General features: G+C 43.4%; 1 protein-coding gene and 1 long non-coding RNA gene across 8 annotated transcripts; one reads left to right on the top strand and one right to left on the bottom strand.

The window, feature by feature from the left end:
* Nucleotides 1-23,204: 23,204 nt before the first annotated feature.
* RBBP8 (RB binding protein 8, endonuclease) lies at nt 23,205-134,142 on the top strand. Of its 7 annotated transcripts, none has more exons than XM_075920886.2 (20): nt 23,205-23,394; nt 39,036-39,155; nt 41,985-42,207; nt 53,289-53,331; nt 70,263-70,358; nt 80,183-80,295; nt 84,265-84,340; nt 88,287-88,456; nt 91,144-91,248; nt 97,375-97,469; nt 105,307-105,434; nt 106,613-107,507; nt 107,606-107,732; nt 109,574-109,665; nt 110,282-110,393; nt 111,185-111,364; nt 118,317-118,386; nt 122,718-122,814; nt 129,292-129,433; nt 133,523-134,142. In XM_075920886.2, the coding sequence occupies exons 3-20, from the start codon at nt 42,096-42,098 to the stop codon at nt 133,618-133,620; spliced, it is 2,751 nt and encodes a 916-aa protein (XP_075777001.2). In that variant the 5' UTR covers nt 23,205-23,394; nt 39,036-39,155; nt 41,985-42,095; the 3' UTR covers nt 133,621-134,142. The 7 variants fall into 7 exon arrangements, with proteins under 7 accessions (XP_075777001.2, XP_075777000.2, XP_075777002.2 ...); XM_075920888.2 differs by lacking the exon at nt 23,205-23,394 and adding an exon at nt 34,498-34,611 and having other exon boundaries at nt 111,185-111,355; XM_075920884.2 differs by lacking the exon at nt 23,205-23,394 and adding an exon at nt 34,498-34,611.
* LOC142827105 (uncharacterized) lies at nt 32,192-34,325 on the bottom strand. The gene is made up of 2 exons (XR_012901528.2): nt 33,967-34,325; nt 32,192-32,327 (listed from the first exon to the last, which is right to left on the bottom strand). It is a non-coding gene; the product is annotated as an uncharacterized LOC142827105 (long non-coding RNA).
* Nucleotides 134,143-144,179: the final 10,037 nt, after the last annotated feature.

Below are 144,179 nucleotides of genomic sequence, written 5' to 3'. Positions count from 1 at the left end.
CTGTTTGTACAGGGCTCCTAATCCAATGTCCTAGGCCAGTGGTCCCCAACCTTTTGGGGCTGCCGGGCGCCTGGGGGCGGGGCCGCTCACACGCTGTGCGTACGGGGGCGGGGCCACTCACAGGCCACATGACTGGGGGCAGGGCCAAGCATGCGCCGCACGCCCGAGGCCGACAGCGGCATGTGCTGCGATCCCGGGCAGGGGCTGCCCAGGTTCCGCGCGGCCGGGGCCGGTGCGGGCACGCGCGGCGCCCCCAGGGCCAGGGCCAGCGCCAGGGCTGGCAAGGGCACGTGCGGTGCCCCCAGGGCCGGGGCCAAGGCCAGCACCAGGGCCAGCAAGGGCACGCGCGGCGCACCCGGTGGCGGGGCCAAGGCCAGCGCCAGGGCCGGCAAGGGCACACGCAGCGCACCCGGGGCCGGGGCCGGCCATGCACCCGAGGCTGGCACCTGCCGCACACCCGGGGGTGGGGCCAGCCCAGATTGCTCCGTGGGTGCACGTAAAGGGCCCGGCGGACGCCATGGCGCCCGTGGGCACCGGTTTGGGGACCACGGTCCTAGGCATTACAGTAACAATACTTCATTTTTATTTGAGAAGTGCTTGTGAAACACTTTCATAGAAGATGGCCTAGTGTGAATAAAATATTTATTCCCTCCCCCTCCCCCATCTGGTTTCAGTAAATAAAAACACTTAAGAGATGATGATGGTTTGATTTAAAAAACATTTAGTTTGATGGAAAGCCAATAAGTTTGAGGGTACAAATGTATGCAGTGCTGGTGTAGAGATATCAATCTGAGGATATTAAAGAGGCAAGGTGGGTGAGGTCATATTTATGACTGGACCAACTTATATTGGTGAGAGAGATAAGCTTTCCAGCTCAAAGAGAGCTCTTCCAGTCATATTTCTCTCAAGTAGAAACTTAGCTATTGTCACTAGAGGGTGCTAGAAGTAATAAGTTTAACCACACGCGCACACCATTGCTCTATTTATTAATACTTGACTAACCCTGTGTGACTATTCTAGGTAGCTCCATGTTTTCATACTTTGAATTTTAAAGTAAACTTTGACTAGGCAGTCGCCCACTTCAGAGTAGCTGTAGACTGAACATACCACACACAAGGGGCTCCTGGCACCCATGCATTGCATGCCACAATCTCCCCTTCCTGCAGCAACCTCTCATTCCCCTTTATTCAGGGACTCACTGCAACTTTCCTCAACCTTTCCCTCATGCCTCGGACTCTTTGTGTGCCTCTTTGCATTCCCTCTCCCAACCCAGGGCCCAGACTCTGTTTCCCCATTCCCTCCTCTCCCTATACAAGGGTCTCTTTATTATTCCCCATCCCAGGGGTTCTGTCTGCCTCTCATTCCAATCTTCCCTATGGTCGGTGTGCCCCATTTCTCCCCTCCCCACATACCAAGGCCCTACCATCTTCCTCCACTCCTAGCCTGGTGTTCTGTATACCCCATTCATCCTTTTTCCTACTAGGATCCCCCATGCCAGAGGCTCTGTGCACACCTCCTATCCCCTCCTTCTCCCACCTCCTCACCATTATTTTGTTGTCATTGTCTTGTTCCACAGTAATCCCATCAGGCCATGAAGCTTGGGAATGAATTGGGCAACTCTTGGAGGATCTTCTTTCTTGTACTCTCTTCATTGGCCATGGGGTAAAGACACCAGACAAATCCTTCAGGAATGGTGGTTGTGATGAGCCCTCAATGTACATATGAGTTGTTTGCCTTATTGGGGTGTTCTCACAAGCACTCTCTGGCTACCATATTCCCACCATATTGTGAAGTTGCTGAAGAGAGTTCAGACACATGAACACCAATATCTATCCTTCTGTCTGAGCCAGGCCTGCCAACACAGGGACAAAAAGAGCTGTTGCCTCAGGGCCCAGCGATTCAAAAGGACCCAAGGCTCCCCAGCTGCTGCTACTGCAGCACTGGCAGTGGCTGGAAACTTGGGCCCTTTAAATCGCTGCAGGTGCATCATGCTGCACGCTCTAGGTGATTCTTAGGGCTCGGTGGAGGGCTGGTGGGGTGAGTGTGACATGCTCCAGGCAGTGCTGAGAGCTGGCTGCCCCAACCCCCGCTCCTTCCACCTGAAGCGCTCCCTCTTCGAGGAGCACAGAGCCAGCCCCAAGTCTGTTGGTCCCCTGGTCTGGGTTAAGTCATTCAGGGTGTTAACATGTTAAACTGTATTGGGAAGATAGGCAGAGATGGTTTGGGGTGTGGTTATCATGGAAGTTGTTAATGAATTGTTAATGAGTGTCATCAATCGACTGGTTGATTTATAGTAGACCATTGCTGAGATGCTTGAGCTATACCAAAGAGCTCACCGTGTGTCATGTGTCCTTCATTTTACCTTTTTGGATTGGTTCTAGCTTTTTATCCCTAGAACCTTCCCTGAAACTTTGAAATTGATCCAGATGTCACATTCCAAAGTTATTTCATGACAGACAGTCAGATAGACAAACACAATGCTGTTATGTAATGGCAGCATTACTGTGCAAGAAGCTAAGGTGTGAATGTAGCAGGGGCCTGGCAAGTTCCTGGGTGGCAAGCTGCTACACTATAGAGTTATAGGGTAGGCTACACTGAAATATTTTTCGAAATAACAGGCAGGCTTTTTTGGCATCCCTGTAACTCTCGTTCCACAAGGGTTAAGGGATGTCTCAAAATAGTGCATTATTTCAAAATTTGGTGCTGTGCAGATGTGCCAAATTTCAAAATAAGTTATTTCGAAATAGAATCAAACTGCACAAACTGCGTATCTTATTTTGAGTTTAGGGTGCTGTGTAGACGCACCCATACTGTAGTTTGCCACATAGTAAGTCATAATGTAGGCAAGCCCCAAAGCCTTTGCAAGCTTGGCCACTAGTTAAGTGGAGTTTTCTTCTTTATTGATCAATATGCTTCTCTATTCTCAATAATTTTTGCCAGAGAATTAACACTTAAAGCTAATTAAGAGCAAACTGCCTTGGAGAAATCCATGTGAGGCAAAAAATGATGTTTACAGGATCTGTCGACAAAGGGTTTATTTTCAACAGATCCGTGTCTAGACTGCCGTTTTTTTCAAAAAAGCTCCGTTTCGAAAAAAAGCGGCGGCCATATTTATGCTAATAAAGCGTGGGATATTTAAATCCCTGCTTCATTAGCAATTTCAACATGCCTAATCTACATCTCTCTGTCGACAGAGAGATGCAGTCTAGACACAGACTGAGTGTGTACAGGGGCTTCCCGCATTGAAGTTTCATACTGAGAGACTAACTGTGAAGGCAAGTACTAAAAAGGAAATCAAATGATCCAAGTGGCAGACTCGTTTTAAAACAGGCAGAACTTTTTACTGTTTGTAGAAAGGAAGGGATTGATTCTCTGCAGCATACCCAGCAACATCAAGGACAGCATGCACAGATTGCCCGAACCCCGCTCTTCCGGGTTGCAATCTACTCGCCACAGGTGAGTAGATTGCATTGTCGAGCCCTGACTATTGTACAGAAAGATGTGATCTGCCAACTAAATTTCTCCCATTGAAATCAATTGAAAAATGCCCAGTTTCAGTCTTTATTCTCTCTTTCAGGTTGCCCACTTTATCTTACACTACTTTTTCTTCTACACTTACAGGGATCATTTTGTCAATCACTGACATGCAGCCACTTCTAGAGGGGAAGTCACATATAATGGGTACACAATACATTGCACAGCAGAGCCCTGTGTTGGTTCACATTTGGAACTACAGTGATGGCTGAAATCTTTGGGTTCACTGCAAACTGAAGTTAACAGGATCCTTTCACAATAATTTCAGTGGCAGCATTTGCAGGGTCATAGATTTGCTGTTATTTGGCTTCTGATTGTTTAAATTTAACATACGTTTAACATAAACTAACAGGCCAAATAGTTTCTAATCCCACAAAGAACAATGGCATGAAAAACCTGAAGCTTAGACTATCCTTGGATACCTTGCCAACAGTTCATCATTTTCAAGTGCTGTGTTGTTATCTGCTGAGGAAAAATTCATGTATGCAGATAATAATGTATAATAAGCATTTGAGCAAAGCATAGCATAGACCAAACAGGCTATTTTCTGCAATTTGGAAGTAGGCACAAGAAATAGATCTCATACAGGAGGAGTTCCACTTACAAAATAACTATAAACTATGCATTAAAAAGTCTCACTGCTGTTCAGAGAGGAGAACTTTGCCCTTAGGGGCAAAGCCACTCCCTAGCACCCAGTCTGAGCGTCTCCCTAATATCTAGCCAAGATCCTCCTCCTCACGGGGAAGAATCCTCCACCTGAGGCTGATAAGCAGGAGTGAAGCAAGTCTGTTTTTGGGGTTTTTTTTTACTAAACTAAACATCCTTGTGGGAGGCTGTAAGGTATGTTGCTTTTGGATAGAATGATCAAAATGAAAAGTTTATCAAAGTTCACATGTTTAAAAAAAGAAACAAACACACAACTGGGTTTCAGAAATCACTTACTCTCTTTCTGTTAGTCTGATCATGCTACTCTGATTCATTCATATAACATAACATGAAGCCCTGGCATATCATCAGCTTTGAAGCCCTGGCATATCATATTCTTATTGAAACCAATAAGGAATTCTGCCTACAAAACAATACCCTGATATGGCTCATAAAAATAAATTTAAATTAGATCTAGCAAAAGCCATTTTAAATAACTTCTGTACCATCTCCAGTCAAACAGTAAAAGTTTCATGTCAATGAAGCACATTACTACTTTAAAATGTGTTTTCTTTAAGGCCAAATTGGAGTTTTGCCTTACAGAGTGTAGTTTTCCCTTGTATTACGCCAGCATAGAACAAAAGAAAAATGTTACATAGCATTAAGAAGTGCACCAAATCATTTTACTTATTTTAACTAGAGATACACAACAAAATACAGATGAAAACTTCTCTTCATGTGTGACTATAGTGGAACAAATACGCCACTCCAGCCAGAAGGAGCTAAAACAGGCTAGAGGAAACCTGTGCAGAACCCTGGCCAATCAGGGAGAGGCTTTTAAGGAGTTAATCAGAGAGCATCTTGCTGGGGCAGCCATGAATATAAAATGCAGCTCAATAGTATGGAGGGTAGTTGGGGCCTGACCAGAGAAGGTGCAGGACTGGTTTCCAGAGGAGAGCAGTGCTAGACAGGCTCAGTGGAGCTAGAAACAGAGGCTCCAACCTGATACCTGCTGGGCTGCAAGCCTTAATACCAGGGCTGAGAGGGTGCAAAGGTCACAGGGAACAAGAGTTAATAAGAGAGTGAAGGAGGGCAGGACGAGGCTGCTGCCAGAGTGTCCTTAGGCTGGGACCCAGAATAGTGGATGGGCTTGCCCTCCCCCACCCCCCAACTTCGCACAAGCACTGCACCCAGCCATACAGAAGAGTGACCTTTATAGTCTGAGGCTTGCCTCTGAGGTGAGGGGCTAGATTAAGGCTACAGTTGGCCATGGCGGCAGGTGCAAGACTTAGGACTGCTGATACCCCAAGAAGGGTGTGTGTGAGAGAGACTGGTGTTGGGGCACAACTGGAGGGCACTATCTTGAAGAGGTCCTGGGAGTGCTTCAGGTCCAGAGTGAGCGTGGAGCAATGATGGCTGAGATGCTGGCCAAAAAGGGCCGCCCTGCTGAGGACCGAGTTAATGCCCAGTGTGGCCAGCAGGAGGTGCTGTGGTAACAAGTCTCTATTTCCCCTTACAGTGTCATACATTTTTCTGCACAGAGATTACTTGGCAGAAACTCCTTGCTTTCCCCATTCAGTGTTTTCCATGTCAGATAGCATATAACATTTTTATAGTACATCTTTTTTTCCAAGTCATTTTTGTAAACTGCTGATAGAGCCATAAACATTAATCATCCCTAAGAGAAGTCCCTTAGAAAACATATTTTTATACGTGAATGCTTTACTTGGCAGTTTGGTCTAGTTCCTAAATATTGCTTTCTTTATTGTTCATTAGCCAACTGCAAACTGTAAAGTGAATTTATATGCTGAAAAATTATTCTAAAAATTGTAGTGTGGATTTTCATGTTTATGATCTCACAGTGACTTCATAACAGACTCAGTTTAAAAGTTTTTTTTTTTAAAGATAAGACTTTCCCCTTCCCTTAATACAGCACAGTTTATAAGATATGAAAGAGGTCCTCCAGCCAGGAGATAAAGAGGACTTGACCAGTCTGTTTTTGCTTATGTTTTCTTGGTTGTTCTCTCAAATACTGAATAATATGCCACAACTTTTCATTTTTACTGAGAAAGCAAAGTGGCATTGAGCTATATCAATGACAGATAAAAATTGTGTTAACTACACTTAATCCACAGTTACTATTACGAATGAAAAAAGGATGCATCGGTTTTCATTTGGTCCTCTCTCCTGACTGTGATGGTCAGAGCATTTTCTTTTGCCATATGTTACTTTTTGTTTACAACTAATTGTGTTCAAAATGCTCTGCAGAGGTAACTAAATAGACTTCACAAGATTCCTATCATGATAGGTAAATAAGTGATATTTACACTGTTCTATAGATGGGAACTCTGAGATAGAAAGATTATGGGTCAAACTGTGACCCTCTTACACAGGGTCATCCTTACCACTTACAGAGCCCTACACAGTTCATTTAAACTGTTGCCTCTATGCCCAACGGCAGCCCAGGCGGGCACTTTTTTAAAGATGTGATTTCTATAATCTTCAGAAACACACTAATTAAATGTTTTTAAAGCAAATTTTAAACTAATCTCCTGTAAACTAACTCAGTAAATTCAAAGACTGACAGTATATACCTGGGGTTAGCAAATGGCTTCATTACCACTAGAATGGCTCTTTCACGGGTTCAATGTTCTGCTATTAGTTCTGATAAGCTTTTTTACTTTTACGTTAACTAGATCCTCTCCAAAGGAAGCAGAGGCATAGAACAGGGATAGGAAGAGGGGTGAGGGTGGATATTAAGACCCAGTGGTGCCCCAAACTTTCAGGTGCCCTGTGTAGCTGTGTATTCTGCATACAGGTAAGGATGGCTCTGTTCTTACACAAGTCAGTGAGCAGTTAATCACCTAGGGTGTGTCCACACAGCAGGGCTTAACTCAAAATAAGCTATGCAAATTGAGCTACATCAGTTGTGTAGCTTATTTCTAAATAGCTTATTTTGAAATTGGGAGCATCTACACAGCACATAGTTCAAAATAGAGCTCTCTTCCTCCAACTTCCCTTACTCCTTGTACACTGAGGGTTACAGGAGTCGGAGTAAAAAGTTCTCCAGTTTGACTGGTTTTTTACATTATTTTGAAATAATTGCCTGCGGTGTAGACATGGACTAAGTTATTTCGGAATAGCGCTGGTTATTTGACTTTAACTTGGCTCAAAATGATTCTCCATAAAAAGAATCAGCATCAGAGCTGTGATTTAGAATTATGGCATTCTTTGATGAAACCACAGCTTCCTTCTTAGTCCATAACTCTCCTCCAACTCTCCTGCATACACTACTCATTGTTATCACACACAATTTCTCATCTCTTTTGCCCAGCAGCATCCCTTCACCACTATTAACTTCACTGTCGTTTTACACCAAACATATTACTTTAATACAAAGAGGTCAGATTTGTTAAAGGTTTATGCTACTCCTTACTACCATGCTGCTGCAATCTGATGACTCTAGTCATGACTGGAGTCCTAGTGTTAAGGAATGCAATTTGAGTTTCTGCCGGCACAGGCATGTCACTGATGTTACTAAAAGAAAACTTGAGCTAAAATTCTCTTCAAGTCTTCACTTGCCTGCAGTGGAAAGTTTGCTGGCAGCTGTTGTCATCATTAGCCTTGTGGCTATGTTTTTTTTTTCCTGAAGTGTCTTGTGTCTCATTGCAGCTTAAAGCTTGTTAAATTGGGAGGGGACTTTGGGCATCTGCCAACAGCAAACAATAAAGTGCTCTTTACTCCTGTTGTAACAGAGTCATAAGTTTTGGTTTATGGATAATAGAAGCTACATACTATAAATTAACAAAACAGAAGAAAATGGGAGGCCTTCTAAGTAGTCCTCTTAGCCCATTAGAGATACACCAAGACTATTAAATATAGAAAAAAAACTTTTTTTCACCATTAAATATTTTCTTGTTCTGCCTGTGGGATATGGATTTGTCCCTTCCCGGTGCTTTTGCTGTGATTTATATAGGCCTCTGTTCTTAAGGAGGGTTTAGATTAGGGATGTTAAAATGTGTTTGTTCTGGTAAACGTGTAACTGCTGACATTTTTCAGCGGTTACACATTTACATATGGGGGGGAAGGTGGCTCTATGGGAGTGGGTGCACTCAAGGAGCCCCCTTAAAACTCTCGCATGCTTCTTCCTTCCTTCTCCTTCCTCCCCCACACTGCTGCCTCTGATACACAGGCAGCAGCTTGGGGGGCAGAAGGGCTGCATGTAACCATGGAGGTTGACAGATCAGCCCAGGCTCATCCATTAACTGTTTATACCATCCCTAGTTTAGATACATTATTATTTTACAGAGTCAGCTCAATTATTTTATTAGGAACACCAGCACCTGAGGAGCCAGAGCGCTGGGATCTGCTGAATTAGGCCATCAACTGATTATGACAGGGTATATGTCCTTTGGAGACCTCGCTCACATACCTTGAAGACCCTGGTGCACCCTGCCTCTCCTGTGCTCTTTGTTGGTTCAGACAGTGGCCTGAGGATTTTGAGATTCCAGCTTTCTACAGCAGATGAGATAATAGGCTGAGAACCTCAAGAACTAACTGGGCTCCTTTTGGGGAGAAAAGATAGGAATGTGTTGACTAGAAGCCAGGAGGAGTGATATGTGTTGCTTTGCATGTTGTTTGCTGTTCTTTTATAGCCATGTTGGTCATTGGGGTGAGGGAATATCTTTTATTGGACCAGCTTCTGCTGGTGAAAGAGACAAGCTTTCAAGCTACACAGAGCTCTTCAGCTCTTTTTGCTCTGCTTATGCTATTTTCATTGGGAGTTAGCTTGTTCATTTGGATTTTTAAAGCTGATCAAGATGCAGACAGAGGGGCACGTGGGCAGGTATTCTGGGGTGCATGATAAATAAATCTGGTGCCCCAAAGAGAATTTTCTGTTAAGGTGAGGTTCCATGTGTAATCACTGCAAGACACTGGGCTAAAACTCATACAATCAAAATTCAGTTCCTAGCTCTAATACAGACCCCTTGTGATTTTTTGGCCCAATTCAATTATCTTTCTCTGTTAGTTCCCAGTTTGTAAAATCAGGATGAGCTTATATTTTTCTCTCCCTCTTGTCTGCCTTGCTTATTGATTCAGATGCCTAACTCAGAGATGGAATGCAATGGGGATATGGAAGGGGGGGGGGCAGATGAGATTGGAATGCGGTGTGTGGGGGATCTGGTAGGGGGCGTTTGGGCCCCATTGTGGTTGAACTGAGCAGTTCTGCGGGAAGAGTTGGTGGTAGGTCTCTGGCGAGGTAGGAGGTGGAGGATGAGGAAGACAGATAGGTAGAGGGTCCCCGCCACAGGGTTGAAAAAGACCAGGAGAGGATTGCAGGGGACAGATGCGGGAAAGGCTACTTATCAACATTCATCTCTTCACTTTGTTAGAATGTGTTTTTCCTAACAACGCTAGATTCACTGGTGCACTCTAGCTCTTATGCAACATTTTGACATTGGAACACCATGTTCAACTGGACCTGATTAGCCAGTTACATTGGGTTGGTGGAGTGGTCTAAAAGTAGGTGGAGCACCACTGAATCTGGAAGGGGTAAGACCAAACCCTAGCCGAACAGTGTGTGCATCTTAAAGGCATTTAGAAATTTGATTATGTGGAAGCAGACATACTGTAAGACATAAGTGTCTGATTCAGTAACATAAAATGGACTAGGTATCATGATCTTTTGAAAGTGTTCTTTTTGTTTCTTTTTCTTAATGCATGGCAGTACAGAGCCTTGTGTATGGTTTCTGTGACAGGGATCACATTTTCAAGAATGGTTTGTATATTTCTGACAACTCTTGTTTGCATTCAGTGCCCAGCTTAGGTTTTTGCAAAGCAAATGTTTGTGTTCAAATTGCAAAATTTTCCATGGAAAATATGTATTCATATATACAGATTTTAGGCTTGATTCCTCATTGCATTACTCCACTTTCTCTATTTAGTTCATTCCAGGAGACGCACCAACTTGAAATTGGAGCAACGTGATGGTGACTCAAGCCCCTGGGCTTTTTGACTAATTACAAGTATGCTTTGAATGTACTTTGCTTAGTTTATAGTTTGGTATATAAAAGCTGAGTTGCATGTGTGTTATGTCGATACAGTACTTGTACATATCTCTAATGTGCAACGTCTCATAATTGATAGTCCAATCACATATGCACACCCATCAATTAGTAAAAATTTACTGATAAAAAATTAGGTTTGGAAAATGGGTGCATTATCATATGATAACACACACATAATAGTCTCCAAAATCTCATGCATAACAAAACTACCAACTTGGGATCATTTCTTCAGGGCTCCTGAAATTTGGCACTAGATCACATCCAGTGAATGAGCATTTTGCATAAATGTGTAACAAACTTTTCTGTGTAGATATCTTACATATTGTATTTGTATATTTACTGACAAGAATAAGATGGATCTATTTTGATGGTACAAGTTAGTAAAATTTTAGATTTCAGACTTGGGAAGGAGGTCCCTAACCTACTCTTGCATCAGGGCCCTCTGGGTTCAGGAAGGCAGAAAGTAATTAACCAGTTGGAATTTGGCCACCATGACTCCAGTTTTAGCACAGATTACCCCTCAGCTATAAGACACACAAATACCATGTAACTGCCATTTCATTTTCTTTGTGTGCTTTAAAGTATAAGAGAAGGAAAATAAATGTGTCTGAAACAGACAAGATGAAGGATGCTTGCTAGGCCAAATTCTCTTTCCCCTTATGCTTCCTTTTTTTAAAGAAAAAAAATATTTTCCACTTGATTATGCAGCATATTAAAATCTTACCTTCCTGGTTGCTTTCTGGCAACAGTATTCATTTCACAGGCAATAGCATTTACATGGGCTATACATGGGCATAAATTCTTCTTAGTCATGATGTAACAGTCTCATAGACTCATAGACTTTAAGGTCAGAAGGGACCATTATGATCATCTAGTCTGACCCTCTGCACAGTGCAGGCCACAAAATCTCACCCACCCCTCCTAGAATAATCCTTATATAACAGAGCAAAATATGTCTTATGTAACTCTCTCATGGTAATCCTGAAATCACAGCTCTACTGACAAAGCAGTCCAATTTATTTTGATTTTGGTAAAATCTTAGTTTTCTGTCAATTTCTTCACATTGACATCTGTTCCTACATGTTTTAATTCTGGAAGAATGTCAGCTGATATTCCCATCCTGTAAAAATGCATCACCAGTTTTCCTTTCTCCAGTTTTTATATATATATATATATATATATATATACACACACACACACACACACACATTACATGCACTCCCGGGGCCGATGGGAATTCCTGCTTTGTGGGCTAATTCTGCAGCACCTACTAATTCATGCTTGAAGTCAACAGGATGCAGAATTGGGTCCTCATGGCTTTTTTAATCAGATATTTCAATCAATGTGTATAGTCTAATTTTTTACTAAAGCCAGGATTTTTCAAACACAGGTGTCTAGAGCTAGGCCCCATACTTAGATGCCTAAGTAAATAAGTGACCTGACTTTTTCAGAAGTGCAGAACACCGTTGAAGGCAATAGCTGTATTGGGTACTCTGCACTTTTAAGGTACACAAATATAGATTTAGAAGCCTAGCTTCTTAAAATCCTGTCCTGCTATGACCTTTCTGCTTTTGAAGTTTACCTGATGCTTGGATGGCTTTATTCCAGGGCTAACGATCTGTATAGGCAGCAGTTAACATATGGATTTCAAACATACACCAGTGAGTGCTGTAAACACAATGAACAAAGAGCCATTGGCAAAGGAGGAAAGAACTCTGAGCCAAACTCTTTCAGGTGAGAGGCCAGGTGGGATGACAGTAGTTCAGGCTGTTCACTTGAACAAATGAGGCCCCGCTACCATCTGCCCACATATTTCCATCTTTCCGGTGGAGTTGCCACAGCAAGCCCTTTATTCTTTCAGCAACAAGCCACCTGAACTATTGTATGTGTATGGATTTGGTTCATTGGCTGCCTGTATGATTCAGAGCATCATTAATCTGATACAGAGAGCACTGTTTGAAATGCATTGACTGTGTACAATATCAAATGTCACACTGGGCTCTCGAGTACAAAAAGTACAGATACACAAACTAAAGGGCCAATTCACCCCTGATCTAACTCTAGAGCAGGGGTGGCCAAACTTACTGACCCTCTGAACCACAAACAAAAATCTTCAAAGGTTCGAGAGTTGCGGAGCACCTACCAGGAGCTGGGACTTGGGGCTTCAGACCCATTCTGGCCAAAGCTCTGAGCCCTGGCAGGTGCATTCCACAGGGCAGAAGTACTGAGACCTCCCTCCCCACTGGACAGAAGCCCCTACCACCCTACCCCGCTGAAAAACAAAGGTCCCAAATCTGATACATAGAGAATGGCGGGGGAGGGGGGGGAGGCTCTACAAGCTGCACTTTAATGGTAAAAGAGCTGTCTGTGGCTTGCAAGCCACAGATTGGCCACCCCTGCTCTAGAAACTTCACTTCCATTGTCATAAGGCGACTGTCAAACAGAGGCTAGGCCGACAGTGGCCAATATCAGATGCCCCAGAGGGAGGAAACAAAACAGGAACTCATCAATGAGCCCTCTCCTTTCACCCATTTACAGACAAACAGAGGCTACAGACTTCACAGGTGTTGGACCAGGGAAGAATTTGGCCCACAAATTTAGTAGTAAGAGAAATGAGAACAAGTTGCTTGGTTCACCAGTGAAGATGTTTTTGAAATTTTTTGTAAGGTCTCTCCTTAACAGAACATTGCAAACTGTGGTGATTTAAGAAATGCTGATAGATACAGTTTAGATGCTTGATTTGTTTGACTTCTCTGAAGCATGCAACATTTTTAGTAGAGGGTGACCATCATTTCCTCTACACAGACAAGGTGAATTTGTCTTTGGAAACTGAACCCATATGCTTCTTATGATCAGTAAATTGCTGCTTCTGGTAACACTTTTTTAGGGAACAAAATAAACACACACAAAAGCTGTTGTATTTTTTAAAATGACCATTTTCAATCTTGGGAAGAAAAGTCTTAAATCTCAATTAGGACTCTCAAGCTTCTTGTTCAGGCTCTCATTGTCTCACGATACCCTCAACATCTGAAATTTCTTTCTCTCTTTCCCCTCCCCAAGTCCATGCTAAATCCTACTGCTAAATCCTAAGATCAGCTTCTTGGCCTTTCAAGTAGGGCCTCCCCAGCAAGAACCTCAGAAGGTTTAATTTAATTTATTACACTGTGATTCCCACTACTTTATTTATTTTTATATTAAATAGAACATCTATATTTAAATATCTACTATGGCCAGAATCTGCCTATCCCTTATGCAAGTCTGCAGTGTGTGGGTATTACACAAAGAGCCTGCTCCCTTTTGCACAGCCCATGTATGGGTCAGGCGCAGTTCTGAAAATGACCGTTCAGAGCAGTGCCCCTCGAACTAGAGGAGTGCAGAGCAACTTTCAGGGATGGCTGTCAGCCTGCTATAATCGCCCCCACTGCAGTGATTGTTATGGTATGCTAGTCCCTTGTGAATATCCAGCAGCATGTTTTGTGTACCACATACTTGGAGGTATGCACTGTCAGGGCTTCAAACATCAGGCTCTGTCCCTTCATGGCTTCCCACTACACAGGTCAGAAACTCCTAGTAAGGAAAGGAGGATTGTTTTACGGTAGCTGCCAGAAAAGAGAGGATGCCAATGGCCGAGGCATAATGGCTTGAACAGTTGAAACAAAGTACCAGCAGATCAGCTGAGAGAACAAGCCCCAGCAGAGCCCCTCAGTTGCCTCTTCATTTCCATTAATGCTACTCCATAGGTCCTACCATCCTGACCTCAATCCCACACTTGATGATGTGAGTATATCTGCACTATCTCATGGAACGTGCAGCCACCTCATGCCACCCTCTTGCAGACCAACAGCAAGTGTAATAACAAGACAATAAAATACAATGTAATACCAAAAACCTTTGTCATTTCTACAGGAAAGCCCCCCCTCAGAAGTAACATCAAGAGGATAAGAAATGCACTAACATATTTTTTATTTATCTAGGCAGACCTTGATGAGACAGCAAAAACTGGATATGCTTAAATTGGAGTTTGTTCCCTTCTGTATGCAGGCTGCCATATCCTTTCCTGCAGACCTGCAAATTATCTAGGGGGGAGGGTGTGAAATATCTTATGACTATGATGAAACTAATTTGAATTCTGTGGTAACCTGCCTTCCTGCCCAAAGGGGCCTGATGGTGAGCTTGTTGCATCTTCTGAGAGAGAGATTATTACAGACTGCTTTCCACTGCTTTGCTAGTGGTGTCTATGCCATCAGAACAGCCAACTGGGTCAGACCAAAGGTCCATCTAGCCCAGTATCCTGTCTTCCAACAATGGCCAATGCCAGGTGCTTCAGAGGGAATGAACAAAACAGGTACACATTGAGGGTATGTCTACACTACCCCCCTAGTTCGAACTAGGGGGGGTAATGTAGTCATACGGAGTTGCAAATGAAGCCCGGGATTTGAATTTCCTGGGCTTCATTTGCATAAAGCCGGCCGGCGCCATTTTTAAATGCCGGCTAGGTCGGACGCCGTGCCGCACGGCTACACGCGGCACGGACTAGCTAGTTCGGATTAGGCTTCCTAATCCGAACTAGCTGTACACCTCATTCCTATTAGGATAGGAAGCCTAATCCTTCAGTCACTGACTCGCAGTCCTACTCCCAACCATGAGCCTGCTCCCAGTAGCAAGCCCTGGCCTTAGACCCAATCACAGCTCCAACTCCCGACTGTGCCTCCCAGGGAAGTGCGCATCAAGTAAGGGGGTGGGGGTGTGGACAAAAAATTTGGGAATGACTGGTTCCGAATAACATTCTCTAGTACTTTCCAACAGAATAAGAGCCATATAGCAACATATTGGGTAATTTACGCACTTTAAAGTTCTTAAAGTGCTTAAATTAGCACTTAGTTTAAAATTTAAATTAAAGTTCTAATGCTAAAGTGTCAGTGAATGTTTACATGGGAGAATATACATGTTCTTTGACACCTTGGCATTAGTCTCTCCTCTGGCTGTATCTTCAGGGAAAAAGATTAAATTTGTTAAATCCAGCACATATGTATGTTTTAATACATTAGAGCATCTTCCTGGAATCTCCAAGGTCTTAATCTTTATAACTTCTCACAGCTATTAGCACAACCTGGAATCTGTCAAGTACTATTGAAACAAAGATTGTGCAATTTAAAACGAATTTTCAGGGGAGGAGAACGACTGATTTTATTTCATTGCCAGAAGGAAACAAATTAATGGAGGTATTGAGGGGGAAAATCCTGAGATGTCAACAAACTCCAGTTCTGATCTAACTATAGTGATATAATTCCACTGATTTGAATAGCATTATTCCTGAATGTACACCTATGTGATGAAAATCAGGCCCACTAGAGCTGGTGGAGAAGGGGGATATTTTCATGCTCTTTTTTTTTTTTTAAATCTTTCTTTTCCTCTCATATCTTTGCAAGAATCAGAATCAGGCCCCTGATTTTTTTGGGGGCAGACATGAACCAGTTACTGGGTCCTACCCCTTGAGGTGTTAAAACTACAAATGAATGTCCTGGGCTGGTTTAGAATATCATTGTGATGGACACACAGGGGACTATGGGCTCTTTTCACATACACATCCATTCCACTAGTAGTAAAAAGACTGCCTGGCTGGGACTCTCACAGTGGTGCACATTGCCCTAAACCAGGGATGGGGAACCTAAGGCCCAGGGGCTAGATGCAGCCCCTGGCTTGCCTGGATCCAGCCCCTGAAGTTCAGGGTTCCCCCCAGCACTGGGGAGTCCAGGCTGGTGCTCCAGCCTCCTGCCATCCCCTGTGGGGCTGGAGCACATGAAATCTACTAGCCTGGGACTGCTAGGCTTTAGGGAGTGTTTTTCTCCTTCTCAGTCAGAGGCCATGTCAGTGAAAGATTGGAGGTTTTTTTTTAATTGTTTGGTTGTTTCTCATTTGTGTGGCCCCCAGCTGATTTTTCTGTGGGTCAGCAGCCCGTGACTCTAAAAGGGTTCCCTTCCCTTGCCCTAGACCCTGCTGCCAAGAAATGTAGCAAATGTAGCTAAGGTGATTAGAGATACCATAGTACAGTGCTCACCAACCAGGAGATCAGGATCTACTGGTAGATCTTGGAGCCTCAGACAGGTGATCCTGACAGGTTTGGACAAGAGGCTATCAAGTGCTGGCATTTCAACTGCCCTTTGCCTTGGAGCTGCCTCCCGCCATCGCAGGGAGCCTCCTGCTTTCTGTGCAGGGCAGGGGAGGGAGAAGAGGAGCACTGATGTCAAGGTGCCCCCCTCCCACCCTGTATCCTGTCTCCACAGAGCAGAGAGGGGGGGACAACAGGGCTTGGGATGGAGTTTGCTGACTACTTTAGGGAGTGGTGCAGGGCCAGGGCAGCCCCACTGCACCACAACCCAGAAGCAGCCTGAGGTAAGCAGTGCTCAGTTGGAGCCCACATCCTGAAACCCTACCCCAATCATGAACCTTCTCCTACATCCCAAGCCCCTGCCCTAGCCCTGAGCACCCCTGCATCCAAACACCCTCCCAAAGCCTGCATCTAGAACCCCCTCCAACACCTCATCGGCTTGCCCCAAGCTCAGCTCAGAGCCTCTCCCACTCTCCAAATCCCTTAATCCATTACCAGAGCCTGCACCCCAACCCTCTGCTCCAACCTGGTGAAAGGGAGGGAGGATGGGGGAGGAAAGGAGGATGCAGTGAGCAGGGGTGAGGCCTTAGAAAGGAGGCACAAAGGAAGCGGGGCAACGGTATTTGGGTTTGAGGTAGATCTTAGATTGCACTTAAATTCAAAAAGTGATCTCATGCTTTAAAAGGTTGGAGACCACTGCCATAGTACATCCTGCTATGGTACCATGACTGTAAATTAAAGCTGACTTCCCAAGCAGAATAGTCAGGTGTGGCGAAATACCACTCATGTTTCCCAGAGTGGAAACTGGACTCAGTGTCTCTAATGGGAAAGTTTCTGATAAAAATTTTGGTGGTAATAAACAATTTTTATACTTACAAGAAAATCAAAATGTTTACTGTCAATGATTGCTAAAATGCTACATACTGCCTAAAAATTTTACACTTATTGTGGAGAGCAAATTTTAAAATCAGAAGTGTGAGTATTCATATTGGTAGCTTGATTCTAAAAGTCACACTTATCCAACTGGGGAGCAGAATCATACCGCAGGTGTAAACAGGCAAATTGGGGAACTGAGCCCAGAAGGAAGCAGTAGCTACACAGCATATTCCCACTTCCAATGGATTTCTCAGAAGCTCAAACCTACCTGAGGAAATAACAATACTCACATTGTGACTGCATTGCACTTCATTTTTTGATCATTAGAGCATTAAAAACATTGTAGTCTTATGCACACCATGGTAAACAGAGAGCATAAAAAAACCTTGACTAGAAACATGTAATAAATCACTTCAAAGTTAATTCTTTCCAGTGCAGGTGATAAGTTTATATTTTAACCATCAGTGAGGAAAATAAATCAGATCCATAAGGAATAATTACATTGCACATACCTGTGTGTGTTTTAACTGATTTGGCCTCAGATGGGAAGGGGAAAAATAAAATAGTATATTTATAACACTGTGTCAACAAAATTACTACACAATATCCTTGAACAGATCAGGCCTAAGCAACATCAGAATCACAGTTTCAAGAGCTGGATGAGGAGCTTACTCTACACCATTAATGTTAATTTTCAGTCAATTTGGAAGCACTGGGGAAGTTCCAGAAGACTGAATGAAAACTAATGTGGTACCAGTTAGTAAAAAGGGTAAAGAGGTTTACCTTGGTTAGCAACTATATTACCTTGTCAGTCTGACATCGATCCCAGGCAAGATAAGGCAGCAGCTGATCTGGGACCCGATTAAGAATTAAAGAAGGAGAATGCAGTTAATGCTAATTATAATTAATATTGGTTTATGGAAAATAGATCCTGTAAAAACTAACTTGATGTCTTTTGTGATATTAGAAGTTTGGTTGATAGAGGTAAGGATTGATATAATACACTTAGATATCTGTAAAGCATTTGACTTGGTACTAAACAACATATTGATTATAAAATCCTGGGAAGCAGTGTCCAGCATACAGCAGCTCCCACTGAGCCTTTTATTTTTAAATGAAAACTTAGTTTCTGAATCTACCCTGTGACCACATAAATATATGAAGTGACGGGTATTTGGCTCATGGATTGCATATTTGACACCACTGTTTTAGTAAGTCTTTAGATAAGCAATAGTACTTGCATTGCAGACTGTCCAGGGCAGGACACTTTTATCTAAACAAGTACCATTTGTCATAACATGGTAGCCTGAAGAATTATTTGACCATTGTGTCCTCAGCACACTCCAGATGAATATACAAGAGAGGTAGTGAAAATCAACAGGTTCACGAACTTACATGATGTAAGGTATCCAAACTGTTTATCTGACAGTTGGTGTTATTCATGGAAGTAGCTTTTCCAGATCCACTGCTGAGATTAGAAACGTTCAGATGTACATTTTCTGTGTTTTTATTGAATTACACTACTCCTTACGGAATTTAATTTCCTTTGAGGTTTATTTGCTGAAGCAGGATGTATAAGGAAAATAGCAGCAGCTTGCTAAATCAAAAGATCAAGCTGTCCTATTTAACTTATTTCAGTGATGGAAATTCTGATCAGAATGACTTTAAATAAAGTTATCCTGATATAGATGAAAGCTAGAAACAGATTTTGCACTGAAGACACACCTATTTTACAGCTGCTAAATAAAAATGTTTGATAATAAAACACTGACTATATAGGAGTGCAGAGAGAGGTATGTGGAAATAGCCTAAATTCATTGCTGGTTTAACTCCAGTAAATGGTTTTACTCAAGAAATTAACTGAGCCCACCATAACTGTGCCAAAAGTTGGTTATTGCCCCCGTAGTGAAATAAAACTAGTGAGTACACAATGAAGACCAATGTGACCAAACTGAGTTCACTCTTTGTGAGACACAAGGATAGACTAGAATGATTGCAAAAGAAGGGAAGTATACTTCATTCTTCGAGCAAAGCGCAAAAGAGAATGTTGTGCAAGCACTGCATGTTTCTTTTTAATTATGGACTTCCATGCAAAATACAAAGAGCATTGTTCAGGGATAGAACACATGAGCTAGGGAAATTCCAGTTTCTCCAAGTTTTATCTGGGATATTGTTTTGTTCTGAAAGTGAGATGTTTTTTGAAACAACAGTGATTATCTGAGGATTAATATACCCACCTATATTTAAAAATATTAGATTGTGACTTGCAAGGTTGGTTAAAAGCAGATAAGCAGCTTTACAGATGCAATACAAATACTGTGTCACTAAACTTACTTTTATTATGGTAAATATAATTATATTCATTTAGCCTTACAAAAATGGTCATTGAAAAGAAGGCAAAAAGCAGAAAACTAAATGAGGAAATAATTTATCAGATTTCAGCATGGCCAAAGGCTAGCAGGGGGGAGGAGGAGGGTGTCCCAAGGTTCCATACTAGGACCAAGTTTGCTTAACACATTAATAAGCTTGAAAAAGGAGTGACCAGTGAGAAAGACAACTCAAAAAATATGAACTATTACCAGAAGAGGACAAATTTACAAGCAACAGGATTTTAAAATAGCTACCGAAGGAAGCACTAGTAGCTGCTGTCATATCCCTGAATAATAAGCATTGGTGTCCTCCTCTTATATAAACAAAGGAAGGTCAGATCTTGTCTCTACATGGCCAGGAGACCCTCAAGAAGAGCTCAAATCCTCTGGAGGTGGAAAGGGTCTTGGAATCTCTTTGGAGTAAATGCTCCAGGCCTGTTTCTCCTCTATTCCAAATCTGCCTTATCAACAGCCCACCAGAATTCTGTGCTGAGCAGGGCTTGATATGCACTGTTGTGTGATAAACTCCTCAGCTCCTAACTTTCTCTACTGTACTAGATGAACTGCACTGATTCTGCTACAAGAGGACTCTCTGAATCTGCAGAGGAAGAGGCAGAATTGGAATGCAAACAAATAACATTTCAAAGTTTGTTTCTCTGAGATGAAAAACACTCCCATTTTTCTTTCAAGCTCACTCCTGTGTTGCGAGTGGTGAAAAATGATAGTTCTCTTTTTCGGACTTGGCTTAATACATTACCACTGCCCAGCCCTGCAATACCTGCTCAAAAAAAAACTTAAGACATTTTCATCAGCAAATGATGAGCAGTAGCAAATGCTGAATAGGGCCAAATCATGTGCATCTTCTGGAGTACCTTGAGGATTTCCCTGACTGTCAAGATTCCCTGTAGCAGAGGATTTCATCCACTTTGCTGCATCACCCAGGCTTGGGCCTGGCCTATTTAGCAGGTTATTCTCTATGCTGTAGTTTGCATCAAAATTCTCACTGCCCTTACTCTGCTACACAACTCATCATGAAGAGAGATCTTAAGCTAATTCTGATAGTGTTATTTGTGTGTGTGTTATCTGAATTTGTTCATGAAAATACTGAGCAGCTTTTGATAGCTACAGGGAGGTATGTTGTAAATTCTCTATAATGAATACTTGTAGACATGAATGTTTGCGCATACTTTTACCAGAAGAGCAAGTCTGAACCTGCACCATTTAGGTTGTTTTACTTTAGATTTGTGCCACTTGCTGAGTCTTTTATTCTTAGGAAGATTCTCTGTGAATGTTACATAGATTGGAAGAGTTTACAGAGGATCATTACTGTGGCTTTAAAGGAGTGAAACTGGAGGGTGATAAACAACTGCAGGGAGGTTTTTTTTTCAGTTTCAAAGCAACATTGCAGTGGGTTCAAGTTGAAGCAGTGTATCTCTGTGATGTCCCCTTACAGTAGTCTCCTTTATTACAAAGTACATCAAAAGGGAATATCTGAAACAAGAGAGGGGACATCTCAGGTTTCTCTGTGTGCAGGATGAAGCAATTGTGTTGCCTTCTTTAGTAGGAAGGAAAAACCAAGCACATTGTAACCTTGCAACATTGATTCCTGACAATATATTTTGGAGACCTGTTGTAAGTTAGTGGGTTTAGAGGAGAAGTCAGGTCATTGATTTCACAGTTCATTTTTAATAATCACATGTTGCCATGCCCCCTGTTTTATGTTTTGACTGAAATATGGCAGCACCAGATGTCCTTATCATATTTGGCATTATTTCATTACTACTCAGTGAATCACCAAAACCACTTCCTGCAGCAGATTTACCTGTAAATCTCTTACCCAATTACTGACCAAACCCAGCCCTGCCTAGCTGTATGAAATCATAGCCTGAGGTTGTGTGACTGCATGCATAAACAGTGCACATCTGTCATTTCAACTCAGATGTACTAATCTGCTTGCCTTCTTCACAGTTAGCGCCTACTTTCCAAGTCCTTTATATTTGCTTCTCTCTTGCACAGGAAAACGTGTATTTTCATAGGTCTCATACTAACACATCCATTCCTTTCTTGTAGCTCTCCTGATCTATGATTTAAAAAAAGCGGGGGACACATTACTCAAGGGTGGTTAAAAGGAGAGAGTAATTTTCTCTTCACTATCCACTATATTTCTAATAGCTATGATTAAAAAGGGGATCTACAGCAGTATAAATAAATAGTGGGGTTAGATCCCATCACAAACAAATCCACATCTGTTTCTAACTTAGGCCAGTATCTTGTCCAGAAAGAATAGGATGATTTTTTTCAAACCAAGATACCTAATGTTAGGCCACTAAGTAAAAGTTAAATGAGCCTAAGTATGTGTTAACAGCCTAAATGTAGGTACCAAAGTACCAGATGGTTTCAACAAAAATACTGGACACACTTGACATTACATCACAATCTACATTACATCTTATTTAGAAAATACCGGACATTTATATTTTCTCATTTATATTGTCTCAATTTGTTTCCTGAACAGAAAGCTCAAATACTGGACTGTCCAGTTCAAAACCGGACACCTGGCAACCCTGTACCAAAAGTATATTTTTAAGGGTGCTGAGGCTCTCAATTCCCATTGATTTCTATGGAAGTTGAGGGTGGTCATCATCTCTGAATATCATGCCACCAGATTTGAAAATTCTGGCTCATATGCTTACTGGGAAGAACATACAGGTTTATAAGGAAGGACAACATTTTATTGAGAACTCCTGGTTCCCGCATGCATGCAGCTTGAACAAATATGACAAACTTGGGGCAGTTCCCCAAATATCCTGGTGGCTGGCAGCAAGAGCCACAGTAGCTCTGTTTGAATCTGTACCCTCTATATGGGAGGAAGATTGTCTCTGGCAAGTACGGTGGTTCTATATAATTATGGACACACTACCCATATCTGTCACTTCCCGACTTGCCTCACCTCCAAAACCCACCAGCACTGAAGCATAAGAAACCTGGCAGACCGATTTCACCAGATTTCCATGTGCAGGCCCTGAACATCCACTCTCCTCCCTCTCCTCCCTCTCCTCCCCTGCATCACATTTGCAAAGAACAGTTTAGAATCCTTGAAGGGGTCTAGAGTAAAGTAGGATTTGGCCTTGATGTTTTGTTTGCTTGTGGTGAAGATTTACTGTCATCTAATTATAATACACCTATGTTATTTATTTAAAATAAATGGTTTTCTTCCCTGTTTTTCTCTGTATTGATGCCAATAAAAGGCAAACCTTTTACACTAGTGCATCTTCTACATATGTAGTGAAAGATAATTGAGAATAAGATCTTGCTGTAGGTGACATGGATATATCATACCCCCAGCCCTTGATAAATTATTTTGCTGGAGGCTACATCATTCTATTAAAGTAGTATGATGAGAGTTGATTGAAGCGTGAATAATTTACCATCTATAAAGCCTAACTGAACTGAGTTGAGCTACAGCATGTTGGGCTAGCCTTTGATGCAGACTGGTTGGACAGGTTCCTGGTCTGCTGAGGAACCGGTTTGACAGGCCTATTATGCCAACAAATTCTGGTATGATTCCATGTTCTACAGAATGTAGAAACCTGCCCAGCCAGTTAAATGAAAGACATATTAGGTTATCCATTGCACATTGTATGTATCTTAGGTACAGCAGATCTCTTCTCAGCATTCCCTAGTGTGGTCCACAGTCTGATATTTATGCCTGAGATTTATAACTTGAGGAAAAGTCAGCAGGAAATATTCAGCATTCCCAATCAAGAACAGAACTTTTCACACTTAAAAAAAGGTGAGTTTTAAAAGTCTTTTTAAAATGTTGAACTTGGGTAAGAAACCCAATTTAGAAAATCAATGTTACCACATTTAACTTAAAGATGTAGAGTTGCTGTTTCTTTTAATGCATCTAAATACCACTAACTCCAGCTTCGGTGGTTGTTGGTGACAACATTTTTGTATGTATAACTTTTGACACTTCTCTATGTAGCTGAACATCAGCTGTTCTGCCTATATAATATTTAATAGAGAGTGTCATCTATTAGACTAAATGCAGGAGTGGGAGACAAGTACTCCCTGAATCCCTATCGAGGTTCTGCAGTTTACTTGGTGGGGGACTTGGAAAAGTCACTTATTTCTCTGTGTTAGTTTTCTTATTTGTAAAATGTGGTGATAATATCTAACTGTACTTTGCCACAATGGCCCTGTGCTATACAAGCACACAGGGTTGATACTGTTATATTGCTTCTTAGACCAACTTTAAAACTTTCCAGTTTTATGGAATAAGTTAATTCAAAAAGCTTGAGTTAGAATAACCATAACTGACTTAGTGGTCAATGTTAAGAAGCCTGCTGTTTCTTATATGTAAGACACTTACTTATTACACATCACAACATATTTAAAGTAATTCACAGTTGCAATATAAATAAAGCCCAAGTCAGAACTCCAGATTCATACAGCCCTGAAAATTGTGAGTGTCTGGAATCTGAGTATATTCACAGGTTGTGTCACATAAGAAGAATAAAAACAGTATAGAAAACAAAGGCTTATGGAATCTGGTCACTGATTAACTACTGGCGCTCAGAAGTACTTAGCTGAATAGAAAGGAATGAAGACAGGTTTTGTCATGCCTGTTAGGACAAATAAGTCTTAAGCTGAAGTAAATGTGAATCTTCCTATCATCTATGTAACTTTACTTTTGAAAACAATCCTAAAACCACTTCCCTGTCCCTGGGAAGCTTATTTGAGTGTATCTTTAGAGAAATAACTACAGGTCTTACATGAGATCTAGTGAAACTTTTGTACCTAGTGGACTCTGTTTTGGAGCAGTTTATGGGAATGAGCTATACAGAGAATAGGAGAATTGAAAATAATCTCACAACAGGAATTCTCATCCTAGCGAATGTTTACTACATTGGAACTCCAGGTTGATATAAAAGTGAACAGTTATCTTTATTACTCTGTGATAGAATGTCAGTAAATAGGTTTCCTGAACATCACAAAAAATGCTGTGAATGACAGGATGACGTGACCTTCTCGTTGGCAGCACCATGTCTTCTTGATAAAACAAGATGTTTTCTCCAAAGTGCGGGGAAAATGGAACAGCAAAAGGAAACGCTTCTCAGTCTCCTGGAGTGTAAGAATACTGTTTAGAAAAATTTATTCATTTTTAGAGGCTAAAAAATCTGTAAGTGTCCTTGCTGCTGAAAAAATTGTAAAAACATTAAGGGAATCTGTATATTAAGAATATTTTTCCAAAAAAATATAAATATTATGCCTATAGGCTACGTCTACATTGGCATGATTTTGCACAAGAACTCTTCTGCGGAAGTGTTCTTGAGCAAAAACTCTTCCAGAAGAGAGTGTCTACACTGGCATGTGCCTTTGCACAAGAGATGTGCTTTTGCGCAAGAACATCCATGCCAGTGTAGATGCTCTCTTGCGCAAGAAAGCTCCGATGGCCATTTTAATCATAGGGCTTTCTTGCACAAGAAATTCATGTTACCTGTCTAAACTGGCCTCTTACGCAAGAACAGTTGCTCAAAAGGGCTTATTCCTGAGTGGGAGCATCATAGTTCTTGCGCAAGAAGCACTGATTTCATACATTAGAATGTCAGTGTTCTTGCGCAAGAACTCACGGCCAGTGTAGACAGTGTAGGCACTACAAAATCTTGCCAATGTAGACACAGCCATAGTGTTGGGTGGTAAGTTCACAAAGCACTTTTTCCGGAAAAGCATCCATGGCCAATGTAGACGAGCTTTTCCGGAAAAAAACCCCGATCGTCATTTTCGCAATCGAGGCTTTTTTGCGGAAAAGACTACTGTGCTGTCTACACTGGCCCTTTTCCGGAACAGTTTTTCCGGAAAAGGACTTTTGCCCGAACGGGAGCAGCATAGTTTTTCCGGAAATACACTGACAATTTTACAGTAGATCATCATTGCTTTTCCAGAAAAGCAAGTGGCCCAGTGTAGACACAGCTCTCTAGTTTATGGCAATTGCATGGCATTATTTTCTAGTAGACACATCATAGTGATGAGTGCTGTATAGATAAATCAGTGGTTTTCTTGTTCCACTTTAGGTAAGTAAGGGTATGTCTGCACTACAAAGAAGATTGAAGCTGCCACTGTTTATCTTTCAGGGTTCAAATTAGCTAGTCTAGTGAAGACATGCTAATTTGAACTGAGAGGAGCACTCCGGTCAATGTGGGTAGTCCTGCTTCCACAAGGATTAAGGGAAGTTGAAGGGAGAGTGTGCTCCCTTTCACTTCCTGCAGTGTGGACAGCTCCAATAGTCGAGTTAAGGTACTTTGAATTCAGCTGCGCAATTAACGTAGATGAAGATGCACACCGTAATTCAACCTTATCCCATAGTACAGAGTAGGCATACCCTAAACTTGCAAAGTGCAGAGCACTGTTTGTGTAGTACTGAGCATGCTCAACTTCCATTGCAATCAGAACCTAGCCTTCTACTCTTTAAATTCCCTATCTGTTAAATAACAGTGGTAAAACTTTGCAAGGTTGTTCTAAGGTATAATTAATTAATTAATATCTCCCAAGCATTTTCAGATCCTTAGATGACAACCACAATAGAAGTTCAAAGTATTATTATTGTGTTCTCCTCACAGCCGTGTATTACTTGTATATGCCTGCAGCACTGTTATATTGAAATGGCTATCATCAAGCAGAGTTCACACTGTAATATACTCTATAGTTTTGAGGGGGTTACCTTATAGACTATAAATTACGCCAGTAGCCCTTCATTTTCCAAAGTTAGAGCACTAGAACACAGTACAGTTTAAAAATTCCAATTAAATAAATCAGACTTTCAAATGATACTTTCCCACTCATTCAGAGTGCCTTTTTTTGGTTTGAGGGTTTTTTTGGACAGGTGAAAGGGAATGTTCCCTGTAAGCTGAGTGCTTGGGAGGCCACCCAGGAGAGAGTCAGGTGCCACCCAGCTGATTAGTAGAGCATCCATAGTCAGCAGCATGTGTTTCTATTTGTGGTGCACATCATGCCTCAGTGCACCTTACAAAATGTATTCTGCACGTGGATGGAAAAATTAGAGGGAATATTGGTGTGAGAGTGATGGAAAGGTAAGTATTATATAGTGGGGTAGGTTTTCCTGTTAAAGTTCTAACATCTTAATAAAGGATGAGAGTAAATGTTTATGATTTTGCAAAGCTGGGGTAAATCAAATCTGCCATTAGAACAACTGCACAGTAACATATTTTGCACTTTTGATTCTTCTCTCTGGTCTGTGTCTGATGTTAACATACACTATTATTACCAAAATCTGTCACTCTTCTACTTAGTCTTTGGATGAGGCATGCTTGCCAAATATTCCAAGTTAAGCTCCAATGGTAAGACAGAGGAATAATAATTGTGTAATCAATGAAGAGGATCAAACTGGTAAGGAAAAATGGGGATACGATAATGTAAATGGTTAACCAGTGAGCCTGGGCTTATTGGTAAACCTTCATGGTTACTTGCAGCTTTGCCCATTCCCCGTTGCCTCTATATCAGAGACAGCAGAGTGGGGGTTGAGCAGACAGTGTTGTCACCACTGGCTCCCACTTGCCACTCCACCCCAATGCAGCAACACTCGGGGAATGGGAGCAGGCAGTGCTGCAGGAACCAGGACTTGCAGAGAGCCAGCTTAAAAGCTGCCTCCCCTCCACTTTACATGTAAACACATTTTAAAATCCCTACTCCTGGCAGCAGCTTTCACCTCTCACACTGATGGAGTAATTATGCTGATGAGACAGTCTCTCCCGTTCGTATAATGCATCTCCACCAACAGCATTATAGCATGGTAGTATTAACTTGCCCTTTGCTTTAAAAGTAATTATGGATCTGGTCCATCTAGCACGTATAGTTATTCCTACCTTAAGTAATCACATTGAAATCACTGTAATAAGTGCTACACTTGGCATTGAGTATGTTCAGGTCTGGGCACTACATAACTGTAGGCTGATGATGCTACCTATCAGTGTTAGTAATGTAGGGCACATCTAAACTACATTCCTCTTTCGAAAGAGAAATGTAAATGAAGCCAATCAGAAATTCAAATGAAGCGTGGATTTTCAAATCTTGTACTTCATTTGCATAATCGTGTGAGCATTTTTTCAAAAAAGGGTTTTTCAAAAAAGAAACTGCAGTGTAGATGGAGTTTTGGGGGGTGAAAAAAACTTTTTCGAAAGAACCTGTACTCCTGAAAAAATGAGTACAGGTTCTTTCAAAAAAGGGTTTTTATTTTTCCCCAAAAGAATCCCATCTAGACTGCGGTTTCTTTCTTGAAAAACTCTTTTTCGAAGAAGCACTCTCACGCGATTATGCAAATTAAGCACGAGATTTGTAAGTCCGCACTTCATTTGAATTTTCGATCAGCTTCATTTACATTCCTTTTGAAAGAGGAATGTAGTTTAGATGTGCCTGTAAAGTCCTATGACTTATGTTCATTAAACTGGCATGATATAACTCATTCCTAAGGCATGTGGACAGGGAGGGAACACCCATCCAGCATTTTCTCTGTCCATGTTTGTCCACTGTGCTAGAAAGAAAAATTGAAAAACTGATGCTGACTTGTCTTCAAAAGTGCTTGGAAAAACCCTGGAATAGAATCAAATGATGGTGGTGGAATCACTCCTTCCACCAGGAGCAACTGCTGTCAGTACCACAGAGCTGGAAACAAGAACTCTATCTATCTGCTGCTTAACAGAGGAAATTGAGTGGCTCAGCGATTGCCAGTTTCTAGTCTGTTTGGTCAAATGCCATCTGCTGTTTCCATCACTTGATGGTTTGGTGATCTCAGTCCAATGCCCTGTGGAAAAAGACTAGCTACAAAAGCACCAATAGAACTGAGATTAATGGACATCCTTATGGACTGTCTTAATAGAAAGACCAAAGTATTAATTGGCCTGGAAAATGAATTACATATTTACCTTGGATGTGGATCCTCCAGGTCAGGGAGGTCAAAACACACTGGAAGTGCAGTGGGAAGAAATGTACTTAACTTATGTGGATAAATAGAGTATTTCATTTGCTAGAGTGGTTGAGCCAGTGGCTTTTATGAGCACTAACATGCATACACACCTTTTAAAGTCAAAAGAAAGCATTTTAAAGGGCAAAATAAAATTCAAATGTGGATTTTTCCAGTTACTTAAGATATGTAATTCAAAGTTGTTAATTTTTCCATGTAAATTTAAGTTAATAAAAGCAAGGAATTCTGAGTTACCTGCCATAGCTGTACTGCACCCTCACCTTATCTATAGGTCCACGTAATGTTCTAAGAATGCCTACTAAACATTCATGCAGCACCTAAGCTACTGGTGCAATAACAGGCTTTTCATTATATTAGTGCTTCTAGGACCAATGAAAGAATAGTATTTCAACTAATAGCTTGACAAAATTGTTGGTAAATCCACCCAGTAACAAGGATACTAATATCTACTGTATATTTGAGAGACTATGTCTATGGGTATTTCTACACTAGCCCCCTAGTTCGATCTAGGGAGGCTAATGAAAGTGACCAAAATTGCAAATGAAGCACGGGATTTAAATATCCCGAGCTTCATTAGCATGTCCCCGGCCGGTCGCCATTTTAGAAATTGACTAGCCCGAAGAAACTGCCCGTGTCTACACGTGGCAGTGAAATGGGATTCCGAATTAAAGCCCTAAATCGAATTAGCTGTTATTCCTCCTGGAATGAAGTTTAACAGCTAATTCGATTTAGGGCTTTAATTCGGAATCCCATTTCACTGCCCCGTGTAGACACAGGCAGTTACTTCGGGCTAGTCAATTTCTAAAATGGCGACTGGCCGTGAACATGCTAATGAAGCGTGGGATATTTAAATCCCGTGCTTCATTTGCAATTTTGGTCGTTCTCATTAGCCTCCCTAGATTGAACTAGGGGGCTAGTGTAGACTTGCCCTGTGTGTCTGTTCAAAAACTGCTCCTAAATGTCTCAAAGGGGCAGCCGTGTTAGTCTGTAACTTTAAAAAAAAGAGTAGTCCTTTAGCTCCTTAGAGACTAACAAAAATATATATATGTATGACTCTGAGTATCATGAGCTTTTGTGGGCACAACCCTGAAGAAGTGCATTGTGCCCACAAAACTACGAAATTTTGGTATGTAGCTTCCTCTTATCATACCTTAAAGCAAGGTCAGAGTTTGCTTGCATCAAGAAAATGAGGGGTGCCTGGAATGGAACTGCTTCTCATAAAACCATACAGAAAAAGAGACAGAATCACTAGGCAGGTGAAATGGGCTGCCAGGGGGAGGGTGCCTCTCCCCAGTCTGGGACAACCCAAACCCTAAGCCTCTCCCCACCAGCTACCTTTTAGGGAGGGTGCTGAACCTCACCCTGCCCCGATTTGCATGGGAGTATTGCTGGCTGTTCCCGTTAGTCAGGAAGCAAGGGGAAAGTGCAGTTTTCTGCATTCCTCACTTTGGCTGGGGAGCACAGGGAACAGACAAACCTGAACCTGCCCAAGCCAGGGGACATGCACCCCTCCTCTAGCTGTGCCTGCTGGAGCTGCAGTAACCACAGAGAGGTGCTTCACACCTGGCCCCATGCTGCTGCAGTCAGAGAGAGCTGGGGTACTCCTCTTTCTCCTCTGGGCAGCTTGCATATTGAACTCCTCATCCCCAGCCCCACCTCAGAGGAACAATTCAAATGAAGCATGTACATTTTCATTTTCTTTTCCAAAAATCAAGTTAAGGACACCAGATAAATCTTCTAGTTAACCTATAACTGATAACTAACAGATCCATATTAACAGCAAGAGTAAACATCTTAGACCAGAGAGCACTCAACATTGGTATTTAACTAAATTCCACCTCCTGTTTCTGAGTTGTTTTTAGATAAGTATTCTAACACCAAGGTTAATGTGTCATGCAAAGGGTTCCTTTGTAATCTGGACATGGGCCATGAGTCCACAGAAACTTTTTAATCTGTTCAAGTGCAACAATGCTGGTCTGTTTTCCCACAGTTTTATTGTCTAGGTTTGCATATTTACTTGTGTTAGATGAATGATATGGCGTTCCAGTTAAACTAATTAATGTAAACTTCTAGTGTAAATTAATTTGGAATACCATGCTTTTCAGTAATGTAATTACTCAGGTACCTACTCAGTAAATTGTGGACAACTTTGTCACCATGGGTCAGATTTTTCTGCAGAAAATCGAATAAATGATTCATTAGTGGAAAGGTGATATGGGAGGGAAAATAATGTAATTTTCAAGCACTATTATACTTTAGTATCCGTTACTAAGAGTAACCCAAATTAAGTCAGTGCAGTTCAACTACCTTAAAAAACAGCAAGACTGCATCTAGACTGGCAAAGGAAAAACTTGCCAGCTGTCTATACTGGCCAGTTGAATTTCCGCAAGAACACTGACGATCTCATGTAAGATTGTCAGTGTTCTTGCGGAAATGCTATGCTGCTCCCGTTCGGGCAAAAGTGTAGACAATGCGGTATTGTTTTGCGCAAAAAAGCCCCGATTGCAAAAATGGCAATCGGGGCTTTCTTGCACAAAACCATGTCTAGATTGGCAAGGACACTTTTCCGCAAAAAGTTCTTTTGCGGAAAAGCGTCCGTGCCAATCTAGATGCTCTTTTCCGCAAATGCTTTTAACGGAAAAACTTTTCTGTTAAAAGCATTTGCAGAAAATCATGCCAGTCTAGACGTAGCCTAAGGGTACATCTAAACTACATGCTATTTTTGAAAGATATGCAAATTCTGCAGGAATTTGCATATCTTCTTCCGATCTCACTTTTGAAAGTGAAAGTAGTCTGGATCTGGTTTTTTTTTTTTTTCAGGAAAAAAACCCTTTTTCGGAAAAAAAAATCCCACATAACCTTCATTTTTTAAAGAAGATTTTTTTTCAAAAAAAGGGGAGTTTTCTGAAAAAAATGCATCCAGACTACTTTCGCTTTCGAAAGTGAGATCGGAAGAAGATATGCAAATTCCTGCAGAATTTGCATATCTGCTTTCGAAAATAGAACGTAACCTGAGAGAATTGGGACCAGACCTAGGCTGGTCTAGACATAGCCTGAGAGAATTGGGACCATGCAGCTAATAGGGAAAAACAACCTGCATAAGTTATTTGTAATTACAAATTTTAATAAAATAGTGATTTGTTCTGTTTATTGCAATGCTTTTTGCAGACCGCTATGTACTTCCCATCATAAACTTAGCAGATAAATTTCTGTTTTTAAAAATTCTACTGGGCCACTTAGATGCCTCTTTGCAGTATTAATTCATTAGCTATAAATATATACAGTAATTGGAAGGAAACAAATTCAGAATTAAGTTTGAATTTTACAGCTCACACTACATAATTGCACTACAAGGTTTTCTGCAAATATATGAACAGTGTCCTACTTCCATGAACTTTGAGAAGCACTTGAAACCTTTCTGTGAGAACTTTATTTTCTCATACTTAGGAGAAGTGAGACATAATTAATTTTACTAATCAGTTCACTTCTAAGAAATCTGAGTCCAAACATGACAATGTATAATTTTTCCTGAGCAGCTTTGTAGACTAAAACATGAGTATGACTTATAGTAGCATTAATGACTTAGCACTAAGGTGATTTTTTTTTATTGGTGCATATCAGAGATTAGCAAAAATTCAAGGATAGCTTTCTTTTTTCAGTATGCAGAAGCTGTCAGCAAAGTCCTGAACTCCTAGTCCTGGTCTTGAACTCTCAAAACTTGAAGACTTTAAAAGAAAAACATAGCATATTTCAGAAGGCTTTGAGATAAGGAATACACAAAAATCTCTACTATAGTAGCTGATGTGCTAAAGTCAAGTACAGTTTTGTTAAAGTTATTAAATGAACACTCTTTGAGAAGAAGGAAAATGGCTAGAAAGATTTTCAAAGACCTTGTAATAGGTATAGAAATGTAGCCGTGTTAGTCTGGTGTAGCTGAAGCAAAATACAGGACTATGTAGCACTTTAAAGACTAGTATAATCCTTATAGAGACTTTGTAATATTTTCAGCATCGTGGAAATTTAAAGCGTATGCATGTCAAGTCAGTTTCTATTATAATCTGACAATATTGCAGAAAGTATCTTGGTTTTAGATCTATTTGTGATGTAGATACTTTATCTCCATCTTTACTTTCTAGTGCAGCAATAGTCACACAGACTCCTAAGCGGCAAGAGGCTCAGCTCTTTGCAGCACATCATAATAAAACACTGATTTAATTATTAACCAATCACAATGCTTTTACTATGTTCTTAACCCCCTCTACTTTATAAAATAATTGGTCAGTCATTTTTCTGTGAGAACTGTATATAAAACTAAGCATTTCCCATCATACTATTTAAATATGGACATAAAGAACTATAGTAAATGATAAACTTAATAAACAACGAATAGTCTGGTAGCACTTTAAAGACTAACAAAACATGTTTCCTGTACAGACTAACTTGGCTACCCCCTAAGCTATAGTAAATTAAACAATGAATTCACAATACTGTGGCCGCTAGGTAATGCTGACCGCTAATATGATTTCAGACCCAGAGGTCTGAGTTTCACTGTTCTAGTGATTTAAGCATTCAAGTATGACACTGAGTAATTTAACAGTCCAAAGATGAAATAAGGTGAAAGAAGTAAAACCCAGTATTGAATACATTAAGACATATATAACTTGTGACAGACTCCTCCCCCACCCCGTGTTGTATGAAATGGACTTATGGACACAAATATAAATGATTCAAAGATGATTGGGACAAATTGCCTTATATAACCTATCAATCTCTGCATCATAATCCACTGGATCTGTTTGTCTTATTTTGGTGTAGATAGCATTCTTGTGTGTAAAATTAGACATATGGCATATAGAATGCTTTATGGTTTAAATGTGCAAAGGAAAGCTACCAAGGATGGTTCCAATGCTGGGATGCCTCAATGTCTGGACAATCATCTGTAAATTGCCTTTTTTGTCCTTAAGATTTAGCAGTGGTTGGTCTCAGGAAGCCACAGGACTTCCTACCTGGTAGGGACTGGCCAGGTAACTTCTCATACAAAAGTGCAAATTTTTAAAACAATGGGAAACTAGCAGGTATTTGGCTGGTTGGCATCCCACACCCAAGGAATGAACCAAAGACACCCCCCCCCCCTCCGCCCCCGGAAAAAGAGACTTCCCTGGTTTGAAGGCTTAGCTGGGAAAGTAACAGTTTTAGGGTGAGTTTGTATTAAGGTTTCAGTGTTAGAATTAACTAAGTGTTTTCTGTTATCTTAAGTGTATAATCTACTTTGCCTGTTCTCACTTATTACCACTTAAATGCTACTGCTTGTACTTAGTAAATAAAAGTGATGTTATCACCAAGCCCAGTGTAAATAATTGTTACCTGGGAGAGCAACCAGAGTGCACGTTCTCCTTTCATAGTTGAAGGGGGCTCACCAAGATAATTCATTTGGGATTCTGGTCCCACTGGGGGACTGGTATCCGGGAAGCCACTTCGAGTGGCAGGCTAGGGCGTGGGAGAGCAGGGAGCCCACCTGACAATCTTGCTCCAGCGCATATGAACCCCTGCACCCCCCCCCAGACCCTGCACCCCAACCCCCTCCCACTTCGCCAGCCGCCCTGCGACTCTGCTCTGTCGCCGTCTGGCCTGTGCCCGTAAGGCCGCGGGGCTGGAGCAGAGCCCCTCGCGGGAGCTAACAAGCCGGGGGGAGGGGTGCGGACATGAGTGGCGCCCCGCAGCCTTCATTGCAGGCTCCAAGGGGGCGGCTCTGCCTTGTCCTTCCTGCAACTGCCAGAGCCGCGGCACATACGCGCGCTGGGGGGGGGGGGGGCGGCACGCGCCCCTCAGTTCCGAGTATTACCCCCTCCCACTCAGAGTGCTGGCCCGGAGGTGGGAGGAGTCTCGCGTGACTGGCCGGTCCCGAGGCGCCTGGGCGGTAGGGGGGGAAGTGCCGCGCAGGCGCTTTCTGCGCTTTTCTCTTTCCCGCCGTTTGAGCCGAGTGGCCGGAGACCAACCAGCCGCCGCCAGGTAATGGCGCGCGCCCCTCCCTGGTAGTGCGACCCGCGCGCCGCTCCCGTGTCGCCGGCCCTGAGGCCGCCGGGAGCCGGGCGGGGCTGCTCTGACGCGCGGCGAGCGGGCTCGGGGCAGACCCGCGGCGAAGCTCCGTCCCCCAAACAGCCGCCAGAATCCAGCCGCCCCCCTGGTGCAAGCCCGGGCCCCGCCCCCCGAATCAGCCCCGCGGTACCGCCCCGTGCTCGCAAACCCGACCCCGAAATGCTTTAACCGTAACCTCCCCCCCCCCCCTCCCCGTGCCGCCTGTGACCCTGAAATCCTCCCTCCGCCCCGCTCCCACTGGTAGGGTGCAGGCAGTGCCCGTCACTGCAGGTAAGGGAGGGGGACTGACAGGGCTGCAAATGCAGGTGTCCCTCTTCGGCTCTTGTGAAACACCCGCTTCTTTCACCTGGGAGGAGAGCGATGGGTCCTCTTTGCGCAGCTTTGGTGGCTATACAAGCTGTATGCGCTCCAGGGTGTGTGTGGGGAGGGAGAGGGGGAGAATTCACCCCATTAGTAGATGACTCCATCTCACACGCTTGTTCTTTCAGCTTTTATCAGTAGATTCCCTATCCTCCTTTGCTTAGGAAATCTCAGGTCACCTTTATGAAACAATTAAAATTAAAATTAAATACCTCTGCAAGCAGAGCCACACTCATTGATTTTCCTCCCCCTCTTCCCAAAACTTCCTTGTCGTGTTCACTACCTGGGGTATATATGCAGTTAAAAATTGCGTCCATCTAAAAGTAATAGACTTGGCTCCAAAGATAAGCTGTAAAAACGTACCACCTACTTCATGAGGTTTTCATGATGACCTTAAAGCTGATGGACTCAGACTAAGGCTGTGGCTTATGTACCATTTTTCTGCAAAAATGTCGACTGTCAACTACATGATTAACTGATAAACCCAGGCTTAATCGGTTAATCCTGTAAATGACATGCATTTCTATCCCCCCCCCCTTCTCCCCAGCTGCCTCTGTATCAGAGGCAGCAAGGTGAGGAAGTATGAGCTGGTGCCTGTGGGGAGCTGGCTTTTAAGTCAGTTCCCCAGGAGCACCAGAGCCATTCCCCCCCACACTCCCACCTCTGATAAATAGGGAGCATCATGAAGGGTGACGGGCGGGAGCTGATACATGTAAGGAGCCAGCTTTCAAACTGGCTTTCTGTGTGTGCCACTCTGGACCTGCACCACAGACCTGCCTCTCTCTCCCCCTCCCCTTGTTGCCTCCTACAGAGGTGGGGAGGAGGTAGGCAGGAGTTGCCTCTGCCCACACTGCTGTTTCTATCAGAGGCAACAGCATGGGAGGAGTAGGGGAGGCTGCTGCGGAACAGTTCCTGTTCACAGCGGTCCAAGCTGTGTCAAAGGCAGCAGTGCAGGACAGCAGGTGGAGCCGATCTTTGCAGAGAGCTGGTTTTTAAACTGACTCCCCTTGTGACCAGTTCCCATCTGCCATCTGTGCTGCTGCCTCTGATAGAGATGTAGCACTATGGGGTGGCAGGGAGCCCCCTGAGAGTGCGCTCCAGGCCCCACCCTGGTGGACTATCAAACAGTCATGTAAACAATAAAATGTGATGTTAGATCACGACTATTCAATTGCACGTGATCTAACATCCCTACTGCTGGGAGACCTTGTATAGACTAGGGATGTTAAATCACATGTAATTGAATAGTCGTGATTTAACATCACGTTTTAGTGGTTACATGACTATTCGATAGTCCCCGAGGGTGAGACCAGCAGTCACTGCGCTCCTGGCCCCGCTCCCGGGGAGCCCCGGCCACCCCAATTTGCTGCCTCTCTATGAGAGTGGGGTGGCAGGTGGGAGCTGGTCTGTGAGAGAAGGCAGTTTAAAAACGCCACTTGCCATCCTGTGCTGCTGCCTCTGATACAGAGGTTGCTTTGCTGCAGCCACCCTCCCCCTGCACTGCTGCCTCTGTAGGAAGCAGCAAGGGGTTGGGACAGCCAAGTCTGCGGCGCCAGCACGCATGGGGAGCCTACTTGAAAGCTGGCTCCCTGTGCGTATCTGCTCTCGCCCTTTCTCGCCCCCCCCCCCCGCCCTGCTGCCACTCTATCTGAGGCAGCGGAGCAGGAGTGGGGGGCTGGTGGATCTGATGCTTGTGGGGAGTTGGCTTTTAAATCAGCTCCTCACAGGCTCCTGTTGCCCCCTTCCCTCTTGCTGCTTCTGATACAGAAAGATATAGAGGCAGCAAGGGGGAGTTAGTGTAGTTGACAGGATTAACCGATAAGTCCAGGCTTATTGTTTCATCATGTAGTCCTCTACACTTTGAAATCCCTAGTATAGACAAGTTTCTTGTGGCTTCCAGCACTTTGTGGTTTAGCTGTCCACAGGAGTCTCAGCAGCATCATGGCGTTATGAAAGTTACTGGCTGCAAAAGCTTTTCTTAAGCTAGTGCACTCCAAAATTGGTAACTGCTAGGCTATCCGCAGAGCATCTACACTGCCCGCCCACTCTTGCACAAGGAAATTTATTGTTCGGCTATGCTCTTTTTTAACAGGTGTAAGCCCTCTTGCACAGGAGGGCAGTGTGGATGCTTGGCAGGGATTTCTTGTGCAAGAAAGCCCTTTGGCTAAAATGGCCATCAGAGCTTTCTTGTGCAAGACACAGTCCACGCTGCCATGGGCACTCTTGCGCAAAAGCACAGCTCGCACATGGCCATGTGGACGTTTTCTTGTGCAAGACTTCTTGCACAAGAACCCTGGTGCAAGATGTTCTTGCAGAATAAGCCGCCTGTGTAGACATAGCCCTAGAGAGTAGCACCAATACCACTGTGTGAAGGAACTGTCCATTAATCTCAAAGAAGCATTAACACAGTTACAATAATTAAATTATCAATTTAGTTAGTCCTGCTGCTGCTGAAAACATTATAAGATATTGTCCATTTCGTCTCTTAAAAATTCCTTGCAGTGTACTGGGAAGACCTCTCATTTTGATGCCACAAATAGATAATGTGTAGGGAACAAAAAGTGTTGGTATTCTCCCAATCTGACCTACAAAGCCAAAAGGACAGGAATGGAACTCAGCCACATGTGAGGTCCATCAACAGGGACCCAATTCTGCAAATGCAGTGGGACAGCCGAATCTACTCCAAGCATCAGGCCTTTCTTTTTTTGAACAATGGGTGTCATTAGATAGCTTTATTCGTGACTGTAGCATTCTTGCTCCTCTCTCTGCTGGAGGCAATCTGCAAACCATCTTGAGTGTTTCAAGCTCTTTCTCAGAGTCAGAAAGGCTGTTTTAGAAATAGTTCTTAATATCCAGTCTCAGCTTTGTTCATTTTATCACATTCCCATTGTGCTTATGCAACTGCTCAACCTTGTTCAAAGATATTCCTGAACACTGTTAGAGGCAGGAGAGTAGGTAGCTTATGCATGATCATGTACTGAACATCTGCATGAGTGACATCTCATTTTGGGGTTGCAAAGATGACGGAGCTTGGAACAGTTCCACTATTATTTTTATTTTTATTTCAGTGTTATGTACCACTGCAGGTGAATTTTGTGGGTATCTTGCGCAGAAAAACCTTAGAGAAAATCCCCAAGGATGGAAGAAAATTCTAAAGTCATATGCTCTCCAACTAAAAATGACAAGACTATGAATGACTAGTGATAGAAATGTAGCCGTGTTAGTCTGGTGTAGCTAAAACGAAATGCAGGACTATGTAGCACTTTAAAGACTAACAAGATGGTTTATTAGATGATGAGCTTTCGTGGGCCAGACCCACTTCCTCAGATCAAATAGTGGAAGAAAATAGTCATAGCCATATATACCAAAGGATACAATTAAAAAAAAGTGAACACATATGAAAAGGACAAATCACATTTCAGAACAGAAGGAGGATGCGGGGGGGGGGGGAGGAGGAAGGGGATTTTTCTCTCCACGGGGGCATGAGCAAAGACTCCAGCTATCTTACCCATTACAAAGATAGCTTCCCTAATTATCACCTCTAATACTATTAACTCTCAGACATTTACCCTTCCCCACCTCTAATATCATTAACTCACAGGCATTCACCTTCCTTCCCCCCCTCCCCCCCCGCATCCCCCTTCTGTTCTGAAATGTGATTTGTCCTTTTCATATGTGTTCACTTTTTTTTAATTGTATCCTTTGGTATATATGGCTGTGACTATTTTCTTCCACTATTTGATCTGAGGAAGTGGGTCTGGCCCACGAAAGCTCATTATCTAATAAACCATCTACAGTGCTACATAGTCCTGTATTTTGTTTTATGAATGACTAGGTATTCAAATCTAAGGCTGTTAGAATGGTGCACCCTTGCTATCTCCATTTTCCTGATTGCTCATGGAGAAGTGGTTTTTCAGGTACCTCTATTTAAAAGCTAGTGAAAACATATATGTAAAAGAGATTCCTAATGTTATTAGGCAATGGGTTCCACAAAGAAGCGTGTGTGATGGCTCAAAGCAAAGTATTTCAGCTGTGAAGATGCATGGAGACTGCTATCATGACTTCGGTTGGTGACTAGTAATCCCTAATTCTAAAAGGTAATTTGTTTTCTGTCGAATTGTTTAATATGAGAACCTTAGCTAACTTGAAACTTATAGCCAGTGAAATAGGTCACGTAATTCAATCTCCAAGAGCCAAAACAGGTTGAGGCTGTCCAATGTCTCTGCAAGATGCACATTTTGAGCATTCTCACAGTTTCTTTTACATGTATTTATCTTCAGATACTGCTGTAAAATAAAGAGTACTAATATCCCATTTTAGTGATGGGGAAGTGAGAGACGGAGAGGCTAAGTGGCTTGCCCAAAGTAATATAGAAAGTATGTGGTAGAGCAGTGTTTCCCAATTTTATTTGGCCACGGAACTCTTTTAAACTCGAAAGAATTTTGCAGAACCCCTAATAGTCTTATATATGGAGCTGAAAAAGCACACCACAAATAAGTAAGGATAATAATAACTATCGACGACACTAGTTTATTCGTATTCAGTCACCCACATGATCCACGCTCCCTGAGAGTGACAGGGATTTACGGTTCTATTTAACAAGCGGATTACACCACTGACTGACTGCGCACACAGTACTGAGTAGTGACATCATCATCCCCACTCTCTAGCTAAGCTGGCATCACACAGGGACACTTATTGTGGAAAACAAAAATGAAAATTGTTTTCAATAAAATTCATAAATGGTTAAATATTAATTTTTTTTAAAAAATCATAAAATGTTTTTGTAATGGAATTTTCTCGTGGAACCCTGATTTTCACTTCATGCTGCTCTTCACCCCTGAAAGTGCGGCTTGCAAAGCCACCCCATGCGCCCTACAAACGGCCCCTGGCTCCCTGTGCTCACCAGGTGCAGGAGAGCTGTCTGGCGTGGCAAAATGGCTTTGGCAAGATGGCATCGGCCAGAGGAGCCTGCTGTGGCTAAAAAGCCTAATCCGTAGCTTTTAAAGGGGCAGTGTACCTTTTTTTCCTGCTCAACAATTCTGGTGTGGCTCTTCACATTTTTTTTGCCGCTGTTTTGGCTCTCTTCATTTAATGGGTTGGCCACCCCGATGTAGATGGTATCATGAGCTTTCGTGGGTACAGCCCACTTCATCAGATGACAAATCTTAGGTTAGCTCTCAAATCGTTGAATGATCCTTTTTAATGCGAAGAGTTTAGGAAACCTTTTGTTTGTGTGAGACGTTTCAGCTTCAATACTTACGTTTAGGTAGCTCATGCACTTGTACATTGCTGCTTGGTTATTCCCAGGTCTCGCTGTTATGAGGAGAAGCTTTGGATTTTACCTCATCTCGGGGATCCCTGGCCTCTTCCAATTGCAGATCTTAAAAGTCAGTCTCCAGCATGGTTGGACAAAACCATTAAGAATAATTCAAAAGCACGAGGGGGGTTATTCTTCCTATTTATTATTTGTATTATGGAACAGTAATAACCAAGATCAGAACCTATTGTGGCTAGGTATTGTGCAAGCATATAAGAAACAGTTGCTGACCCCCAAATGTTTACAATGTAAAGAGACATGCCAAGGATGTGAGAGAGGAAAAATAATTATCCCCCAGTTCCACAATTGAGAGATTGCATGGCTATTCCAATATCACACATCTGTGTCAGCACCAAGAATTAATCCAGTTCTGAGTTCTAGAGCAGTTCTAACCCCAGCACCTTGTTTCCTATCTTGATTACCTAAGGAAATCCTCTGCACTGTGAAATCTCTCATAAAGCACCAGAAGCAGCGGTAGGTTGGACTTACCTTTCAGTCTGACTCCATCTGAATTATATTGCTGGAATCTGAGAGAAGTTTGATTCAGTGCAGAGAAACAGAACTCTTTGTGACTTTGATGGATCTCAAGATCCTCATGGATTTTGGGGTATTTGTAAATTCTGGGACCAACCTCCTGTGAGGACACAAATCTTATTCCTGGTGGTAGAATGTAGTGATAACTATTAGAAATAAGACTGTTGGTCTTTATGTGACTTCCCAGTTCCTACTTTAGGAATGAGCATTCTGGGCTTATCCCTAGAATTATATGCATTAAGATATACACATATATAACTTATGGCATTTTTTTAGACAGCCCCTTTATACAAAATTGTATTGTATTTTCAAATTGTAAAATATGGGAAGCATAAGATAGTTTTGCATAATCAAGAATTAGATTATCCTTACTGTAAGTTGAATTTGTTAGCTGTCTTTTTTTAAAAAATAATCTAACTCTTATTATTTAATAATTTTTAGCATTTGGCAAGATATTTAGAACTTATCAGGCTTTTAAGGTGAACGATGGTCATTAAATTAGCACACTTTGACAATGATAGGCAGTAGGCTTTGTATTTCGTTCATGGCTGCAAAGTGACTAGTGAAGGAGTTCAAGGGGACTACAGGTCATGTGACCCTGCCCCCAGCTTGGTAAATGGCCGAGACAACCCTCTTCACCCCAGGCTCTGTCTCTTCCCTGTTCTTCCCTCTCCTGATCTCTTTTCTACTCCACCTCTTCCCCTCCCCCAAGCATTGTGGCCCATGGGAATAACAGTGACAGCACCAGAAGTAGGGATCTGCCCCCTTCCCCATCTCCTGCACTCACATGCAGTGGCAGGACAAAGGGAGCAACAGTCCCCACTTTGCTTCCCTGGCCACGTCACTCCACTTCCTGTGGGGGAATGAGTTGGGACCTTTGCTCCACTTTCCATTAGTGCTGGTAAGTGCAGGAGGGCTGAACTTGTGCTGCGGGAATCACCCCCACGCTCTGCTGGCTGCTGGTGGACCCCTTGCCCCTCCCACCCATAGTGTTGGAAGCATGTGTCCCCACATGTTGCCTATGGCTACATCTTATACCCTGATACATATAAATGTCAATCTGTCATTACAGGCATGCAGCTGTCTTCAGAAACAAACTTAATAGCAATGTAATTTAAAACAAGAAAGGATAGAGTGAACAAGTACCATATATAAGTGAAAAAGTTGCATTGGAAAAGACAAGATGAATGCTTCTGGAGGAAGTTGTGGGAGCCCTAACTCTGCTGAATCTACTGGTGACTTCTTCAAGGATCTGTGGTCCAAACTGAGAGAATGTCATGATAAAGAAGTACAAGGTAAATTGTTACAGCTGGTGTATGTTAATGGAGTTTGTTTTATTTATGAACAGGATTATATAAAGTGATTGCCTGTGGTAGCAGGGGACTTGGACTTGATGCCTCAGAAGACTCTTCCTGTGCTATGTTTCTGTGTACGTAAAATGGTAACTTTTTGTACAAAGAAACTTTGTTTATCAGAAGATTAGGAAGGTATTTTTAGCATAAGTAAAAAAGTTTAATCTCTAAGGCTCTAATCCTGAAGATGAGCCTGTACAAAACTTCTCTAAAATACCTTGTGTTATGCAGAAGAACAGATTGGATGATCACAATGGTATATTTTGGCTTTAAAATCTGAATCATTTTCAGGGTTGGAACCTAGGTAGTCAAACTGCATGAATGACCTATGAAGTAAAATTAATCATCCTAAACCGACAGTTACAGTTGCTTTAGATGTACTTCATGCTATTCCGTTGTTAATGTTTCATAGTTGAAAGTCATTGTTTTTAAAGAAAAATAAGTTACCATGCCCAATGCTTTTTTTCCTCCTTGTTTTTGATTTTCCTCAACACTCGTAGCTTTGATTTGAGAAAATGTCAAGTGGTAATGTTTCTTGTTTTAAATATATCTGCATGCTTGAATATTGGGGAGAATTAAAAAACATCAAAACTGAGCGGAATTATCACAGCATATAAAATTTCCTTAAACGATAATAACAATTCCCATGTATGTGGGTTTTTTTCTAAAAATACTTGGTCCAAACCCTGGTGTCTCAAACCTTCCATCACATGAATAATCTTTAATGCACATGATTAGTTCTTCTGAATTGATTTAGAACAGCATTTGACTTGAACTTCCAAAATGCATTGTTGTACAGTAAAGACTATGCAAATCATTTTGGAAGAGAAGCAGATGACATATTGGGAATTAATGTAGGCCACTGTCATATATTTAGATCCTTATAGGCTGATGATTCCACCTATGTAGTATCTCACTGATTTAAAAATGGGTACAGGGATCTGTCTGAGGATACCTGGTTTCAGGATCACTCCTTAGCTTTCCAATATCTAATGGCCCAATTTTGACAACATAATACCCACTGAAATTAGTGGAACATTGGATCCCACTCAGCAACTTGCAAGATTGAGCCTTGTGAGGATGTTTGGTCAAAGACATCAGTTATTTGTTGTTCTCTAAAAGGAAATTAATTTGACATTCGTTAAAAGAGAATGATTTAACAACCAATTGTGTTCTGGTTATTTTTTTACAACATTGTTCATTTCTTAAAATATTATTTTTACTCCTGTTGGTTTGAGTCAATCTTCAGCTGGGTTTCAATAGTGGATATGATATTGTCAGCAGATTATATGTTGGAGCATCACAGTGGGATCAGAAATGCTATGTATTGCCAGAACATAAATTTGAAAACAAAAATCCTAATACTTCTGGGTAATGTTGAATACCCCTTTCTGTAGTTATGTAGGACATTCAGTGCATGTTCTCTTGTGTAAAATGTGTATTGGGCAGGGCCAGGTAATTTTGCCAGTAGGTGAACTTTTTCATGCCTAGTCTTTTGGTAGTCTGTCCCGCAGTGTTGGGTAAAATTAGATCTTCCATGATAACATCAAAGACATGCCTGAAGGATAGTTAGTTTTTTCGAAAGGTGGGGATCTTCTGTAGAACCCAGTACAAGAGAATATTTAAGACACATCAAACACAGACTTGCCTGGACTTTGCTTGTTTTTGAAGTCTATAAATAAGAATTAAAATTGACTCATGAGTTTCAAATCTAGATGTCAGCAAAAATATTAAAGATGGTAATATTTAGGTGAAATGGAATGTTTGCTCCAGCAGTACATTGTGTGCTGTACTAACATGACTGTTATTTCTGTTACTAATTTTATTTTGTAGCAATTTGCAAGTATACATGAGTTACAACCTGACATTTTATATAAGTTGTGATTTTTAAAAAAAGAGCTTTAAATTAGTTAAGTTGGATTGTTTTTTATTAGTGCATTGGTGGGGAAAAAGTGTTTGTACTCTCCATTGTGTGGTTGATCGCACTAAATGAAAAACAGCTATGTTTGAACAAATGTAAATTTACAATTCTCTACTTTGTCTGTAGATGATAAGTGGAGGCTTTTTCTTTTTTTAACAGGCCAATTTATTCACCTTTGAAAAACTTATTCTCTTTCTGCTACAAACTTCCTGCGTGACCATGCACAAGTCACTTAAGACCTAATTATCAAAGAGATTGTGAACCTGTAGTTCTCATTAATTTCATTTAAGTCAGTGGTGCTCAGTACTTCTGAAAATCGGTCAGTAAATCTCTGTGCTTTGTTTCCCATTTCTGAGATGCTTAGGGAAATACTTTCCTACTTCACACAGGATTATTATCTAATACTAATATTTGTGAATAGCCCTCATCCTTATATAAATAGTCTTGAGGTAGACGTAGGATTTCTGTTTCATCAACATTGTAGTTGAGCGTAAATTTAAACTAAATCTGAAGCTGTGTACTAGAGGAGACAAATATACCTGTAATGCATTGAACAAACAGAAAAGGAGGTTTTTGTATAACAATCCAATAAATAGTCCAATTTTCTCCACTATATCCATGAAGAACAGGAGACTGGGATAAAGAAGATCTGAGTCTTAGGGCAGATAGGACCATGAAAAAGAAAACATTTTTGCATTGGAGGATCTCTGTAGGAATGTGAAGTATGAAGACTATGGAAAAAAGTACAATTATATTGAAATTGTCTCCTGTCTTTATGCTCATAACTGCATTATATCCTTACCTTTAGCATTTATCTTTTATCTTCTCCTTCATTCAGAGTAAATATTTTGTTTGTTAGGTGCCTCAAAAGTTATTTTGATGTTTTTAGATGTATTTTCAAACCCTTGTGCAAAATTTAGGAACTTCAGTAGAACAATGAAAGCTTAATAGAAATATAAATTTTAAATGTACATAAAAAATAAAATGTACACTAATATCTTCCATATGTCATTTTAAGATGACATAAGACACATGGAAGTCTTCAAAAAGATCTTCTGCTGTTACCTGCTTTCTCATGTGGAAGGGGAACTGTAATACAGGCAGTCCCCGGGTTACGTACAAGATAGGGACTGTAGGTTTGTTCTTAAGTTGAATTTGTATGTAAGTCAGAACTGGTACATATTGTAGGGGAAACTGTAACCAAACATTTCTCCAGAGCTCAGTTTTATTCTCCCACACCTCACTTCCCTCAGTCCTTTATTCTCAAGCTGAGGTGTCTGCTGAGAAAAGCCGCTCCGCGTCTCCCTGGTCTGCTGGGGGGAGGGAGAGGGCGCTAGCTTCATGTCTCCTTGGTCTGCTGGGGGGAAGCAGCTAGTGTGGGGTTGCCTTACACCGTTTGTAAGTAGGGATCTGATGTAAGTCAGATCCATGTAACCCGGGGACTGCCTGTACATAAGAGAAAGAAGGAGAGAAGGCATTTACTACTTTAGGTAGAAGCCCCAGAACACACTCATCCTGTAAGAGAAAGAATTGCATTTTACATGTCAAGAAATGCAGTTCAAATAAATGTTTGTGTGAATGTAAAATAGCATACATCTGAACGAACTGCTATAGCTTTTTTTCTACTATTTCCATTTAATTTTTTTCTCAGTGGTGATAAATACCAACCCATAGGTTAAGTTTTCAGTATTAAATACACAGATAAAATGCTGAAGTTCCTGCAGCTATGATAACTTTATATATTTAAATATTAATTAAGATATAAATGTCAGAATCCTTAATGAAAAATATTACATATATGCATATTGTAGCCTAGTTACAAGTCTCATTAATATACAGTAAACTTCCGATAATCTGGCACCTTTAGGACCCAGGGGGTGCCGGACTATCAGAAGGGGGGGCTATGAGGGGTTTGGAGTGGGGTGGGAGGGGATGCCACCCCAGACCTCTCATAGCCCCCCCATACAATAGTCCCGCTCTGCCCCAGGCGTCCCTGATTCAGCCGCTGCAGGTCAGTTTCAGCAGCAGCTGAATTGGGGATGCCTGCAATAGAGCAGCTGAGGTGCTGCCGGGTTGGTTCTGCAGCGCCAAGAGGCAGCACTACGGCACCAACCCAGCAGCACTCCAGCTGCTCTTGAGGACACCTGGGACAGAGCAGCTGGGGTACTGCCCGGTTGGTCCTGTAGCGCTGCCCCTTGGGGCTGCGGGACCAACCTGGCAGCACCCCAGCTGCTCTTGGGGACGCCTGGGGCAGAGCAGCTGGAGTGCTGCTGGATTGGTCCCGCAGCGCCAAAGGATGGCGCTGCAGGACCAACCCGGCAGGACCCCAGCTGCTCTGCCCCAGAGGTCCCTGATTCAGCCGCTGCTGAAACAGATCAGCAGCTGATTCCAGGAAGCCTGGGGCAGAGCTGCTCTGCCCGGGGCTTCCTGGAATCAGCCGCTGATCTGTTTCAGCAGCGTCTGACTTGGGGACCCCTGGGGCAGAGCAGCTGGGATCCTGCCGGGTTGGTCCCGCAGCGCCGAGGGGCAGCGCTACGGAACCAACCACGCAGCACCCCAGCTGCTGTGCCCCAGGAGTCTGGATTCAGCCTGCTGGTGAAACTGACGCTGCTGGTCAGTTTCAGCAGTGGCTGAATCCTGTGGCCTGGGGCAAAGCAGCTGGGGTGCTGCCGGGGTTGGTCCCATAGTGCAGCCCCTCGGCGCTGCGGGACCAACCCGGCAGCACTCCAGCTGCTCTGCCCCAGGCATCCCCAAGAGCAGCTGGGGTGCTGCCGGGTTGGTCCCACAGCCCTGAGGGGCAGCGCTACGAGACCAACCCGGCAGCACCCCAGCTGCTCTGCTCCCGGCTTCCCCGATCCACTTCTGGTCAGTTTCAGCAGCAGCTGAATGGGGGAAGCCTGTCCGGCTGCCCCAGAACTTCCGGGTTCCTGATGGTGCCGGACCATCAGGAGTCCCGGAGCATTGGATGCCGGACTAATGGAGTTTTACTGTAATTCACTTTTAAATGTTGGGAGGTAGATATTTATATATTTAGATTTTAAAAATAATTTAAACCTATGAAGAGCTTAATAAATATTTAAGTCATCTATATATTGCACCTTTTAAGAATGAAAGCCTAACATCCCAGCAATAAATCCCTTGCACAAATATCTACCGGCTTTACAAAGGAGAAACTTTGTAGTTGTGATTAAATGGCTCTAAATTGATCTCTTCTCCAAAGTGGAAAATGAGGCATTTTTTCCACGTTAGACAAATATTTGGTTTGCTGTATGTTGAATACTGGAAACATAAAACTTTTTTGGAAACACAAGCATGTTAGTGTGGTCAAAGATTCCTGGTTCTCTAGAAGACAAAAAGAAGGAGATTATGGGTAACATTAGTAATTCTACTCTCTCAGATAAATGTAACAAACTGGATTCCTGCCTCCTTATTGTAGTTATTTGACTTCAAAAAAACCTTTAAGTAACCAGTTCATTTCTTCCTGTATTCAGGTGAGAGCAGAGATAGTGTTTCTTGTAGCATAGTACTTGGCCTTTTGAGCACTGCCTCCTCAGTCGGTGGCTCAGGTTGCCAATGTTACAATCTTAAATACATTGGTGAACAGACTACCTGTTCATACAGGAGACACATTGTTGTGCAGCCTCATTCCTTCCGATGGGTGTGGAGTAGGATTAAAGCACACTTTATAGGGGTTCTAATTGCGATGCCTAATTGACTTTATGAATAGCAACCATATAAAAAAATAAATAAATAAGCCCTTTTTCTGTGCTGCGTGACAGAATGTAAGTCTCACAGGTGTTGAGTGCTTATGAGATAAGAAGTCTTTACCTGTGTCCCAAGAACTTTCTTTTTGAAGTAGTCTCCCTATATTTTCTATCTCATTGTTACCTCATTATCTTGTCTATAGTATATATTCACTGAATCTTTGTCTTGACTTTTACTTTCCAAGCAAAAGCCTGAAAACTAGAAGATTTGCCAGAATAAAAACTACCATGTATGTGAGCAAGTAAACTTTCTTATTCAATTATTCCTTGGGAGGAAACGTTCAGCGGTTACACATTTACATGCCAGGGGAAAGGGGGAGGGAGCAGGGCACTGGCTCCTGCCTCTTCGCCCGCCCGCCTGCCTCTGATACAGAGGCAGTAGGGAGGTGTGCATGTAACTGTGAGGGTTAACTGATGAGCCCAGGCATTTCAGTTAACCATATACAGGCGACCCCTGACTTATTACCATCCGACTTACGATCCCCTCCCGCCCGCATTGACAACCATTTTTTTCATGATAGATAGCTCCTAAAAACCCCCAATTTATGTCTGCAGCTCGCATTTATGATGGCATACGATGCAGATGCCACACATCATCCCAAAACAGGAAACTTACAAGTCAGTCAGACTCGCCAGTCTGCAGCTGCTACTTGAACTGTGCGTGTCTCCACCACATTGGTCTTCACTGTTTAGTTATTTTTGTGCGTTATTTGAACTATTGAGTTTAGTTTTCTCAATTTCTATAATCAATTTTGGTATTTTTAGGGTATGAAATGGGTTTCCAGGAATGGAACCGCCATTTATAACATTGTGCCTCTGGGAAATAAGGGTTTGACTTATGACAGCTTGACTTATGACAGTTCTCCAAGAACCAGTTAGGTCGTAAGTACGGGGGTTGCCTGTAGTCAGATACACATTAACAACCCCACTGGTCAGTCATCCTTTTTGGGCATGGGGGGAGGAGTAGTATGTTTAAAGAAGGCACAGGGTGGGTAGGAAATGTCCTTATTCATTGGCTTAACATGTTTTATTTTACCATTCTTAATTTTATTTGCCATGTACTTAGCATCTAATTATCTCCAACAGTTACACTTGGAGGGTCCCCCACATGCGTGAATCTTTTCTCTCCAACACAGCATGGATATCTCAGATTCTCTGCAGAACAGGAATGACTGAATATGAAAAGAGTGAGGGCACATGGGTCAAGGAAAGTGCAGAGCAAAGTGAATCATTTCTTAAAACATTTTAAAGATTGATTTCTGGGAAACTTTTAATCCTGAGTAGTCCCTGGCTCCATTTGAGCTGGAAAAATAGTAGTAGTCCCAGAAGCATGCCCTCCTTAAGTTATGATCCCTTAACATTGCTTCTTTATGTGTATCTATGAAACTGTCCTTAATTACATGACCAGATATTGTAATATATGAAGCTTAATGTCAGAAATCTTGTCTGCAACTTTATATACTCATGTAGTTCTGTGTACTTCTCCATGTCTGCAAAATAAAATAAAATAAAATGGTTTATATGAATAGTACACAGTACCCCCCTACTTTTACAGCATAGTAGAGGTAAAATATTTTTTTTTACAAAGGCAAAATTTTTATATTAAATGAAGAGAAGAAATGTTAAATTTATTAAGGATCCTGAGATAGCCAATAATGGGATCTTCATGGCTGTTGTTGTACTCAACCAAGAACTAGTTCATAAATCAAGATTCAAGGTCCAAGTAGGCCATACCTTCTTAGTCCACGAGCTACTATTTTCTTCCATGCTAGAATCATAGAACTGGACGGAACAACAAGAGGTCATCAAGTCCAGTCCCCTGCACTCATGGCAGGAACAAGCACCATCTAGATTTCTTGACCATCTCCGAGATGTGTTTGTCTAACCTCTTCTTAAAAATATCCAATAATGGAGATTCCCTATCCTCCATAGACAGTTTATTCCAGTGGTTAGCCATCCTGACAGGAAGATTTTCCTCTTGTCCAACCTAAACCTCCTTTGCTGCAATTTAAGCCTATTGCTTCTTGTCCTATCATCAAAGGTTAAGAAGAATACGTTTTCTCCTTCCTTCTTGTACCGATCTATTAAGTACTTGAAAGCTCTTATCACGTCTCCTCTGTTTTCTCTTTTCCAGACTAAACAGACCCAGTTCTTTCAATCTTGCCTCATAGATCATGTTTTCTAGACCTTTAATTATTTTTATTGCTCTTTTCTGAAGCAACCCTCTCCAATTTCTCCACATTTTTCCCAAAATATGGAACCCAGAACAGGACACAATACTCCAATTAAGGACTAAAGCATATGAAGTAGAGCCTCAGAATTATTTCCTGTGTCTTGCTTATGACACCCCCATTAATAAATCCCCAAATGATTTTTTAAGTGTCACACTATTGACTCTGGTCCACTGTGATCCCTAAATCCCTTTCTGCAATATTCCTTAGGTCAGAGGTTCTCAAACTTTGTGATACGGCAACCCCCTAAAATGCTATATGAATTTGTGTGACCTCCCACCCTCACCAAAGTTGTTAAGCAAAAAAAAAAAAAAAAAAGAGGGGGTGGGAGCCAAAGTTGCACCACTTTGTCCAGTTTGGGACTGCGCACTAACCGCCAATGCGCCCACCCCTCCCCCTGAGGCAGGTTCCCCTAGGGCCCCCCCATCCCAGTGCACTCTCCCTGAGGCAGGCCCCCTCTAGTGTCCCCCCATCCCAGTGCACTCCCTCCTCCCCCTTTTGCAGGCATCCTAAGTGTTAGGAGCCTCCGCTCCAGTCAAATTTCTTGTCACCCCTGCAGAGCCAGGCACAGAAGAACACTCTTACTTTTAAAGTAGTGGCTCCTGCCACCTGGCCCAGCTGCCGGTCTCTGCTGCTCACGTTGGCCAGAGCATCGCGCGCTCCGCTTCCACGCAGCCCGGCACTCCCCTAGCGTGGTGCCCGGCAACTACTCCCTCCTGCCCCCTCTTCACTAGACTCTGTGGCACTCCTCCACCCCTGCCAGACATGGCAGGGGAAAATTGTCCCCGCCGGGCTTCCATTCAGTATTTCATGTTTCTTTTAACCGGACGGAGCCCCCGAGGAGACGCAAATTTTTTCAAGAAAAATAACGGATCCAGCTGCGACCCCCATGTAAGTTGGTCGCGACCCACAGTTTGAGAAATGCTGCCTTAGGTAGTTATTTTCCATTTTGTAGGTGTGTGCAATGATTATTCCTTCTTAATTGGAATACTTTCTATTTGTCCTTATTGAATTTCATTCTATTTACCTCAGACCTTTTCTACAGTTTATATAGGTAATTTTGAACTATAATCCTATTTTCCAAAGCATTTGCAACATCTCCTAGCTTTATATCATCACAAACATTAGAAGTGTCCTCTTTATCCCATTATCTAAATAATTGATTAAGATACTGAACAGAACTGGTCCCTGAACTGATCTCTGTCAGACCCCACTCCTTATGCCCTTCCAGCCTGACTGTCATCCATTGAAAACTACTCTCTGAGAATGGTTATCCAACCATTCATGCACCCACCTTAACGTAGTTCCATCTAGGTTGTATTTTCCTATTTTGTTAATGAGAAGGCCATGCAAGGTTGTTATAAAATGTCTTACTAAAGTCCAAATATACCACCTTGACTGCTTCCCCTTATCCACAAGGCTTGTTTTCCTGTCAAATCTATCAGATCTGTATGACAAATTTGTTCTCTACAAATCTAGGTTCATTATCTTTTCTGATACAGATGTTAAGATGACCTGTTTGTAATTTCTTCAGTTGCCTTTATTTCCCTTTTTATTGATGGCCACTATATTTGCTCTTTTCCGGTCTTTTAGAATCTCTCCTATATTCCATGACTTTTCATACAAACAGGCAGTCCCCGAGTTACGCGGATCCGATTTATGTCAGATCCGCAGATACGAACTGGGATTTTCTCACCCCGGACAACGGGAGCGGTGGACGCAGCTCTGCCCCGGGCTTCCTGGAATCAGCCTCTGATCAGTTTCAGCAGCAGCTGACTTGGGGATGCCTGGGGTTCTTAAGTTGAATCTGTATGTAAGTTGGAACTGGCGTCCAGATTCAGCCGCTGTTGAAACTGATCGGTTTCAGCAGTGGCTGAATCTGGACGCCAGTTCCGACTTACATACAGATTCAACTTAAGAACAAACCTATAGTCCCTATCTTGTACCTAACCCGGGGACTGCCTGTAATAGCTAATGGCTCAGATACTTCCCCAGTCGGCACTCTGATTATTCTAGGTTGCATTTCACAAGTCCTGGTGACTTGAAGACATCTCACTTTTCTAAGTCATTTTTATACTTGTTCTTTTCCTATTTTAATTTATGAACCTATCCCATTTTCACTGACATTCACTATATTAGGTGTCCAGTCACCACCAAACTTCCTGGCGAAAACTGAAACAAAAGTCATTAAGCACCTTTGCTATTTCCACATTTTCTGTTATTGTTTTTTCCACTTCGTTGAGTAGCGGTCAGATGGTATCATTGGTCTTCCTCTTCTAATGCATTTATAGAATGTTTCCTTATTACCTTTTATGTTTTGCTAGTATGAGTTTGTTTTGTGCCTTGGCTTTTCTAATTTTACCCCTGTATACTTGTGTTATTTGTTTATATTCATCCTTTGTAATTTGACCTAGTTTGCACTTTTTGAAGACTCTTTTTTTTTTTTTTTTTTTAGATCATTCAATATCTTGTAATTAAGCCAGGGTTGTCTCTTGCCATACTTCCTATCCTTCCTACACAGTGGAATAGTTTGTTCTTGTGCTCTTAATAATATCTCTTTGAGAAATTGCCAACTGTCTTAAATTGTTTTTTCTCTGAAATTAGCTTCCTATGGGATCTTACCTACCAACACTGTGAACATGCTCAAGCCTTCTAGAAATCCATTACCTTTATTTTGCTATTCTCTTTCCTACCATGTCATAGAATCATGTTGATCCTTAGAATCAACTAGTTATTTTGTAGAGGTTTTTTTCACTTTCACAGGTGGCAGGCAAGAATATTTCCATAGAGGTTGACACCAGGGAGTACTCATAGAACCAAGTGACTCGTTCATCACACACATCTCTCATGTGACTAAACACTGGAACGGAAAAATGGAAACTGAGGCTATTTCCAAAGTAGGGCTTTGCAAACAACAATGCTGCTTCCTAACTGATGGGTCGGCTTTTAGAATGAGCAATAAATTATCTCTGGACAAGAGAAAAGGCACAAGTTACATATTATGAATGATTTTTAAAGTTCTCTTAACTGAAAGGACAATTCAGCTTTACAGTTGTGTTAAAATGAGTATTAAAAAGTAATCTATGTTTTCTTCTTTTCATTTTCCAGGATTACGATTGAAAATATCCAAACTGAAAAAGGAAAGGTGTTTGTAAGTACCTACCTATATTCCATACATATATTTCATAGGGAAAAGTTTTAACCGGTAATAAAGTGTAATTCCTACATGATGAGTTGAAGATTTGAGGATTGATCCTGCAGATTCACTTGGGTAGCAAGGTGGAAGTTAGTTATATACATATATAAAATTTGCAGAAGCTGTAACCTGAACTACAGTTCTCCATCATTCACATGAATAGCTGGTGATACAGTCTCCCATGGTATTTCTAGTGTGCCCATCAAGGATGTTAATTCAAATATGAAGAAAAAAAAAGAAAAAGACAACCTTATTTTTTAAAGTAAGTTCACTTCTGTACATAATGAAGGAACTGCAAGTGGCAGAACTGTGTTTTAAAATTTTGTGCCTTGCAATTTACCTTTTAATACTGCCTCCACTAAGCTGGGTCATACATAGTGATTTGTATAAAGAACTCCAGGCTGAAGGCGTATGCACTCCTCTGCTATGCAAAATTTAGTTTTACTCTTTTTTAAACAATATTGAATATGGCTTATTTCACACACAAACTAGAGAATGTTCATTTTAACCTATATAATAGACGTAAACATAATAAAATCCATGTACTACACTTACACAATTAAAACAGCTTGGTTCTAGGGCTCCCTCCAGATTACATAATTCAGTTAAATGCCAAATCCTATGGTAATTCAACATGTTTGTAAATGTTAATTCCTGATTTCAGGAGTGGAAAATGAAAGTTTCAAGAACTTGACTGCATTGTACATAGTATATGCCACATAAAAAGATAATTTATTTGATGTATTTTATAGTTTTCTTTCTGTTTTGGGGGCAAAAATTTATTTGGATTAAACGCACTAAAGAAGCAAAGTTACACTATTCTAGCTAGTAATCCGAATACTCCCTATGTGTAATGTGGCCAAGATATAAATTCTTAATTTTTAATACGCAACGATATTACTCTTAACAAATAGTGGTCTGTATTCAGTTTCTTCATACTCTTCTAAAACAAATTCACACATGTACAATGTGTAGTTGTGTTAATTAGTTTTTCCACTGTTAATTTCAGCCACTACATTTTTCCTAGTTATGCCATTTTGGATAAATAATTCCTCTCCTTCCTTTGTAGTTACATCTTTGTATACTTTTTAAACAGCTATGAACCCTTCCCCACATTATCCAAATTTACTTTTTAGCATCTTTATTAGTCTTCCAGTTATATATTTGTACAGTGATAATTCCTACAGGTGTCATTTCTCATCTGGCACTTTTATGATATTCACGTACATAGTGTATGTATATCACTATGATACATAAATAGTGTGTATCATTATGGTATTAAGGATCTTGGGAGATGAGGGCAGCTATCCATGCCCATTGTGCACCAATGCCCTATTGAATGGAATTATTACTTCCCTTTTCTGTGCTGTGAAATCTCTACTTGTATATTAATATTACATTGCCATGTTGTGCTTCCTTATTACATTGTGAATTCACGCTTAGTTTGCTGCCGACTTTCAGAATTACTGCTTTTCAGGTATTTGCCTTCTATGCCCTTTTGTGAATTTGTTACTTGATTTGTAATTCCCCAGATCATTCACTTGCATTTTTCCAAATTAAATTGTTTGGGTTTTATCTATAGGTCCCCGTGCATTTGTCTTATCCTCACTGTTGTTTGCAGCTCCTATAGAATTGTAGTGGTGTGTGCATAAAATGGTTAAACACAACCCTCTTTTACTTATAGTTGTCATTATCCTTTCATGCTGCCGTGTGTCAGGCATTTCCATTCTCTCACATGTTCCGTTTTCTCAGCTGAATTCTTATACATCCGTCTGAGCAGGTTTTCTATGTTTTGGCCACCTGCTGAGTAGTCATCTGCCTAATGTCTGTCTTGCATCTCCCTTTGCTGGATCAGGACCTGAAAAAGGAAGCCAGGAGGACTTAGCAGTGATATTTGAAGGTGTAGGCAAGGTAGCATCACAGGATAAGCGATGCATTATCCTTAAATACCCACATCTGTGGCCCGCCCATCCTCCCTCCCAGCAGTTTGCATCGACTATTTGATTAGTCAATAAGGGTACCTCTGCCTTTGAAGTGTAGCAACAGCCCACGGCTATTGCTACACTTCAAAGACCAAAGCGCTGTGGGGAGCACAGAGCCAGTGGGGGACTGAAGCAGTCCCCCGCTGGCCCCATGCTCCCTGCAGTGTTTCAAAGCAGCAGTGCCTCATGGAGCCCAGGGTCAGTCCCCAGCTGACCCCAGGCTCCATGCAGCGCTGCCGCTTTGAAACGCCACAGGGAGCACGGGGCCACACTCCACATGGCATTTCAAAGCGTCAGCACTGCATGGAGCCCAGGTCAGCGAGGGAGTCCCCAGCTGACCTTGGGCTCCACACAGCGCTGCTGCTTTGAAGCGCCCTTTTCTCTTCTCCTCCCCCCCGCCTCTTTCTGATAGAAGCAGCAAGGGGCAGGGGGACAACTAGTGTGTTGACTATCCAATAAGCATTTGCTTATCAGATGGTCGACTAGTCAATTAGTCTTTCACATCCGTAGCTTAAATATCTTGAAAAATCATATTAAACACCTTCCTTTTTATTTCTTTTATGTACAGCTTTCAAAAAGATAGCTAGGTGAGTTTCAGATCCAGTTTAAATTTGTGATATTAACTGGTGATGCTGTTACTGACTTAATCCTGTATATCCTGACCTGTTTCTATATCCATGTAAAATGAAAAGTTTATTTTCTTGGGCGGTTTGGTCTCTTGAAGATTTGTAGTATCAATGCTATTTTGTTGTGATTTAATACATACCAAACCAAATGGTGTAATTATTGTTTGCTGGAATCATTCTACAAGTACCACATTGTAGATACAGTAGCCTTACATAGAGGATTTTGTTTACCCTGATACTTTTGAATAGCTGAGGTTTAATATTTCAGACTTGATAACTAGCCTGACAATAAGCTCCTTATGTTATACCCCGGTTCAGTGTTGGAGCTAATGATCTTGTAAATGCAGGGTCAGAGACTATTCATTACAAAGACTAGCTTCATAGCCAAATTGTCAGTCACTTTTACCAAGCAGTACCAAAATACCGAAAACTTTTTTCTGTTCCAGGTAACTAAATACTGAGTTTTAAAAGGAGATGGTTGAGTACCTTTGTATATTCTTTTAAATATTTTTTATGTAAAACAGAATTCAAGTCTATAGTTTGATAATTTAAAGGTAACCTATAAAGGACTTTTAAATATTGGATATGTTCCTTTTTTGCATGTTTATGAATTTGATAGATTAGAAGAGACCATCATGATCATCTAGTCTGACTTCCTGTACACTGCAGGCCTTGAACCTCACCCACCCACTCCTGTAATAGGCCCACAACCTCTGGCTGAGTTACTGAAGTCCTCAAATGATTGGAAGATTTCAAGTTACAGAGAATCTACTGTTTATACTAGTTGAAACCTCCAAGTGACCCATTTCCCATGCTGCAGAGGAAGATGAAAAACCCAAGGGTTTCTGCCAGTCTGACCCACAGGAAAATATGGTGATCAAGTGGACTCTGAGCATGTATACAAGACCCACCAGCCAGAATTCTCTGTAGTAATTTAGAGCCCTCATCAGCTAATGTTCCATTACCAGCCTTTGGAGATATTTGTGTCTAGCAGTGGAAAACTGCTACTTCCAAATTAGGCAGTCTCATCATACCAGCACCATCATAAACTCATCAAACTCAATCTTGAAGCCATTTAGGACTTTTGCCCCCATTATTCCCCTGGGGAGACCGTTCCAGAACTCCATTCCTCTGAAGAGTCATCTTCATCTAATTTGAAGCCTAAACTTGGTGATGGCTAATTTATATCCATTTGTTCTTGTGCCAACATTGGCATTTAATTTACATTATCCCCATCCCTGATATTTGTCTCTCGCATGTGTTTATAGAAAGCAGTTGTGCTTCCCTTCCATCTTCTTTTGGTTAAGCTAAACAAGCCAGATTCCTGAATTGCATGGTCTTGTACTTGGTACTATTAAATTTCATCTCATTTTTAGTACTCCAGATTTTAAAGTCATCCAGGTCTTCTTTTATGATACTCTGTATTGGCAATACCTCCTAACTATGTGTCATCTGCAAATTGTATTAGCATACTCCTACTTTTTGTGCCAAGGCCAGTAATATAAATGTTAAATAATATTGGTCCCAAGACTGATCCGTGAAGAACTCCACTTGTAGCCTCCCTCCAGCCTGACAGTTCACCTTTCCACATGAGCTCTGGTAATCTGCCCTTTAACCAATTCCTTATCCACCAGAAAAATCTGGGTAGTACACTGAAGAAGCAAATTCCTTTCACATTTGTGAACATCAATCCCTACCAGTCCATCAAAATCAAGTTGTAAAATGAAATTGGAAACATGTAACAGGACAGCATCAACTTGAAAATTGTACTTGTTTAAAAAACCTCCAGAACACTGTATTGAATAATTACAGGTAACCCTCAAGATAGCAGAAAAAGTTAGCACAAATATTTATTTTATTTACGTTGTGCATTTGGCAGCAGCTTATTTTTATTCGGATGTATTATTTCCTTCCATAGTCAATCTCTGCTTTCCTTGAATAAACTCTTCTAGCCATTATTTAGAATATAAAGAAGTGTTAGGGGAGGATTGTTTTTGTTTTAAAATTAGCTAAATGTTTTCAAATGTTACTGAGCACATAGATTTGATTGTGTTTAATACTTTCAAAATGTGTTCTCAGGCTGTGGTCAATACTAGGCTCTACTCTAGAACCCATGAGAAGGGTAGCCTCTCCCACCCAAACATGTTGTGTTGCAGGGTAGGAGGATGCAACATCCATCATAGAGGGAACAGGGTGGCAGGAGAAACCAAAGGATCATTGAGAATTTAATATCTCACCTGGTACTTTGATTTTATAATGTTCTAATCCTTGGTGCCATAAGACTTCCCTCTAAATACTGCCTGTTAAAAGGATTTAAAAGAGAGAACAAGCTCAATAAGTGTACACAGGCTACCACTCCAGTGAAAAAGGGGTAGGTTCATAAGCTAAAATAGGAAAAGAACAAGTATAAAAATTACTTAGAAAAGTTAGATATCTTTAAGTCATCATGGCCTGATGAAGTGCATCCTAGAATACTCAAGGAACTGACTGAGGAGGTATCTGAACCCATTAGCCATCATCTTTGAAAAGTCATGGACGATGGGAAAGATTCTAAAAGACTGGAAAAAGGTAATATAATGCCCATCTCTAAAAAAGGGAAATAAGGATAATACAGAAAACTACAGACTAGTCATCTTAACTTTTGTGCCTGGAAAGATAATGGAGCAAAATTAAGGAATCCATCTGCAAACATCCAGAAGATAATAAGGTGATAAGTAACAGTCAGCGTGGATTTGTCAAAAACAACCTGATCACTTTTCTTTGATAGTGTAGCAAGCTTTGTGGACAAAGGGGAAGCAGTAGATGTGATATACCTAGACTTTAGTAAAGCATTTGATACAGTCTTCCATGACCGCCTTATCAGCAAATTAGGAAAACACATCCTAGGTGGAGCTACATTAAGGTGGGTGTATAAGGGTATGTCTACACTACAAAGTTAGTTCGAACTAACGGATGTTAGTTCGAACTAACTTTCATAGGCACTACACTAGCGCTCCGTTAGTTTGAATTTAATTCGAACTAACGGAGCGCTTAGTTCGAACTAGGTAATCCTCATTCCACGAGGATTAAGCCTAGTTCAAACTAGCTAGCTCGAATTAAGGGGTGTGTAGCCCCTTAATTCGAACTAGTGGGAGGCTAGCCCTCCCCAGGTTTCCCTGGTGGCCACTCTGGCCAACACCAGGGAAACTCGTCTGCCCCCCTCCCGGCCCCGGACCCCTTAAAGGAGCATGGGCTGGCTACGGTGCCCGTGCCAGGTGCAAGCCTGCCAGCACCCAGCCAGCAGACCCTGCACCTGGCACGGATCGAGCCACCCACCCGATGCTCCCCAGCCCTCCCCCTCTTCCCAGGACCAGGCTGGTGGCGCCCGGGAGCTTGCCCGGAACCGCAAGAGGCAGGCACCCCCTGGGCTAGTGCGGACATCGTGGACCTTGTCCACGACCTCCGCGCTAGGCACAGGAAAGTGGCCGGCTAGGGCAGGAGAGCTGCCAGCCTGGCCACCCAGGAGCAGGTGCGCAAGAGAATCAAGGGGGTCCACTGAGACCCCCAACCCTGAGCCCTGAGCTTACAATGGCCGTCCTGGGTCAGACCAAAGGTCCATCTAGCCCAGTAGCCTGTCTGCCGACAGCGGCCAACCCTAGGAACCCTGGAGGGGATGGACCGAAGACAGTGACCAAGCCATTTGTCTCGTGCCATCCCTCTCCAGCCTTCCACAAACCTTGGGCAGGGACACCACTCCTACCCCTGGCTAATAGCACTCCATGGACCCAACCTCCATCACTTGATCTCACTTCCCTTTAAACTCTGTTCTAGGTCTAGCCTTCACAGCCTCCTGCAGCAAGGAGTTCCACAGGTTAACTCTTTGCTTTGTGAACAACAACTGTCTCTTACTAGTTTGAAGCCTGCTACCCATTCCTTTCCTTTGGTGTCCTCTAGTCCTTCTTTATGGGAACTAATGAAGAACTTTTCTGTATGCACCGTCTCCACCTAACTCCTGCTTTTAGAGACCTCTATCCTGTCCCCCTTCCGTATCCTCTTTTCTAAGCTGAAAAGTCCCAGTCTCTTTAGCCTCTCTTCATATGGGATCTGTTCCCAACCCCTGATTATTGTAGTTGCCTTCCTCTCTCCCACCTCCTTTTCCCAGTCTCCCCCAGTTTTGTTCAATAAAGACAGATTCCATTTTTGAACACAATTGTCCTTTATTTTGTACATCAAGAAGAGGGGCTAGGGAAGGGTAAGTGGAAGGAGGTGAGGGAGGAATGGGGTACGCGCCCCCGATGGGGAGGACTGGGCTGGCTCTGCGGGCTTCTGGGGGTGGAACCTCTCCTGCAGCCCCCCAATTGCCCCGTCTCCCCAGATGGCAGCCTGCGGCAAGTGCAGCCGGTCTGATGGCCGAGTGTTGTGATGTACCCACTGTGGGTACTCCGGGCAATCCAAGCCAGGACTGCTTTGCAAGCGGGGCACCCCTGAGAATTGTCTGTCCGGGGTGGGGGTCGGGACCCTTTAAGCACAGCCCTCGGCTAGCCTGAGACAGCATCTCCACGCTCTAAGTCCTCCTCTGATGCCCTGCCGGCACTGCTTCCGGCCATCCTTAACCCCGGTTCAGGGTCCACTTAATGTGGACGCGCTAGTTCGAATTAGCAAAACGCTAATTCGAACTAGTTTTTAGTTCTAGATGCGTTAGTTCGAATTAGCGCTGTAGTGTAGACATACCCTAACTGATTGGATAACTGTTTTCAGAGAATAGTTATAGCTCAGTCATTCTAGAAGGGCATACCAAGTAGGATTCTGCAGTGATCAGCAGGGATGTGACTGACTAGTTGACTATCTGATAAGCAAATACTTACTGGATAGTGAACATACTAGTCGACTAGTTGCTTCCCCTTTCCCCCATTGCTGCCTCTATCAGAAAGAGGCAGGGTGGGAGAAGAAGAGGGGGTGCTTCAAATCAGCAGTGCCACGTGGAGCGCAGGAACAGACCCTTGGCTTCACGTGGTACTGCCACTTTGAAACACCGCATGCAGCCTAGGGCCAACTGGGGAATGGACTCCCAGCTGGCCCTGGGCTGCACATGGCATTTCGAAGCGGCAGTGGTGCGTGGAGCTCGGGGGGGGGGGTCAGCTGGGGACTCCTCCACTGACCCTGGGCTCCGTGCGGCACTGCTGCTTTGAAACGCTGAGTGGAGCCTCAGGCTCCCCACAGCATTTCAAAGCAACAGTGCCGCTTGGAGCCCCAGGTCAGCTGGGTATTCTGAATCCCCAGTTGACCCCGGGCTCCATGCAGCGCTGCAGCTTTGAATTGCTGCAGGGAACACTGGGCTAGTGGGGGACTGCTTGAGTTGCCTGTTGACCCCGTGCTCCCCGCAGCACTTTAACCTTTGAAGTGTAGCAACGGCCCTGGGGAGTCCCCAGCTGATCCCGGGCTCCATGCATTGCTACCACTTTGGAATGCCCTGGGGAGCCTGACTCTGGGCTCCACACAGTGTTTCAGTCCTCAGCACCACATGGAGCCTGGGGTCAGCTGCTGCTTTGAAAAGTCGTGTGCAGCCTTGAGACACCCCAACTGGCCCCAGGCTGCACGCAGCTTTGCAATGCCCCATGGAGCCCGGGGTCTGGCCTCAGGCTTCAAGTGGTGCTGCCTCTTTGAAGTATCTCCTCTTCTTTCCCCTCCTTGCTGCCTCTATAATATAGAGCAGTGATCCCCAACCTTTCATGGCTACCGGGCACCCAGGGGCGGGGCCGCTCACGCGCCATGATTCCAGGGGTGGGACCACCCATGTGCCGCACGCCCGGGGATGGGGGCCACCCACACGCCCTGAGCCCAGGGCCGGCACCGCACATGTGCAGTGTGCCCACGGCGGGGGTCACCCACGCGCCCGGGGCCAGCAGCACACATGTGCTGTGCGCCGGGGATGGGGCCAGCCCAGATGTTTCGACGGGTGCACATAAATGCCCCAGCGGGCACCACGGAACTCGCGGGCACTACGGAACCCGCGGGCACCACGTTGGGGACCACTGATATAGAGGCAGCAAGGGTGAGAAAGTGACTAGTCGACTGTCCCGTCAACTATCCAATAAGCATTTGATTGTCGACTAGTCCTTCACATTCCTACCCTGATTGTGCCTCACCTGGAGTCTTATGTCCAGTTCTGGACACCACGTTTCAGGAAAGATATGGAGAAATTGGAGAGGGTCCAGCGAAGAGCAACTAAAACGATTAAAAGGTGTGGAAAAAAACATGACTTAGAAGGGGATGTAATAGCAGCTTTCAAGTACCTAAAAGGGTGTTACAGGGAAGAGGGAGAAAAATTATTCTCCTTATCCTCTGATGATAGGACAAGAAGCAATGGGCTTAAATTGCAACAGGGAAGATTTAGGTTAGACATTAGGGAAAAACTTCTGAACTTTCGGGGTACTTAAAAGCACTGGAATAAATTGCCTAGGGAGGTTGTGGGATCTCCATTATTGGGCAGGTTACACAGACAACTGTCAGGGATGATCTAGAGTTGGTGCTTGGTCCTGCCGTGAGTGCAGAGGATTGGACTTGATGATTTCTCAAGGTCCTTTCCAGTTCTAGTGTTCTTTGATTCTATTCAAGAATGGGTAACTGTTATTATTTTATATCTGAGAATTCAGTAGCTTTCATATTAGAGTCAGCTGTTCATCTTTTAATGAATAAGATAAAATAGTAAAAAAATTAATTTGTTTATATATGGAAATTGAATGTTTTGTTCTGTTTACAAAGTGCTTCAGTCAGCACTTCCCACCCTATGCTCCTTTACAGTGCTGAGATCATTCTGTTCCATGATCCTCACAGCAAAGAAAGAAGATAAATTTGTTTTCTATTATTCTTAAACTAAAATATATTTCTACACTACTGTTTTTATATGAGTCACCCAGATATTGACATATTTTGGAAGAATGAGGGAAGGACAATTGTGAATTGTGACATACCACACTTACTCTTCATCTCCATCTACCCCACCATCTGTTTGAAAAGTTATTGTAGAAAAGATTTGCAATGAATGGAAGCTGTTGTATTTTTTATTTGAGGTCACTAAGGCAAATTACATCTTTTTCATAATAGTAAGCAGTTGCTGGCTGATATTTGTATCTCAACAGTGATATTTGTTTCACAGGTTAATGTTTATGGACTCTGTAGTTTTAAAACACTCCATGTTTAGAAAAAAGGATTGAACTCTAGATTTTTCCAAGTATATAGCATAAATTATAATTTTCCATATTTGTAACCCCCGTGTATTTTAGTTCTGGAGCTTGATGTGGAAGTTCACTTTGTTCTGTACTATGAAGAAAATATAAAGTTTGTCTGTAGTTAAACTAATTATTTAAAATATGCGGATGTGCATGGTTTTATTTTTTTTAAATATTTGCAAGGTTGCCTTTTACCTTTACATCCTTCATGAGGTACTTGCCTTTGTTTTTAAAATAATCTTAATACAGGACTTTGGAGAAGAGGAGGAGACTTGGGTTGGTTTCCCCCAACCCTTCATTCTGATCTTCTGAGGGGTACAGAAGGAAAGCTTATCACCTAAGGCCCTTAGTGGGGACAGTATCTCCTGAAGACAGTTGGAGGTGTTCCTGGGGAATCAACCCCCAAGTTGCATCCCTATAAGGCTTGTCAAAGCCTTTAAAAGCTTAATGAGGTTTACCAGGGTCCCTAGGAGGATTTGTGAAGAGGCTTAGGAACAGCTCAGTACTGCAGGGAAAATAAAGGGAGAAGCGCTAGCACATCTCTTGACTTCTGCAGCAGGTGAACTTTCTGTTTCATTGTAGCGGGATGACTCCTGACATACCACAGGAAGCATTCCAGGTAGAGAACGTAGAAAAGTGTTAGAGCCTCTGCTCCCGAGACGCCTTACTGAGGAAAACCTTAACTTTTGTCATTTAATCTTAGTTAACTACATTTTGAGGGGAATATCTAAATGTAATTTTGTTTCTCCTTCGAGTGGTCCCCGTGGGTGCTCCACTCTGGGTGCTGGTGCGTCCTCGCGCCGGCGACCAGAGACTTTTTCTAGCTGTTTCTGCCGCGGCGCGCAGGCGCCGTGGCGCCCTCTAGTGTTGTTTGAACTGAAGGGCGCCTGCGCGCGCGCGGCTCCTCAGTTCCTTCTCTACCGTCCTCGGCAGCAGACGGAGCCCTCTCTCTCTGCCAATTCTGTCAGAAAAAAACAGTTGAATTTGTCGTTTCTACCCCCTAGTTACCTCATCATCCAAGTTCTTAAACCCCCCCCCCCCCCCAACCAGTTAAAAAAAAAAAAATTTTTTTCTTTCTGTTGCGGTTCGCCGCTTGTTCCCCAGCCCTTCATGCCCAGCTCGCCGGGCTTCAAACGCTGCGAATCATGTCGGGACGCCATGCCGGCGTCCGACGGACACTCTGCGTGTATTAAGTGTCTGGGGGAGGCACACCAGACGCAAAAGTGCCAGCGCTGCTCTAAGCTAACAGCCAGAGCGCGCCGTGACAGAGCCAATGGACTGACGACTCTCTTGTACGAGAAGTCGCTCCGTCCCTCCTCAGAGGATTCGCCTCAGTCGACTAAGGGTATGGAAAAAGATCAGCCCCCTACCCATTCTTCCTCTGCGGCATCGAAAACGGCACTCCCTCCGGCCTCAGCTATGCCCTCAGGATCGCCGGTGAGCACTGTGGACACGCCGGGAACCTCCGGTGCGCTGCGGTCTAAAACGCAGGCACCGCACAAGAGAGCTCATTCTGAGCCGAAACAAAAAGCAGCGGCACCGACCGCTTCGGCACCTAAGCCGTCATCGGCACCGACGGCGCCGTCTATGGAGCGCTCGGTACCGCAACAACACCTAACGGCACCGGGCTCTGCACCGAAGAAATCCCGCACCGAAAACCTATCTAGTAAAACTTTGGTGCCGAGATGTACGTCGGCACCGTCATCGCCGCCGAAACCGCACCGCTCGGCACCCTCTCAAAGCCGAAGCCGGTACCGATCCCCGGTGCGGAGTCACACCTCTTCGGCACCGCCATCCCCGGCTTCCTCCATCCACTCTGCCAGATCGCACCATTCCTCAGCTAGTGGCATCGGAACCGAACCCAGAAGCAGGTTCTCGTCACAACATTCTAGCCCGACTCACAGACCTCCATCCTGGCAAATGCCTGCGGTTCAATACGCATACCCTCCCCCTCCGCAGCCATGGTATCCACACCAATATGCCTATCCACCACCGCCATATGCCACCCAATGGCAACCGTGGAGCCCACATCCAAAGAGGTCTCACCATCGACCCTCTTCTACCGTTTCTAGGCCACCTCCAGCCTCTCCCCCTGCTACCACATCAGCTACAGAGCCAAACTCTCCTGCTCCTTCGGATGGCCATGATTCACTCTCTGATGGCAAGACCAGATCTCCGATACACAACTTTTCCTCCTCCCCAGACGAAGTGGTCACCACCAAAGCCCCGCCGTCGGGAGACGATACTAAAAAGTTCCAAGAACTGTTTAAAAGAGTGGCACTAGCTCAGGAAAAAGATCTTCAGGAGGTGCAGGTCAAGCAATATCGACTTCTCCGCTCACTTCAACCTCCAACCGCTACTAGAATTGCCATCCCTATGGATGAGGCTATTATGGACCCAGCTAACAACATCTGGCAGACCCCAGCGTCCATTACACCAACAAATAAGAGAGCAGACCGCAAATACTTCATCGCTCCCAAGGATATGGACTTTCTTTTCACCCATCCACCCCCTAACTCCCTAGTAGTGGATTCGGTCCGACACAAGGGTAAACAACCTAATTTAAGATCAACCCCACAGGATAGGGACCACAAAAGGGTGGACATTATGGGCCGAAAGGTCTATTCTTCATCCACACTGCTCCTTAGGGCGGCCAATTACACCGCTATGCTGGCAGACTATGATAATGCCAATTACTCAAAGCTCCAGGACCTCCTCCAACATCTCCCGGAGCATAAACGACCAACCTTGCGTAGTATTATGCAGGAAGGCCTCGCCATTTCACGCACAACTTTGCAGTCCGCTATGGACGTGGCAGACACTGCGGCTCGAATTACAGCCTCGGCGATAGTCCTACGCCGAATGTCATGGCTACAAGCCTCCGGCGTCCCTAAGGACCTTCAGCAAAAGGTTGAGGATTTACCCTTCGATCGCACCAACCTATTTGCATCCAAGATCGATGAGGTGCTACATTCCATGAAAGACTCCCGTACAACCTTTAGAACTCTAGGAATGTACACTCCCCCTTTTAGAAGGAATAGATATCAGCCTTACCAACGACTCAGAGAACCATTCCGCCAACAGCCCAAATATGATTTCCGTAAACAAAGACCACATCGTCGTAGACCGCAACGTCAACAACAGCACCATGCCACACCTCATCCCCCTGCCGGCAAGCAGCAGGTTTGAAGGCCTGGTCGAGAGCCAGGAAGCCAATCCGCCGACCCTCCCAACTTCTACCCTACAATTCCACTACCCCCTCCGAGCTTTTTTCCACCAATGGTCCCTCATTACCTCGGACAAGTGGGTTTTGAATTTAGTCCAGTCTGGCTACGTCATCCCCTTTACCTCTACCCCGCCCAACCACCCTCCTACCCTATCCCTTTTCAGGGACCCCTCTCACGAAACCGTACTCCTGCAAGAAGTTTCACGCCTCATTCAACTGGGCGCAGTAGAACACGTACCAACACAATTCCAAGGCCGGGGATTCTACTCGACGTACTTCCTAACCCAGAAGAAGACAGGAGGTTGGCGCCCCATTTTAGATCTCAGGCGCCTCAACAAATACATTTCATACCACCGTTTCAAGATGGTTACCCTTTCAACTATCATTCCTGCACTCAACCAACACGATTGGCTTTTGGCTCTCGACCTTCAAGATGCGTACTTCCATATTACAATTCATCCTGCTCACAGACGCTTCCTACGATTTATAGTGGGTACCCAACACTACCAATACAGAGTGCTCCCGTTTGGTCTTTCTACGGCCCCCAGAGTATTCTCCAAAACTCTATCAGTCGTAATGGCCTTTCTACGATGCCAAGGCATCATAATATTTCCATACCTGGACGATTGCCTCATAAAAGCTGCGTCTTTCCACGAAGCGAAGGCCATGACAGACACCACAGTAGCCCTCCTACTCAGTCTCGGGTTTCACGTAAATTACGCAAAATCCACTTTGCGTCCAACACAGAAACTGGAATTTATAGGCGCCCTCCTCGATACGATCACAGCAAGGGCCTCTCTTCCCGATCACAGGTTCGCGACAATATGCGACCTTGTCCGAGCAACACAAGCGGCACCTACTGTCACGGTCCGCCACTGCCTCAAAATCCTCGGGCACATGGCCTCTACGACTTACGTCGTCAATCTCGCCAGACTCCACATGAGGCCCCTTCAGTCCTGGCTCGCTACGGTATATAGACCCTTCAGGGACCAAATGAGCAAGCATGTTGCGATCCCACCACGCATTATCAATTCCATGCTTTGGTGGACAATCCCTCGAAACATGCTACACGGCGTCCCCTTTCAACGTCCAGCGTCCACTCTCACGCTTATAACAGACGCCTCGCTCATGGGATGGGGAGCCCACTTGGGAACCATCACAGCCCAAGGCAAATGGTCATTTGTAGAGCAAACACTCCACATCAACCTCCTCGAGTTACGGGCAGTCAGATATGCATGCCAGTACTTCATTCAGCACATAGCTCACAAGACCATCACCATTATGACGGACAATACCACATGCATGTATTACATCAACCATCAGGGTGGCGCCCGCTCCCCTTCTCTATGCTCGGAAGCCACCAAATTTTGGACCTGGTGCCTCTCACATGGGGTCACCCCTTCTGCAGTATACCTTCCCGGAATACTCAACGTCACAGCAGACACCTTAAGTCGCCCGTTCATGGACCAGCACGAGTGGGAGATCGACAGACGCGCCCTCACCCCGATCTTCCTTCACTGGGGCCAACCAGAAGTGGACCTTTTCGCCACAAAGAACAATCGGAAGTGCCACCTCTACTGCTCCAGGGGAGCCCTGGGCAGGAATTCCCTCGGAGACGCCCTTTCCATCGCATGGAACGCCTCCCTCCTCTACGCCTTTCCCCCCCTTCCACTCCTACACAGAGTCCTGGACAAGATCAGATCGAGCCAGGCACGGGTGATTTTGGTGGCACCTGCTTGGCCCAGACGAACATGGTATCCTTACCTCCTCAAGATGATGATAGCAGAACCGTATCCCTTCCCTCCACGTTGCGACCACCTCTCACAAGACCACGGGCGAACCCTTCACCCGGACATCCCCAAGCTGAAGCTCCACGCTTGGCTCCTTCATGGCTCCATGATGCCGAAACGGCCTGTTCAGAGCAAGTGAGACACATACTAATTAATAGTCGCAGACGCTCCACCAGGAAAACCTACCGCTACAAGTGGACGCGTTTCTCCCAATGGTATGCTCAGACCCATGCAGGCCCGCCGCACCTTGCTCCAATACATAACTTATTGGACTACTTACTCTCTCTAAAACACTCCAGCCTAGCACTTAGTACTATCAAGGTCCATGCTGCGGCCATAGCGGCTTTCCACCGTTACCCTCAAAGCTCTTCTTTTCTCGCTGACCCGCTGACCAAGCGCTTCTTCAAAGGCCTGCAGAACACTTTCCCTCCGGTTCGACCACCAGTCCCCATTTGGGACCTGAACCACGTCCTCAAGAGCCTCACAAAACCCCCGTTCGAGCCAATAGCAACCTGCTCTTTGTCTCATCTGTCGATGAAAGTGGCTTTCCTGGTCGCCATTACCTCCAGTAGGAGGGTGAGTGAACTTGCAGCTCTAATGGCTGACCCCCCATACACTGTATTTCTACAGGACAGGGTGGTACTCAGACCCCACCCTAAGTTCCTACCTAAAGTACCCTCTCCCTTCCACGTGAATGAACCCATACACTTACCTGCCTTCTTTCCTAAACCGCACACGGAACCGATCCACGCCGTGTGGCACACTCTCGACGTCCGACGAGCATTGGCGTTTTACATAGATCGTACGAGACCATGGCGGGCCTCGCCTAGACTCTTCATCTCATATGCTGATAGATCCAAGGGACAAGCAGTCTCATCTCAAAGAATCTCTAAATGGATTACATCCTGCATTAAGACCTCTTATACCTCACATAACAAAGACTTACCTGGACTTATCACAGCTCATTCCACTAGAGCAGTAGCTTCCACGACCGCTTTTCTCCGTAATGTGCCATTACAGGACATTTGCAATGCTGCTACCTGGTCATCTGACCATTCGTTTGCACAACACTACGCTCTCTCCACCTCGATAGCATCTTCTATGGCGGTTGGACAAGCAGTGCTGTCTACGGTTACTACCACACGGCTCCAAACCCACCTCCGCGAGCCGACAACTGCTGTGTAGTCACCCAGAGTGGATCACCCACGGGGACCACTCGAAGGAGAAGAAAGAGTTACTCACCTTGTGCAGTAACGGTTGTTCTTCGAGATGTGTCCCCGTGGGTGCTCCACTACCCTCCCTCCTTCCCCTGCTTGGAGCCTGATACTCTGGCGGGTAGAGAAGGAACGGAGGAGCCGCGCGCGCAGGCGCCCTTCAGTTCAAACAACACTAGAGGGCGCCACGGCGCCTGCGCGCCGCGGCAGAAACAGCTAGAAAAAGTCGCCGGCGCGAGGACGCACCAGCACCCAGAGTGGAGCACCCACGGGGACACATCTCGAAGAACAACCGTTACTGCACAAGGTGAGTAACTCTTTCTTCTTTTGATTGTTTCAGATTTTTTGCTATGAAGATGCAAAAAAATTACTCTTAGAACAGGTCTGGTTTTGGGATGTCATAATTTTGGGTGACTTTGTCAGATTTATTTGGGATTTTGTAAAAAAAAATGTGCTTTGGCCTCAGGTCTAACGTACCACTTTAATGACATAGATCTTTTTGTGTGTGTGTTTGAATGGGGGAATTGTCCAAAATCATACATCAATGCAAATTGAATTGCATCATGAATTGTGGAGCACCAACTACAGGTATTTCTGCATAACTCAGAACATTACTTAAGTTACTAGGCATTCACAATAAACATGTGCAAGTGTTTCATTTATTGTCTTCAGCTTAATGTTTTTGCTGAATGATTTTACTGCTCAGACAGAAGAAACACTACAGAGAACAAAATCATTATAATCATAAACAGAATTCTCTATTGAAACATAATGCCTTTTAGTGACAACTAAAGAGTTTATCTACTTCTAAAAGCATTTAATTTTTCTCCTTTATTTTAGAGATGCAGAAAGGCTTGAAGAGTTTTATACCAAAAATCAACAGCTGAGAGAGCAACAGAAAGGACTTCATGACACTATCAAAGTTTTAGAAGACAGGTGAGTGAGATTTTGGTGTGGCTTTATTTTGCTGGGGGGTGTGTGGAGAAGAGAGCTGAACCAAACTTTTTCTTTGTACACTCAAAACACAATAGTTAAAGAGTTAGTGCAAATCCTCTTGCATACCTGTATTAGTTCCCAGGTGCCATGGTGCTTGGTGCAATATAGGTAAACTAGGGTACGTCTAGACTACAGGGTTTTGTCGACGGAGGTTTTGTCGACACATACTGTCGACAAAACTTCTGTCGACATAGAGCGTCTAGACACATTCAGTTCTGTCGACAAAGCAAGCTGCTTTGTCGACAAAACCCTGTAGTCTAGACGCAACCCTACAGGCAATAACACCTTCTGTCAACAGAACTCTGTCGACAGAAGGTGTTATGCCTCGTAAAATGAGGTTTACCAGCGTCGACAAAACTGCTGAGTTCTGTCGACGTTATGTCGACAGAACTCAGCGGTAGTGTAGATGCAGGTATAGTTTTGTCGACAAAAGTCCACTTTTGTCAACAAAACTCAGTAGTCTAGACACACCCCTAGAGGATTTATCTGGCATTGCTCAGGTCCTCGATTGAAATAATGTTTGTTTTGCTTCATTTGAATCATTTCTCTGGGGTGGGGTCAGGGATAAGGGGGTTCCGTTTTATACTACCCCGGGCAGGGAGGATAACCCCAGCCATCTGTCAGCGCAGCAGCTTGAGGCCAGGTGAGAAACACCTGTCCGTGGTTACTACAGAGGACTGGGGGACAGACACACAGACTCTCTCAAATATGTAGTAGATGACTGTCCCTTTAAATCAGCTTCTGTACCTAATGACTGGAAGATAGCTAACGTGATGCCAATATTTAAAAAGGGCTCTAGAGGTGATCCTGGCAATTATAGACCAGTAAGTCTAACATCAGTACTGGGCAAATTAGTTGAAAATATAGTAAAGAATAAAATTGTCAGACACATAGATGAACATAATTTGTTGGGGGAAAGGCAGCATAGTTTCTATAAAGGGAAAAATCATGCCTTACTAATCTATTAGGGCTCGTCTACATTGGCCCCTTTTCCGGAAGGGGCATGGTAATTTTTGAAATCGCAATAGGGAAATGCGCGGGGGATTTAAATATCCCCCGCGGCATTTAAATAAAAATGTCCGCCGCTTTTTTCCGGCTTTTAGAAAAGCCGGAAAAGAGCGTCTACACTGGCCCCGATCCTCTGGGAAAAAGCCCTTTTCCGGAGGATCTTATTTCTACTTCAAAGGATCTTATTCCTACTTCCTACTTTGAAGTAGGAATAAGATCCTCCGGAAAAGGGCTTTTTCCCGGAGGATCGGGGCCAGTGTAGACGCTCTTTTCCGGCTTTTCTAAAAGCCGGAAAAAAGCGGCGGATATTTTTATTTAAATGCCGCGGGGGATATTTAAATCCCCCGCGCATTTCCCTATTGCGATTTCAAAAATTACCATGCCCCTTCCGGAAAAGGGGCCAATGTAGACGTAGCCTTAGAGTTCTTTGAGGGGGTCAACAAACATGTGGACAAGGGAGATTCAGTAGATATAGTGTACTTAGATTTCCAGCAAGCCTTTGACAAGGTCCCTCACCAAAGACTCTTAACCAAAGTTATTCATGGGATAAGAGAGAAGGTCCTTTCATGGATTGAGAATTGGTTAAAAGACAGGAAATTGAGGGTAGGAATAAATGGTAAGTTTTCTGAGTGGAGAGAGGTAACTAGTGGGGTCCCCCAAGGGTCTGTCCTGGGACAATGAAATAAATTAGAAAGCATTTATTAGATTATATTTTAAAATTCTAGTGATAACTGATTAGGCATCTTTCCAATAGATAATGATTTTCAGCATTCTCGGTAACAAGTTTGTCTGTTCCATGAAATTTTACATCCTTTGTTTCTGAGGTCAGACTCCTTTTAAGCTCATTCGCTTTGGCTCTTTCCCAATCTTTTCTAATACTCAGTTGTTCTCTGATCACTGCTTGCTCCATTCTGTTTTTCTCTTTCTTAAATTAGGTGACATATGCCTTATTGTTCCTGTTTTTATTTAATCTATTAATAGTGAATAAAACAACTATGTATAAAATTATATCAAGTCTCCTATTCATCTTTAAAAGTGTCTAGGACTAGTCTAACATTATATTTTGTGTACAAAATAAAAATTACTACCAAAACACTTTTAAAATGCATTGAAAGCAGAAGTCCGTAATATATTGGAACTACTAGGTCAAAATCTATAGCTAAGTGAAAGCCTGGTAATTTGCTTTATATCTTGAAATTCTTTGTGAAGGGAAATTGAAGAGTGTAAAGTACTGAACTTTTGACCCTGGTGGACAAAGATATACAGATAGATGAATTTGCTTGGTTACTGAGCCGACAAACAGAATACTGTTCTGAAAAATGAAGAGTATTTAAGACTGATTCAAGGAAAGCAACTTTATTACAAACAGCAATTTTATTTCTCAGAATACCATGTGTTTAATGTGGTTATGATCGGAAGAGTGACTGTAAAAAGGACAAGTAGTCCTGTGGCACCTTAGAGACTAACAAACATATACAGGAAAACCTGTGTTATTTGTTACTTGACAAATAATACAATCTACTCGCCTATGGTGAGTAGATTGTAACCTGGAAGGTCGCCGGACAGCGTGGCTGGCGAGCTGGGCTTGCCACGGTTCGGCGAGCCCTGGTTATCCGGCACATCCGGAGATTAGGGCATGCCGGTAACCTAAAAATTCTGGTTATCTTAGGAAGGAGGCGGGAGCTGTGCGGGGCCTACGGGGGGGCGAAGGGGAGGGTGGGAAGAGGAGGGACAAAGGAGCTCTGCGAGGGCCAGGATGTGGCCTTCTGGGGGGGCCACGAGCCATGAGATGCAGCCTAGTGAGAGAGGGTGGAAACTGAGGGGAAGGAGGCGGAGATAGCAGGGGCGGCCTGCTGGGGGAGACAGGAGCCGCGAGGGGGCTGGCCTGCCGGGGGTGTCAGGAGCCGTGGGGGGAGCCGAGATGCTTGCTTCTGGCTACCATTTGCCCCTCCCCCAGGTACGTGCTGCACTGCTCATCTGAGGAGCACTTAAAGGTCCAGTTTCCTTTTTTTTCTTTTCCCAGAGTAAAAAATTTACCGGTTTCTATCGTTTTCCAGATGCTTAAGTTCTGGATAGCACAGTTTTTTACTGTATATGGGATCCAGGGCTTTTGTGGCCAAAATTATACTATATTTTTGTTAGTCTTTAAGGTGCCACAGGACTACTTGTTCTTAAAGTTACAGATTAACACAGCTACCCCTCTGAGACTAAAAAGAATGTTTTAGTATTCTTTCTCCGATGCAGTAACATCAAATATAAGTTTGAAAGCCAAGGTATTGTTTAATGCCAATGCTCGACTGAGGATCTGAAAATTAAGCTGTGTTCTTTCTGCTTTTTAAGCTACCAGGAATAAAGTTATACTGCAAAAATATTAGCTGGCAGTTATTTTGAAACTCCGGGAAAACAGAATCTGTTTCTGTCTTCCATAACACTTTTGGCTGTTGATTGCTAACAATAGTAAATAAACAGTTTGTTTTCACTATAGAGCAGTGTTTCCCAATTGGTGCACCGGGGAATCTTGGGGTTCCGCGAAGCAAAACTAGGGGTTCCGCGAGGAGCCGGCACTCCCCCACCCCCTAGCTAGCCAGCAGAGGCATGGGCAGCGAGTTGTATGGGCTCGTGGTGCCCATGCTCCACCAATATTTGGAACTGGAGCAGGCTCTGGTCCCCCTGCGCATCCTCCCACCCTGGCCCCATCCCGTCCCTGCCATGCACAACCTTCACTGAGCTCCCCCTTGCTGGCTTCTGCTGCCCTGCGTGGCGTGCTCAAACTGGTAGGTGTGGAGATGCTCGGGTGTGACTTAACGTCACGGCCCGGGATTTTAAAACTGCTGGGCGCTGCGTTGCGTCGTGCGGCGGAGTTGCAGGTTCGGAGTCCGGGGACAGAGTGCAGACTCCAACCCTGCAAAGTGGAGGGCAGAAGGTAGGAGAAGGGGAAGAGCTGGGAGAGGAAGGGGCTTGTGCAGAGGAGGAGGGGAAAGAAAGGGGAAGGCACCAAAAGGACAGGGTAAAGGAGAGACAAATGCCAGGGGGCCAAGTGCAGACAATGAGGAAAAAGGCAGGAGGGGAGGTGTCAGTGGGAGGGGGACAGGGTGATGCTAGGAGGGGAGAGGGTAAGGGCATTGGGGACTAGAGGAGGAAGTGCTGGGAGAAGGCTTGAAAGAAGGGGTGGGCATGAGGAAGGCCGGGATGGAGCAAGTCATGTGTGAGGGCACGGGGCATGAAGGGAACAGGGGCAGAGGGTGGTGGGGAGGTGGGCATCAGGAAAAAAGAGGGCAAAGCGGGTAGGGACAGCGAGGGAAGGGGGAGGCACCAGGAGGGTGCAGGAGTAAGAGAAGGTGCAAGTGCTAGGGGGTTCTGGGGCTGAAGCAGAAAGGCAGACTCCTGCAGGGGAGGGAGCAGCATCAGAGGAGAGAGATAGGGCAGGTGTGTAGAGGGAGGTGTTAGGAGCGGGGATGAGGAGGGGTAGCTCACATGATCAGAGTGGGGCACCTGGAGGAGTGGGCACAGGGAGGAGAGAAGGGCTGGTGGAGGGGGGCAGGTTGCAGGAGGGCTGAGGGCAGTGAGAAGGGCAGGAGTCAGGACAGCAGAGGAGAGTGAGGAGCTGGGAGGCAGCAGGCACCAGGGGAGCTGATGGAGCAAGGGGAGGGGACATGGCAGCAGAGAGAAAAGGTAAAGGTTTAAAAATATTTATTAATAACTTGGGTGCCATAGTGGCACATCCAAACAAGCCACATGAACTCAGTACTGGTGCACAACACAAAATTCATTTTGCTCATTCGAGGAAACTATTAGGCTATGTCTACACTGGCAGTTTCTTGTGCTAGAGTTCTTGTGCAAGAACACATCCACACTGCCATGTGCAAGCTGTGCTTTTGCACAAGAGCATCTATGGCAGTGTGGACACTCTCTTGCCCAAGAAAGTGCTGATGGCCATTTTAGCCATAGGGCTTTCTTGCGCAAGAAATTCATGTTCCCTGTCTACACTGGCCTCTTGTACAAGAACAGTTGTGCAAAAGGGCTCATTCCTGAGCGGGAGCATCATAGTTCTTGCGCAAGAAGCCCTGATTTCATACATGAGAACGTCAGTGTTCTTGCGCAAGAACACATGGCCAGTGTAGACAGGAAGTCTTTGCGCAAGAGTGGCCGCTTTGGTGCAAGATCGCGCCAGTGTAGACACAGCCAAGGGGAGGGCGAGAGGGAAACAGGGGCAGGGAATCAGCACTGGCTCAGCATGTCTTCATGGTTTGGGGGAAGGTGCAGGGAAATTAAGCTCAACTGGGTTGCAGAGTGGGGAGGTCTGGGGAGCTGGGCTGGGCTGTGGGGTGTGGGTGTGTGTGTGTGGAGCTCAGAGCTCAGTTTGGCTGCAGGAGGAGGGAGGTGCCCGGAACCTGGGCTAGACTCAAGGGGAGGGAGGGACAGGGAATCAGCGCTTGGCTCAGCAGTTTTGTGGGGCTTGGGGGAGGTGCAGGGAAACGGGGCTCAGCTGTGCTGTGGGGGAGGTATGCAGGGAACCAGTGCAGGGCTCAGCTGTGCTGAGGTGAATGGGGGAGGGCAGACGGGCAGCTCAGCTGGGCTGTGAGGGGCTGCAGAGAACTGGTGCTGCACTCCCTTGGATTGTGGGGGATGGTTTTGGGGGAGATGCATGAAACCAGCAGGCGTGGGCAGCTCAGTTGGGTTTCAGGGGATAGAGGTGCAAAGAAGCCTAGTGGGGAGGAGGGGAAGAGGGGGAAACCAGGAGCCCTGAAATGACCTCCCCTGGTCCAAAAATCCTTCATCTGGACCAGACAGGTCCAGAGGGTGCCAGATCAGGGAGGTCTAACTTCTACCCAAGTCCCCTCTTGCATCTTCCCTCCTAACCAGACACCCTACCCCCAATCTGCTCCTGCTCCCTCCCCCTGGCCAGACACCCTACATCCAGCCTGCTTCTGCACCCTACCTACCACCCAGACCTTGCCCCCTTCCGCCCTCCACTTCCCTCCCAGATCCTGCACCCCATCCCTATCCCGTTCCTTGGCAGCCCTGCCATCCACGCTAGCACCACTATGTCCCTGTCCCCAACACCCTGCCTCACACCCCAGGACTCAGCACAACCCTGGCCCTAGCCCCAGCACCCTGCCATCCACTCTAGCACCCAGCAGGACCCTGTTCCTTGTCCCAGCACCCTTCCAGTCACCCTAGTGCCCAGCAAGACCATGTCTCTGACCCCAGCACCCTGCCACCTGCCTGTCCCAGCATCTTGCCCCTGCACCCCGCCACCTTCTCCCCAGCCCCAGCACCCACTTTCACTCTGTCCCCTGCCCCCACCAGCACATTTCGGACCACATTAGTGAGGCTTGGGGGTTCTTGGAGGGTTGTTTGGGTTTTTTTGCATCTCACTTGTGTGGCCCCAACTGACTTTTCTGTGGGTCAGTGACCCTTGACTCAAAACAAGTTCCTCACCCCTCTCATAAATAAAGAAAATGCTAAAACTTTTTGAGTTTGACATTATATTTTATTTAAAAATGTAGCCTGCCAACAAGCCCCCAATTGGGGCCAAACCCCCATCTCACTGCAGCATCATAACACTCCTGCACCACCTGACCCCAAATCTGAGCCTATCATACACTGGAACCCCCTGTCCTGAGCCTCTCACATCCCCAAACTTCTGCATCCCCACATCCTCAGTCTTCTGCCACAACACTCCTGCACCATCCACACAACACAAATCTGTGTCCTGAGCCCATCATACTCACAACCTTCTTGCCCTGAGTCCCTCACATATCCAGCCCAAACTCCTGCACCCTCACATCCACAAGCCCATGGCTTGCTCAGCACCCCAACCTTCCACCTGAGCCCAACACTCCCCAGCCTAGAGCCCCCTCCCTGAGTCAACAGCCCCTTCTCCTGCATCCAATTCCCTCCCAGAGCTTGTACTTCTCACCCCTTCCCACACTCAAATCCCTCATTCCCACCTCACACCTCCTGTCTCAACCTAGTGAGAGTTCATAAGGGCTGGGGATGGCAAGTGATGGAGAGGAGGGGAACAGAACGGATGAGGCCTCAAGGAAGGGGGTGGGGGGTCTTGGGGAAGGAATGTGATTTTCATGCGTTGGGGGGTTCCACTCCCCTCCCCCCCCTTTTTTTTCTTTTTTTGCTTGACAGACCTAGGGGTTCCTTGAAATTCTGAAAAGCTGAAAAGGGTTCCTCGGCCAAGTAAAATTGGGAAACACTGCTATAGAGTGAACAAATACATCATAGTAGGAAGAGACTATCAAGAGTGGTATTTATATAAAATCATTTTCTGACCACAAGCATACTTTAAGGGGCTGGTCCAAAGCCTATTGAAATCAGTGGAAGCACTGACTTCAGAGACGTTATATCAGACTCTCAGTATGGATATGAATTATTAACTTCATGGTGATGCCATATTGAATGGATACTATTATTAATTACTGGTCCATCGTATATATTCTTTTGCTTAATTTCATAATGTTCACATTTTATGTTTGACATCTATATTATTTTTGCATAATTTTGGACAGATTTTAGATAGAAAATAGCAGCTAAACATTGGCTTACAAGATACTAAGTGATCTGCTTATCTCTCATTTATTTATTTTGTGCAAACTGCTCATTTAAGTGGACAGAAAAGATTGAGTTTTGGTAGAGATATGTGTAAGAACAACAGAGTTGAATCCACTGTGACGATAAGCAGGAGGAATTCATGGAGTTGTACAGCAGTGTGTGTGTAACGTAACATTACTTATAAAAGAGTTTTCCTCATATATTCCCTGGTCACTTTGCTAGTATGTTGTATTTTTTTTGACTGTATGTTCAAGAGAAGGTTTTGTGCTTTGTGTTTGGAAAGTGCATAACACATTTTGGGTGCTGCTCAAATAACTGGAATGTATATATACATATATTGATATAGGCTTTCAGTGAGCGAAATCAGCATTTTTGACTAAATGAAAATATCTGATAAGTATTTCAAAAATCCATTTTGAAAATTGGTGTATATAATTCCACAAACTCACATAGCAAAATGCAGGACAATGTAGCACTTTAAAGACTAACAAGATGGTTTATTAGATGATGAGCTTTCGTGGGCCAGACCCACTTCCTCAGATCAAATAGTGGAAGAAAATAGTCACAACCATATATACCAAAGGATACAATTAAAAAAAATGAACACATATGAAAAGGACAAATCACATTTCAGAACAGGAGGAGGATGCAGGGGGAGGGGGGGGGAGGAAGGAAGGTAAGTGTCTGTGAATTGATGATATTAGAGGTGGGGAGAGCTTCAGCTACCCCAGACTAACACGGCTACATTTCCTTCAAACTCACATAATTTATTAATTTTCTCATGTAATAATTGCTTGGCTGTTTTACTTATGGCTGATTACTGAAGTCTTTCTTTAAATCTCAATTCAAAGTAAACATTCAAGTCTATTTTCTGTACAGATGTTCAGATATCAATGCATCAAACTATGAAATCTCTTCAGTTAGCAACCTTCCATATAGTTGTCATCAGCTTACTACTTTTATTGTTTTAAAAGCCAATTAAGTACTAGGGATGTTAATAATCGTGTATTTCTGTAAACTTGTAACCACTGAAACTTTTATCAGTTTAGAGGCAGGGACCAGCGAGAGCCTGTGCTCGCTGGGAGCAGGCTTTTAAGCCCAGGCTTATCGGTTAATCATGTAAATGATTACAGGGCATCCCTACTATAAATTGCCCTGGTATACATCCACTCTGCACCAAAGTCATTGACACTTGTAGGAACTAAGGCTTTATAAGTCCTCCCATTCCCCACTCCTAACTTGTTTTTTTTAAAAAAACCAGTTTGTGCAAATGGAAGTCAGTCGTGGGAAAAAAAATTCCCCACTTTATGTTGTTTCACTGTAAGTCCAAGTTTTTTGGAATGTATCTTGGACTTACAGTGAGGATGGCCTGTACACACTAACATCCCTATTAAGTACCAATATCTGACTTGTATAGCTCAGGCTCTACTGAATTCAGAGCCTCATTATGGACCATGAAATCTGGTCTCCCACCCTTGAAGTCTGGTCTTTTGTGTGATTTTACCCTATACTATACAGATTTAATGGCGTTTAATGGTTTCTCAAATTAGGGTTCCTGACCCAAAAGGAAGAGGGGGGGAGGGGGCTGGCAGCAGGAGGTCACAAGGTTATTTTAAGGGTGTTGCAATATTGCCACACATACTTCTGCACTCTCTTTAGAGGTGGGCAGCACCCCATCAGCAGTAGTACAGACGTAAGGTGGCAATACCATATCACCCTTTCTTCTGAATTGCTGCCTTCAGAGCTGAGTGGGTCGTGAGTGGCAGCTTTTGACTGGGTGGGAGAGGGCCCAGCTTTTCAGGCAGCAGTGCAGAAGTAAGGGTGGCAACACCGTCCCATGACATCATTACCTGTGCAGTACTGCTGGCAGCATCTCTCCTTCAGAGCTGGGCTCTTGGGCAGTAGCCGCTGTTCTTCAGATGCCTGATTCTGAAGGCAGCAGCACTGCTGGCCTCCCCAACAATAGACTTGCGACCCCCTCTCCCCCCCCACACACACAATTCCTTTTTGGGTCAGAACCCCTATGATTACAACACCATGAAATTTTGGATTTAAATAGCTGAAATCATGAAATGTATTATTTTTAAATGAATGTGAAATTGACCAAAATGGATCATGAATTTGACAGGATCCTAAGTATGACATTCTTTCTAACAAATGGAAAACCTATTTTTTAATTTTTCCCATAGATTAAGAGCAGGATTATGTGATCGCTGTGCAGTGACTGAGGAGCATATGAGAAAGAAACAGCAGGAGTTTGAAAATATCCGGCAACAGAACCTTAAACTCATCACAGAACTTAGTGAGTGTTCTCTAATAAAATGTTCCCCAACATAAAATGCAGTATATTGTGAACTTTGCTGTCTTGTTGGTTACCTGGTGATTATAATCACTGCTGTAGGTTGACAACATTGCTATATGTACCTTTAAGAAATTCAATAAAGCAAGTCTTTAGTGTATATATTGTGGCAAGGGCCCTTCTTTCCCTTGCCAGTCTCTGTACTTCTTCCCCCAACAAGATGGGCTCCAGGTAAAGCACCCCCTGTCTGCCACGTGCGGGCAGTCAGCCTTCCCTTTAATAGAGGTTTTAGGATAGTCGTCTTTCTTTAGAGTTGGGAGCCCAACCTCTCCTCATGAAGCTGCTCACTCCTCTCCTGTCCCTAGCTTAGTAGTCACTTTGATGGGTGTCCCTTTTTCTCTCCCTCCTCCTTTTCCCCCTTTCTCCCAACCGGGGAGGGTTTAAAAAGGTCTCAGACAGCCCTGAAACATAATCAGCTGATTCTAGTTAGTCCACGATAGCTGTGCTTTACTAATTGTAATCTACCTGAGACAGCCCCTTTTTATCTGATCCTGATTGACCTGTAGTAACCCACTTTTAGTTAATAGGGGAGCGGGCCTTTTACCCATCTAGGGCTGCCTTTTCCCACTCAGTTGCAGCCATCTGGCCTAACTTTGTCACATTTCCCTTCCCTCGCTCAACACTATGGGGTTGGACTGCTTGGGTCAGCAAACAGTGTACTGTCAACAGGCCATCTGCGTTACCATGCTTTACTCCAGATCTGTGTTGCACTTGGAAGTGGAAGGGTTGCAGTTACAGGAACCACCTTGTTACCCTAGCCTTCTTGTCTTTGTTGCGTCCACTTCACAAAAACCCACAGTCCAGTTTGATCATTTTAATGGCCAAAGGGTTTTTAAATAGGTCAGTTTCATGCTTTCATATGTTTACATCTGAAATTTCAGGGTATTGTAGCTTCGGAAGTCCTGACTCAAAAAAAAAAAAGAGAGGAGGGGGACCAAGAGGGGTCATAAAGCTATTGCAAGGGGGCTTGCAGGATTGCCACCCTCATTTCTGGGCTACTTTCACAACTGGGCCCTGAAAGGAAGCTAGGGAGCTTCTTGAAGCTGGGGCAGGTTCCCAGTTGTAGGTTTCATCACCCCCATGTTACTCGGAGTGCTCTAACTGGCTGTTTCTTGCTACTAGCTTTGGCCAGGCTATAGAGGGACAGGACTTCCTCTTACACTGCACAACTGCTCTTGGAGGGGAGGGATGGGAAATTAGACCCACCTCTGGGTACTTCCCCTTGCTTCAGGAAACTCCATGGCTATGGAAGTCAGAGCTTCTTGCATTTGGGGGAAGTACCCTGAGATGGGTATAACCTCCACCAACACCAGCCATGCATTGGAAGAGTGTCCTGTGTTTCCCCAGCTCACACAGCAGCTCAGACTCACCACTATCTTTGAGAACCTCCTCTTGCAGAAGTAAATTCTGTGGCTGCCTCCTTCCTAGTCCAGTTTGGAAGGCAGCATAACCATGGGGCTTTTTGCAACCAGGGGAGATATTGGAAGTGGGTGTGATTTCCCCCTAGACAATGAAGTCCTGTCCCTCACCAACCAGCTGGAATCACACCCACCTTTGGAAACCCCTTGCAGCTACAGAAAGACAAAGAAGAAAAGAGGCTGGCAATCCTGTGACCCTACTACAACAGTCCTTCCCCATAATCCTTTTTTGGATCAGAACACCTGTTCCCCCAGGATTACAACACCCTGAAATTTCAGGCGTAAACATCTGAAAATGAGGAATTTTAAACTCCTCTGGCTGGGAAATTGATCACAATGAACTAAGACTTTAGTAGGGCTGTCATTAGAGACCTACCGATTTCATGGCCGTGAGAAACGTATCACGGTGTGTGAAATTGGCCCTACTCTGAGAAATCTGATCTCCCTGAAATCAGCTGGGGAGGGACAGGATTCATCCTTCCCCTGCTCTGCTATTATGAGAGGGAGAATGAGACTAATTGACTTCCACAGACAGCACAGAAGCAGCTCTGGGCAACTGAGACTGAAGACCTCTTGGGCTCCAGCTGGGGCTTGCAACCAGTGTTCCCTCTAAGCTGCACCATAGCACAGCTTCCCAGGTGATTAATCAGCCCCGCCCAGTCAGAGGCTCAGGGCTCTGTGCAAGGAGCTGACTCACTGGGCAGGGTTGGTTAATCACCTGTGAAGCTGTGCTGCCCCTCAGTTTAGAGGGAATACTGGCTGTGATTGCTACTCCCAGCTCCGGATGTCTGTGCTCCGGGGCTGCCACTGACCTCTCCTCCCTATCTCTCCTCTCTGTTCATGGCTCCTGCCTGGGGTCAAGATGCCACAGCTCTAGGGCTGCTTCTGCCACTGCCCACTCCCCCATAGTAGCTTCTGCCTGAGCTCTTGGCACCTGGGCTTAGGGCTGCTACCTCCCCTACTCCCAGCAGCTCTGACTGTGGTTGGGAATATCTTGGCTCCAGCAGGGTTTCAGGGCTGCCATTTGTGCAGCTGGGTTCAAGCATGGTCCTTCCTCCTTTCCCACCTGCTCCTTCCTGGGCTATGGGCTTTCACTGCTTGCAGGTCCTGCCCAGGCTCATGAACTTGGACTGAGGGCTCCTCCCCTTGGGACTTTCACCCATCACAGCTCTTGCCTGAGCTCTAGGCTTCTGCCTCCCTGCACCTTCCCTTAGCTCCTGCCCAGGATTGGGGCTGCTTTCCCCCACCCAGGGCTCCAGTTGAGGCTCAGAGTGCCCAGGCTCTGCATTTCTGTCCTCCAACCCCTAGTTCCTGCCTGGGTTCAGGGACCTGGCCTGGCGGCTTTTGCCCTCCAGGGCTTTGGGCTTTCCAAGGCTACAATTGGGGATCAGGGGCTTCTGAGCTCCAGACTTTAACCCCCACAATCCCTGCTGGGGTTGGGGCTTTCACCCGATGTCTCCTCCCAAGCCTAGGGCACCCATTTTTCAAACTGTCCAGGGCCCTGGGCACCACTGGTACTGGCTAGCTGCTAGGCATCCCTGTTTGGAGCCCTCCCAACAGCACTGAAGAGATTGGACCTGCTTCCACCTCTAGCAGCCTCCTCCAGTTGCAGCAAACTCTGCAGCTGCTGTCCTTAGATCTGGGCTCTGAAGGTAGAACAAAAATGAGTATGGCAATCTTGCAAACCCCCTACAATAGCTTTCAGACTCCCTACAATCCCCTTTTGGATCAAGACCAATTTTAAGACTCTGTGGCTGTCAAATTGATCATAGTGAACTGTGAATTTGGTAGGGCCCTAGCCATAATTGTGACTGTGGCTGTCTTGATAAAAACAAAATAAATACAAAGAAAATACATAAGAAGAAAATGCAACAAAAGCATGACAATCAAGAAAATTAACAGGTAGACCTGGCATTCCAGCAATATGGCACATTCTGGGAAGAGACATGAAGATGAGGCTTTGTGTAGGCAGAAATAGGACAGTTAGAGATGTTGTAATGAGAGATGTAAGTTGTGATATTTTTTTCTAGTTTTAATTTCTAAGATTCCACCTGCCAGTATCATAGTAATGGATTATTGCTTCTCAGATGATCTGGTTATTTTGGGGACCAAAAAAGTAAGCCTCAATTAGGTTTTTTTTTCATGGTTTCTATGTCCCCAGTATAGGCATTTATGTCAGGGAACCCAAATGAAATGTTCATTTTGACTGCAAAAAATTCACATCCAAAATTAAAGTAGCTACTAATTACATGGAGCTAATTAACATTGTAATTCAGTGATTTGTAATAACCTTGCTGTAAAAAAGTAATTTGCAACCTTGATAATGACTAACTTCTAACTTAAATACTTCTGTTTTGTAAATGTCAATAAAAGAGTAGAATCTTATAATTTTTACAGATGTATAATAATTTGACCTTGGTCATGTTAGAAATACTAACAGAAGTCAAATGCAATATAGGGTTAGTGTGTGCTAATATTTTGTTATATATTTCAGTGAATGAAAAGAACAATTTACAGGATGAAAATAAAAAGATATCTGAACAGCTTCAACAGTTGCAAAAGCAAATGGAGTAAGTTTAAAAAATATTAAATATTTGTTTAAATTCCTCAAATGAATCAGATCACTAAATAAATTGTCCAGTGAAAGTCCATTGTCATTTGGAATTAATTAAGAATTGAAAACAATTATCTTGGTAATATGCAGCATTTTTCCTTATTTTACACTGTGTGTGTGAGGGATGTGAAAGATTAGCCTTAATGAGTGATGCTTACCAGTTCCCGTTAACCAGTGGTGGTGGAGCAGCTCATCACTAGCCATGGAGCCCAGCAGCCATCTGGAGCAGCCTCCTCTGCCCCCTCCCCAGTTGATTAACTGGTTAAACATCACAGTTAAGCGGGATTTTACATTCCTAGTGTGTATATGGAGGAAAGGGGGAAGAATTTCTGTAAACAAATGATTGGATTTATTGATAGATTTAAGAAACCATGGTCATTTTAAATTATCTTGGTCATTATAGATTTGGATTTTAAATTCATATTAACTTATAACTATAGATTCTAAGGTTAGAAAGAGATTTCTAAACTATATTTAGTGAGGGGGAAAATCTCTGTAAAGCAATACATTTTACAGGAGAACCCCCAAGTATAAATTCAATTCAGTTACTTGCTTGTTCTTCAATATAATGAAGTTAACGTGTGGTGTTATACTTAATACAGAGATATTTCATTATGGAGAGGGAGCTAATGTTCTTTCATGTGTCTGTGAAGCAACAGCAAACTATTTTGTTCATTTCTGGGTTTCTAGAAGTCAGTCCTATGATGGTAAGAGCTTAGACAAGAGGATTTAGATATTCATTGCTTTTGTATCTTAGTAGCAAGACCTAAAACTAAGACTTCATTACCCGAACCAGCTGCATGCATTTTAGCTGGTCCTCTTTTGAACCATGCCAAAAAGTCTTCTATACATGGTTGTGCTTCACACTCTTCATTTCCCCACATTTGTGTCCCACCCAGATACCAAATGGCAGGTCCTCTTACCACCAATAGAGAGTGGGAAGCCCTGGTGGGCCTCTTTATTCCACCTTGGTTCTGTGGACCACTGGGGACGTTAGCTGGAGAATCCTCTATGGCACTGTGAGCTCGGGTGTGTACTTGGCTCAGTTCATCCCTGTTCCTGACACTTACGACTACTGTGGTATGAGGGACACCCTAGTGAACATCTGTCTTGAGTGTGCCAGGTTATAGCCCCTCTTTCAGTGCCTCCAGAACCTGTTGATGACATTGTAGCTGCACTTCTCCCCTCACTTATTAATTTATGCACACCCCATCTGTTGCCCCACAAAGTTGTGGGACCTCTTTGTCAACCTCCTCCTATAGCCAAGATGGCCATTTATAAGACCAGGGAGCAGAGGTTGGCTGAAGGAGGGGCCTGCGACTCTGGGGCCTATTTCTGCTCCTGTATCTGTTCACAAATCCAGGCGGAGTTCTACTGGGTGCCGTCTGCTGGTTCTCTCAATGCTTTCGAGGAGCAGTGAGCTCTGTATGGGGTTCTCTGGATGGTGTTCCCATCCAGTTCCCTTGTTTTAGCCTTTTGACCTCTACACCCGTCCCTTTTTTTTCTTAATTTGTTCCCTGTAACTATTTGGTGTTCTGGATCCTCTGAATCCTCCCTGTAGGCTGGGAGGAGTTCCTTTAGATGAAGCCTGCCCATCTTCCGAACTCCAGTAAAGCACTCTTTTGTATCCCTCTGACCTGACCCTGTAACAGTATGTATATATCAAAGTGCTTGATCATGAAACAGCTCTTTTCTTATTATTTCGTTTTTCTTTATAATAAACATTTGTGTTTTCAAGTGCTAGTTTACTACAAGTTTTGCTGCTATTCTTGGAAAGATCAGACACTGCCATGTTCAAATATGTTGGATGGTTTCTGCAAGTCTTTCCATATACAATTCACTAACTGTGCCTCAGTTTTCATTTTTGAAAAATACTTTGAAATCACCAACGTAAAGACACTATAAACATGTCTTATTTCCTCTTCTGTTACTTTATTTTATTTTAGTATATAGCTAGGATTTTGCTTGGCAGTTTCTCTACACTTCCTCCTCCTCTTCCTTTAGATCTAAGACCTCATATTCTGCTGTCTAAAGACAGGAGAGTGACACCTAGTCTCTCGTTTCTTTTAAGGACTCAAAAGGAGAAGTAACACTAAAGAAAAATGACAAAGGCAGCCTCCGTTATATTTCCTTATCACTTTGTTGTTGTTTTTTTATAAGAGGACAAAAAAGGATAAAACAATCTGTTTATTCTATTCAGAAATCTCTAATTAGAGCTTGTTCTTTCCTCTGTGATCCCAACACAAAGCATGCCCAAGGAAACTTCACGCTTACTGATACATTTTACTTTTTTTCTAAAAGGTTTCAGGTTACTTCCTTCTTCAAAAGGGGGCATACAGTTTGGGGTATGAGGCGCTCTTAAGAGTTGCCTTAATTTTCTAAATAAAAATAATTAAAGATTTTTATAGGGCAGTCAGTAAGTTGTTGCATGAAATCGTGTGTTGAGGAAGATTGTCTCCTGAGCAATTTTGACAATAAGCAACTTTAAACTTGCCAGGTAGCATTTCTTTTATGTTTTATATTCTTAAGGGTTACTGGAATTGCCATAATGGATCAGACCAGTGGTCTAACTACGTCTGTATCTTGTCATCGAAAGTGACAGGAACTTGACGGTTCTTACTGTAAGAGATTGACTTAAGCCCCGAAGCATGAACATTTATGAAGTTCACAGGATGATCTAGCCTTTCTGAATTTCTTAGTAGGTCCATCTCTTCTAATAATCTGGCGTCATGATGGTGATATTAATTCTATATCATGTTGCTCTTGGCTTTACTACAGGCAGTCCCCGACTTACGTGGATCCGACTTACGTCGGATCCCTAGATACGAACGGGGTGAGGCAACTCCCGCACATGCGCAGCAGCATTCCCGGGGCTCGCACACTTGGGTCCTAGGATCCTCCTCCTCCTCGGGCCGGCTCCGACTGGGGTCCCGCAGAGCTGCCGGGCAGAGGAAAAGTGCCTCCCCACGCCCGCTGCCCCCCCCACCCCCCTGCCAGCAACAGGCTGCCCCCTCCCCTGAGCAACAGGCTGCCGAACAGACAAAAGCAGCCTCTCTGCCCCTCCTCCCCTCTATACATGCCGGGCTCCCGGAGCGCTGCAGCGTCCCCGGGGCTCGCTCACCTGGGTCCTAGAATCCACCTCCTCCTCCTCTTCTGCTGGCTCCAACTGGCCTCTGCCTGCAGCAGCTGGCCACAGGGACAGGGATCCCGCAGAGCTGCCGGGCAGAGGAAAAGTGCCCCCCCCCCCCCCCCCCGTGGCCTCGCATCCTGCACGCCTCCCCCCTCCCCCCCTGCCAGCAACAGGCTGCCCCCTCCCCTGAGCAACAGGCTGCCGAACAGCAGACAAAAGCAGCCTCTCCGCCCCTCCTCCCCCTATACATGCTGGGCTCCCTGGGCAAACAAAGACTCCACCAAAACAAAGTGCTGGCCTCATTGTGTTAGCAAAAAAAGGACCCTCCTCCTAGAACCCTGGGTGGTGTGTGGAAATAAAGCTATTAGCTCAAAGCATGGTGCAGAGCTGTTTGGTATTTGATGAGTTACTCCTTTAGTCCTGAGTTTGTCACAGGGACAGAAATAGATGTGAAATCTTCTGAACAGGGGAACAGACAGCAAAACAAACATTAGAGGGGAGTTAACCTTTCCCTATGCTATCCAAAACTAAAAAAAATGTTTGGCTAGAGTTTCCCCTACAATATGTACCAGTTCCGACTTACATACAAATTCAACTTAAGAACAAACCTACAGTCCCTATCTTGTACGTAACCCGGGGACTGCCTGTATATAGTCTGAATCTGTGATTGTCATTTTCTAAAGCTGATTTTCATAAACTTTTTAAAATTAAAGATTTAGCTCTTAATCTTGCTGGATTTAGGTTTTACTTTAGCTCTGAATTCTGTCCTAAGGGGGAAAGACCCACAAGCAGTGGAATTGGAAGAAGGGGTCATTCCAGATTCACCAGTTCAGTCTTTTTCACTATCAATGGTTAATCGTATCCGAAGAAAGAAAGAGAATAGGCATGTTCGATACACAGAGCAAACACATGCAGATTTGGAACATTCTGAAAGCACTAATGGTAAGTATTTTTGCCATCCTTTTCTGTAATGTGTTGTAAAGATTTTAAAGGGGAAAAGAAAACAAAAGCCACTTTTAATTTTGAACTAAAAAAAATATTTAAAGGCCTTCTGTAAACCTAAAGTGAATTCGTTGTGCATTGTCAAAATTGTGCTTGTGTCCTAGGGTGAAAAGTTGTTTTGGTATGAACACTATGCTAGTGGTATGTTTAAAGTTTGTCAAGCTCTCTCAAGGTTTCTGAATTCTCATATCAGTGTACGATTTTGGCAGACAATAGAATTAGAAAAACTTCTTATTTCTAGAATTTCTTAATAATTAAAAGATTTTGAGGGACTGACACCAAATTTTGTTCAGATAATTAACAAATGTGACTCATTGTTACACTAGATCAATTTAAATTTTAAATGGAATTTATTAGTTTAAAAGTAATTGCAAAAATGGTCTCATAGGGTTATGTATTTAGAACCAAACTTGTTCAGTTTGTAAGCAAAAACTAAGTCAACTCTGAAAACTGCTTTGGAATCATAAATTCACGGACTATTTTTTAAGTCTAGAAAGGACCATTATGATCCTCTAGTCTGATTTTCAGTATAACACAGGTCAAAGAACCTCACCCAATAATTTCTGCACAAAGTCCATAACTTCTTTTTCAGCTATAGCATATCTTTTAGAAACACACACAGTTTTGATTCAAAGACAGGCCATGGAAGTTCCATCATATATGTAAATTGTGCTAATATTAATTACCCTCACCATTAAAAATCTGAAAGTTAAATTATATTTTTTCCTTCACGCACAGCCTTGGCTGTACTATTTATTTAGTAAAAGCTGTAGCCTAAGTTAATACCTATGCAAACCAGATCTTATTTGTTAGATATTTGTTAATAGCCATTCAGGACTTTGCACTTCCCATTTAGGTTTCCCTAACTTAGTTTCTTGGAATAATACTTAAGTTTGAAACTGAAGTTTCTGCTATATGTATGCTTGTAGCACCACCTTGTGGTGAACAAAAGAAAAGTTACCCTGCAATATTTGTTACAGAACAAGTTGCATCAAAATTAACAAGCCATCTGAATTAAGTAACTGCAAAACATGTTTTTTTGCTATAGGAATCCTGCTTACATTTGTCTTGCACAAAAATCAATTAATACTTGAAGCATTTGCATTAATCAAAACTTGGTCTAAGACATCTACTTACCAAATGTAAATAATAAGATTCAGTAAGATTTCCTGCATGTATTATAATGAATCACAGAATGCACGCTACTAGATCTGACTATTGTATTCTAGATGCTCATACTATGTTAATTTATTTCTTGTGAAATAGGAATGTATCCTGCAGGTATAATTATAAGTATAAATTATGATATTTATTTATTTATTTATTTATTTATTTTAAAATAGTTTTACCCCGCCTCTCCATTTAAAATATTCAAGACGGCTTACAAAATTTTAAAACACAATATATACAAAAGTAGACTAAAAGACCACAAGAAGAGGGCATAAAACCTACTAGGACACGCCGAGAGGAGAGGTCTCCTTTTCCTTCTCTCTCCCTCCCCCAAACTCAAGCATCATTAAAAGCACAGGTAAAAAAGGGTGGCTTTATCTTGGCAGCGAAACAATGTTAGCACTGGCACCAGGCAAATATTCCAGGCGAAGGAATTCCATAGCCTGAGAGCAAAAGCTGAGAAGGCCCTGCGCCGCATAGATGACAACCTTATCTCCATAAGTGAAGGGACACGAAACAGAGCCTCCCCAGTTGATCTTAATCCTTGGGCAGGTTCGTATGGAAGGAGACGATCCTTCAGGTACTCTAGTCCCAAACCGTTTAGGACTCTATAGGTCATAACAACGACCTTGAATTGTGCCCAGAAACATACCAGAAGCCAGTGCAGCTACTGGAGCACGATAGTGCATAGGCATAATGCGTTCAATATAACGAATATTAGTTAGGACTCAAGCAGCTGCATTCTGGACCAGCTGAAGTTTCTGAAGACTCTTCAAAGGCAACAGTTATTTTCTTTTTGGAATAACAGTAGATATTAATCACAAAGTATATTATCAACTCTTACAAGCTGTTGATACCATAGTGGAAAAGTTTAACTATGTATCAGTGTATAACCATACAAAATGTCATGCTTGTAATCCAAAATGCAAATTATTCACTATGTTCACCATTGTCTTAACTGACCTGTTGCTGGGACAACTGCATAGAATTTTTACTACTGGGGAATAATTTTCAACTGCCTTCCCTTGAGGCTGGCAGGTGTACAGAACATAGGCTTACTCAGAGAAGTAAATGAGGTCAAACTCTAATGTGTTACATACATAACTGATTTGTTGCATCAGCATAAAAAGTGATAATTATCTGTCAGATACCTTTAATTTTGCTTGGCTGGCTTCTTTTCCATTTTCATTATAACAAGTACTCTTCTTGAGCTTCTGTGGCATTATTACATCACAAGAGATGTAACTTCTATTTGTTATCATTCTTGTTCTTTGTTTTTCCCTTCAAATCTTAATTATGGAAACAATTTTAAGCATATGAAGATATTGGGACTGATCACATGCATAAAGTTAAGTATGTGCATAAGTGTTTACAGGATTTAAACCATTCTGCGCCTATTCTTAATTATAAAGCCAGGTTATATTCAATTTAACATTTGTTTTTATTCCTTTATCTAGAGTTTGGAAAAGTTCCATTGTCGTCATCTACTCAAATTCCTAACCACCATGGGAAGGAAATACTCGTGGCAGACACCTGTGATCAACGACTGTCTCCTATAGCAAGTAAATACTAGGTTTAATCATATTTATTTCACTAGGTAAAAAACACCGGTAGTTATGGGTAATCAGTAACTCAAATTCAACTTGTAGTCTTCAATTTGAGTTCACGAGCCAGAAAAAAGGAGTTATCTTAATCGCAGTATTACTGTGGATAAGTGAGCTAGCATACACTCCTGGGCTGTGTCTAGACTGGCAAGTTTTTCCGCAAAATCATCTGCTTTTGCGGAAAAACTTGCCAGCTGTCTACACTGGCCGCTTGAATTTCCGCAAAATCACTGACGATCTCATGTATGATTGTCAGTGCTTTTGCGGAAATACTGTGCTGCTCCCATTCGGGCAAAAGTCTTTTTCCGAAAAACTTTTGCGCAAAAGAGCCAGTGTAGACAGCAGAGATTTGTTTTCCGCATAAAAGCCTCAATCATGAAAATGGCGATCGGGGCTTTTTTGCAGAAAAGCGCGTCTAGATTGGCCACGGACGCTTTTCCGCAAAAAGTGCTTTTGCGGAAAAGCGTCCTGCCAATCTAGACACGCTTTTCCGAAAATGCTTTTAACAGAAAACTTTTCCATTCAAAGCATTTCTGGAAAATCATGCCAGTGTAGATGTAGCCCTGAGGTGTAGGTCCTGTTCTTGCCACAGAGTTACATTTTTATTTTGGGAAAGTCTTTTAATGTCTGTAAAATAGATTAAAATACTGTAAGTTCTAGATCTTATTATTCTTGTAGTCATCCAGTAGTATTTTCAGTATGAGAAGTTACAACTAAAATCTGCTTTCTCCCATTTGATTCCAAATGTTCAAACTTTGTTTTTGTTCATGCATTCTTGGCATTGAGTTGATGGGTGTTTAAATTTTCAGTTTATGTAGCTAATTCTAAAATCTTCATCAATTAGTTAAAGAACAGACTAAAGGTGACAGACAATTAATGTGTTATCCTATTACTGCATCTTCTATAGAACTGTGAAATTACTGTGGTGGATGTAGGTGTGAAAGATGTATTCCAGTATCCTTATCAAGTCATCAAAACTATGCCACTACTTTTTCAATGTACCTTTCCTAATACCACTTCCTAAATTCAGTTTTCCATTGAATTGAGATGGAAGTATTTAATTTGGTACGTGGGAGTAGTGTTTGGGGGGTCTTTTGTCATAGAAGCATGATGATGATAACATATCATCTGCTTCTTCTTCAAGGAGTGTCCTTGTGGATGTTCCATCTTAGGTGTCTGAGGTGCCGCTGCACCTGTAGTTGGAGAATTTAGGTATCAGTACCCTTGGTAGGCTGCACATGTGGAGCAGCCAGCATCCGCTCATTCAGCTACTCCTCATGTGTAGCCAACATCCCTTCAGTTCCTTCTCTGCCACCGCTGGCTTCAGTCAGAACCTATAGCTGCCCTCCGATATTTTTCAAATGTATTAGATTAGAGTTAGATGGTGGTGGTGTTATAGTTGTTAGATTAAGACTGTTTCTAATTAATTATTTTAAAAATTATTTCTTGATTAGTTTTTGGGCCTTTTTCCTTTTGGCTGTTTTGCTTCCTGGGATACCTGGTTTCCCAGGTTTCAAAAGCTGCCTGTCCTGCAGGCTTTCCATACCAGTTTCGTACAGCTATTCGCAGTGTATCTGGGACAGGCACACTCCATGAGACCGTGTGAGCACTGTAAGCAGTTCATGGCATGCACCAGAAAAGCCAGGGAGCTCCAACTGAAGTTGTTCCTACTGGAGAACACCGTGTGGCCAACTTCGGACCCCGAGCACTCCACACTGCCCAGACAGCCATCCCCAATGGTGGTGTTGGGAAAAGCAGCTCCTTCAGGGTTGAGCGCCAAGGAGTTGGTGTTGGACCACCAGTCCAAAAACTGAGCCCACTCAGCCTCCAGAGATGACTCCCCTTTAAAAAAGCGGGCACCATCTCAGAAAATGCCCTCAGCACCAACAGCACCCAAGGCCCCGGAGAGAGAGGCACCAGGACCGTCAGGTACCAACACATCCCAAGAGGCTAAGGACCCTACTAGGGCCAGGTCTAAAGTAGTGGGCAGGACAAAATCCAAGTTGGCACCGCTGATACCTTTAGAATGCTTGTCGGCACCGAAAAAGCCGCATTCCAGCTCAGCACCAACTGCTTCCATGTTACCTTCGGCACCGAAGAAGCACAAACACTCGGCACCGACAGTACAACATGCCCTGCTGGCATCATGCCCAGGACCATTTTCAGCACCAATGACTCCAGGACCACATCTCTTCACTCCGAGCAAGGAGCTCCGGGTCATCTCGGTGCTAGGGATGCCATCATTTGGCCCCAATAGTACTCCGACCACGGTGAGGTTCAGCCTTTCTACTCATGTGAGGTCGGCACCACTACTGATGAGTGACAAAGATGAGGAATCTTTAGTAGGTACCAACACCCCAAAGCATTCCACCCTGAAGCAGTCACAGCCTCTCCCTCAGTGACAGCCACCCTCTGGTGCCAGTGCCCTCTAACTGGCCCTACTGAGACCCATGGGCTTTGTATAGGGCACAACAGCAACACAACCACAGTCAGTGCCCTCCTATATACCACAGACTCCATCAGTACAATCCCTGGACTGATCACTTGTGGAGGAAGAGGATGACCCAGAAGTCATTGATGAATACATCTCCGCCAACTCTCCCCCTTCCACCTCCCATGTTCCATCTTTGTCACCCAATGACAATATTATGTCCCCTCCCCTTACCTCAGGGGATGAGTTCAAGTTGTTTCAAGAGCTATATAAGAGAGTGGCAGATGTGCTGGAGATCTCCCTAATGAACCTGCTGGAGACCCAGCACAAACTAACTAATATACTCTCCTGGACAGGCATAAGGATCTTGCAGGAAAAGAGGTTTTTGCGCAAAACGGCCACGGATACACTGCTTATTTTTGCGCAAAAACCCTTAGCGCAAAAACGGAATGAAAGAGAGTATGCAAATGAAGTGTGAGAAAATGCTAATTTGTGCTTAATTTGCATTGGCTCTTGTAGCAAAACTCATAAGGTGTGTCTAGACTACAGGGCTTTGTCGACAAAAGTGGACTTTTGTTGACAAAACTATACCTGCGTCCATACTGCCTTTGAGTTATGTCGACATAACGGCAACAGAACTCAGCAGTTTTGTCGACGTATGTAAACCTCATTCTACGAGGAATAACGCCTTTTGTTGACAGAGTTCTGTCGATAGAAGGCATTATTGCATCTACAATGTCCTTTGCGTCCACACTGTTATGTCGATAAAGAGGCTTGCTTTGTTGACAGAACTGGATGTAGTCTAGACACTCTTTGTCGACAGAAGCATACTGTCGACAAAACTTCTGTCAACAAAACCCTGTAGTCTAGACATACCCTTAGTGTAGCCGTAGCTCTTCTGACTCAGAACAACAGTCAGATACAACATCCCCGTATCTGGACAACTCCATCTGCAAACATGGTATCTGATTGGCTCACCTCAATAGAAGCAGCTTATTCTGGACCTGTGCGAGTTCTTTTGAATAGTTGCAGGCGGACTACTTGAAGTTCATGCCTATATGAATGGTGTAGGTTCTCTGTGATGCCATGAGAAATAAATAGTTCCCACGTCTGCCTCACTTCCTCTTGTACTGTATTACCTATTATTCCTGAAGTGGTTAGGGCTCTCCTTTAGTTCCCTGAAGGTTCATCTGGCTGCAATAATAGCATTTCACCTCCCAATTGAAGAGAAGTTGGTTTTCACTCATCCTACCATCAAATGTTTTTGATGGGCATTCAAAACACTTACCCACTCACAAAGAACCCAGCGCCATCCTGGGACCTCAACCTAGTGCTTAGGGCAGTAACATGCAAGCCCTTTGAGCCCTTAGCAACCTGTCTATGAAGGTGGCCTTCTTGATTGTGATCACCTCCACCAGGAGAGTTGGGGAATTAGGTGCTCTTATGGCAGATCCACCATTTACTTTATTCACAAGGATAAAGTTATTCTCTGCCTGCACCCCAAATTACTCTCTAAGATGCCAACTCCCTTCCATTGTAATGAACCCATTTACTTACCTGTCTTCTTCCCTAAATCCCATGCAGACAGTAGAGAGGTTGCATTGCACACACTGGACGTCTGCAGGGCAGTTACGTTTTATTTAGACCAGTGTTTCTTAAACTATGTTCCGCAGCACACTTGTGTGCCGTGAGGCAGTCAGAGGTGTGCTGTGGAGAATGACAGAGTTCAAAATGGCTGCCTTTAAATGGGCAGGCGACCTTTTTTATTTTTTTTGATGCTCAATCTCCTCCACCACCCCCACCCCCGATTTTTGCCAATAGCTTCTCTCTTCCCCCTCCCCCTTTTTTTTTCTCTCAACAAAAATATCCTTGGTGTTCCTCATAAAAAAAATTGTTTGGTGTTCCTTGGACTTAAAAAGGAACATTATGTGTTAAACATTATGCACTTGAAACTTACTTGTTGCAGGATACACACTTTGGCCAAATGATACCAGGTGCTGTGCATAATAGCAATGAGCCGAAGCTCCCTCCTTAGAGCATGAGTATTGCTTCCTAGTCACTTAAAATGGAGCACCCACATGAACATTCCTTGAAGAAGAGGAAGAAGAAGAAGAAAAGAGGGTTACTTAACTTCTGCACTAACAGGTTCTTCAAGATGGTTGGCCCTGTAGGTGCTCTACCACACCTACCCTTCCTCCCCTCTGCCTCAGAACTACCTATTTCTGGGGCAGAGAAGGAACTGAAGGGGCAGTTGGCTGCGCATGTGGAGTAGCCGCACAGGCGTGTGCAGGCTGCTCTGTGTGCACAGCCTATCTCAAGAGCACTGCTACCTAAATTCTCCGACAGCAGCACCTCAGATACCTAAGGTAGACCACCCAGAGGGACAACCTCCTCAAAGAACCTCATTACTGACCAAGGTGAGAAACCCTGTCTTTCCCTATTCAGGATTTTATTTCCTTTATGCTCCACTAGGATATTTTTTGAGGATAGGCAGAAATCAAAGGGAACACAGTCCATTCTTCTGGGTCCCTTTGATCTGTGTTTCCTTGTCTGTTTGGATATTGCTGCTATACTCAGCACTCTAATTGTTCTGCCTGGTTACCAGTAAAGAAGTGTGTTGGAAAAGATAGCTATTTCAAGATACGCATGGACTTTAGGGAAAAGATCCATGGCAGCTTGCAAAGAGTAATCATTGAGGCTAGCCAAAGGTAATGACTCTTTAACACATTTGTTTGACTGGAATCTTAATATTCTCCTTTTCTGCTGTTTACCTATCTACTAAAATCAGATCAAATATATTTATTGTTTAAACCTATATTGAAATTTTACCGTTTATGTTTTAGAGATGTAATCATTAAGAAGTAATTAGGCATCTTAAGTACATTTTAAAAATCAGTAATTAATAACCTTGCATAATACTCTCTTTAGCTAATGTTCCTCTTATTCTAAAGAATGTAGAACATCATGCTTTACTTAGTCTTCTCAGTCATGAAGGTGTAAAATGTTTTATGCTACATGTAGCATATTAGAAAAGTTAGACTTTAAAAGTTTACATCATCTACCTTTACATTCTTAAGTACTGTCACCATTGACACAAGTACTATACCAGTCCATTTGCCACTGTTATAGCATTCATACTCTAGATAGGAAGCTTGAAAGGGAAACTTCTGCTCAGATTGTCTCTGTACAGTTTGATTTTGGGGGATTCCATATGAATACAAGGGATATCTTCCATTCTGCATAGACAAGAACCCAATTTGTTCACTAAATTGACAATTTCCAAAACAGCTCAGCACATTTCTACCACTTTGATGTGGTTTTCAATGTATGGGCTCTTTTTACATCTGAATCAATTTGCACCATCTCTTTGTAAAAGTAGAATCAAATTATGTACAGTGAACCCTCGCTACTTCGCGGTTCGACCATCGCGGATTCACGACTTCGCGGACTTTTTCATTACATTATGTATATACGTGAATCCGCGATGGTCGAACCGCGAAGTAGCGAGGGCTCGCTGTATACATGTTAAATATACATGTCCCTACTTCGCGGATTTTCAACTATCGCGGTCGGGTTTGGAACCTATCTACCGCGATAAACGAGGGTTCACTGTATGTATAATTCAATATTCATTCCTTTTTCTATACACACAGATAAACAAGGGCTGGGAAACTATCCAATTGCAAAGCCATCTTTTAACTTGGCTGCAGTTGTTGCAGAAACCATTGGACTTGATCAAGAAGAATCTGTAAGTAATGCTCCCATATTTCTCAAAAAAAGAAAAAAAATCTTATAAGCCAGTTGTGTAATACAGTGTTTGTGAAGCTATGTAACTCACCTTGTTTGGAAAGTGCTGCTCTCCAGGTAGGTAAAAGATATAAGAAGAAAGAAAAGTAATTGGTTCTTGATTATTTTCAATTTAAGATTCAGCAGACGCCTTCTGAATAATACCTTTTCTAGGTATTCTAAATACTGTCCTACCTTTACTTATGATGAAGAGAAATGAGCAGGCTGTTCTGTCTACAGGCTTTAAGTAGTTTATAAAATACATTATTTTCCCCCTATTTGCAACTATTCATTTTAATAAAACAATGAGCTAGGGCCACAGAGCTAGAGGGAAGAGTGGTGTCATGTTTATAATTCTCATGCTTCCAGCAGTCTGCGGATTGAACCCAGCCCCCATTGTAACTTGGGGCAGCTACTAGAATAATCCCTCAAGGGGGTGAGGTGAGTGGTGACTCCATCCCTGCAGTTCCTATACTTTGTGGTTGGTTCGGACCACTATCAGTACCGTGTCCTACTCTTTGGCCTGTCATTGGCGCCTAGTGTTTTCCAACACGCTCGCTGTCGTAGCGGCATACTTACGTCGCCAACGATTTATGATTATTCCCTATTTAGACGACTGTCTAATAAAGGGTTTATTGGAGACAAATACTCTGTACATGATATCCATAACCAAACACACTTTCGAATTCTTAGGCCTCGTTCTCAATTAACAGAAGTCAATGTGTTTGCCTATAAACACCTTAGAGTTCATTGGAGCCTATCCAGATTCAACCGCAGCAAGGGCGTATCTACGAATGCAGAGATTCCAAGTAATCCAAGATCTTGTTTTTACCGTCACAAACAGTCCCAGAATTTCAAAACTTACCTGTCTTACCTCTTGGGGCATATGGCGGCAAAATGCCAGCATTATTGTTCCAGGGCTGGCATAAGTCAAGGATCTCTAGGGCAGTGGTCCCCAACGCGGTGCCCGCGGGCACCATGGCACCCGCCGGGGCATTTGTGCGCACCCGCCGGGGCATTTGTGCGCACCCGCCGACAACCTGGGCCGGCCCCGGCGCACGGCGCATGGGAGACGCCGGCCCCAGGCGCGCAGCACACACTGGCGCCAGGTGCGTGGCGCTTGGGTGGCCCCAGCCCCGGGGCACATGCGGACGCGTGGCGCTCGAGCCGCGCCAGTGCCGACCCCGGGCGCGTAGCTCGGGCAGCATAAGGCGCTCGGGTGGCCACAGCCCCGGCCCTGGGGAACATGCCAGCACCGGGTGCAAGAGCATCCTCGTCCCCTGGCATGCCCCCGGACGCGCAGCCCTGCCCCCGGGCGCCTAGCGCGTGAGTGGCCCCACCCCCCAGGCGCCCGGCGCGTGAGTGGCCCCACCCCCTGGGCGCCCGGGAGCCTCTAAAGGTTGGGGACCACTGCTCTAGGGGATGACTTTCTCCTCCACTGGGGAGGCCCCCTCCTATTCGCTTTTCCTCCTACACCACTCAACCCCAGGGTTCTCAAGAAGGTCAACAGAGATGGCACAGCAGTGATTCTCATAGCTCCATTCTGGGCACAGCAAACGTGGTTCCCTTACCTTTACCGGATATCTCCTCACCTTATCACCTTTCCATGTATTCCGATCTCCTAACCAAAGACAACAGGACGTTAATTCACCCTCAACATGATACGCTACAGTTGACAGCCTGGCTTAAAATTGGTTCCAAGAACACAAACTCCAACGTTCGGAGAAAGTGAGAAATATTTTATTACATCGTAGAAAGCAGTCCACTTGAACCACTTATCTTCAAAAGTGGCGCAGATTCTTATCTTGGTGCACTGCTAGGAAGTTGGATCCACATACTGCCATCTTGGACTACATCCTACAATTAAAAGAAACAGGGTTAGCTCTAGCATCTTTGAAAGCACATCTAGCAGCTATCACCACATTCCACACCTCAGTGGATGGTTCTTCAGTATTTGCATATCCTACCACACGTAGGTTCCTCAAGGGTCTCCTCAACGTATATCCTCCGCAAAGGTTATCACTGCCTGCGTGGAACTTGGAGCTAGTTTTGGACACTCTAACCTGTGCTTCCTTTGAGCCACTAGCAACCGCTCCACTTATAATAATGATGCTTAAAGTTATATTCCTGCTAGCCATTACTTCTGCTCGCAGAGTTGGAGAAATAGCAGCCTTGATGGCAGTTCCACCATACACCAACTTCAGCAACGATAAAGTCACGTTACATCAACACTCATCCTTCCTTCCAAAGGTCTATTCAGGCTTCCATATAAACAAGCCTGTCGTACTCCCATCTTTCTACCCCAAGCCACACGGGAGTGCTCACGAGACCATCCTTCATTCACTAGGTGTGAGAAGATCGCTTGCATTCTATTTGGAAAGAACTAGAACTTCTGTAAGATGGACTGCCTGCTAATTTCACTAGCAGAACGTAGCAAGGGTCAACCTATCTCATCGCAACGTATCTCAAACTTTATTGTTATCTGCATTAAGAAGTGCTATGTTATACACAACAAACCATTACTGGACACACTGAAGGCCCAGTCTACTAGAGCCGTAGCAACCTCTACAGCTTTCCTTCGTGGGGTTCCTCTAAAAGATATTTGTAGACCAGCGGCTTGATCCACTAACAATACTTTCATGAAGCATTATGCAATCTCTCATAAACTATCTACTGACACCGCTGTAGCGTCTTCAGTGCTTTCTACTGTGGACAAGCAACGATTCCGTTAGCTGCCTTCCTTATATTCAAGTACTGCTACACAGTCACCTACAGTGGAGCACCCACGGGAACACTACTCAAAGAAGAGGAAGTTACTCACCTTGGTGCAGTAATGACAGTTCTTTGAGATGTGTGTCCCTATGGGTACTCCACTACCTGCCCTCCTCCCTGCTTCAGAGTCTCGTTATATCTTTCAGACACTGGGGTGGACTTGAGGAACTGGCAGGAGCCGGACCACGCGAGAGATCAAAAAGTGTGAACAGCGGTGCGACCGCTGCCCACGAACACTGCAATCTGTGGCACTGGAATGACCTGACGCCTACAGTGGAGTACCCATGGGGACACACATCTCGAAGAACTGTCGTTACTGCACCAAGGTGAATAACTTCCTCTTAGTTCTGTGTGACATTAGTCATATTCACTTAAAGAATTATTGGAAGGCATTAAAGGTACGTCTACAGTGGAGTGTAAGTCCAGACCCAGACATGAGCTTAAAATCTGCACACAAATCTCTTGGACTTAGGCTTCAACCAAGGGTCCTAGCACCCCACAAGTTTGGACAGTTCAAGTCAGGACCCTGGGTTCAAACCTGGGTAAACCCAGTCCACCTTGGGCTCGTGTTCCGTGAGTCTGCCAAAAGTATCTCTCAATCCCTTGGACTGACTTTCTTTGGCAATTCTTGGGGGAGAGGACAGTTGACTTGCAGTAAACACCAGCTTGATGATCTGATGTATTAGAACAAGGGGCTTGCTTTTGTTTCCCTCTTCTATTTTAATCTGAGCACTGCTCTGCAAACAAAACTTCAGGGAGCCTTCTGCATTTGCAGCGGACATTGACAAGAAGGAATCCTTTGCAAAACACAGTGCTTCATGATTGTGGGAGCACAGGCAGATTTTAATCTCTGCAGTGAGTCCAGCTGAATAGTAGATTTTAGTAAGAGTTCAAGGAATGACCATTTTTACTACCAAATAGTGAAGAAGCTGGCAGTATTGGAAGTTTACCTGACCAGTGCAGAGAGTGGATTAAATGACTCAAGACTGACTACTGGAAAAATAGTGACAAGAACCCCACGTCAGGCAACCTGCCAATGCTTATTTTATGATGAGTTTGATCAGTTGCTAAATACTGCATTGAGCATAGAGTCAACAGTGGTGCACGATGACTTGGTCAACCAAGATGGCAACCTGTGGAACCAAATGAAGTCAGCAAAGTGACTGACTGCTGTTGACACCAACCCCAGAGGAGGCTTTGTTGCAAAAGCAGCTGTAGTTTGTCCCAGGGCTGTACTCAGAAGAACTCTTTGGTGCCCCATACAGGAATGGCCTGTCATGGAGCCTGGTAAGTTTCCAGCTCCATTTTAATGTTTATTAATATAGAAATGGGAGCAATTTCTATTCTATGAACAAATGCAAAATTTAATACGATCCCTGAGTAGCAGTGCAGATCCATTAATGGCAGATTGTGTACTAGCATCTCTGTGTTCACCACTACATGGAATTCAGAATGGAGACTGGGAAATGCAAACAGTAAAGAATATATTTAAAAGTGAGTTTTTAGAGGAAAGCCACAAATTTTTGATAGCACATTGCTACTTGTTAAAAATAATTTTATATCGCCATCCCCATAAGTACATTGCTCTGTAACCATGTAACAGTGTAATGAGGTGCATGGAAACAGTGAACTGTGAAGGATTATGAAATATTCCTTTGATAAATATGGTCTCATTTCAGTTAAATATATTCATGCAGTCCTTTGTTTCAGATATGACTGGGGTTTTGTGCCAGGAGTGTGAGCATGACAGTGGAGTTGTGTGTATTTGCATGCAGTCATAACAGGCTCAGCTATGTGGAAGCTTGCACAACATTCTGTTGAGTCTTGATTCTCATGAATTCTGTCCCAACCCCAAGTACTGAATGCTGCAAACTTTTCCCATAGCAGGAACTCCAAGCAGTCACATTTTGGGGAAGGGCATGTTTTCCAGGGCTACCTTGATAGCTGATCATCCCACTCCACTCATAATGGCACTGTTCAGTAACTACTTTAAATATTTCAATGGTTTCCCCCAGGCAACTTGCAGTAACACCTTTTCCAGTCAGGCACCACAAGAACTGTTATGTCCTCCTAAACGTGGTATGCATGAAATGATAGAACAACCTTTTGTAGAACAGATAGTGACGTCCCCATTGCCCTCCCAGAGCCCAAGTTGTTCTGCAGTTCTTAGTTGGTGGAGGGGGAGGATGGAAGCAGTTGTGATTTTTAACTTGCCATTGTCTCTGTATTTATTTCACTGTGATTAATTTAGCTGTGTTCAGGGAGTTTCTGTGGGATGAAACATTCTCAAAATTTACCGAAGTTCAGTTTTAAAAGTAACATTTCACATCCTTAAAACTTCACAAGAATTTTTTTCTGTGCTCCAGCATTGAGCTATTTAAGATAATAACCCCCTGTGTCTTGTTTTATTTCAAGTCCCTCAGCTGCTACAGGCTGGTACTGCTACCATGCAGCAGAAGCCTGTATCAGTGTACCTTCAGGGACCATTCCAAAAGGAAGCATTTCTGTGATAAACATAAAGTTTTGGACGAGGCCAACAAGGAGGTCCAGGACCAAAGGACTTATAGCTAGAAAAAAGGCATAACAAGAGGGAAGCAGAAAGGTTCAGGATGACTATACAGCTTGAGGACAGGGTTGCAGCATAGAAGCTGACATTTGCTTCCTCGTTCTAGAAAAGAATAGTGGCAAAGGGAGGATGACTGAATTCAACAGAAAAGAACTATTTGAATGGCTGCTACCACTAATATCCACATAAGTACTGGCTCCTGCTACAACCACATCATGGCTTGAGTCCCCTCTGCAGTATGCTGTGCTGCAGTCAAGGAACAGCTTGGAAACTCCATTACTGGGTGGCCCATGCAATTGGGCCCCATCAGTGACTGGGCAGGGCAGCAGTGACTCATTGAGTCTTCCATTTTGACATCATCCACCATAAATGCCTCAACTCCCTTTCCCTGGCTCCTAGCACTTGGCAACTGTAGAAGGAAGGGAAAGAAGATTGGGCAGCCAGGGGTCGTGCAAGAGTAGATGTCTTGTAGATGGTTTCACTGTTGGTACTTGTTCATGCACTATTTGTTTGTAAGGTTCTGTTACCAGGGCCGGCCCGAGCCATTTTGGCGCCCCGTGCACACGGCGCATGTGCAGGCCCGTCCCCGGAGCGCATGGTGCATGCGCTGCCCGGTCTGGCCACCTCTAGGGAGCACGTGCTCGCCCCCGGGGTGCACGGCGCATGCGCTGCCCAGCCCAGCCTGGCCTGGCTACTGCTGCTGGCACGCAGCGCCTGGCCGTGCAGGGTCCCGCAGCCATGGGGGAAGGGCACTGCTGGCCAGCGCCGTGGGAATGGGGGGGGCGGTGCTGTGGGAGCCAGACGCGCGGCGCCTGATGGCAGCTATAAGGAGCGCCGTGCACCCCTTACAGCAGCTGCCCGGCTCGCCCACCCCTTAGTCCGGCCCTGTCTGTTACTGATGTATTGGTGTGGTAATGGCAGTTGTGGCAATGTGTTTGTTGTATTTATCTAATGTTTCTAAATAAAGCTTTTTATTTTAGTAATAAATGTTATTGCTATCACTGCCACACATCATAATATGTATTTCAAATAATAAATGCAAATACATGATCAGAGATCATTGGAAATTTTATATAAGTGCTGTTTTTCAATACCTCTAGCTATATCAATACCGGTATCAGTCATGTCTGTACATGAATTCATACTGTGAATTAGCATTTCCTCATTTCACATTTGATAAATTCTCAGGCCATTCATAAGTACATTTCATGGCAATTAGTGCCTTCCCCCTTTCTCCCGTCAACATGAATATTCATAAAGCAACTCTTCTCCCTCTTCATCAGCCCATGCAAGTCTGTAATATGGGACCACCAAGCATCCTTAACTGCTGTTGCCTGTGTGCATTCACCTTCATTTGTGCCACAAAACTACTCATTCCATTTATGACAATGTCATTAGGTGGGAATAGCATCACAGTCTGCCAATCAACTGCATCATACATTCTTTTTCTAGTGTAACTTGTGTTGATATTCATAAACTGGTTATGTTGGTCTATAAACATTTGCATAAAATGGAGTTTATCATTTGCAGTGTATGTACTCATGCTTTTTGAGGGAAGCAAACCATGTGTCCCATCAGTGGCTGCAGTACAGCTTGAAAACACTATTCCCTCAAAGCCAGTAGTGATTTCCAAAATATCTTTTATGCCCACCACTTTGGGGTGTACCCCACACTTGATCACCTAATAAACCTCTGCCACCACGTTACCTACAGTTCTTTCCAATGCCAAACTTGTTGACAACAGACATAGCGTAGTCTGGGATACCCAGCTTTTAGATTACTATAGTAACTCTTTCACAGTGCTGCTTCTGTATTGCTGGCTTTTGGGAGCATTCAGGCCAAAAAGAGAGGTCTTAGCAGACAAATGCTTGACAGGATATGTTGGTAACCTGTTGAAACTTCCTGTAAAATGCAGGTTTTCCCAGGTCACACCACAAAGAAAGAGTAGAGTTAGGAAGTCTAGGATATGGTTGGACTTGATTCTGCATACTACAGTGTGGACACTAGAGCCCTGGTTTCGGGCATAGGATTGGCATAGGGTAGATGCTGATGTCTTGGGTCCAAATACTTAGAGTTTCACTAACCTGGATTTACATTGAAGTGTAGACATAGTCTCAGATTCCAGTATGGAGTGGGTAGTAAAATCTGTATAGAATAGTATTTTCTTAGGCATACAAAATTAAGCAAATCCTTTATTGGTTTGCATGCATGAAATACAGTAGCTAACTGGGTCTTTAAAAGCCTTTTTAAAGCCTTTTTGTGGATTATTTAAATCAGATTGTTAAAAGTAGTATAATATCTGGATGGTAAAATTCAGTAACTTATTCATCCCAAGATTTTCAAACTTTAATGATTTAGTTTGAATGGGATTTTGGTATTTTTATTTACAAATCTAATATTTATCATTTTAATTCTTTCCTATTCTTTCATACAAATGTGCTTTCTTTTTATGGTGTCCAAGGAGTCCCAGAGTGTACTGAGTGCTCTTAGAAGTAACATTCCAATGACCCAAGTGCCTCTCAGTCCCAAGCAGGAAGATTCTGGAAGACAGCTAGTTCATAAATCATCAAGAAATGACGACAACTTGGGGTAAGTTTATTTTTAATTTATAGCAAATATAAATTAATAGAGGCAAATAGGCTTATATTAAATCTTAATTTTGAGAGAATATAGTGTCTTATTTTAAAGTTAGGACTCTACAAAGGCTTATATTAAATCTTAATTTTGAGAGAATATAGTGTCTTATTTTAAAGTTAGGACTCTACAAAACCTCACCAGTTTCATTTTATGTGGGGTTTGTGGACCAAAACAGGTCAGTGTTGTAAAAACCACACAAAATTCTTTGAGTTGGAGAGATTTACTAAATCATTGATTTTTATTTTTCTCTTACCCAAATGACATCAAATGTTTGAGAGGAAAGTACCCCAGGGCAATGAATTCCCACTTCTGAGATTTTCTTAGTTGTTGTATGGTACATTTTGGAACACCTTCAATCTCAGACTCCTGTAAGATAGTGGAAGGCACCAGGAATTCACTTTTGCTGAATAGAGACAGGCAGGTGGCCCATTCCCCTTAATTTCTTCTGTAAGGTGGCATGGACGGGAGTGGCCATTTGGCTAGGGGGTTGGTTGCCACCTGAAGATCCCAAGAGGGAATCACTGACTGTCCCACGGACATTATTGAGGGGTTTATAAAAAACAGCCAGTTACAACAGTGATAGCATTCATATATATACCTAGATAGGCCTCTCTTCCAGACCTTCTCCACCTTCCACTCCTTGAATAGATTGAAAGCTAACCCTAACTTTCTCTTCCATATTTGAGAGAAGCCAGGGAAGGACTCAGTGTCACATTGAAACAGAAAACCGTATCTATTTTTGCCTAGTTTGTGTCCTCTGGTTTTAACTGTGATCACTGACCAGCTCTCGTATGCATAAAAACAATGTTCATTTCTCAGCTTTCCTTTGAATTCGGTAAGAAAAATAGTCAGGAATAGTGTTGTATTACAGGTGTCAGGCAGATAAACCTTTGCTCATATTGACTACTGAAACTGTACATAGTACTATACTAACAAACTGAAGCCATTACAATTTATTAATTTTTTGTTCACAACTGGAATACATTCTGATGAGTGTACACAATTTCCCTCTCAATTTATTCAGTTGCTGCTGGACAATTGCTGAATAATGCTCATGTTTAGGGGACTGAATTTTTTTAAATTATTTTCCCAGTGGCACAAAGATGTCTTTCACCTCTCAATATGTTTAGACTTTCAGATCCATCTCAGAACACTCCACCAGATGTAGACTGGGATTCTCAGGTAGCTTCTCCTGTTTTTGGAGCGTCTAACAACATGAAGAACAGTCTGACTTCAAGTCTGTCTGCTTCTGTTTTAGAATTAGAACTGAAGTCCAATGCCAAAAATAACCCCTTCAACAGTACTTTCAATTCTAGATCCCATAAAGTTAGATCAAAATCTGAAGATGTTGCTCTTGTTGCACCACTTAATCTTGGAACTGAAGTAAATTCTGTTATCAGCCAGGCCTCAACCAGAAGGCAGATGGTTGTGAAAAGGGATACAAATGAATCCATAAGGTGTATGGTCAACACGTGCTCAGGTAAAGATGAGATGATCAAGAATGACTTCCTCCTTAAACCCCACAAACAAGAGGCTGATAAATGTACCAAAAGAAAGAAAACAGGAGATGAGAATGTGAGTAGCTGTGAAAAAACATCTTTCAACAAGGAAAACTCTTTCCCTTTTCAAGCAGATGCTCAACCTGTTAATGGAGATTATATAATTGATAAGCCTCTGGACCTGTCTGATCGTTTTTCTACTATTCTCTGTCAAGAAAAAAGCATAGGAGGTGATGAGATCTGTAAAAATAGAGTAAGACAGGTGGCTATGCATGAGGTTTTTTCACAGATGGTGAAGCCCATTCCGAAAGGTTCTTCATCTAGCCAAAATACTAATAGTGGAAGTTATTTGTTAGGGAAAGAGTCACAAGAAGATCCCTATGTACAGGAAATGATTCTCCAATCACGGGGCAAAACATGCCCAGATAAAAAACCTCTGATACAAATAAAAGAAGAAATATCTGCTTTCAAAATCCCACCTTTGCCAAACACAGTGGAGACAGAACTGCTTTTTGATGACATGAAGGTATGTTGCTTCCCTACAGGAATTGTGTATTTTATGCTTTTTCCTTTCCAAATATTTCATTTAAAGACTGAGAAATACTAAAATTGTAGTGTTTTTAGGTTGATGATGGCCATGAACCAATTAGAAAGAAAACCAGGACAGGACATAGAGAATGTGAACTGGCATCTGTACTTCAACCAAACCCTTGTAGAATAACAAAAAATAAACCACGGCAAAATGAACAAGGTAACTTAAAATTTTCTTTCTTTAGCCAATGCCTATGGTTTAAAGGAGTGAAATGTTCATATTTTTGTTCCCTTCCTCTGAACCTACTTCCAACTTCATGTCCTTTGATACGCCACCTCTTATTCATAGAATTACCTCTGCCTTAACTGTCTCCATCCTCACATACCTCAAATCACTTTTTCAAAACATACCTGTTTCATGAAGCTTGTATCAATAATGTCCCCATGTCATTCTCTGTTCACTGGACAGTATTTGTCCATGACTTTATATGGTAAAACTCCAGTTGTCCGGCATCCAGTGGTCTGGCACTCCTGATAGTCCGGCACCAACTGGAACCCGAAAGTGCTCCGGCCAGACGGACAATTGGAACTGCTCTGCCCCCAGCTTCCCCAAGTCCGCCGCTGGTCATTTTCAGCAGCGGTGGTCTTGGGAAAGCCCTGGGGCAGACCACCCCAGCTGCTCTGCCCCCGGCTTCTCCAAGTCCGTTGCTGCTGAAACTGACCAGTGGCTGACTTGGGAAAGCCGGGGGCTGAGCAGCTGGAGTGCTGCCGGGTTGGTCCCACAGCACTGCTCAGGTGAGGGGCGGCACTGCAGGACCAACCCGGCAGCACCCCAGCTGCTCTGCCCCCGGCTTCCCCAAGTCCGCTGCTGGCCAGTAGTGGCTGACTTGGGGAAGCAGGGGGCAGAGCAGCTGGGGTGCTGCCAGGTTGGTCCCACAACGCCGCGCTCTCCCACCCTGCCCAGTTCCCCGCTGACCCCTCTCCCCTCAGATCCCTCATAGTCCCCCTTCCGGTACTCTGGCATATTTGATAATCCGGCACTCCCTGGGTCCTGAAGGTGCTGGATTATTGGAAGTTTACTATATTTTTAACTCAACGGGGCAGAAAAGATGTTTTTAATCTAGCTTACTTTACATTATAATAACTGTATATTGCAATGCACTGCACTATATGAGTAAGATGTTGAAACAAAATAAGTTTCTGATGTTTTACAATACACCACTTTCTCGTATAAAAACGTCGCATACCTAGACTATTAAAATTAATGATAGATGGCTAAATCTGTCTGAATGTTTGTTTGCATTTATGTTCTTTCTCAGAAATTCCTGCTTTTTAGTAGTCTCAGAGGGGTAGACGTGTTAGTCTGTAAATGAAAAAACTTAAAAAACAACGAATGGTCCTGCAGCACCTTAGAGACTAACAAAAAAATGTAGATGGGCTTTCATGGGCACAACCCACTTCTTCAGATGAATGGAGTAAGGCGTCCAGGGTACAACTTTGCAATGGAGAGCATTACCACCATTTACTTCTATTTACAGGAATTATGCTATATATTTTCACTTTTCTAATTAAGGTCTCTGAATCACTGTCTCTCTTTAACTGTTCTCTCAGAAGAATTATTTTGGAGTCAACTGAAACAATACACTCTGCCCCCCAACTTAGCCATTGTTTATTAGTATCGTTACTTCTTTGGTCATTATCAGTACTGAATTGATTGGATGAACTGACAGACCATGTGAAACTTTTTATTGCAATATTATCTTTATTTAAGATCACCACATTTATAGGTATACAAAAGAGCGAGAGTGCATCATTAAAGTAACAGTATACAGTGACTATACAGAAAAATCTAAATGTTTTAAAAATTCTTTATATCTGAACAAAATTATATTGAAATAGTGTGCTTATGCTACACTGTTTCAGAGTTGTCATGAGAAAAATCGAGCCTAAAATAATGAATAACTGGAAAGGAAACAGACCTAAAATTTGTCATTAGATGCTGTCAGTAGTTTGAATCTGATTTGTCTTTTCACTCTTGCTTCCTGTATCTCCGCATCTAAGATAAATCATCCTTAGAAAATATCCAGTGGAGTATAGATCCAGGAGCAGACCTTTCTCAGTACAAAATGGATATTACAGTTATTGATACCAAGGTAAGCAGAAATTTGAGTTTCACCCTCATATCCCATAAAATAAATAGTAAAGTTACCTTTTTTTTTTACAAAAGAGTAAATTAAGCTTAACTTGATAATGGGCTACATACCTAAAGGATGGTGTGGAAAAAATTGAGAAATGCCAAGACTAGACATAAACATTACAAATGCATTTTAATTGTATTTCTAAAACAACTTTGCAAAATGGAAATCTAAAACTAAACTTGGCAAAGCTTTCCATTATCCATTACAAAGTTAGTGCCACATTCTTTTGAGTGGTTTCCTAATAGCTATGGAAAAAGGGAATAGTCATTACTAAAATGTTTTGGGAAAAAAAGAATGAAAATTCTTAATTACACAGTTTGTCTTTTGTCAACATTCAGTGTGAACTCTATTGTAAATAGTTTGACACTTACAAGCCTTGACTTGATTAGCATCACTGACACTTGATCAATAATGAAGTAAGGGCTTGCTGAGTGTTTTCCTAAATAGTCATTGTTTTCATAGGCACTTCTGCCCTGGGTCCCTCTCCCCACCCTACATTCCCTGAAGCTTGAAATATGTTAATTAGTTGTAACTTAAGTGTGATAACCATTACTATGCTTTATTTATTCAGGAAGGCTCTCAATCAAGAGAAGGAGGAGAGACTGACCTGGAGTATACCTATGTTAGTGAAAGCATGCTACTAAAATTGAAAAACCAAGAGCAGAAAGAAGAAGGCAATCCAAGTGTGTATTTTTCTCCCTTTCTCAAATTGATTAGTACAGTTTTTATTTGTAGCATTACTGTAACATTGCAGTAACAACTACAGGTTCATTGTTAATCCATTTCCTGTCAAAGTCAGTAAAAGACTATATTAAGGTCAAAGACTTGGATAGGGCTAATAGTTTATGGCTGAGATTGTACTTCTCCAGTTCTATAAACAAATTAAATATACCTCATATAGTATTTGTAGTCCAACCTGAATTAAACATTAAAGTACTGTCATGACACAAAAATACCCCATTATTGACCTTATCAAACTATCTGTGGAAAGATATCATTTTTAATATGCTAAAAATAATTGTGTATATATGTATATAATTATTTCATGTCTTATGTAAATCCATTTGATTTATTTGTATTTTAAATACCTATGGTAAGTCGGATGAAGGTGGAGTATCATTCACCAGTAAAGAATGCAGATATTTGAGTTTGGATAACTCCACAATAGCAGCCAGCAACAACAAAAAATCCATTCATGTAGTGCAAAGGTTAAGGATTTATTATTGACATCACTTTGCATATGTACATTTACATCAATCAAAATATCTTTTTGAGGTAGATAAGCATAATCCATATTCAAAAGATGAAGAACAAGGCACACAAAATTTGTGAATTGCCCAAGTTGTAGTGAGCTAGTGACAGAGCTGGAAGTATAAACCTGTTCTTTTGACTAATTCTCCAAAAAAAACATATGTTTTGTTGAATTCAGTTGTCAAAAGATTGATTTGGATGTTCATTCTGATCTTTTTTTTAGAGGGAGAAAGAAAAATGAATGAGAGCTTAGCGGAAATGTTTGATCGGACATCATATGAAGAATATAAATCTTATCTAGAGGAAGATAGTGCCTCACCATGTGGTGCAAGAGAAAATCCTCTTGAGAAAGAGAAGGAAAAAGAGGAAGTGTCATCAGCAAGCAAACTAATGAGTAATACAGGTGTTTTTTCTTTAATATTTATGTTAATAATTTGGTCAAACTAAAGGGGAATTTTATTAATTGGGACACAATCCCACTAGAAACAGAAGTATGCCAAATATGTGAATTCATTCAGTATTCCAGAATTTTTAGAGAATAGAGAAGGCTTTTTAAAAACTACTGCATTAAGTAACTCATTTAGCAATCCTACAAAAGCAGGAAAGTATCACAAAAGTCAACATAGGGGTTGTACAGTAGGATGTCTTTTATAAGAATCACCAATTCTTGGTGTTAATGTACTGATTTGGTTGCAGTTACCTGCTCAATTAATGGGGAAGGTGGGTTTCCATGGGGAACTGTTTCTGAGACTCTTTTAATATTTTGCATCCTATTAGTTTCTCTCTCTTCTTTGTATTTCCTCTTTCCCCTTCTCTCATTTCACTTTACATCTCCCACTACTGTCTTTTTGCTTTTCAGTTACATGAGATTTTAATTCTCTTGCTCACCCCATTCCATGCTTCTCTTACTGTAAGTGTATTCTGTCTGTTGCCTCAAAGCTATTCATGTATTTAATTGAAGCTTGATTTCAGTACTCATTCAGCACATTAGAGGATAAATAGTTCTTCTTCTAGTGATGTCCCCGTGGGTGCTCCATTGTTGGTGTCAGGCTTGTCCTGTTGCCACAGATCGGAGTCTTTTCTAACAGTATCGGGCCGCCAATGTGCGTAGGGGGGAGTTCCTGTTTGTGCCTTTGGAGTTTGCATATGTGGCCCAACTGCTCTCAGTTCATTCTTTGCCGCTTTTGGTTGCAGATGGAACTCAATTCCTCGCCTTCTCTTCAGAACTCTGTAGATAGGAATTGACTCTAATTAGTTTCTAAAAACTTATTTGGTTCTCATTATCTTAGTAGTAATTAGATAACAAACATTTTTTTTTCTTTGCATTTATTCCTGTAAATAGTTGAGGTGCAGTTCCTGAGGTACAGCGCATCACCAGACTAGCTGGTCATGGCCCTCATTTGCATATTTAGTTAAAAAAAAAACCAAAAACACCGCAAGAACGAGGAAAAAGAAGAAAAACAGGATAAAATGATTGTCATCAAAAAGGAAATCAGAAAATAAGAGCCACCGAACACATTGAACAGCATGCAAGGAAAAAAAAACCCGCCACAGCCAGAGCAGACCAAAAAAAGCGAGAGAAAACAAAGACACAAAGAGGCATGAACAACAAAATGCCTGTTTCAAATGGCCATTGGTCTTGTATTTGTTGGCTGGGGGAGGCATATGTCCCCCAAAAGTGTGTGCATTGTCGTAGCCTCACAGCTCAAGCTCACAAGGACAGAGAGCTGAGGCTACGCATGCTACTATTTGACAAAGAACTCGAGCCTCAGTCAGATAGAGATGGCAGTAAAGTACATGAGACTGCCACCATTCATAAGAAAACCCCGAGAACTCCTTCACTTAAGCCTTTGGCTAAAGAAGGGTTTAGCATGGGAGACAAACTGGGCACCTCCTGCACCAGGCACCTGCGTGCTGTGTTATTGATGGACCCAAAATCCTGGTCTGATCAGACCGCGGCACCAACTGCTCCAGCACCGTAGAGCTCTGATACCAGCTAACCTGACAAAACTGCAGCACCGACTAAGATCTCAGTGCCAACAAAGGCCAGGCCTAAATCAGCCAAGCCCTGGCCTCACGCCCCAAGTCCAGAGTCAGTGCCATTCCCTCCGGCACCAGTGCTGCCTCCACCAGCACGGTGTTCCCCGGCACAGCAGGACACTTCTTCGAACTGTTATTGTTCTTCTGCTCATACACACTATAATGCTCCAGTGCCAGATCCGGAACCAAGACCTAGATCTCCCTGTGATTCCTCTTTGAGGCATTAGTCTTGATCTCCATTGTCAGTTCATGGCTCTTCTCATCCACCACGGTCACTAGTACTCTCACATTACAGCCTCTTCCCAACTTATGGACCAGTTACGGACCAAGCAATTTGTCATAACTCGGTTTGTTCGTAAGTCGGACCCCATAGAGTTACACACTACTGCACTGTTCGTAAGCGCGGCTCGCATTCGTAACTCAGGGTCCGCCATTTACAACAGCTTTAGTCCTAACTCCGAACGTGAGACAACCGTTCGCAACTCGGGGACCGGCTGTATAGCAACTATGACGACGATCGCAGGAGTGTACTCTCATCTCAACACTGCTCTCCACCTAGAGCCTACAATCATATGAAAGACATCGGACACGGTATTCTCATCATCCTCCATGGTATCCTGAATGGACCTATCACTCCTGTTATCCACCTTGCTGGTCCCCCTACCATCACTGGGCACTGGCACCATCACTCTTGGTCCAGAGGTCCATATCTCCCTCTCATCCCCATGTTTCCCCTTTCATAATGGAGGATGTGAAATGGAAGAGGAGCAGATTATTGTTGACCCTGATACCAAGCAACCCAACATATCACCAACTGACAAATCCTCGTACTCGCCAGAGGAGCTGATCATTCCTAATGACCCATCACCAACTGATCACCTGAATTAAATTCAGGACTTAAAAGGTAGCTACCAGCCAGGCAGTAGAAGTATCAGAGGTGTATGAAAAACAACATATGCTTTTAAAGAATCTTCAACCTGCCATAAAATTGAGAATTGCATTTCTCATAGATGAAGCAATTATGGAAACTGCAGTTGAGGTCTGACAGACACCAGCCACAGCCCCCCAAACAACAAGAAGAGTGATAGAAAGTACTTTGTCCCTCCAAGGGCATGGATGTTTTATTCCTTCACCCACAATTAAATTCCTTAGTGGTTGATGCTGCATAGCACAGATCCAAGAACCCACAATATAAGTCCACCACTCATGACAAGGACCATAAGTGGCTAGATTTTTTTGGCAGGAAAATGTATTCCTAATTGACGCTCCAGCTTCGTATAGCCAATTACACAGCACTATTAGCCAATCACAACTTTAATAATTATGCAAAATTGACAGAATTAGTGCAGCATCTCCCTGATGATAAAAGGTGCATATTAAAATCTATAGTACAGGAAGGCTACACTATATCTGGCACAGTGCTGCAAATGGTGCTCAACCCTGCTGACATGGCTGTAAGAGCAATGGCAACATCTGTTGTGATGAGAGGCTTATCATGGTTGCAGACAGCAGGTGTCCCGAAAGAGCTTCAGACTGAAGTCAAGGACTTACCATTTGATAAAGACAAACTCTTTGCTGTGTAAACAGACAAAGTCTTTCACTCTAGCAAAGACCCGTGAACCACCTTACGTACTTTAGGGAGGTATATGCCCCCATACCATAGGAGATGGTACACTCCCTGCCAGAGACAGAGAGATTTCTCCTGTGGCAAGCAACAAAAGTAGAGGCCATTCGACCAAAACTGCTTTAGGGCAAAGAACCAGCACCTATGAGCTCCTAACTCCTGCTCGTCCCACCAACAGGCCTCCAAGCAGTAAGTTTGAGTCTTTGGTCAAGGGCCAGCATGACCTCTTTACTCCATCAGTGCCTTCCAAATGCACCATATTCCATCATCATTCATGCCCTTTCTACAATCAATGGGCAGCAATCACCACGGACCGCTGAGTCCTAGAAGTCATCAAGTGCGGTTATTCTATCCTCTTTATTTCAGTTCCACCATCCTCCCCCCACCATCCCTTTTCAGGATGAAATGCTGCTCCATCAAAAGGTACACCACCTCCTATGCATAGGAGCCATAGAGAAGGGTGTCAAAGCAATAACAGGGCAGGGATTTTATTCAAATTACTTCCTTACAGAAAAACACACAGGCGGTTGGAGACCCAACCTCAATCTCCACTATCTAAACAAATACCTCCACAAATGATTCAAAATAGTCACACTGACGGCAATCATTCTGGCACTAGACAAGGGAGACTGATTTACAGCCTTCAACCTCTAATATGCTTATTTTCATATAACCATACACCCAGCGCAGAGACACTTACGGTTGCTTCAGACCATTTACAATACAGAGTTCTTCCTTTCTGACTCTTGTCTGCCACCAGAGTCTTCTCCAAGATCCTGGCACTAGCCGCAGCATCACTAGCTAAGGCATCATGATTTTTCCATACCTGGCCAATTGCCTCATTCGTGGCCCTTCCCAGCAAGCCACAAAAGATTGGTTCCTTTTCACCAATGGGTTTTTCAAATCTTTGAGCCTTATTATCAACGAGCGGATGTCTACCCTCTGCCCCACTCAGTCCCTAGAATTCATAGAAGCTCATCTTGATTCTATGACTGCATGAGCATACCTGCCAAATCAACATTTTGATGCCATAAAAAGCTTGATTTCAATCATGATATTGAGCCCAACTGTCTCAGTACTGACCTGCCTTCATCTCATGGTGACATGATTGCTACAACATATGTCATCGATATGCACCTCTGCATTTTCAGGGCCTTCAACACTGGCTTGCCTCGATGTATACACCGTCCAAACACCAGGTGCACAAACACATTGCAGTTCTACAGAGGGTCCTTTCGTCCTTACAATAGTGGACCGATCCACAGAACCTCCTTGCCGGTGTCCCATTCCATCAGGCACAACCATCCAACCATATTACCACAGATGCTTCGCTCCTCAGCTGGGGCGCCCACTTGCAACATCACTACGTTCAGGATACCATACTACCTCAGGTCCTTCCAAGAGTCTAGCCTCTGTATCAATCTCCTGGAGCTTCATGCTGTGCACAATGCCTGCAGATGCTTTCTTCAACATATCTGGGATTCCATGGTACGCATTCTCACCAACAACGTAACTACAATGTTTTATATCAACCAGCAGGGGGAGCTTACTTTCGATGCCTCTGTGTGGAAGCAATGCACCTGTGGAACTGGTGTATCCACACAATATCAGCACCACTGCATCATACCTACCTGGAATCAAGAATACAATTGCCACCCATTTGCGATAGATCATGAGTGGGGAAATCCATATCTGGGTCCTACACAACATCTTCCACCAATGGGGTTGATCATCTGTAGATCTCTCCATAATGTGCCAGAACACCAAGTGTCCCCAGTGTTGCTCCAGAGTGGGCATAGAAGCAATATCGCTGAGACACACATTCTTTATCTCATGGAATACTCACCTCCTTTATGTCTTTCCTTCCATCCCACCCCATTCCCAGAGTCCTCCAAAAGATAGAGTGGGACAATGTCTGAGTCATCCTCATAGGTCTGCCTGGCCCATCCCGGGGTTGGTTTCCCTGTGTACCTCCCTACCCACTAATGAACCGACCAGACCTATCACAGAACAAAGGCACTCTTCTTCACCTGCAGGTGCAAACACTACATCTGACAGCATGGTTTCTTTCTGGCTCTCAGAGGCGGAGCAGATGTGTTCACAACAAGAGAAGTCTGTCTCACTTCACAGTAGGCAACACACCATTCATAATACTTACCTATATAAGTGGGACCATTTTTCAGCCTGGTATGTGAGTAATGGGGTTCAGCCATCTACTGTACGTCTTCACACAGTCTTCGACTAATGTCTCTTAAACAACAAGTTTGTCAGTTTCATCACTCCTAGCTGGGAGTACTCCTAGCTGTGCTCACAGCATTCCAGCCACCAATTGACTTATTCTCCATATTTGCTCACCCTATCTCTAAAAGATTTCTCAAAAGACTACATTATCTTAATCTGCCACGTAGACCTATACCACCCATGTGGTACTTGGACTTGGTTCTTAATGCACTAGACCACCCTTTGAGCCCACGGCCAAATGTTCGTTCTACCTCTTAACAGTAAAAATGTTTTTTTTTAATGGCTATCACATCAGCAAGGCAAGTTAGTGAGATTGCCGCTCTCACAGCATCACCACCCTACACCATATTTCACAAAGACAAGGTTGTCCTCCAACCCCACTCCTCCATCCTACCTAAAGCCATTTCAGATCTCCACATCAGTAAGCCTGTTGTTCTCATTACCTTCTGCCCAAAACTTCATGCTTCCTTGGAGGAGGCCATTCTCCACACCCAAGATGTCCAAAGGGCATTATAATTGTATATAGATTGTACATGATTTTTCTGCAAATCACAGACTCTATTTGTTTCACTGCTGGAGTGTTCAAGAGGAAAACCTCTCTTGTCGCAGTGTGTCTCAAAAGTGATAATGACTTGCGTCCTTCAGTGTTACTCCCTTCAAGGTAAGCAATGGCAGCATCGACAGCCTTCCTGAAAGGAGTTCTGCTTGAAGATATCTGCTATGCAGCTACCTGGTCTTCTAACTATACTTTCACGAGACATTATGCAATAGCCACATCAGCAGACAAAAGCTCCACAGTAGCCAATGCAGTCTTTTCATCTGCGCATAAGACCTAGCCAAAGCCCACCTACCATCTGTGACATACTGCTGTGTAGTCACCAACAGTGGAGCACCCACGGGAGCATCATTCGAAGAAAAAAGGGAAGTTACTCACCTTGTGCAGTATCAACAGTTCTTCGAGATGTGTGTCTCCTTGGGTGCTCAACGACCCACCCTCCTTCCCTCTTCTTCAGCTTGACATTCACGCAGGAGGGCATACACGAAGAAACTGAGGGGAGACGGGCTGTGCTCGTGAACTCCAAAGGTGTGACTGGCATGCACCCCTTTTCCCCCGCACACATGCACAGCCTGACTAGATACTACTAGAAAAGACTCCAATCTGTAGCACCAGGATGAGCCCGACATCAACAGTGGAGCACCCACAGGACACACATCTCAAAAACTGTCACTACTGCACAAGCTTAGTAACTTTCCTTTGTGAAATAGTAAAATTGAGAAATTTAGAGGTGGTTTGGTTCTGGATGATAATGGTTAACTCAAATAATTTTATGCTAATTTTTTTAAAATTTACTCTTACAATTTATGCAGTATGTCTAACTCTTTCATTGTATGGTCATTAAATCTAGGCAGTTCAATAACAGACTTACGGCATGAATTTATTTATTTACAGAGCATGAGGATAAACAAGATAAAACTAAGCAGAAAGCTTTTGTGGAGCCATATTTTAAAAGTGATGAAAGGTAATGAAACATTTATATCAATGTATGAGAACAGAGTTTTCCTCTCTGAAGAGTCCTTATCCTTTCATAAAATAAAATGACTAAATAATTCCCACAAAGACGCTGAAGCTGTACAATTGGAAAATCTGTAGATGAATTCTGAGTAGTATTAGAGAATGAAGATGTGTTTTCACTTTTATTATGGGAGTGCTTAGGGGTCAGCTGAAAATGGGGTCCCATTATGCTATAGGCACGCACTATATATTTTACAAATGTGCATCTCTGTCTGTCCATTCATCTGTGAGTCCATTTGTTCAAGAACTCCTCCTAAGCAGTAAGAGCTAGGACCACCAAATTTGGTATGCAGCTTCCTCGTATCAAAACTTAAAGCAAGGCAAGGGTTTGATTGTGCCAGGACAATGGGATTTGCCTGGTCTTTGATTGTTTCTCATAAAATGGAAGGGGAGGTGTCGGCTAGGAGAGACAGTTACACTGTAGAATGACCGTTGGGGGGCCAACAAGGTACCAGAGATGGAGTTTCTGTTTTTATGTTGTCTGTCCCCCAGCTGGGGGACATGCACCCCTCCCCCAGCCATGCCTGCTGCTGCGACCATGAACAAGTGCTTCTCACCTGGCCCCAACCTGCTGCAGTGAGAGAGGGCTGGGGTTGTTCTCTCTTCCCCAGGCAGTCTGCATAATGAATCCTTTTCTTACAGTTCCTCTCCCCCATGCTTTATGAAATTGTCTTATGTATACAAATATGCATAACTCAATGAAGCTTTGGAAAAAATACCTCATGTAACCTATCAATTTTAATGTCACAATCTGCTGGATCTGTATATCTTATTTTGGTGCATGTGTCACCCTTGAATGTAAAGTTAGAGATATGGAAAAGGAATGGTTTGTGATTTTAAAGTGCAAATAAAAGCCATCAGCTGTGTTTCCAGTGCTTGCACATCTCAGTATCTGGGTGATCACCTGTAAATAGCCTCCTTTGTCCTTTAAGTCTAAGCAGTGGATGGTCTTAGGAAGACATGTGACCACCCCAGCTGGTAGGATCTGACCAGGTAATTTTACATGGAATATGGGAATGCAGAAACAGAATTCCCACCCAAAAGGAATTTGTTTAAGATGCAGAGTTTTCAGGCTCTTTGTCTTTGGCTGGCCTGAGACACCCAAAAAGGATCCAGAGACCCCAGGGATAAAAAGATCTTTGCTGGCTTGGAGTTTTAGCTGAAGTAAGAACAGTTTTAGGGTAAGTTTGCAATAAGCTTTAGTGTGTTAGAACTAGCTATGCATTTTATTTTAAATTTGTAATTTACTATGCTCTGTCCATTTTCACTTGCAACCACTTAAATTACTTTTATTTCCTGTCAAGCCCGGTGTAAATAATTGTTACCTGGGGGAGCAATCAGTATGTACATTCTCCTTTCATTATTAAAGGGTCTTGTCTGAATGGTTTATTTGGAGTTCTGATTCTATTTGGTGTGGGAGGGTTCCAGGATACAGTGCCTAAAACTGCATTCTCCTCAGACCTGAAGAGATTGAGTGTCTGCATTGCTCTTCAGGGAGCGCTGGGAGCGAGAGGGAGGGAGCCGACAGTAGTGATCTCAGCTCTGTTCCTGGGCAGGGGGAGACCAGGAGATCTGGACCAGCAGGACAGGATGATGAGAAGCCCCAGAGAGGAAGGAGGTTTCAGAGGCTTTGTCAGCACACCAACCCCAGGTCTTCTGTGACCTTACCTTGTCTCATCTCACCCAGAACAATGATTTAAATAAAGAAATACAAAACTATTTGAGTTAAGGATCCGAGCAATGCCAGACAAATCTAATATAAATTAGGGATGTGAACAGATAGTCGACTATTTGATAAGCAAATGCTTATCGGATAGTCAACACACTAGTTAACTATCAGAAAGAGGCAGCAAGCTGTGTGTGTGGGGGGAAGAGGTAGGGGTGCTTCAAAGAGGCCAGAATCTGGGCTCCATGTGGCGTTGCTGCTTTGAAACTCCACTGGGAGCCTGGGGCCAGCGGAGGACTGCTTGAGTCTCCTGCTGGCCCCATGCTCCCCACAATGCTTTTGCCTTTGAAGTGTAGCAACAGCCCGTTGGCTGCTGCTACACTTCAAAGGCAGAGGCGCCCTTATCAATTAATCAAACAGTTGATGCAAATTAGTCAATCTAAATTTAACATCCATAATATAAGATGGTTTCTGCCCAAAAATGTTCACAATGTAAATGGACAAGACAGACGAGCAGAATAAACAGTGTGTTGGTAACAAATATCAAGTATGTTCCATGACTGGTAGTGAGGCAGTAATACTCAGGAGGGGGTCAGCTAACTGGAAAGAGAAGGGAAGGAGAATCAGGGGAACAAGGTAGGGAAGCAGAAGGGAAAGAGGTGCAGGTGTGAAGTAAATCTTGGATGAAGAGACTAGAGGACGGGCTGAGCCAGAGTAAACAGGCAGTCTGCACAGTGAAGAGAAAGTCAGAGAATTTTCTAGAGTTTTGAGTGGAATGTCCAAAGTTGAAAAAGATTGCTGTTTTGCTGCTCCTGCTCGCTGGAGTCACTGGCTGGCTCCTATCTGCAGTTTTTCTCTAAGGCCAGAAAGTATACTGGTTTCTTGTAAGTGAGGGTTTTTTTCAGTGTCTCAATCTTTTTGTTTTGTTTAGTTCAAGTTTTTTGAAATTCCTGTGGACGTTAAATAAGGAATATTCAACAGACCACTGTATATATAAGGACATGAATGGAGAAATCCCTATTTGCATCATAACCTGTTAGTTTAAATTTCATAATACACTAGAAGACTTACCTGGTGTTGCCCTGGTCCTTTAGGACAGGGGGCTGGTGGTATGGAGTGATGTAGGAGTCAAGGCAGGGCCTTGAGGATGGGGGTGGGGGGGGCTGAGGGTATGGCGGATGCAAGACTGAGGCTTGGGGGGTGAGGAGGGGCTCAAGCTGGGGGGGCCTCCATCCCACGGGGTCCTTTTCTTCCCCCGCAGTAAGGGCCTTTTCTCTTTGCCTCCCCCTGGTTCTGCAGCCAAAGGCTGGGGGGGAGGAGGGTTTGGGTTAGAGGGGGCTACTTACCTGATCTATTGTCAAGCAAGATGGTGGAGCCCCAGCCTTGCTAGCTAGCCACTCTCTTGGTGGTGCAACTGCCCCAGTGGCCACTCTTAGTATTGCGTAACACCTGTCTGTGCCCCTCCCTTTCCATGTTATGGAAATCAGTCCACTCCGTGGCACTTCCTGTTTTCTTGGTGCAACCAAACCCTGACCTTGCTTTAAGTTAGGATGAAGTTAGGAGAAATCTGCGTATCAAATTTGGTGATCCTAAATCTTATTGTTTAGGAGGCGTTCTTGAACAGACTCATGGATGGGCAGATAGATGCACGTTTCTAAATAGATAGATTAAACACTCCATTTACTGTCTAGCTAACACAACTATTCTATACCCACTTTGCAAAGGAAAGAAATTGACATTTTCTTCAAAGGAACTGCAAAGTTGAAAAATCCTATACAGTTGCAACAAATAGTTAGAACCATCACAGCATTCATGAAGCATTTATGAAAAAAAACCCTGAAATCTTAAGTTGAGCAGGCCATGATTTAGTACAGTGATTTAATACAATTCAAGATTTTAAGTAGAGATGAGATGTTCAGAAGTTCCTCTTTCACAGAGGACATACATACATGTAAGACATCGTTCTTTAAAAACACTGCAAATCCTTCATGTTCAGATGTGAAAGATGGCCTTTTATATACCAAGTATCAGAGGGGTAGCCGTGTTAGTCTGAATCTGCAAAAGCGACGAGGAGTCCTGTGGCACCTTATAGACTAACTGAAGTGTAGTCTATAAGGTGCCACAGGACTCCTTGCCACTTTTATATACCAGTTGTCAGGAAGCTGAAGTTCTTGAAAATAAACTGTTAGATTGTTCCAATGAAATCCTGTTATTTCCTTGCTGCTGTCTGTGTCATTGGGTTAATAAACATTTTAATTTCCTTAAGGTCTAGCAGCACCTTAAAGATTTTTTAAGTTTTTCCAGTTACAGACTAACTCGGCTACCCCTCTGAAGTTTTTAATTCCCAAGACAGAAATACATTATCAAATGAAAACCTAGGCTACTGTGCATATTATGGGGAGTAAATTACAGCGTGCAGCAGAATGTTGCATTCCAAGTGCCCCACGTGGATGCTACTGGTGCAAACTAAAAGGTGCCTGGTTTGTATTAACATAATCCCATTTGAAAGAGTTGAATGAGGCAATTAGAATGTAACATTCTGGTGGATTCTGCAGTTAATGCACCCCGTAGAGCAGACATGCTCCTAGTGACTTTTTCCTTTTGCTTTTCAGAAAGAATACTGTATTAGGTTTTCCTCACATTGAGATTGTTCGGAAGAGAGAAGAGAGAAGAAAATTGTTGGGCCATACCTGTAAGGAATGTGAAATAGTAAGTAAAACTCTTAAGTGCTGGTCAATTTGCATTCTTTTAACTTGCTTGGTACAGAAGCCTGAAATGCTTCTCATATTAAAAACTTAGAAGCATGAGTACTTGTAAATCAAGTGACAGATTCCTGTAGCAGTAAGAGGGGAATGCAACTGGAAAATTTTGTATACCGCTAATGTAAATGGTAGAGAAAAAAATTAGAAAAAGAGATGTAAAAATGTCTTTATCCCTTTCAAGTAATTGAAATGCTTTCAGATCCATTATACGTATATTATATGTGTGTTAGTCTATTATACACATAAAATAAAGGTATGCTTCATTTGGTCATTAATATACTTTTCAATCTACTGGAGTTATTGAGCTACAATCTCATACTTCACAATGTGCCTGTGGTGTGGATTAATGAGTTAATAAAAAAGTTGCTTTTGAGTTTTATTGCTTAATTTCCTCTCTTATTGAGAACCAATATTTTTCCTTCCATTCATTCTGTACAACTGGTAGCTAAATTTCTCCTACTGAGTAATGTGGCTTATTAGTAATTTCTTGCACAAAACAAGTTCATGAAAAATCTCTTGAACTCAAGGTAAACCCTTTAGTAAAATTCTTCTTTAATGCACATAGTTTCATTTACAGCTGACTGTAAAAGTAAATTCTTTGTTCCAAAATATGTGAGAAATAGAGGGTTTGAATGGAAACAGAACATTTAAAAAATCTATTCTGTTTCTTGTGCCAAGAGCCATGCATTAACTATTTTAATTTCCTGTCTCTGCATGCTACAGGATTTTTCTCCCAGTGAAGCCAGTTCTCATTATATTTTGGCAAGTAACATCATGGAAACATTTGTAGACTTTATTCATAATGTACAAGCGTTAGTTTTTATTCTAATTATTTTTTGAAAAGATTTTTTTAGTGTAAACTATCCAAGATGAATGCCTTAAAAATTGTACAAAATGCTTGACAATAACAATGCAGTAAAATGTCTGGATTTGAAAAAATTCTTAACTGAAGCTATCACTTGGTTAATTGTCTGCATAGCTCTGCATACTTTGGTCCAGTCACCGTTCCAAAGCAGCATCAATATTGAAAACATAGTCCTCATTACCTAAGAAGCCATTACCATATCCATTTCTGGTCCCTAGCACTACAGTATGTTACCATCAGATTTTGGTTCTTATCTTTGTGCATCTGTTTGTCAATTTGTGAGTCTGTCTGTTCAAGAACTCCTAAAAGGTAAGAGGTAGGACCACCAAATGTGATATGCAGCTTCCCCTTCTTATAACTTAAACAAGGTAAGGGATTGGTTGTGCCACAACAATAGGATGTGCCTGGAATTGGATTGTTTCTTATAAAATGGAAAGGGAGGTGTCTGGTATTGCAGTGTTATCCTGTAGCATAATCTCTGGGGGCAGCAAGGTGCCAGAGATGGGAACTGGAACGTCTATAATCTCATTGGGCCAGCAGGGAGCAGGGGTAGAGAAAGGGGCAGCTATCTACTATATATTTCAGAGAATTTGTCTATTTTTGTGTCTGTCTGTCCCCCGTCCCCTGTCCCCCGCCCTAGGCAGAGTACAGGCCCCCCTCCCCCAGCTGTGTCCACTATAGCAGCCATTGCAGGCATTCCTTACTTGGTCCCAACTGTTGCAGTGAGAGAGGTCTGAGGTTGGCCATTCTCCTCAGGCCAGCCTGCATAATGAACCGCCCCCCTCCCCTCCCGCCCCACCCTAGAAGAAAAACAAAGCTTATTTGAGTTAAAGACCTGCGCAACACTGGATAAGTCTTCTAGTATATAGATATCTGTAAGAGCTACTCCAACAAAACTGCTTCTAAACAGCATTTTTGCAAGTTAATGGTAACTCCCTATTTTATTTCCCCCCCCCCCCATGAAACTGCATTTTCAGTCATGATGACTTCATATACAGTTTGTAATAGGATATTGACGATTTGTTTGTACTTTTTTTCTATTCTTTATCTACAGTCACTTTAGATGCTAAAATCACCTCTGTCAATGTTTTCTTCACACACACCCATTCCTGGTATAGTAATAGGGCTAAAATTAAAAACATTACTTTCTGCAAAAGGATGACACTTCAGTTTGTTTTTACTGTTTGTTATTTGTTTTTAATTACCACAGAAAATAGAATGTAGCTTTTTAATTGTTTTAATCCCTGTTCACTGCATTCCTCAGCAGTTTAAACTGTTTAATAGTTAGGCCTAATATTTGTTTTACAACAGATCTGATGAAGAAAAATACAAGGTTTTTAATAGTTTTAAAATTCCTAATAAACTGTTTTAGGACAGACTTTAAGCCAGTTTCTAATTATCCTTAAGTTAATAATTAGCTATCATTAATCTGATTGGCTGTGGATTTTCTCTGTGAACTAAGGATGTTAAGTAATGGTTAATTTACTAGATGATTAGTGGATGGAATTTCCATCGACTACTCGACTAGTCGATAGGCACTTCCGTGGGGCTCTTGTACATTTCAGAGGAGGAATGTGGAACTCTGTGTGCAGCCCGGGGCCAGCGGCAAGTCCCATTGACCAGGGCTGCATGCAGCATGCCCGCTTTGAAAGGTACAAGAGTCCCCAGCGGTGGTTCTTGTGCATTTCAAAGCAGCAGTGCAGCATGGATCCTGAGGTCAGCGGGGGACTTTGAGGGACAGCCCAGCTGACCGCAGGTTCCGTGTGGTATTTCCCCAAAACCCGGGGTCAGCTGGGTCTCCCCAGCTGAACCCGGGTTCCACAGAAATGCCACGCTGGAGCCCGGGATCAGATGGGGAGTCCCCAGCTGACTCTGGGCGCCACGTGCAGCAGTGCCGCACAGCTGATCTCTGGCTCAGCTGTGCGGCACTGTCCCTTTCAAACACTGAGGCTGCGTTTCAAAGGGGCAGCACCTCACAGTTGATCCTGGGCTCAGCCGTGCAGCACTGCTGCTTTGAAGTACCCACTCTTCTCCCCGCTTTGCTGCCTCTATCTGATAGAGGCAGCAAGGGGAGAGGGGAGGAATCAACTATTCGACTGACTATCCGATAAGCAGGGCTCGACAAATTATGGAAAACTCTACTCACCAAACAAAAAAGGGACTCGCCACCCTCCCCCCCAAAAAAGTGGTTTTTTTTTAATGGCATAAATTTCTAATAAGAACAGTACTTCCTAATACATTCTTAATAAATATCACCCAAGTTATTAATAAATATCTTATAAACTTTTCTACCTTTTCCCTCTGCTGCCATGTCTCCTCCCCTTGCTTCATCAGCTCCCCTGGTGCCTGCTGCCCCCCCCCCCCCCCGCCCCACCCTCCTCTGCTGTCCTGACTCCTGCCCTTCTCACTGCCCTCAGCCTTCCTGAGACCTGCCCCCCTCCACCAGCCCTTCTCTCCCCCCTGTGCCTACTCCTCCAGTAGCCCCACTCTTATCAAGTGAGCTACCCCTCCTCATCCCCTCTCCTAACACCTCCCTCTACACACCTGCCCTGCCTCTCTCCTTTGATGCTGGTCCCTCCCCTGCAAGTGTCTGCCCTTCTGCTTCACCCCCAGAATCCCCTGGCACCTGCACCCTCCTGGTTCCTTCCCCTTCCCTCACTGCCCCTGCCCCCTTTGCCCTCTTTTTCCCTGATACCCACCTCCTCAGCACCCTCTGCCCCCATTCCCCTCATGACCTTGTGTCCTCACACATGCCTTGCTCCATCCCCACCTTCCTCATGCCCACCCCTTCTTTCAAGCCTTCTCCCAGCACCTTCCCCTCCACCCTTTAGCTCCCAGTGCCCTTAACCTCTCCTTTCCCAGCATCACCCTGTTCCCCCCTCCCACTGACACCTCCCCTCCTGCCCTTTTCCTCATTGTCTGCACTTGGCCCCCTGGGATTTGTGTCTCCTGCACCCCTGTCTCTTGGTGCCTTCCCCTTTCTTCTTCTTCTTCTCCTGACCTTCTCCCCTCCCCTCCCCTCAGCACAAGCCCCTTCCCCATATTTTTCCCCTCCCCTCCCCCAGCCCAGCCCAGCTGGGCCAAGCAAATCATTCCCCCCCCTTTTTTGTTGTCTTTTACACGTTTGCATTTTGCAATGGTTTTTGTTTTTTTGTTTTCATTTTTGTCCCAGCATTTTAGCCCTATAAATAGCAAATAGCATTTTCATTTATTTTTTTCCATAAAGGCAAAGGTGCTTCAAGTGAACTCCCCCTTTCACTCGCTGCTGGGTCACAGCAGCCTTTTCCCTGCCTTGTCCAGCCCCTCCCTATGGACAAGCACCCCTCACTCCCAACCCACAGGGGAAACAGGGTGCAGGGACAGCACAGAGCCGGGGGCGGGGGGGGGGACAGGGGTGGCGCGGGGAACAGGAGGCAGAGGGACGCAGGTATTGGGGGGAGCAGTGTGCTGGAGGCACGGAGAATGGGACACGGGGAACGGGAGGGGCAGAGGGATCGGGGTCTAGGGGCAGTGCAGGGAACAGACAGTACAGAGCTGGGGTGGGGAGCAGGGATCGGGGGAAGCAGGGTACGGGGTGCAAGGGCAACGCAGAGCCAGAGGGAGAGCAAGGGATCTGGGATGCAGGAGTGGCGTGGGGAATGGGCGGCGGGAGCCAGATGGAGCGCGGGGGCGGGTGTTGATATACTGACTATAACATTTAGAACACTGTCAAATCAATGTCAGATAACACCAATTCAGCCAGTTATATCTGTAGCAGATAGCTTCTGGAAGAAGACCTGCACTTCACCCCATTCTACAGAAACAGTACAGTCAAATCACTCTCCTATTCATCTTACTGTATGACATCTCTCATGAATAGGCCTTTTTCAGTGCTGTGCTTGTTTTGCTGCCACACCATCATCATTACTGACATCCTTTCTTTTTTGTTTTTGACTGTTTTATGTTTCCCCACTAAATACTGAATTAGTTTGCTAGTATTCTTTAATATTCCCACTATGCAGCCTTCTGCACCATCTTGCTACCACTAGATGGAGTTGGTAAACAAAACTTTGGGGTAGCCTTTAATAAAAGCAATCCTGTACTGGACGAGCATTCCATTTATTTCCCGTCTCTTACTCCAAATTACTTTCTGCCTGGCTGGACTCAGATTTTAACTTGGATTTGTCTCTTCTGATCATTCCATTGTAGTATTTTGGCATGATTACTTTAGCGCTTTTGATGAGATTCAACTATAAAAGTTTGGATGGCACAAGACTAGTGTATCGTCAATTGAATTAAATCATATATTCAAGCTTTGGAAAGAAAGTACTGGATACATAAACACTGTGGTACTCTATAATGTCTAAATTGCAGACTGGCATTCTGCTTTTGGCAAGAAGCATGGTCTATAATACTAGAAGGATGAAAAATTATTCTCTTTCATGATGCACATGGCAGCCACTCTAATAAGTGACTTCATGCATCTGGCAAAGTGGATTCCAACCCACAAAAGCTTGTGCCCGAATAAATGTGTTAGTCTTTAAGGTGACACAAGACCCCTTGTTTTTGCTGAAACTTTAACATGCCTACCCCTTTGAATCCCATAAATGATTGAACCATGGAAATCAGGCTCTTTTTATTTAAAAAGTTATTTGTAACCTTTGTATTAGTCCAGGTATACTGGATTACATTGTTGAAGCCAGTGATGTTGAACTACTGTTGGTGAAGGTAGAATTGGTTCAAAGTTTGTGGGGTACATTTTCACCCTGATCTAATTATTTTTAGTTGCTCAGGCAGTACAAACATAATATAGGCTCACCATAATTTTCCTGCATGAGATTCTCCCTGTGAGTAGAGAGTTTCCATTGGGCATAGAACTAGCTGCTGTGCCTCTCTCCATGCAGCCAACAATACAGCTGCTGGGAAGGGAAGAAGAGGATACTAGATCACTCTGTACACCAGATAGTTAATCAAGAATCATAGTTAGTTGATATAGTTTAGACCAACTTCTTAGCTGCTCTAACTTTGCCTTTTGTTTGTGTAGTAAATCAGGGCTCCTCTGGATTTCTTTCTTAATAGCAGAGAATCTGGCCCATGGACTTTGTGTTTCATTTATACCCGAAACTCAATTTTTTTAATCTGAACATTACTCCTTTTTGTTGGTTAACTTTGATGCTTCTGTTGGTCTCTGTATGTATGCCAATCTGTTTTAAGTCCTAGTTCTGTAGAGACTTATTAGGTACATGCTTAAGTTTACACAGGAGACCAGTCAGTGGGAGTATTCACATGAGTAGGTACACATGTGCAGGAGTATTTGTATTGTTAATACTAACACAGTTTCTTTTTTATGCATTTTCAAAATTATAGCAGTGAAGATGAAGTAAGTAATAAGTCAAATTTAACAGACTAACACTTGAAGTCAGGGACATGCAAACCTAAATCTGTAATTTTGGCAATCCTCACCAAGATGTATTTATTCAAGTACAATGATCTGTATGACAGCGTGATACAAGTTATATAAATTGCCTCTTATACATCGTTATTTATTTGTATGACCTATTACATATTTTTCATTTTTAGTATTACGCAGATGTTCCAGAAGGAGAGCGAGAAAAGAAGCTATCTGCTTGTTCAAGACATCGATTCCGCTACATTCCTCCTAATACCCCGGAAAACTTCTGGGAGGTTGGATTTCCTTCAACTCAAACTTGCATGGAAAGAGGTGATTATGTAAAACTGTTTTGTGGAAAAGTTTGCATGTGTTGTTTTTAAATGTGATGCTGAGAAATCAAGTATTAAAAACACTCAGATGCTCTTTTTAACGAAAGATTCCCTACACAGCTCTGTCAAATTCCATTTGGCCACCAGTTACTATAATCCTGGGTAATTGTTGCCATTTTTTCAGTTGCTCCTGGGACATTGGGAAAGAGGAATGTGAAAAGAATTCCTAACAATTGAGATAGAGTGAGAGGATATGGGAAGAATACCCACACAGCTAAATTGACCATATTTATTACTAATATAAAGCTAGACCTGAATTTTCAGAGGTGAAAATCTGGTTCATTCTGGTATTTAAGCTTTGAATAACAAGCTGATTTGACAGGTCTTCATAACTGTGCTAGGTGTCACAGGGAATGGGGATGTATGATAAAATGACTATATTGTCAATGGTTATCTGTGGTTGCCTTCTGAACATTGTGGTTTGCTCTTTCTTATGCCCATATCCTGGTTTATTGCAAAAACACAAACGTCTCTTTAGATTTTTATATATATGGAAGATTATTCTTTTTATAGAAATATCTTTAAAGAAGTCGTCGTACATTGGTGCAGTAATCTGAATTAAAAATGTGTGGATTTTTTTATTATGCTGTTCTTCAGTTATGGTGCTGCAAAATACATCATATTTCAAATGCTTTGCTGGAAAGCTCTATCCTTAAAACCACATTTTGCAGGCAACTAGCCTTTAGAGTGGCTCCAACTACCTACATTTTAAGTGAGAAACAACGAGGTAATTGGTTGTTTGCTACAGTTTTCACTTTGATTCTACTAAACAATACCACCATACCCTTGAATTGGGTACGGTCTTTAATACATGTACGTTTTATAAGGGATTTCATTGATAACTTCAGAGGAACTGAAATTCTGAATTAAGAGTCCCATGCATTTCTGAATTCTTTGTTATCTAATTACTACAGTGCATATATACTTTAATACTTAACGGTTATGCAAAACAATCTGTTCTCCAATATTTTAAGGTGGATTGCAGGAAAACTTGGCCTTGAACATTGGATGAATCTCCATCTTTACCTAGTAGAATGTTAATCAACATATTATACATACTGCACATCACATTAATATGTATTGCACATTATATCACGTATGAACGTTAGATAGTTTAAGCTAAGCTGTATGAGTGTGAATTGTATTAGGATTTTCCCAGACATTTTTTCTCTCATGCAAAAGTAACTCTATAATACTTTACAACAGCACAACTCTGCTCTTGGCACAGGCAAATACAAAGCTTGTCAGTGACTAAGGATGTTAACTACCATGTATTTGTGTAAACGTGTAACTGCTGGATTTTTCATGGTTACACTTTTACAGGCAGGGGGAGCAGGCAGGAGTCAGTGCTTGTGAAGAGCTGGCTTTTAAGCCAGTTCCCTGCAAGCAGCAGGACTGGCCTTCCCCCAAGCCCTCCTGCTGCCCCTGAGAAAGAGGCAGCAGCAGGAGGGGAAGGGGCAGGTGGCTCTGTGGGAGTTGATACACGCTTGAAAGCCAGCTTGAAAGCCATTTCCCTTGTGTACTCCAGCCTGCCCCCCCTCAACCCTATCAGAGGCAGCAGGGCAGGGAGAGGCAGTCCAGTGCATATGAGGAGCTGGTGCTCATGGGGAGCCAGCCTTTAAGTTTCCCCCAAGGACTGGTTCCTACCTATTCTCTCCCCAACCCCACTGTTACCTCTGTGGAAGGCAGCAGTGGGGGGGGAGGCAGCTCCACTGAAGCTGGCTCCTCACAGTCACCAGCTCCCGTCTTCTCTTCCTCACTTTGCTTACTGATATAGACAGCGGGGGGGAGGGAGTTGTTCATGTAGTTGTTAGGATTAACCAATAAACCCAAGTTTATAAATAAATCAAGTAAATGACTACATGCTAACTTCCCTATCAGCGACTAGATCCGGGGTGGGCGAATTCTGGTCTGCAAGCCGGATCTGATCCACAGGGTTAATCCCTGGTGGGTCCCCACCTCTGTATTTACCTGCACTTCACAGGCGTTGGCCAATTGCAGCTCTCGCTGGTTGTGGATCTCTATTCTTGGCCAGTGGGAGTGGCAGGAAGCGGTGTCCATGCTTCTTCCCGTCACACTAATTGGCTGCAAACAGTGAGAGCTGCGATACCTGTGGCGGTGCAGGTAAATATAGCGGTGGTAGCCTGCCAGGGACTATCCCTGTTGGGCTGCTATTTTGTTTATTGCCCTCCCAGGACTAGACGCATGAATCAATCGTGTTCTAATACAGTTAGTAAGTCATGAAAGCACGGCTTGGTGCCTGGAATGTGCTCCAACATAAAGATACAGACTAGTGGGTTGAATCTTGGATGATGTACAGAGAGCCTTTAGCTTGTATGACAGGGCAGGTTATAGGGATCGATTAGAAGGGGAGAGAGGCAGCTCTAAAAAACAACTATAGCCCTGGTTAATTAGGAGCAGCTGAGACAGGACTGAGATAAATCAATTAAGGGCCAGCTGATCAGACTTCCGGCTGCCACAGGACCTCTTTAAAAGTCTTCCCGGGGGGTGGGGGAGTGTAACTGATAAGGAAGGAGTCAGAGAAGCTGAGACACAACATCAGTGTTGCCAGAAATCACAGGAGAAGGTAAGAGTCTCCAGTAGGAAGCGTTTGTGCTCCCTTCTCTAAGTAGACTGAGACTCCAGCTGGAAACTGGGGAGGACTAGTTGCCCGGGCTGACCAAGGGGCATCTGCCCCACAGCCTTTTAGCTGGAGAACAGAAGCCCAACCCCAGCAAGGGCAGGCAGGCTCGGTCTGCAATACCAGACTGTGGGATAGTGGACTGACTGGGGGTCTGAGACCCAGGATTGGGACTGACCCTGCCATGCTTGTAAACAATTGTAATAGAAATATAGGTAGTTGTAAACACATACTTTTGAAGCAAGCCTGTGTAAGGTGAATGCTGCAAGACTGTCCATATGTGTTTCCTTTTTGTTTTGTACTACTCTGTCTTTAACTGATATTGAAGCAACGTTTTGTTGGCTAAACCACAAATGTAATTGACTAATCATTACCTAATCAAAAAGGGTATGGAATCTTCAATATCTCAGAAGAAATGGGGTTTTGATGTGTGAGGTCTTATGCAATAAACTGTCAAACAAGTAACAGCAATGCTAATTAGGATACTCTTAAAGGATAAAGGACTAAGTCAATCGTACTGAAATTTGAATCTGTAATTCTAAGGAATTTCAAACTTTGGGCTCAGACAGTGATCCTGTTAGTGGATCCTATTGTTCAAAAACAGAATGTCCCTGTGTAAAACGGTGTATTATAGCTATTCCTTGACAATACCTTGAAGTGAGTCACTCATAGCATTTCATCAGCTGCAAAGAAGGAATTTACCAGTAAACTTGATTTTAATGAATTTAGTGTTTGTGAACAGAGAAAAGTTGACAAATATGAAGGCTGAAGTCCTATACTTAATCCACAGAAAAATACAGCAGAGACCACATCATTTTATTAGAGGCTTGTGTTCTGTTATGTAAGATACATGTGTCCAGAGAAGTTGTATTGAGTGCATTTGATAAATTAGAATGTGAGAAATATTTTCAGAAATAGATTTTGTGTGTTAAATATCTCAGATTTTTCAGTATTTCTACATATCTTACAGAAATAACATATTATAGTAAAATATAAATGTTTCTGTGAGGAAGGACAGTGAAATGTTTAAGGAGTTGCAAAATAATTGAACATTTTACAGCCTGATTTCTCAGTAGATCATCAGTAAATATACTCTGTATTAGCTATTAGGAAACTGCTGTAAAGCAATATAACTAAATTTATTGATTTTAATGGACATCATTTTCTGTGTGCCAAGAGCATTTTAAATGTCCCCTAGCTGGTCACACGAGTTTCCAAAAACAACAAACAAACAAACAAACAAAAAACTTTAAACAAATATCTCTATGGTAAGCAAAACTTAGTCATCTGTTAAATGCATATTGCTTTTGCTTTTATACTGTACCATCTCTCAACCAGATTGTTTTGAAATCTTTATTCTGATTGATTTTTTTTTTACATTCTTTTAAGGATACATTAAAGAGGATCTTGCACCCTGTCACCGTCCAAAAAGAAGACAGCCTTACAATGTGATGTTTTCTCCAAAAGGCAACGAACAGAAGACATAAATGATGGGCAAACAAAGCACATAAATGTGGGAAAAGTCTTTCCTGCCATTAGATATTTATAGTTAATATAAACTTGAAATAAAAATACTGTTTTTTTTCAAAATGATAAATCATTTCATTAAGTATGTAAATCATTTCCATCTTAGAAAGTTCATTTGAAAATCTGAAGTATGGATCAGGAAACACTGCTATTTAATGTTTGTTTCATTTTATGTTAATGTTTTGTCTTGATTTTGCACCTTTAAGATAGTGGGTCTACTCCTGTTTCCTCCATTGAAGTTAATACCCATTGGGACCACATCCAAACTTTAAGTAACATGGCTGTAACTTTGAACTTCATGGAGTTGTACCTGCTCATTCTAAGTCTAAATATTTCTTATAAATTTCAGTGGAAACAGGACTGGACCTGGTGGGGTGCTTCCATTTTGCACTGGATAACTTAAAGGATTTATCACCTTCCCTTTTTTGTAATAATTGTGATATATCTAATTGCAATAAACTAAAAGTAGTATTTATTAATGATTTTACCACCTCAAAACTTCATCCATCAGAGCTCTCCATCATAACTTCCTGTGCCGATTTGCATACCAAAATGGTTCTTTCTTCCTCACAATTTAAGCGATTTAAGTTGGAATCTTTAAATTTCTGCTCTAGCTTATCACATGACTGTCTTCTTTTAATTTTAATTCTGCGTTATCTGTTTACCTTTCCTTCATAAATACCCAAAGTTAGTGTCTCTCTCATTGTGAAGATGTCTGAATTGAGGGTAGAGTGTCAATACCGTTTGGAATTTATTGTGCCTAGACTCCTCCTAAAGGTCTTCAGCACTATCCACTAGACCAGTAGTTCTCAAACCAGAGGTACGGGCCCCCCTGCAGGCCACAAGCAGCTTTCAGGAGGTCCTCCAAGCAGGGCCAGCATTAAGAGTTGCTGGGGTGCAGAGCAGAAAAATGAAGCCCCACCAGATGGGGCTGAGTCCTGCCACCTGGAGCTGAAGCCAAAGCCTTAAGCATCTTGGCTTCATAGGCGCCCCTATATCAAGGAGCCCCAGGCAGTTGCCATGTTTGCTTCATGCTGACCTGGCTTGTATATGTAGAAAACCAGTTGTTATGGCACATGAGGGCCACAAAGTTTCTATAGCATGAGGCGGGGAAGGCTCAGAAAGAAAAAGGTTTAGAATCCTACATTAGAGTGAGTGGTCTCTTAAGACATGCATTCTAATGTACTCTTAGAAATTTCTAAGTTCACAAAGTACACAGGTTGATACCTCACTATATAGTCCAACTGCCTTGGTACTCCACTAAATTAAAAGATGGAATGTAGTATTGTGAAATAGGAAGATGAGAGAGCTGCCTAATTTAAACCAGTGGAAAGTGTGTACACAGACAAAGTGAAATATTTTTCTAGCTTAAAAATGACTTCTATGAACAGCACTATAAGTAGGCCCCTACCAAATTCATGTTCCATTTTGGTCAGTTTCATGGACATAGGAGTTTAAAATCATATTTCATTATTTCAGCTATTTAAATCTGAAATTTCACGATGGTGTAATTGTACAGGTCCACACTCAAAAAGGAATGGGGAAGGGGTGTTGCAATGTTACTGTAAGGGGAAAGGGTGTGGAAATACTACTGCCCTTACTCCTGTGCTGCTACTGGTGACAGTGCTGCCTTCAGAGCTGGGCAGCTGTAGAGCAGCAGCTGCTAGCCAGGAACCAAGTTGTGAAGGCAGAGCTGCCACCACCAGCAGCATACAAGAAAGGATGGAATAGAATACTACTGAGCCCAGCCAACAACTGCCTCTCTCCAGCCACCCAGCTCTGAAACCTGCACAAAAGTAATGGTGGCAATATCACTTTCTGATGGAAAAGCAGACAAGCTACAAGAGTGGTCATGTGACCCTCTCCAACAGTTTGTTTCAGGTGTTTAGGGCAGCTGGCAAAGGTAAATCAGTGGCACGGGGACAGGACTAGGGAAGATCCAGTTGGTGGTTCCTATCCTGAGTGGGGCTTAGCTACTAGTCCAGGCTGGGCTGGGGAGGAAGGGACCTCTTTCCCATATGGCATCAGGGGCCAGGTCAGACAGACCTCCAGATTTCTCCCCCAGCTGCAGGAAGTTCTGCAACCCCCTGCACCTGCACTACCCCAATGAGCCACCTACATCCAGATTCTAACTGCACCTGGATCCGCATTCCACTAAGCCTTATTCCCCACAGCATCCGCACTGAATCACCTGCCCACTTCAGCCAAGCTCTACTCCTTCCTCACACAGTAAGCCCCAAACACCTTCACCTTAGACCCTCCTGCAGAGACCAATTACATTGCACACAGAACACAGCCCACAACAAGACCCTGTGCATCCATAATACCCCACACCTCTATCCCCCACTGAGCTGCTTGCACCCATATTGTTGCACACAGAACCCTCTCAACCCACACTTGGATTCCCCCATACTAAGCCCATCCACACTTGCATCATGCATTGCTGAGCCTGCACACCCACACTTAGTACACCTGACTTGGAGGTGCATGGCCTTAGGGTATTTCTGAGGCAAACCTGGTCTGCTGTCAGGGTTGAGTGCAGCTTCTCTGCTGAGTCTATGTCCCGGGGGGAGCTGCCTAGTGATCTCCCACCTCTGCACAGCCAGGGGGCTGTGCTCCACAATATCAGGCTGGAGCCTCCACATTCATCAGCCAAATAACATTTGCAGAATTTTGCAGATTTAAAAAAATAATTGACACAGAATGTGCTCAGGAGTTAATAGTATCTTTACAACCACACTCATTTACTGCTCACTAATGTAGTTCTTCAGTGTTTATTAAATTAGCTTCTTAATTGTTAGTGTTTTCTTTACAATTAGTCCACTAATGACAATCACTTTCATGCATACTAGTTGAGATGTCAAACACATTAATGATTTAAAATGAATTTAATTAAGGAAGTAGGGAGTGGCAACACTTGAATTTGAAAACAAATATTTATTTTCCTAAGGATGTTATTAGCAACAGAGACTGAGGAAAGAGAATAATTGAAAATATGAAGTGGTGATGCTACTGAGAAACAGTTATAAGAAGGACTTGATCGTGTAGTCTTCACCCAATCTTGAAAATTTTGCTTGGGTACTAAAGAGTTTGGCTTCATCCTTCTGTGTTTCCAATTAGCTTGTACTTTGGCAGGATGCTGCTGCCCATTGATTCTTGTATTAAGCTCTAGTGACCAAATGTCTGGATGAACTAGAAAACTGGAAAAAGTGCAAAATTGGTGTGCTTTATTTTCCACTTGAGCATTCATGCATAGAAATAATGCGGTTTGCAAAAGCATAGCAAGAAAAGTCTTAACTCCTGCTGATCCTACCCCAGCCAGAACTAGTTCTCATTTCTACATCTTTTTAGATGTGAGAAGGTTTGCATCTGCTAGGACTATGTCCATCACAGTGCCAATGAGATGCCTCAGACAGTTTTCTTGCTAGAGCATTAATTTTAGAGCTACCGTTCCTATCTCTGGATTATTCCTATATGTGCAGGTGAGGTACTAAGTCTCCTGGTATGCTTGTACACCCACACAGAAATAGGGCAGAGGTCAGGTTTGCTGCATTTTCATTACATTATGCCCTTCAAATCTTTAACTTGACGTTGAAATGTCTCTGAATTTAATTACTGGATTGTCTGCCATTTTTAATAGTAATTTCTGCTTTGAGGTCACTAGTACATCCAGTGTTTCTATTTTGCTTAAAAAGTAGGAGGAGAACCCTGCAAAATTCTTCAGTACATAAATGTCTTCTGCAGTATAAACCAAGGACTCTAATAAGGCAGTTTCCTTTTAGCTTGATATTACTCCACCAGAGGACAGCAAGGTTCTGGTGTTAAAATATGGGGAAGAAACTGCCATTGTCCTTCCAGTTAAACAACTCTTTTCGTGAACTCTGCACAGTTATTTAGAGATTGGTTTTTAAAACTTTATTCACAAAAGTAGAAATGGGAGCCACATATGTTATCTTCTTAAAGCTCTCATAACCAGTGAGCATAGGTGACAGTTAATGCTGATGTAAATAAGGCATGTTGCACATGTTAAAACCCTCCATTTCATTCCTGGATTCGCATATTGGACATTATGCAGAAGTACAATGTTTTGATAACTTAGACCAAAATGACTGAGTGGACAATTTAAGTTGAAAGTGGTATGCTTGTTAACCAAGTTTTAAAGGATTCAATAAACAGACTGCATGAGAGATGTGGTAGATAAATGGAATGAAATACGAACTATTCTAATGCTGGTCAATTCTTAATTTTAGGACAACTGAATATTTTTTTAAAGTAATTCAAATAGCCAAGAGAGCACAGAACCCATAATACTTGGGAATGTTTTAGATAAGCAACAAAAAGACGGGAAGAGTTAAATTATTCATATTCCCCCAGTAAGTGTGCCTTTCTGTTAAACTTTCCCAGGCAAAGAAAAAGTAATCACTGCTTACATTCTGATGCTGGTGTATGCCTCCTGCTGTGATTGTGTGTTCATCTTCTGTTGTGGAAAGATGAAATACTATCACATAAGTGCACAACTGGTTGAAAACCTGTACTCAAAGGCAATTACCAATGGTTCACTCTCAGATTGAGAGGATGCCCATAGTGGAGCCCAGCCAGGGGGTGGGGATGGGGGGGAGGGAGTGTCTCATCCATCTGTTACCAATCAACATTTTCACTAATGACTTGGATAATTAAGTAGAGAGTATGCTTATAAAATCTGCAGATGGCACCACACTGGGAAGAGCTGCAAGCACTTTGGAGGACAGGATAAGAATTCCTGACATATTAGAGAATTTGTTTGAAATCAAGATGAAGTTCAATAAAAAGATAAGTGCAAAGTGCTCTACTTAGGAAAGAAAAAAAAATGCTCAGTTACACCATAGGGAATAATTGTGTGGATGGTACTCCTGAAAAAGATCTAGAGGTTGTAGTAAATCACAAATAGAATGAGCCAACATTGTGATGCAGTTGCAAAAAGGGCTAATATGCTGAGGTGTGTAAACAGGAATATTGTATGTAACACAAGAAAGATTGTTCTGCTTTACTTGGTACTGGTGAAACATCACATTTTAAGTAACTTAGGGACAAGTTGCAGAGAGCCAGAGGAGAAAAGAAATGATAAAAAGTTTGAAAAACCCGACCCTATGCAAAAAGGTTTTTAAAAAAGGGCATGGTTAGTCTGGAGAAAAGAAGACTGAGGCTATGTCTACACAGCAGTGTTATTTTGGAATAACTGATGTTATTCCAAAATAACACAGTCCACGTCTATACAGCAAGCAGTTATTCTGACATAATGTCGAAATAATGTCAAGCTGGAGGACTTCTCACTCTGACCCTTGTAACCTTCATTCTTCTTCAAGTGATGTCCCTGTGGGTGGCTCCACTGTAGGTGTCAGGTCACCCTGGTGCTGCAGATAGGAGTTTTTCTTAGCAGTAGCCAATTAGGCTGCCCATGTGCTCTGAGTGCCTTGTGCCGTTCACATCTTTCGCTTTACGCGTGGCCTGATCGCCCCTCGGTTCCTTCATTACTGCCCTCGGCTGCAAATGGAACTCGCCTTGTTCGTCTGAGTTCTATCTCAGAGGGACTATTTAGTTAGTGTTGAATTTAGAGTTTTACAGTTAAATAGTGCATAGTTTTCTTAGTGTTAGCATAATTTTTTTTAAAAAATCCTTCATGGAGCCACGAGACCTCACAGGCCGCGGCCTTAAAATTAAAAAAAAAAAAAAAGAAAAAAAAAGAAGAAGAAGAAGAAACAAGAAGTAGAGAATAAAGAAACATAACCATTAGCCCTCATAATGCCAGGGTCACCAGGTTTCAAAAAAATGCGACACGTTGCAATCTGATGCCAATGTCTGATGGACACTCCTCCTGCATCAGATGTCTTGGTGAGGCGCATATCCTGCAGAAATGCCCTCACTGTTCTAAACTTACAGCCGAGGCCTGTCGTGACAGGGAGATGTGACTCGCATGCTCCTCTTCGACAAGGCTCTTCAGCCGCCCAGCGCCAGGGACTCCAGCAAGCCCATGGAGCTCCCTAGGCCAGAAAAGAGACGGGCAAGCTCTCCCATACCAAAGGTGGCAAAAAAGAGAGCCTCTTCAAGGTGCTCCTTACTGCCCTGAATTAGCACCAGTGACAAACTGAGTTCTTCCGGCACCACAACCGTCCATTCCACTAAATCCGTTGCACGGCAAGCTACCGGCACAGTCTCAACACCATCACCGATACCGGTAGATGACCTTAAACAGTTCCAGGAACTGTTCAAAAAGGTGGCCATGAGCCAACAAGTGCAACTCACAGAGGTCCAAGAAAAACGGCACGGACACCTTAAAAACTTCCAACCCACTCAGAGAGCCAAGATCGCGCTTCTGATAGACGAAGCGATTATGGAGTCGGCAGATGAGATCTCGCAAATGCCTATGTCTGCCCCTCCTACCAATAAATGTGATGATTAAAAAGTACTTCGTCCCTCCCCCCCCAAAGGTCTGGACTTCCTATTCACCCACCCCCAGCCCAACTCATTGATGGTGGATGCTGCCCAACAGAGATCCAATAATACTCCCCACAACAAATGTCTGGACCTCTTTGGAAGAAAAGTCTATTCCTCTTCCACATTCCAACAGCGCATAGCAAATTATATGGCCCTTCTGGCAAATCTCAGTTTTGACAATTATACGAGACTGTCCGACTTGATGGACCATCTGCCAGACAAAAAAAAAAAGGGTACTCAAATCAATCGTCCAGGAGGGATACTCCACAGCTCATAGATGCTAGATGTAGCAGACACTGCAGCAAGATCCACTGCAACGTTGATCATTATGTGTAGGTCTTCCTGGCTCCAGGCCGCAGGAGTCCCTAAGAACCTTCAGGGGAAAGTGGAGGATCTCCCCTTTGATAGGGAGAAACTCTTCACAGCAAAGACCAACGAGGTCCTCCATACTAGCAAAAACACTTGGACTACACTCAGGACACCTGGGATGTATACGCCTCCCTATAGACATAAGAGGTTTATGTCATACCAATGTCACCATGAGACATCTTCCTGGAGGAGCCAGCTTAGGTCCTATGATCAACCTCATTCCGAATCTCATGTCCAGAGGACATGTCAAAACAACAACTGCTCCTCTGTTTCTCACCTTACCAAACAGCAGCTTTGAGATACAGGTCGGGGGCCTGCATGACCTCTCCCATGTCCACCTTCCTCTCCCATGTCCACCTGTTTTTCACCGCCGCTTGCGCCCATTTTACCAACAGTGGGCTGCCATCACAAAAGACCACTGGGTCTTGGAAATAGTTGCCTCTGGGTACTCCATTCCATTCACTTCGCTCCTCCCATCCTCCCCTTCCGCCCCACCCCTCTTCAGGGACCTCTATCACGAGCACCTCCTCAAACAGGAGGTTCATCATCACCTCTCCATCGGAGCAATTCCCGACCAGTGCAGGAGCAAGGAGTTCTATTCCAACTATTTCCTCATGGAGAAGCAATCCGGCAGATGGAGACCCATCCTAGACCTGTGAAAGCTCAACAAACATTTTAAAAAAAAAGTGATTCAAGATGGTCATGGTTGTGTCCTTAATTCCAGTGCTGGACAAGGGAGACTGGTTTGCAAGATGAGTACTTTCATATAACTATCCACCCATCACATAGATGTTTCCTCCAGTTTTTTATAGATTCCGAACATTTCCAGTACCGTATCCTACCGTTTGGCCTCTCCTCGGCCCCCAGGGCTTTTTTAAAAACCCTGGATGTCATGGCCATATACCTACATCGTCAAGGAGTGATCATATTTCCCTACCTCAACAATTGTCTCATAAGGGGAAAATCCTGGACAGAGACTCTATCCATGATATCCAACACCAGAGACCTATTCGACTCCCTGAATCTCATCATCATCAACGACCAAAAGTCCACCGTTCAACTGACACAGACCCTAGAGTGTGTAGGGGCTCTCCTCGACTCTCCCACTGCTCAAGCCTACCTTTCATCCAACAGGTTTAATGCGATACAAGACTTATTCAACATAATTTCCATGAGCCCTTCTATGCCAGTCCCCTCATGCTTGCAGTTGATGGGCCACATTGCCACCATGACATATGTCGTGCAGCATGCCCGCTTACACCTGCACTGCCTCCAGCATTGGCTACATTCTACATTCCCTCGAAATATCACATCCACAAACACATTTCTCCACCTCTGTACGTCATATAGACCCTCAAATGGTGGACCATTCCATACAACTTGATGGCCAGTGTTCCATTCCAGTGAGAGCAGCCCTCCGCCCAGATCATGACAGACACTTCCATGGTGGGATTGGGAGCCCACCTAGATGTCCACTTAGTCCAAGGCCGCTGGTCCAACCATGAAACATCGCTGCACATAAAGCTCCTGGAACTTCATGCTGTTGCTAATGCCTGCAAGCACTTCCAGCCACATATAGCCCATTCTACAGTCTGAATATTAATGGACAACATAACAACTATGTATTACATCAATTGTCAGGGGGGCACCCGATCCCATTCCTTGTGCTCAGAAGCACTCCGCCTCTGGAACTGGTGTATCGCCCACAGTGTAACCCTGATAGCTTCATACCTGCCAGGAATCAACAGCACCGCAGCAGATACTCTCAGCAGAGTTTTCAATATAGATCACGAATGGGAGATGAATCAACAAATACTCACACCCATATTTCAGATATGGGGGTATCCCCAAATTGACCTCTTCGCACTATGTACTAATGCTAAATGTCCGCAGTTCTGCTCCAGAGTGGGCCTAGGACACAGTTCTCTAGGGGACGCATTCCTGATGCTATGGAAGGCACAACTGTTTTATGCCATTCCCCCGATCCCATTTCTCCCAAGAGTCATCCACAAGATCAAAACAGATCAAGCCTGCGTAATCTTCATAGCTCCCACTTGGCCCAGGCAGACATGGTTTCCCTATCTATCTTGGATGTCTCTTCAACCCCGTCTCCTTCTCTGCCCACCAGATCTGCTGACTCAGAACCAAGGAATGATGCAACATCCCCACCCCTGAATGCTACTCTTAACTGGTTGGCTCGTAGATGTAGAAACACTCTGCTCTGACAGAGTAAAACATGTCCTCCTACATAGTCAACGCAGTACCACGCGAACGACATACCTATAGAAGTGGGCGAGATTTTCACGATGGTGCACACAGCATGCTGCTGACCTACACAACACCCCTCTCCACATGATCCTGGATTATATCCTTGATCTGAAGCAGTCACATTTATCCTTGTCTTCCCTTTGGGTCCACCTTGCTGTCATCAATGTGTTCCGCTCTCTGGTGGAAGGGCATTCTGTGTTCTCACACCTAATAATTAGATTCTTCCTTAAAAGCCTACCAAACATAAGCCCACCTCGTAGACCTCCACCCCATCATGGAGCTTGGAATTAATGTTGGACATATTATCCAGACCTCCATTCGAACCACTAGCCACATGTTCATTCACTCTAATGAGCTCCAAGGTGGTTTTTCTTCTAGCAATAACATCTGCTCGCAGTATCAGTGAGTTAGCGGCCCTCGCTTCATCACCACCGTACAGTTTTTACCAGCATTATATTGGGTCCTCACCCATCCTTCTTACCCAAAGTGTGCTCAGATTTCCATGTTAATGAGCCAATCATACTGCCTACTTTCTACCCAAAGTCACACTCATCTGCACATGAAGCACTTCTTCACACCCTAGATATTAGGAGGGCCCTCTCCTTTTGCATCGACCACACAAGACCCTTCCGGAATTCACAGCGTCTCTTTGTCGCAGCTATGCACCAATATAAGGGTGCTGCACTATCACCACAACATTTGTCTACCATCATAACTTCATGTATCACACAATGCTATGCTTTATGCCATAAGCCTCTTTCTGCTCAACCGTGTGCACACTCCACTGGAGCAGTAGCAGCTTCTGTGGCCTTCCTAAGAGGTGTGCCTCTCCGTGACATTTGCAGGGTGGCTACTTGGTCCGCAGACCATACTTTTATGAGACATTATGCAATACTTCAACATCTCACCAGCAATACCGCAGAAGTTTCCACAGTGCTTTCCGTGGCTTATAAAAGGTGACTCTGAAGTCCACCATCCTTGTCTCAAAGGACCACTGCTGTGTAGTCACCTACAGTGGAGCACCCCCGGGGACATCATTCAAAGAAGAAAAGGAAGTTACTCACCTTGTGCAGTAACAGCAGTTCTTCGAGATGTGTGTCCCCGTGTGTGCTCCACTACCCACCTTCCTCCCCTCTTCTTCGGGGAGTCTCTCTCTGTTTTTCCCTCTTTAGATACTCAGCCGTTCATGAGGAACTATGGGGAGATTGGGCCATGCACGAAGCGAAAGGTGCGAATGGTACAAGGCGCTTAAAGCACATGCAGAGCCCGATCAGCTACTGCTACAAAAAACTCTGATCTGAAGCACCGGGGCGACCCGATATCTACAGTGGAACACCCACAGGGACACACATCTCGAAGAACCATCATTACTGCACTCCTTTTTTACAAGGAGTAAGGGAAGTTGGAGGAA

The sequence above is a fragment of the Pelodiscus sinensis genome, chromosome 2, assembly GCF_052426305.1.
Source record: "Pelodiscus sinensis isolate ZL-2025 chromosome 2, ASM5242630v1, whole genome shotgun sequence".
Lineage (NCBI taxonomy): Eukaryota > Metazoa > Chordata > Testudines > Trionychidae > Pelodiscus > Pelodiscus sinensis.
Note: the sequence above shows the minus strand (reverse complement) of the source record. Positions and strands in the feature narration are given on the sequence as shown.

Excerpts from the sequence above, each read along its gene's own strand:
- RBBP8 (XM_075920885.2), top strand. The coding sequence starts at position 42,096 with ATGAATGCTTCTGGAGGAAGTTGTGGGAGCCCTAACTCTGCTGAATCT. Across the intron at positions 97,470-105,306 it reads GACTTGATCAAGAAGAATCT|GAGTCCCAGAGTGTACTGAG; the intron begins GTAAGTAATGCT and ends ATGGTGTCCAAG. Across the intron at positions 110,394-111,184 it reads GAAAGAAGAAGGCAATCCAA|AGGGAGAAAGAAAAATGAAT; the intron begins GTGTGTATTTTT and ends TCTTTTTTTTAG.